The 144,179-nt window shown below is 44.9% G+C and overlaps 1 protein-coding gene across 1 annotated transcript; it reads left to right on the top strand.

Moving 5' to 3' along the window:
• Nucleotides 1-41,521: 41,521 nt before the first annotated feature.
• HS3ST2 (heparan sulfate-glucosamine 3-sulfotransferase 2) lies at nucleotides 41,522-141,898 on the top strand (the record flags this gene model as incomplete). The annotated part of the gene is made up of 2 exons (XM_080702894.1): nucleotides 41,522-41,994; nucleotides 141,280-141,898. The coding sequence occupies 2 exons, from the start codon at nucleotides 41,522-41,524 to the stop codon at nucleotides 141,896-141,898; spliced, it is 1,092 nt and encodes a 363-aa protein (XP_080559020.1).
• Between the last annotated feature and the right edge of the window lie 2,281 nt (nucleotides 141,899-144,179).

Here is a 144,179-nt window from a genome sequence, read left to right as displayed (position 1 = left end):
TTCAAAAAAGATTGAAGCCAGGCACAGTGCCACATGCCTGTAATTTCACTACCTGGGAGGCAGGAGACGCACAGGTTCGAAGCCAGCCTCAGCAACTTAGGCCCTCAGCAACCTAGTGAGATCCTGTTTCAAAATAAAAAATAAAAAAGGGCCGGGGGTATAGCTCAGATGTAGAATATGCCTGGGTTCAATCTCTAGTACTTCAAAAAACAAACAGATTGAGCTGAATATTTATGTTGTCTTGACCATCACTATTAGAGAAAATTAAACACAACTTCGCAGGTGTTGCTGCTGCAACAGACAGGGCGAATACCCATTTTCCAGGTTGATTGTCCTTTTTCAGTAACCAACCTCGCTTTTGGGGGAGGGCCCACCTGTTTAAACACATGTAGCTGGACTTGATTTCTGCTGACCAAGTGCTTCATCAAGTCTTAATAGAAGTGATTCTCAAACTTGAGCATGCATCATGGCCCCCGGAGAGCTGGCCAGGGCTTATGCCCAGAATTTCTGCTGTAGTCAAGGTGCACCTGGCGGTAAGCATGGTAACAAGTTCCCATGTGATGCTGACACTGCTGGTCAGAGGACCACACTTTGAGAACCACTGGGCTACGGCATTCATACAGTCTTTGCTGTACTTATTTTTTATGGTCTGGAATGAATGGTCCAGATTTAAGAGACTTAAGAAATAAGAATCCTCAGAAAGACTTAACTTCAGGAGAAGTAAGTTTGAATTTGAAGGACGAAGTGATAATACATTATGTTCAGATATTGGCCAAAAGTATTCAAAGGAATATATGTGACAGTTGTTACTTCAGGTTTTCAGTGGCGTAAGTGGTAGATGTTCCATTATTGAAATAGAATTCCATGTTCAATAACGAGGAAAGGTGAAACCAATGTATTCCAATCTCCTATGCTGGTAGGGTAAAATTTCTTTTTCTTTTTTCTATTATAAAGTTGCATTTTTGAATTCCCAACAGCTTCTTTTGCGGTACTGGGGATGGAACCCAGGGGCATTTGACCTCCAACCTTCATTCCCAGCCCTACTTTTTATTCTTTATTTTTGAAACAAGGTCTCACTGAGTTGCAGAGGGCCTCAACTAAGTAGCTGAGGCTGTCTGCAAACTGTGATCCTCCAGTCTCTGCCTCCCGAATGCTGGGATCACAAGATTGCTGCACCACCACGCCCGGCTTTAACTTAAAAAAAAAAAAAAAAGCTGTTGAGAGGCCTGGCATGGTGGAGCACACTTGTAATCCCAGCATTCCGGAGGCAGAGACTGGAGGATTGCGGTTGGTGGACAGGAAAGCCTCAGTTACCTAGTGATGTCCTTCACAACTCAGTGAGACCCTGTTTTGACAATAAAAAGACTAAAAAAATAGGTCTGGGTTATAGCTCGGAGGTACAATGTGTCTGGGTTCCATCCCCCTACTGCCAAAAAAAAAAAAAGTTAAGATTTTTTCTTATTGGTGCATCATGATTATACATATGTATATATATATATATATATATATATATATGTGTGTGTGTGTGTGCACACACACACGATTAACATAATCTGATCAGTTTAATTCCCCAGTACCTCTCTTTCTTTTGCTTTCCCCTCCCTTTGGTCCCCTTCTATTCTACTGGTCAAAATCTTACATTCTTTTTTGTTTGTTTGTTTCTGAGGATAGAACCCTGGGGCATTCAACCTCCGAGCTACACCCCCTGCCCTATTTTTTATTCTTTTTTTGAAACAGGGCCTCACTAAGTTGCAGAGGGCCTCACTAAGTAGCTGAGGCCATCCGCGAACCACGATCCTCTGGTCTCAGCCTCCCGAATGCTGGGATTACAAGCGTGCGCCACCACACCCGGCTAAAATCCTAAATTCTTAACATGATGTTGCAGGCTGGGTTCCCCAGAAAGCAGTTCTCTGCAGGAGTTTGGTATGAAACATGGCTATTAAGAGCCCTTGGGATCCACACCTGCGGAAAGAGGGGGGTAGAGATCCATGATGGGCCAGTCATGGCCTTAGACAATCCCAGAGGAGCTCTGGAGTGAGACTGGTCCTCCACAGTTGCCTGAGATGTGCCAAAGTGGCCGATCCCTCCCACCCCCATGGACACACACACCACACTGAGCAGGGCAGCCGCCTGCAGCCAAGGCGAGCCCGGGTCTGTGTGGCCATTCTTCCGAGTGCGGGGCTGAGCCGGCGGCACAGTGCTCACCATGCATGGCCAGCCCACCCTCTGCAGCCTGGTAACTGTGGTCTCTCCAGACACATCTTATTTTGGGGGGATTTGGCCCTTATTGTGCACTTTTCAGTCTTCCCAGTTCATTATGTCTTTCTGCCCCAGGACTTTTTCATGTGCTCTTGCCTGTGCCTGGAATGCTCTCCTCCGCATTCCTGACTTCCCATCCAGATGTTCCAACTCATTCCTCAGGTCTCAGCTCCTTTCTCTGGGAACCTTCTCGAGGTTAGGATGCTCAGGCACCCCCTGGAGGAGGGTAAAGGAAGTGAGGTGCTCACGCAAAGCTCCCTCTTAGCTGGGGCCTGGAAACCTGTGTGCCCAGCTCCACGGGAGAGTCGGAACCTCTGTATGTAGCATGCTGATTTTGTCTCATACGCTAGCCCAGACTTCTTGAAAGTTGTGCCCTGTTCTCCTTATACTGTGCTGGGGCTGGAACCTCAGGGTAGGAGCAGGGGCCACTCGGAGTGAGGGGTCTCAGATGGGAGGTGAGAGTTGGGAGGATGTGCTCAAGGGTGTCCCTCTTCCCCGGGGATTCCTCCTTGTGCTGAGTGGCGGAGATTTAAAGTTTCACCTTACTGAATCATACCAATACGGCGACAGCCGCGTGCGGGGCTGCCGAGCCTCTGCTAGACAACTGCACGCTGTCTTTGCTTGCTTATCTCACTAATCCTCACTCGGAGAAGGGAGCTATCATTTCTTTCTGTTGAAGAGATGTGCAGAGGTTAAGTAATTCGCCCACCATTGCACTTGTAATTAGTGGCAGAGGGTGGCTTTAGGCAAGATTGTCTGATGGACAGAATTACCAGGTCAATGTGGTGTGCATCGGCCTCTTGGACTTGGTGCCTGGACTTTCCCGAGGGGCTGGCACCTCTGGACCAAGCGCCTGGTCCTCAGCGGTGCTCAGAGACCCAGCCTCTGCTGCTGGTTCCAGCCTCCTACCCCCATGCCGGTTCCCCCTCCCACCAGCCCGGCTACTCTAGTCCCAGCATGCCTCAGGCTGTAGCCGACCTGAGTTATGGCATAACGCGCCTGAAAATTCCCCTGTAAAGGGAAAGGGGCCAATCCAATGTGAGTTATTCTTATTGTAAGTTCCCCAAAGCCAGGGACCTTGTATGATTTATCTTGGTATAACCCACAGTACTGGGAACAGGGCCTGGCACACAGCACACAATAAATGTTTATGAAATTGACTGGTGTTTCAGTAGAGTCAGGGGACCAAACACACACATACTCACACATACCCTGAAACACTTGTACATCCACGAGTGTGTGTGCGCACGCACACACACACACACACACACACACACACACACACACACTGATTTTGTGTGCTCTGTGGGTGTGAGTCTATGTTTTCAGTTTTTCTTTTTCCCTGACATGTTATGTGTATAACCTCATCACTCATTTTAATTACATTATTTTCGGCTCTATTTGGCCTTTGGCTATTTCTGAGACCAAATTAGAAAATTTAAAAACAGCCATCTTTCTTATCGGAGAACCAGCAACTTACAACAGCGATCACCCTGGGGTGGGGACAGAACATACAGGGGCGGGGTGGGGGGAGGGGAACTTATTTCTCATGATCTTTCCCTTTGTTCTGTTTGAATTTTTTCTCTTAGCCATGCATTATCTTTTCAGAAAAAATAAAAATAGAAACATTTAAGAAAGAAAAGAAAATAGCCACCTTGTTCCTAAAGCCACCGCTGACTTACATAAAAGCTTTTTATAACTGGGTTAGTTAGAGATTAGAGTTGGGACAGGTTCACAGGCCCCCGCGGACACATCATGGCCACCTTGAGAGGGAAGGCAGACAGCCCTCAGCTGACAGCACTCCGGGGCCTGGCTCAGGCCATTCTCCTGGATCAGCCCAGAGGGATGCTCCTTCCCCCAGGAGCCTCACTGCACTGACCCCAAACACTCACTTAGTTATTCTCTTTGCTGGGTCAGTGACAGATCTGAAAGGATTAGGCGAGGTAAGCTCTGAAATCTACTCAGTAAGATGAAAATCTGCCCCTAGTTCTCAGGCTCCAGTGCAAGTGATTAACTCTGAGGAGTCGGGCTCAGGGGGCAGGGGACTGGCTGTTGCCTCTGAGTTCGAAATTCTGTTACATCCTTTCCTGTGCTTTGAGAATCATTGGCATTTGGTCCCCAGACTCTGTGGCAGCTGTCTGGAGCCTCCCAGTCAAGCCCAGGGAGGACCAGGGTCTCCAAGGTAGACTGGGTACTTAAAGGCAGCTAATGAGTGCACCGCAGCTTGCTTCTGAGTTGGCGATACTCCTGGAGGGATTAATTCTTATCAAATGACTTCTTAATGAGAGTGTGCTTACCTCCAAATTTGGAGACCTTAAAACTCCTGAAATTTAAAACTAATCAGCAGGCTGGTCTGCTTTGAATGTGAGGAGTTCACACAATCAGAAGCGCCAACGTTACTAACAGCCAGGAGCTGGCAGAGTGGAAAATATGAGCTTGAAATTCAGCAAATGGCCTCGCTCTGTGCTGCAAAAGGCGCAGTGGGGCCAAGCTGGGGTCTGAAATTGAGGTCCTGGGGGCTAGATCTGGCTTGCGGGCATGTATTATTGAGCCCACAAATAATCTTAAATTGGGAGAAGTTTCATGCACAGATGTGGTTTATGGATTTCTTTGTTAAAGAAGAAATCCTGCCAGGAACAGGCATGCAATTCTACATGGGTGACAATTTCCTGGAGCTGCTCAGCTGCTGTCCCTTTGTGACGGGCCATGTGTACTACAGTTGCCACTTCTCCCTCAGCAGGGAAGCTGTATCACATATTATACTACCTGTCTGTCTATGGAGGATATTTGAGTCTGAGTTTCCTGCTCTAGATAAACCATATGCATGCTTAGAAGCAGCTATAGGATGGGCCATTTTGCAAATGTGAGGATCACTTGCAAGATAAGGGAAGCCAAGGCTACCCCATCAAACTCTTTTGGAGAATTCCTCTGGCCTTTATTCCCTTTATTCTCCTTTATTCTATGGACAGACTCTAAGTGGTTTCCAAATGATCTTGGCCTCCTGGTACTCACACTTTATATAATCTTCCCCTCTCAAGGGTGAGCAGGACCGTGACTCCCTTCTCACCAATATACAGTGGCAAAGGGGACAGGATGTCACTCCGAGAATGACAATATATAAGTCAGGGGTGTCTGTCTAGCTAGCCTACGTCTCCCTTGTTGGCTCTGATGAGTAAGTGGACATGTTGGGGGCGTCCATATACGAGGATGTGAGAGAAGCAGCTGGTCAACCAACATCCGGGAACTAATGGGAACCTCTGGCCAATAGCCAGCAAGAACCTAGGGCCTGCAGTCCAACAGCCCACAGGACTGGAATCCTACTGACAACCCTATTAGCTCAGAAGTGGATCCTTCCCCAGTCAAGCCTTCAGATGAGATCGAAGGCCTGGGTGACATCTGGACCTCAGGTTTGTGAAATCCAGAACAGGGAAGCCAGCTAAGCCAAGCCTAGACTCCTGACCTAAAAAAATACTGCAAGTTTAGCCGGGCGTGGTGGCGCACGCTTGTAATCCCCGCACTTGGGACGTGAAGACAGGAGAATCATGAGGGTTTGAAGCCAGCCTTGCTGGCTTAAGAGACCCTGTTTCCAAATAAAAAATATAAATAGGTCTGGGAGTATAGCCCAGAGGTAGACAGGTTCTATCCCCAGTACCACACACACACACACACACACAAATACTGCAAGATTAAAAACTGTAAGTTGTTTTCAGCCGTTCGGTTAGTGGTAATGTCATTGTGCTAGCAATGGGTAACTATTACACACTCCTTTGGGGTCTGAAGTTTCATCTACCTTCCTTCTCGATGTGATCCTTTCTCACTGCTGATCATTTTACTCATGGTTTGGAGTTACCATGAGTTGCACTGATCCTGTCACATCTGGATGCTTGACGGGAGAGACTTTTCCTGGGGGAAGAGGGGAGAGGATGGATCTTCTACAATACATACGGGCTTCTTGACTCTGTCTTGATATCAGTGATGCTGAAGGCTCAATGAACAACTGTTGGATGAATGATCATGGCCGAATGGGCGGATTGGGCTTTGCAGGTATTTTTCCAGTTCCTTTCTCAGTAACAGGAGCAACTCTGTCATTTCAAGGTATGGTAGTTTGACTAATATAAATGACTAATTTCCTTTTGGCATTTATCTTGTTTTCAGATGTTCTGCTGATATACCTAGTGCTTCACTCCAGCATTCTAATAGCCAAGTGTTTGTTCAGATTTGTGATTATTGATGGGTCAAAATATATGAAAAATATTATTTTAATACCTACTGAAAAGGTATTTTCCTCTCCATAGATGTAATATCTGGGAATACTAACTTTCTTGCACACTAATCAATACTAGATGATAGTTCTCTTGTTAATCTTTGCCAGTTTCATAGCTAGGAATGCTACATTATTCCCTTTGGTATTGATTTGTTTATGAATGAAGTAGAATATTTTTATTAGTTGTTTGCATTTATTTTATAAATTTATATTTTGTGTCCATTGGCAATATTTTTTCTTTGGGGATGGTTGATCTTTATTTTATTGATTTGTAAGAGCTCTTTATATACTAGGTTTTAATAGATAACAATAATGTATCCTATATATACATATATTACGTCATAATACATAAAATTATGTCTTTTAAAATATGTACTTTAAAAGTGCCGTGTATTTGAGAACACACAAGGTTTTATTGCAATGAGCTTTTTGTTTGGTGTAATTTCCTGTTCTTGTATTTTATGGCTTCTGCCTTTGTTATCATGCTTAGAAAGTCCTTTTCACCTTCGACACTATGCGTTCATTTTCCAACTATTTTTTTTCTGGGGAAGTGGTTGCTTTTCAGAGGGCTTTTGATTACATTTGGCAGTGGATACACAGACTTTCTTTGTATTGGAAATATTCTGGTCAAGGGTAATTAAAATCTAGTTATCTGGAATCAGACTTAGTCCTTCAGCAGTATAGTGATGGATCCTTAACCATGCCCATCTTCTCTCCCTAAGACTCCAGAGCACTACATGCCGGTGGTGATCTAGCTTCTTGCTTCCACGGGAGAGCCAGTGATATTTCCTGACATATTAGATGTGTGGTGTCGAGGAATGAGAGCCATAGAGGTTGACTTGAGTAAGGCAAGGACGGAGATGCCATTAACTAAGACAGGGGAGGCTGTGGAGGGAGCGAGCTTTGGTGCGGGGGGAATTCAGTCTTAGACATGTGAAAGCTTCTTTTCTTATTTATTTATTTATACTGGGGATCGAACCCAGGTATTTGGGCTCAACTAATGAAAATATTTTACTTCATTCATAAACAAATTAATACCAAAGGGAGTAATATAGTATTCCCAACTATGAAACTGGCAAAAATTAACAAGAAAACTATGATCTAGTATTGGCTAGTGTACAAAAGTTATTATTCCCACATATTACATTTATGGATAGAAAAATACCTTTTTGAACCCAAATTGAACCTCTGAGCTATTTTATTTTATTTTAAACTAAGGTTCTTACTAAGTGGCTGAGGGTCTTGCTAAATTGCTGAGGCTGGCCTCGAACCTGTGATCCTTCTGTCTCAGCCTCCCAAGCACTAGAATTACAGGCATGCACGCCACATCTGGCTGAAGGCTTATTTCTTATGACCGTCACTGGTGTCTCTTGGTTCATCATGAAATGGGGTCTGGGGTGATGAGCACAGAGATGACTCAAGGGAACTGGGTAAAGTACGAAGAAAGATGAGCTTCGCTGAAAGTAATTCATGAATAAGTTGTGAAGAACTCCCCTCTTGTAGGAGGCATCTGCTGCTTGCTCTCTTCTGTCCCACCTCTTCTCCTGGACACACTGGAGGGCAGCCCCCATCAAGCCGGGAGAGGCATGCGATTGGTTCAGAACAACGGGCTGGAGTAGATGTGACACATGTCACCTCTGGTCCAAAGCGTGTTATTGTCACGATGACCCAGCTCCTCTGTCCTCCCTTGCTGTGGTGGGCAAGGGGGCCTCAAGTTCCAGATGGTCCAGCAACAGTCAGAGCCTCCAGCATCCTGGACCCCTGAGTGGCTGTATGGAGTGGGCCCTCCCCTGCCCCTGCTGGAGACGTACTCTGGGGGCATGGAGAGCTCTTCCTGGGTTAAGTCACTGAGCTTCTGCAGTGAATGTTACCACAACAGAACCCAGACTATCTTGATTCAAACAGCTCTTAAAGACAGAAGCAAATTATACCTCGCTCTATTTCCTCTCTCATCTCCCATCCTTTTAAGAAATATAAAAGCTATTAATGCTCTCCGGATGTTCCTGATAATACATCAGTACATCAAAACTCCCCCATCCTAAGGGACTCAGCTCTGCACAGAGCCTCCCCACCCCCGCCCCAGGCAAGGTGGACAAGATCCCGCCTTTCTGTTCCCATGACACTGTCATCGTATCTCTATTAGAGCGCTCTCGGCACTGTATTGAAATGCTTTGTGTATGTCTGTCTCTCCTGCTAGACTGAAAGTGTCAGGAGCCTCCTCTATTTCCCTCTTAAGAATCAGGGAAATACACCAAAGGAAGGATAAGTACAGACAAAAGGAAGCTACAGCAAGCTCCATCTTTTTCTGGCAGTGTTGTGGCTGAGGTTCTTATGATTGTGGGTAACAAAAGCCTAATCTTGCTCGGTTAAGGTGGGGGATAAAAGGGACTGTCTTGGAAGGATATAGTAGTTTTTGGAAGCCAGGGGAAAGGTCAACATTGAACTCAGGGAGTCGCAGGAGCCAGGAGGGTCCAGAGATCTCAGTGACAGGACTGCAGCAACCTCCTTTCTGAAACTCTTCTGTGGTTCCACAGAGCTCCCATCCCCAGACTCTAGTTCCATCAGCTAAAGTTTTCCGGACTGAAAATTTGATTGGCTCAGCTTGGGTCAGGTGTCTGCCTCTGATCCAGTCACCGGTGGCTGTAGGAAGTGCCATTCAGTAGAAACACAAAGCCATGGTTTGAGTCTGTGGGTAATTCTCAGGAATAAGGAACTGGCAAATCCTCTAACAGATGTTTATGTCTCAGTAATGTGTAACTGTTGGAAAAAGCATCTGCTTGAGTCGAATCTCTGTAGATGCTCTTGACCTGATGCGTTCTATCCAAGTGTGCATCCTGGAGACTGCCTTAATGTCCAAAATCATCCTGAATGTTTGCATTCTCTTTCTGAATACCGGATGTCTGGATAATCTTATTGTCTTTTAGCTGGCTCCTCTGGCCCTGGCGTATTCCTCCTTGGTGGTTCTCAGGACTGGAACCCAAGCAGAGGCTGTAGCAGCCTCCTCGGGGCAAGCTTGATTGCTGGCTGGAAACCAGCGGCGAATTACCCCATGTAAAGACCATGGAAAATGCTTACTGAGTTGAATTGAAATGGATTAGTGGAAGCTAGATCGTGTCTCCTTCCACTGTCCATTTCTGGAATGAAAAGATAGAAGCAAAGTGGGCCCTGCAAGAAACGCAGCATCAATTTTGGGAAGAAAGCGATAAGAGTTGGTGCTCTTCTAAAATCCTTGAGTGGTTCCAGGGGATGGTAGAAATAGGATAACTACAGAGAGGAGGTATGCATATTAAGAACTTAAGAGGGCTGGCATGGTGGTGCGCACCTGTAATCCTAGTAATTGGGAGGTCGGAACAGTAGGATCCAAGGTTTGAGGCCAGGCTCAGTAACTTAGGGATGCCTTGTTTCAAAATAAAAAATTAAATAGGCCTCAGGGTATATAGCTCAGAGGTATAATGCTCCTCAGTACAATTTCTAGTACAATACACACACACACACACACACACACACACACACACACACGAATTTAAGGGAACTACTAAAATGATAGAAATAAGCTGGGTGTGGTGGTATACATTTGTAATCTCAGTACTTGGGGGAACACTGAGGTGGGCAGATCGTAGGTTTGAGGCCAGCCTCAGCAACTTAGGGAGACCCTGTTTCAAAATTAAAAATAAAAATAGGGCCAGAGGTGTAGCTCACAGGCAGAATGTCTCTGAGTTTGAGCCCCCCCCCCAACAAAGAATAGAAATAGAGTGCATAATTAAAGAAAAAAGCAGGGGGGAAGATTACTTAATTTATTTAATAAAAGTAGTAAACCTAAACTGTTCATTATATATAATATAAGGTTGAAATCACACAGTAAGATTGTCAAAGTAAATCTAAGTGTTCTGACAATCACAATAAATGTAAATGGATCATTGCCATCAATTAATACACAGGTATTTTGAATTGGATTTTAAAACCCTAAATATATGCTACTTTTTAGAAATATATCTAAGAAGTAATTTTTGAAAGCATTGGAGTGGAAGGAGATATTACAGGCAAATGCTAGGCAGAAAAAGGCTGATGAACCAATATCAGCATCCGATAAAATACGATTTCAGATCATGAGGCATAATTAGGGATTAAAAGTGATCATTACACAATTTATGGGGGGAGGACTGGGGGCTGAAGCTAGGGGCATTCTACCTCTGAGCAAGACCTTCAGCTCTGTGTTTATTCTTTGTTTTGAAATAGGGTCTCACTAAGTTGCCCAGCCACGCTAGCCTCAAACCTGCAACACCAGATCACTATGTAATTGTTAAAGAGAATGCATGAGCTATTTTCACCAAACAACACAGCCTTGAAACATATAAAGCAAAGTTGATAGGATTACAAGAAAAATTTGACAAATTTCCACTTATGGAGGGAGATTTTGATAAAAGATTTCTCAGAAATAATTAGATCGAGGAAATGAAAAATAAGCACAGACATTGATATTCTTGGCCTAATGCACATGCTGAGGACACAGAACCTAAACACTAGACATTGTTCTCGTCAAGCACATGTGGAGTATTTCTTCCATCTCCCCAGGCTGCAGAGCAAGTCTGAACAATTAACAAAGTCTCTGTATCACATGGACCCTTCCGTGACAATGCGAAAAGAAAACTGAGAAGAACAGAAAGGCCATCCAACCTGCCGCTCACTACATTTGGAAATGATAACTTTTAAGCAAACCATATGCTACAGAAGAAGTTTAATGGAAATTAGAAACTACTTAGACATAAATAGCAAAAACACTGCCTATTAAAACGTGTGAATACTGATTCTAAAAGTTCATATGGAAGAGCAAGGGTCAAGTGGAAATGGAGAAAATACAGACTGAGAGAGCAACACTTTTCTTTTTTACATCTATCAGTGTGGCAAAAAAAGGGGGACAATGTCTGAAAATGACAACCATTGGCAAGAATGGGGGATAGGCTGGGCGTGGTGGCGCACGCTTGTAATCCCTGCGCTTGGGAGGCGGAGACAGGAGGATCGCACAGGTTCGAAGCCAGCCGCGCTGGCGTAAGAGACCCTGTTTCAAAAATATAAAATAGGTCTGGGAGTGTAGCCCGGAGGTAGAAGGCTTCCAGGAACCCCAGTACCACCAAAAAAAAAAAAAAAAAAAAGAATGGGGGATAATACGAACCCTCGGTGCTGCCGTCGTGGGGTAAAGAGATTGGTTCTGAAGAATGGCTCATCGGCCAGCAACCAGAGACCGAGTACACACAGCCTTTGACCCGGCAAACCATCTCTAGGCACAGACCGTGGACTTCTCACTCTCCAACAGTGTGGTGAGATGGAAAAAGACCCTTTAAAAGTAAAAGAGCCGGGTGTGATGGCGAACGCTCTAGTCCCAGTACTTGGGAAGCCGAGATAGGAGGATTGCAGGTTTGAGGCTGGCCTCAGCGACTTACTGAGACTCTGTTTCAATATAAACATAAAAAGGGCTGGGATGTGGCTCAGGGATAGGATGCCCCTGGGATCAAGCCCCCAATACCAAGAAGAAAAAAAAGTCAAAGAAGAAAAAGAAAACCATCAAAGTACATTACACATAGTAAGATTAGGTATTGGAAAATTGCATGCTTTCTTTTCTTTCGTTCTTTTTTTTTTTTGTGGGTCTGGGGGTGGAACCCAGGAACATTTGACCTCTGAGCCATACCTCCTGCCCTATTTTTTATTCTTTATTTTGAAACCGGGTCTCACTGAGTTGCAGAGGGCCTCACTAAGTAGCTGAGGCTGTCCGCGAACCGCGATCCTCCAGGTCTCAGCCTCCCACATGCTGGGATTACAAGCGTGCGCCACCACGCCTGGCTTGCATGCTTTATTTTGTATATGTGTTCCTGGCAAGATAAATGTATTCTTCCTGAGGGGTACAGAAAAAGAATTGAATAGACATTGCCCTGGAGAAGTCTCCTATTTGAACACAAGGAGATAGAGGTAAAGGTGTTCGCTGTGATGTTATTTGTAATAATAAAAATTTTTCAGTCTAAATGTCTATTTATAGTGTAATGGACAAAAAGACAAGTTGTATTTATCCATTCAGTAGAATATAGCCTGCTGTTAAAATAACCTAGATTTTACATGGACCAACGGGGAGAAATCCTACGATCACAATGTTGAAGATATGGATAGCGTGTAGCATTTCTTTACATTTTAAAGATGCATACACACGTAGTAGTAAGAGTGCTGGAAGATTCCTGGGAAAGGTAATCACCCACCTCAGGGGTGTTGATAGGAGTGCAAGCAAAGATAAAGCCAAGAGGGGACAGGCCCACACCTGCACAATTTGGGTGCTGGGTAGGTAGGTGACTTTTATATTATGTACTGTATGTTGGACATCATTCATAAATAAAGACGCATATCACAGTGACGACAATAAAAACCCCTTCAGAGTGTCTCCGACTCATCAGAGGCTCCCACAGCCCAGGGCAGCTGAATGGCCAGTATGTTTGGCTGTCTTCGAGGGGACAATCACTGGCATTTAAGTTTGGGGCCAGGAAGACAGAATGTAAATTGATATCACACACTCCGACGAAATCAATAGAGGTAATTTCCTGATTCAGGTCCATAGACGTGCACGGCACCATCCACGTCTACAGAGAACGAGACATGGAGGGGGAGCTCGGGGGGCGGCTGGGAGCCTGAATTATTCAGCGCGCGTCTCGTGTCCCCGTCACTTTGGGCTTCGGTTGGGGCGCGGTGGAGAAGCACGAACGCGGCTGCCGATTGGCCCCGGCTCAGATGCTCTGACAATAACAGACCCGTGATGAATGATAATTGCGTTTTCTCTCCATCAGTGTATGGAAATCTGTTTATAGATTTGGATTACAAATTCTGGAAGCTTTATATGTCTAATGATTTTTCACCGACCTTAAAGGGTTCTGTACTACTTCAACCATGACTCTGCCTAAATTCTGGGCACTGTTGAATTAACTCTGATTTGGCCTCTTGCAATCCACTTGTGTGGTTAAAAAAGCCTGAAATGCCTCCCCGCGCCCAACCCCAAGTTCCTCCTGTGATTCAGAAACTGGTGCAGAGGGGGAAAGGCTTCACCAAAGGCTGCTTTTCTTCCTTGGGCTTCTAGAAGCCTGGTAATTTCAAAGCTGCGAAGGGGAATCTCTGTGGGCAGGGAGGGCGGTGCTCTGGGTCACCTGCGCTTCTGGAAGACGGTAACAACTGGCCATGAAGCTCAGTTCTAACAGGATTAAAAACTCCAGCAACAGACGAATGGCTACAAAATCAAAAGGCGCTGAGTGACATCCACATTAGAAAAAGAAGATTGAATTAGCAGTGACATTTTTTGGCCTGAGGCCTTTTTTTGGGGGATGGTGGAAATAAACACAAACTTTGATCTATTCTACTCAGAACCTCATGAAACATCAAGGCCAGAATATTGCTTCTAATCTTATTTGTTATTTCCAGACCGTATCCCTCCGGAGCCTCTGTTCTGGAGGACAGGGCTGTGCGTCTGTCTGAATGGGCACATTATGCTTCTGTTACAACAGTCCCAGAAGGGACATCCCGCTGAGCACTTACAAGAGGTCCCTGGATTGTGGTGAGAGGCAGCCGGGACAATCGGCCAATCTACCCACCAGGGCTGGTTGTGGCTCTGTGGGATTCTCATTATTTAAATGTTCTTTTTCCAGGTGCAAAAGCCGTCACTAGTGAAGAGGGGGGAAAAGCAGGGAAATGGCAGTTCAGTGATGATGGAATGATAAAGGACACACGAGCAGGAACTTTCCTGTTCTTAAATGAAAGACTGTTATTCTCTCTCAGTTCAAATGATGCTGTGCCCACATCTGAAGGTGTCACGCCCCATCGAGCTGTATGTGCAGGGAAGGGTGGCTGACGGGCGGGATCTGAAGGGAAACACACCAACACCTGTGTGCATGCTCGTTTGTGTGACTTTGAACCTGACTATGAGGCATAATCGCAATGCAGCAATAAAAGTCTATTAAAAAAGAAATTATGCTGCAAACATTCAAGGAAGAAAATAGCTGTCTTCAAACCCAAGGAATGCATAAGCACAAAGGAACACAAAATAAAAATACATTTTAAAACAGGATCTGGCTGGGTGTGGTGGCACACACCTGTAATCCCAGTACTTGGGAGGCTTAGACAGGAGGATCGCAGATTGAAGGCCAGTCTCAGCAACTTAGCAAGACCCTATTCCAAAAATTAAAAAAAGTAAAATAGGATCAGGATGTAGCTTTGAGGTAGAGTGTCCTTGGACTCGATACCAGTGCTACAAAAAAAAAAGAAAGAAAGAAAAGCAAGAACCTGGTGGTAGGCTCAGATCTTTCCACTTCAGCAATAAGCATATTATAGATTCAAAGGAAACTTATACAACTTTGAGAAAAGAAGATTGCAACTCAATATGCATCCAAGTCAATATCCAGGCATGAAGAAAATAGAAAAGCACGTCAGAGGTCCTGGCAGAGAGAACAGGATTGCAAAGATCCCCCAGGGAAAGACCTTGGCTGGCAGAACTTGGAAGCCTGCAGTTATCATCTCAAATTCTTTTCCTAAGAGTTCTAAGCAAAGGTGTGATGTGACTCAATGGATATTTAAATATATATATATTAATCCGGCTTTCTGGGTACAGAGGCAACTAGCGGGCAAAGAGTGGGAGTGAGTGGAGGCAATAGGAGGCGTCTGCGTTCACCAGGTGAGAACAGATGACATCCCAGGCTGGCCACACTGATAACGGGGAAGATGGGCCACAGGATGGACTTGCCATCTCTTCTACAGGAGGGTGACACCACAGGATTTCTGCATCATTTGCCTTGGGTTTGGGTAGGCAAGGGCAGCGGGTGCTCGAAGGAGGTTTTCAGGTTTTGGGAAATAATGGTTTTGCAACCTACTGAAGTGAGAACTATTGGTGGAAGCAGGCATTTAGGGTTAAGATAAATAAATGGGCTGGTTTTGAATATGTTAAGTTTGAAAGACTGAAACTTCCCAACAGGGAGGACAAGAGATTAGTGGATGTGCAAATCTGGAGCCATAAAACCTGTTCTTTGCCCCATATTTCTCTCTGCACCCTGTCCCTCAGTGTCCCCCAGATCTGTCTGTTGACTCTCTGGGACTTCGGAACTGTGACCAGCCACTTCCCCTGCACCCTCGACCTCTGCTGTCCCCAACCTCCCTTGCACCTCCCTCATTCTTCCTCATTCCAATAAATAGCACGTCCCCACCAACCTCTGATTCCCAGCCCACCAATCCTGGTCCATCTATGGTCCTTGCATTTCAACAAATGGCACCTGCAATCCAAAGTCCCAAACCCTGACGTTACCACTGACCTTCTTTTTCTAACACCTCACAGCCAATGCTCCAAGAAACCCAGTGGCTTTCCATACAATTTGGAGTAAAACCCAAAGACCTTGCAGTAATCCACCAAGTCCTCTAGGATCTGGACCCTCTTGCTCCCTCTGACCTTACCTAAACTCGCTCCCCTCTCTTCCCTCCCTTCCCTCCAGCCTTGCTGGCCTCCAGGCTGCTCTTAGAGATTGCACTCCCACTGCCACACCAGGGCCCTCGCTTCTGTCTGGAGCACTCCCCCCCCCAACTCGCCGGCATGCCTCCCTATTCCTTTCATGTCCTTCAGATCTCACCTCATCAGCGAGGCCTGCTCCAATCCAATACAAAGCGACATCCTTCCCCTTCTTATCACCATCTGGCATCCTTTCTATATTATTTGTTTACTTGTCTGTCTCTCCTCGCATGCGGGTCCCCCGAGACCATTGTCTTTGTTTCCTTCACTGATGTATCCCCACTGTCTAGAACAATGCTCAGCCCCGTGGATGTGCAATCAATACTGTTGCTGTATATGGCTGCTGGTGGGTAGGAGTCAAATGATCTGGAATTTACTCTCAATTATAACCTCCTTTGACCCCTCCGAGGTTCATCTTCCAGAGCTGGGCGGTAGGGACGTTCCTATCTGCTTGGTTCACGGGGAGCTGTGGAAATCCAGTGAGTTATTGTGCTGCCTGGATCACCTGTTAGAAAGACAGACTTTGACATTTTTGCAGGCCATGATGCCATGCCACAAAAAAATGCAGAGCAGAGTGTGTGCACATCAAAAAAGGGATGTTGGATAATTTTCTACCTAATTCCCGAGGGAAAGGGGGGGGATGAGACCCCTAAAAATAGTGAGTTCTGATTTTAAAACCAATTCATAAGAGATGGAAAGGAGCACAAAACCAAAGGCGAATACAAAAGAGGAGCAAGCATGGGCAAGAATAGTTTTGGGGAGGCTGTGGCAGAAAAAGAGCTAAGTCTTGCAAAAATGTTAAGGACAAGAAAAATTGATTTGGGGGCACATTGGAAGCAAGAAGATAAATGACAGGATTGTGCCAACCGATGACAGATTAAAAGCAGAACTCAGATTTTAGTTTGCTTCCAACAAAGAAAATGGTCTTTGGATTTGAAAGAAGAAATCCTTTAGAATGAAATTTAAAGAGAGAGAGCGAGCAAGATGAAAAGAGAGATGGAATTCTGCCTCATTAAATGAGGTCACAGCCCCACACCCAACCTAACTGTCAACTCAATCCCCCACCTCATTATATAGACCGTTTTCTCTCCTCCCAAGCAGGTACCCACACTATCACCCAGGCTACCACTTGATCAGCACTTGACTTCTTCAGGGACAATTCACAACCTGCTGAGTGGTTAAAATACTTATGAAAGAGAGGGAGAGACAGACAGACAGACAGAGACAGGAAACTCCAGGAGACTTAAAAACGATACCAACTTCTTTTTCCAAATAAAGGGAAAATTTCAAGAAACTAAAATCTGCTAAGCAGCATGACCCTAAATGGACCCTAACATTTTTGCTCTGTGCTGTGGTCACCAAGTCAGTCATATGAACATGATCCGATCTCCTAGCTCTGAAGGGATTAGTCTCAGGAATGCGATGTAGAAGATGTGTATACCTCATTCTTTTTTTTTTTAACTGTATACTGTATTTTACTGTGATAAAATATATAAAACACAATATTTACCATTTTAACCACTTTAAAATGCAGTAAGACATGCATGTTGTTGGGCAACCATCACCACTGTCCATCTAGAGAACATTTCCATCTTCCCACATTGAAACTCTACCCAGCAACCCTCTCTTCTCCCAGCACCTGGCGACTGTCATTCCACTCTGTGTCTATGAATGGGACTACTCTAGGGCCCTCATACAAAGGAATCATACATTGGTTCTTTGTGGCTGGCTTATTTTACTTGGCATAGTGTCCTCAAGGTTCATCCCTACTGTAGCATGTGTCAACATTTCCTTCCTTTTTAAGGCTAATCATGTATCTCAATTTTCACAAGTTGAGTTTTCTCCTGTGGATCGATTGTAGGAACACAGACTGAGGGATAGGATGATGAAACATCATCGAATCTGTATCATTTGGGGCAAGTGGTGTTGGGGAATCCTACAGTCCTCTTGTCCAAACTCTGCTGTGGACACTCTTTCTGACGATGACTTTGGCGAGGGTGCGGGACGTCTGCCAAGCTAATCACTTGTGGATAACATGGAATCGGGCACGATCGCTCCCCTATTGTATGATGAATGCGGAATCAAAATATGTAGCACACTAAAATGATAGACTGAAAAAAATAAATAAAATGATAGACTGAAAAAAATAAAGTGATAGACTGAAAAAATAAATAAAGTGATAGACTGAGACCAAGGTGATGAAATTTAATGACAAGAAATGTAATACACTAAAATTAGACTGAGGTAATGCACACACACACACACACACACACACACACACACACACACACACAACTGCAGACTCACAGGATGGAGTAAAACTAAGAGCAGTGTGACCAAGACTTGTGGGTTTTAATTGACCACAGGCTCAGTCTGAGTCCACAGTGGGATGTGGTTACCAAACAAACAACTAATGGCATCCAGAGGTCCATTAATAGAAGCCCAAAGCTCAGAGCAGGGCAGGAAATAGCTCCACTGCAGACCTCGGCACTGAGGCCGCACCTGGAATGTGGAGTTTATGAGGGGTGTCCGAAAACTGGAGGCCATTTGGCAGAGGGTGAATAATCTGGAAAACGTGCCACAGGAGGACTAGGAAGCAAATCAGGAGGCTTAGCAACTAGCAGGGCGACACAGGAAGTGACTCTGAAGTCCGGAAGGCCCGTTCTTGGGTGGCCTTAGGAAATGGAGCGACAAGATGGGGAGTGACTCCTTGGAAAAAATCAAGCGCTTCCCAATACTGGGAACTATCCAGCCCTTGGATGGGCTGCTTCATGAATAAGCTCCTCATTACTGGAGGCAATTCATAGCTGTTTTAGAAAGGTGGTCCTTAGGAACAATTTTGCTTTGGAGAGGATATTTGCCAATGTCTACATATAAATATTGTTGGTCTTCACGCCTGGAGGAGAACAGGTTGATCCTGGTTTCGTGTAGGTAGAGACCAGGGATGCTTTTGAGCATTATGCAATGCCCAGGACAGCCCCCAGAACAGAGAACAAGCTGGCTAAAAATTATCGGTAGTAATCCTACATTAAAATGTTTTAAAGCAAAGAGCCAAGTCTGCTGAATTTGGCCTGCAAGAATGTATCACTTGCCAACATTTAAGAATCCTGAGACTTCACATAATGATCTGAATTTCCAGTGTCAATCTGTCTGTCTCTCTTTTTTTTTTCTTCAGTGGTGCTGGGAATTCTACCCAGCAGTCTACCTCTAAGCTACCCCCCAGCTCTATTTTATTTTATTTTTTGGAAACAGGATATACCTAAGTTGCTGAAAGCTTTGCTAAGTTGCAGAGGCTGGCTTAGAACCCGAAACCTTCCTGTTTCAGCCAACATGTACTGGGATTAGAGAAGTACATCACCATGTCTGTCTGTCTGTCTGTGTCTGTCTGTCTGTCTGTCTGTCTGTCTGTCTCTCTCTCTCTCTCTCTCTCTCTCTCTCTCTCTCTCACTCACACACACACACATACACACACACCCCTATATGGCAATGCTGGGCCCACCTTCCTGCAGCACAACCATTACCTAGAGCTGAGCAGCTGGTTTATTTCAGAAGAGTCAGGAGCTTTCTAGTTCATCACAGAGCTCCTCAGAGTGACTCTTTCACACTGCAGGATGTTGAGTGTGTGGCCCTGCGTGCCTTGAACCCAGTATTCTCAGCTTTGCTTGGGCATTCAAGTCACCTGGGGAGCTTTTAGAAATCCCAGTGCAAAGGTTGTGCCCTGGGTCAATGACATAGGATTCCCAGGGTTGGGAGTGGGACTCAGGCTTATAGTTCTCCAAAGGGGTTTCAAGGTACAGTCAAGGACCACAGCTAGAAATAGAACTAGAACAGGCAGGAAGGCGTTCTAAGAAAGCAAGCAAACTCATATCCAGCAGAAGAACTTTCTAGTACTTGAAAAATTTAGCCCAAATGGGGCTGGGCTGTTGGTGCACTCTTGTAATCACAGGATTTGGGAGGCTGAGACAGAAGAATCACAATTCACAGACAGCCTCAGCTATTTAGTGAGGCCCTTTGCAACTCTGTGAGACCCTGTTTCAAAGTAAAGAATAAAAAAATACGGCTGGGGGTGTCGCTCGGAGGTAGAATGCCCCTGGGTTCCATCCCCAGTACCGCAAAAATAAATAAATAAATAAATAAATAAATAAATAAATAAACAAATAAATAAATAACCCAATGCACTGCTTTGGAACTAACTGAGTGCCAAAAGACATCCTGACTTAGGAATATTTGAAAACAAGAGACTGAACCAAGTCCTTTGTGACCCTGAATGTGGAGGACATTCACAGGGGAAGCATCCCCCAGGACACAGGTCCAGGTCCCACCCTTCACAGTATGGTGACATCAGGTGGGGGCTACGCAGGTCTAAGTTGAGATATTTCTCCAGACAATGCTGATAATGTGCTCCCCGGGAAGAGCCGCTGAGCAAGACAGGCAACCTCCATCAGCCCCAACCTCAACCTTGGCAATGACTCACTCAGGTCCTTAAAAAGAAACCTGTAAATCTTGAAACATGCCCAGAAATAGACACATACATAACCCCACCGCCGTGTGTAGGGGAGTATTTTATCCACGTGAAGACGAGGTTATACTTGAAGCTGCAAGATTCTCCCATTCGGTCCAACACCAAAGCCTGAAGGATTCAAGGGAAAAACTGTCTCCAGGTTCCAGCTCTTTTTCTGACATACTCAACATGTGATGTTTGATTAAATAACCTCTTGGAAAGCTGCTTATGTGCTTGTGTGAGAGTTCTTAGCATCAAGCAACAGATACCGATGCTGCCTGCTTTAAGCTAAAAAGAATTCTATTAAGTGGATATTGGAACAGTGTAAGCAGGTTTTAAAATATGCCTGTCTTGTGATACATCAGTGCAGTGGCTACAGCCATTAGAAACTATCAAATGGATTCAACTGGACTGATGTGTAAAAATATCCACAGTGTAGGGCTTTGGAAGAAAAATAGACTATACGATGCAATGTAAAATATTACATAGTTTTATGATAGCACATATTTATGTTTATTTATTTTAGTTATATATAAACTACAGGAAAAACCACTCAACCTAAGCTTATACCTTATTAAAAGTTTAACTGAAAATGGATCATAGTCTTAAATATACGTGTGTGTGTGTGTGTGTGTGTGTGTGTGTGTGTGTGTGTGTGTTACTTGTGTGTTACTGGGGATTGAAGCCAGGGGCATTCTGCCTCCGAGCTAAACCTCCAGCCCTATTTTATTTTTTATTTTGAAACAGGGCTGCACTAATTTGCAGAGGCTGGTCGTGAACTGTGATCCTCTTGTTTTTACCTCCCAAATACTAGGATTACTGGCATGCACCACCATGCCCAGCTTAAAATGTATTTTGTGTGTGTGTGTGTGTGTGTGTGTGTGTGTGTGTGTGTGTGGTACTGGGGATGGAACCCAGGGGTATTGCACCTCTGAGAGACACCCCCAGCCCTATTTTTTTAGTTTTTTATTTTTGAAACGGGCTCACTGAGTTGCGAAGGACCTCACTAAGTAGCTGAGGCTGTCCAATGAACATGTCTCCGGTCTCCACCTCCCAAATGCTGGGATTACCGGGGTGTGTCACCATGTCCAACCTTTAAAATGTATTTTTTAAACAAAAAACTTGCATTAAAAATGAGGAATCTGTATAGGGAATATTGATAATTTTGATCTGATCAAAATTTAAAACTTTTGCTCTATAAAAGATCTTGTGGAAATAAAAGCTTCAAACTGAGAGGAAATACTTCTTAAAAATTTTTTTTTTTTTTTTGGTGGTACTGGGTATGGAACCCTTCTACCTTTGGGCTACACTCCCGGACCCATTTTATATTTTATTTGGAAGCAGGGTTTCTTAAGCCAGCAAGGCTGGTTTCAAACCTGCAGGATCCTCCTGTCTCCGCCTCCCAAGTGCAGGGATTACAAGTGTGTGCCACCATGCCCGGCGAGAGGAAGTACTTCTAACCCATATATTCAACAAAGGACTAGTAGCTATAATATATAAAGAATTATCAATACTCAAGAGTTTAAAAATTCAGATTAGAAAATGAGCAAAAGACATAAAAATATATCACCATTTGGAAAATAAGCACATAAAAATGTTCAACATCACTAGTCATCAGAGAAACACATTAAAGCTGGGTGTGGTGGTTCAAGCTTGTAATCCCAGCATTCTGGAGGCTAAGACTGGAGGATTGCAGTTTGCGGACAGCCTCAGCTACTTAGTGAGGCGTTCTGTAACTTAGTGAGACCCTGTTTCAAAATAAAGAATAAAAAAATTGGGCAGGAGATGTAGCACAAGTCAGGCTGGGGAAATCGGAATAAAATCAGTGGATTACATTAATATAAAAATCCTGCTTGTGATATAGCACAGTTGTTTTGGAAAATATCATCATTGGGGGACACTGGGTAAAAAGCTACATGGGGTCTCTGTATTATGTCTTACAACTACAATGCAAATCTACAAATACCTAAAAATAAAATGTTAAATTAGAAAAAATGCATTGGCATATAAAGACGCCCACATAACAGGGTTTTGTGAAAAACTTAGATTGAAAAAAAATAAATGAATGTAAGATAACACTTTATTTTTATAACTATGTATATAAAAAGTCTGAACGGGTTTATGCCAATGCCAAAGTTGTTAACAGTGAATTTTCCTTTGTGGAGAGCTTATGGGTAACTTTAATTGTAACTTTCTTTTATTTCCACATGTATTGTATGCTTTCCTACTGGACATATGGATCAATGGGCAAAAAATAGGTAAACACTGTAAAACAAAGAATAAAAGGCTGCTGGGTGACTCATAGAATCACAGAGTAGTCTGGAGGAAGGGGAACGTGGGGTAGAGCCAAGAGGGGCTTGGCAGTAGGCGTCACTGTCCCATTCCAGGGGGTCTGGCTGGACCCATGGCTGCTGCCCCCAGCAGCGACTCAGCTTCAGTTTCCCATCAGCATCCTGGGCAGTGGGCTCCTGGTGCACCTGTGACTCGTGCCATCCTGGTGTGCAGAATGTTAATCTTGTGGCAGCTGCCATTTAGAAGCACCATTCACAGAGGCTGAAGTTGCAGAGACAGAACTAAAGAATCCCCGCAGAAGTGGAAACTAAATGGTGAGTGACCAGAAAGTGAGGTTTATGTCACTTCTACGGTAGGGAGAAGGCAGGCAAAGGCATCCTCCTGCCTTTTTTCCTTCTCCCCTTCCTTACTTGGGGTGTAGGCTAGGATGGGATGTTTTTAGGCATCTCAAATAAACAAAATGATTTTTCAGTTCTTCAGGGAGGTGAAAGAGATGATAGGACCTGCCATGGCTGCAGTGTTTCCAAGGAGTTTAGTGTGGGAGCTTTCAGCCCAGCAATGGGGTGGGGGAGCTAATCCAGGTGCTTCGGGGATGCTGGGAGTATCTTGCGGCTGGGAGTATCTTGCGGCTCAAGGGTTTCCCTGAATTGTCTTTCTATCAGAATCACCTATTACACTTTTAAGAAATACAACTTCTAGATGTAATCCTAATCTGCTGAATTAGACTCTCTTGAGGGAGATTTATTGGTTGGCTTGGTTTAAAGAAGGGGAAAAAGGATCCAAAATCATACTCAAGCCTACTTCTGGGCCTAGCTAAAATAGGAAATGAGGTAGAGAGAGGCTCTCCCTAGAGAAAAGTAGGCAAAGGGCTAAAGCACTGTCTCCACATACACACAGGGTGTTTCTGAGCGCAGAGACAACATCAGGTATCACACAAGGCCCTCAACTCACAAGGAATGTTATATTCTCCTGTGAATTCTTTCTTGTCTTATGATTGCATCAAGAAGTATCAGCCTGGTGCTAAAATATCTTTAACACCTCTCTTGCTTGTTCACCTTCTAAACAAAGAGAAAGCAAGTCTCAGGCAGCCTCTGGCAGGCAGCAGTATCTAAAGAGTGTCCTAACACCTTTTTGTCTTTTATCACTGATGTTTTTGAGTTTACCTTCAGTTTTGGAAGATGAACAATTGTGAGTAATGATCAAGCTTATATTATGAGATAATACGTATGTATTATTTTATATTATCTATATTTAAGCATAAAGAACGAGATGATGAGAAATGTTACAGAAATATTCATATCCCTGGCACATGATTGGGGCAGACATCACGAAGGTTCGTGTGCATGACTGAAGTTAGGCAACACTGCTCTGGAAAGTCTTTATCCCATGTTTTCTCTCTCTTGGGAATCTGACTGTGGTGAAAAGGACACAGAAAATTAAATACCCCAATAAGCCAGGTGTGATGGTGCATGTCTGTAATCCCAGTACATGGAAGGCTGAGACAGGAAGATTTCAAGTTTGAGGTCAGCCTCAGCAATTTAGCGAGGCCCTCAACAATTAGCAAGACCCTATTTCCAATAAAAAAAAAATAGGGATGGGAATGTAGCTCAAAGGTAGGATGCCCGTGGGTTCGATCCCCAGTATCAAAACAAAAAGACCCCAATAAATACTATCTACATTGTTCCCCCATTAGCCTTTCATCTCATGCTCAGAAAGGGGGATTCGAGACATCAGCATATCACTTCCTCTACTGTGTGAACAAATTATCTAAAATAACCCAGCATCCTTGCAGCTCACCTCACCAGACAGGATGGGAAGATTGGGAGGGAGAGACAGGGCAGTTGGAGAGATTAGGGAAGGGACGGTTGTTGATGAAAATTAAGTAGCATTTTCAAAGTCTGCAGCTAAGCCTCCAGTCATCTCCGTGTGAGTGGGGAAGTGCGAGAAAGTTGTATGTGTGAAATGGAGTGTAAACTGCAAACTCGTTACTGAGGTGGAGGAGAAGGGAAGGGAGGAGACTGAGGGGAGACATGAAATGTGCGGACAGAAGGAGGGGCCTGGCCCGCTTAGGAAGCAATAGCTGCCCTGCAAGAGGGAGACTGGAGGAATCTGTCTGCCTTTATTTATATACTACCAGATAAACGCCGCAGCTCACACCCTGCGTGTTTGCCGCCGCCATCTCCATCAACAGATGGAGGTAATAAAGAGGCTAAAAATGGAAACGGGGACTGACGTGTGGCTTTGTTGTGGCAGTCTGTCACAGAACAGTCAAGAATCCTTCACCGGTGACTGTGCTTGTCAAGGTCGCCCATGACCTCATTGGAATTAAATCTACCAGACGCGTGGCCGGCCCAGCCCTAGTGTGGCCAGGGAGGCCAGTCCCTTGGGGCCCAAGGTTGGCCGCTGCCCATTTGTGATCGGGCCGACTTGAGCGATGGCCTGGCTTCCCTGGGGTTTCTTTGAGGGCTGTTAGTTTCAGCTTTGGTGAATAGTCTATGTAATTAATCAACTTAAAGGGAGTTCTGGATAGCAATGGATTGTGACCCTGGTTGCACATTAGAATCCTCCTGGGAGCTTTAAAAATAATCCCAACACCCACGTTTCATCTAGAACCAAGTCCATCGGTACCGGAGGGGCCTCAGATACCAGCATTTTTGAAAAAGCTCCCCAGGTGATTGTAGTGTGCAACCAGGGCTGACAGCCACTAGGCTAGGTCATCGAGGGACAAGTTCAGACACATATACCTCATACCAGTTTTGTTCCTTCTCTAATCCATGATCTCCTGCCTTTTCCCAGTCAACTCTGAATTGGGATAGGAAAGCAAGAATCTATAATTTATTTAAGCAAAAACAATCAATGCAGATTTAAGATAGCTTCCAAATATATATATATATGTATATATAATATACATATATATGTATATATATATAATATATATATATGTATGTATATATATTTCCTCATATATGCGTGTGTATCTCATCACATATGATAAGCTATAAATATATACATGTGTGTACACACACACACACACACACACACACACACACACACAGTCTATTTTCTTAAAATAAATTTCTGCCCTGGGTAATAATGGTAGGACCACTTTCTAAAGTTTGTCACACACATTTCCAAATTGTCTTCCAGAACTATTGTTCCAATATGCAAGTATTTAAACGTTTGAGTTTAGATAGCCTACAGCTTGTCACTTAAAAAATAGTGGCCAATGGGATTGGCAATAAAATGTTTTCAAAAAATTTTTTGTACTTATATAGCATTCAAGTTTTTCACAGGTATATTTAGTTACTTCTTCTTTTCTGAAATAGGTACTAATGTGCTTTGACCATTTTCTCATGTGGGATTCAGTTTTTCTTTTTTTAATTTATTTTTTATTGGTGCAATGTATTTATACATCATAATGGTATAAGGAAAACACTTTTGTAGACATACATGCACACATTGCCCAGTTAGCCCCTGCCCGATCCCCACCCCATTCCTTCCCCATCCCTCCTTCCCATGCTTGGCTTAGTGGTTAACATCTAGTATTATAGCAATTTATCCAATATTAACGATGATAATCTCACATAACAGTTTCATTTGTCTGATACCAAGCTTTTGATAACTTAAAGATAACATTTCAATATTTCTTTTTGCTTTCTTTCTTACCAGAGAATATTTTTTTCTTTTTTTTTTTAGGTGAAACTCTCATACATTTATTTATTTATTTTTCAGAAAAAATCTATCCTGATATGGAATATGGACTCTAGATACCCAAAACAATCTCAAAGAAGAACAAAGCTAGAAGATGTATATTTTCTGATTTCAAATCATATAAAGCAACAATAATTGAAACAGTGTAGTACTGTTCTAAAGGCAGATATATAAACCATTGGATTTAAATAAAAGTCTAGAGATAAATTCTTCCATATATTGTCAAGTTGTTTTTGACAAGGTTTCCACGAACATTTGGTGGAGGAAATACTATTCTTTTAACTAAATATTGTTGAAAAATAATAATTACATGAAAAAGAATAAAATTGGACCCTTACCTAACACATATATAAATATTAACTCAAAATAGATAAAATACCTAAATATAAATCTTAAGACTATAAACTTTTAGGAGAAAATCTGGGTCATAAAACCTCACAACATTGAAATTGGCAGTGATTTCTTGGATATGATTTCAATGGCACAGGCAACAAAAGGGTAAATAAACTCCCTAAAAAATAAAAAAAATTGTATATCCAAAGACAGTATAAACAGAGTTAAAAGTTACTGATAGAATGGGATAAAATGTTTCCAAATGCTATATCTGAAGGTATATTAATAGTCCAACTAGAAATCCTAAAAATTAGCAACAATAAAAGCAAACAATACAATTTAGAGATAGGTAAAAGACTAACATAAATAATGAATCTCCACAGATAACCAGTATTAGTTGTCTGTTGGATGGAAAATCTTGTTTCTCTGGTTCTGGTTTGTGTTACCTATTTCTTCTTTGTAGTTAATCTCTGAGTATTTTCTCTAGCTCTGGTTTTGAAGACATAAATTCCTTCAGTTTCTGTTTGTCGTGGAAGTTTCTTATTTCCCCATCTAATTTGATAGAAAGTTTTGCTGGGTGGGAAATTTTTGGCTGGAAGTTGTTTTCTTTCAGAGTTTGGAATAGTTACTCCAAGCCCTTCTGGCTCTCATGACTTGGTTTGGAAAGTCTGGAGTGATTCTAATTGGTTTGCCTCTGAATGTCACTTGGCCCTTTCTTTTTGTTGCCTTTAAGATTCTCTGCTTGGCTTCCACATAGGTCATTTTGACAATTATGTGGCATGGGGATCCTCTTCTCTGATCCTGTCTAAAGGGAGTTCTATAAGTTTCCTGGATCTGTGTATCGACCTCTTGCTCTACATTTGGAAAATTTTCTGCTGTTACTTCCTTGAAAAGATTGTTGATCCCTTTGGTTTCACCTTCTTTTCCCTCCTCTATTCCAATTATTCTTAGGTTAGCTCTCTTAAAATGGGCCCATATTTCTTTAATGTCAGATTCCTGCTGTCAGATATTTTTTTCTAAATTAGAAACTATGCGTTCATTTTTTGAATGATCATCTTCTAGGAGCGAGATTCTGTTCTCCATGTGGTCTAATTGGTTGTTTGTACTTTGAATTGAGGCCTTTACTTCATTAATTGCATCCTTTATCTCTGTTTGGCTCTCTCTGAATTCTTTTTGAAACACCTCTATTATTTCTAAAATTATTTTCCTGATTTGATCTTCTAGAAATCTCTGATTTTCAGTTTTATCGGGTTCTGATGCTGTGGGGTTGTGGGCATTCATTGCTCCATTGTTATTCCTCTTTCCCATGATTTTGGAAGTTTGTGCCTTCTCTGGGTTCTTCCCTTGGGTCACTATGACTTCGCTTAAGGTGCTCTGGATCTCGATTCTGTGGTATCTCAGTCCCCACTACTCCTTTACTGGGTTGTATCGCAGAGTCTCAGACCCTGGGAGTCAATCGAGGCTGCTTTAGACTATGGGGGTTCCAGGCTAGGCGTTCTCCTATGGTGTGATATATCTCTGCCACTGCCACTCCCCCACTGGGTCAAGTCCCTGGGAGTACAGTACTGGGATTTCTCCTCTAGGGGCCACAATTTGACTTACTGTTGTTGAGTGTGCAGATGGAACTATCATGGACTTGGTGAATTCATTGCTGCTTCCACCAGTGGCAATATGGCGCTGCTGCCACACCCTCGGCCGTGAGGCTGGCGTATTTCTTTTCTGTTTTTGAGCTCCACTCTGAGTCCCTGCAGGGTGTACTGAGCCCAGCCTCTGGGAGCGTTAGATGCTCCCTGCGCCGAGAAATCTGCCGAATTCCTCCCGGCTGATCCGCAGCGGCTCACCTCGGCTCGCTGTCCGCCACTCCTCTCTGGAGCCTGGTGGGCTGTTGAGTCGGGGTTCAGTTTTTCTTGCTGATTTTTAAAGGCTCTTTATGTATTGAAGGTGTTCAGCTGGTATTTTTCTTAGTGTTGTTGGCCTTTAATTTTACTTGAGGTATTTTTGCTTTCATTCTTTTATATGTATATATATACAAATAAAATATATATACATTTATACATATGTATATATGTATAAATTTATGTGTGGCCAGAATTTACCAGTCTCATCCTTTATGGTATCCTCTTTTGCTTTTATATTTAAAACATTCTTCTTTATCCCAAAGTGTTCTTTTAATTATACTATGTTTTAATTTACGGTTTACTTGGAATTTGTTTTGGCAAACAAATCATATCAACTCCAACATCCAAATGCCTGTTCTACCGCACACTGAACACAAAACCCTGTTTGTTGAGTTTCTGTTTTGTCCTTTTGGTCAATCTGTCTGTTTTGTCTTGGGCTAACACATGCTTTTTTTTTTTTTTTTTTTTTTTTTTTTACTATCTTTAACTTTGTAATTTATTTTAAGATTTGGCAAAAAGTACATTATTCTTATTTTATTTTAAGAAGCATTTTGTCTTTTCTTGATGATTCTTCTCACTTGAATATTACTCTTGTAAAATATAACTAAGTCAAAACATGTTAAGACAGTATCATTTGTAAAAGTTGATGAATAGATGTATGAAATCAGAGAGAGATGAGAAATGGAGCATTTTATATCAGTGAGAAAAGAGGATTATTTGGTAATTGATATTGGACAATTGCTTAGCAACTAGAAAAAATTAAGAGCACTACCTCAGATTCTATTAAAAATAAACTTTAGGAAAATTAGCAAATTCTGTGAATGTTCAATTTATAAATAAGAAGTCTTAAATGGTCAAGAATATATATATATATATATATATATATATATATATATATATATATATGTATATGTATGTATATGTATATATATGTATATATACCAAAGCAAAAAAAAATCTTTCTTACTTTCAATAACAGGGAAATGCAAGTAAAAACAACAATTTCATATTTTTTGCATGTTATTGGCAAAATTGTTTTAAAATATAATTTATTAACTCATAGAATTGATGATGTTAAGTAGAATCTCTGGGGACTGTAGTTTTAACATAAGTAGTGAGAAAAATGCTTACATTACTAAAATTTCAAAAATGTACATCACACTGAAGTGACCCAGTGAATCTATTTCAGAAAAACAGCACCATGTGTACACTGCGGGAAAATACAAGCAAGACCCTACCAGTGGCTCAAATGTTGAAACAACTCTCTTTTGGTTAGTGGGTAGCCTTGGACTCATGTCTTGAAAGTGCCTTTGATCCCCACTTCCTGGACCACTCTCCCCCATGAACAACTACAGAGTCAATGACTGATCCAGTCCTGGTAGTTCCTGGGACCTTCATCTAACCCTAGGGCCAGGATCTGGTCTAATTGGCTGAGAACATTTTGACTAGTCCCTGGGCTAAAAAGGGTTCATTGAAGACTTGTTGTAAGACTGTTGTAGAGCCTCAACATCTTGAGGCAGAAACAACTGCCTTCCAAACATCCAATTTTTTCTTCCAAAACAACAGAATCTATTAATATTATTGTCTATCAAAAGAGTTTATGTCCCAGCTTTCCTTGCAGCCAGGTGAGGTCATGTGATTAAATTCTAGCCACTCAAAAGTGATCAGACAGTGTGGCCTTTTGGGAAATTTTTCTAAGAAGGAAATGGATTACCTTTCTCCCCTTGATCTTGGAAACTTCAGCACCTTTCTTCAGCCACGAGGAGATGGACACACTTGAGGCCGGAGAGAGCTGGACGAAGCTTAGGGGCCTGATAACTTCACAGAGCTGCCATGTAGACTCAAACTGCCTCCTTTTGGGCTTCTTTAAATAAGACAAATACATTTATATCCTATTCAAACTACTATTGCTTTTCTTAGTTATATGCAGTTAAATTTCATCCCAATGGATTCAAAGCCAAATACCCATTAACTGTGAAATGGGAAGACAGATCATGACATATAAATAGGCATAAATTAAAAACATAAATAAATACAAATTGGAAATATAAATTGGAAATAAAAATATATATACATTGTAAACAACTGGAGATAACATATAAGTGGTCAAGTATTTTTCAGAGACTGAGTTAAATCTACAAGCATTAGCATATTGCTTGGACAAAAGAAGGTTGCAGAATACCATCTCCATATATGTGTACTGTTTTCAAAATACCTAGCGAAGTATGCTGGGTCTTTATTTTTCTATATATGAAAACATAAAAAAGAGTGCAATTATATTCCCCAAACTGTGTTAGTGTTAGGAACTTTGAGGGAGGAAAAAAGCACACACACACACACACACACACACACACACACACACACGCTGAGGAATGGTCAAAGGGCACACTATCTTTGGCTGTACTATTCTCCATTTTTACAAAAGGAATGTCTTGTATATTATTTATATAGTACAAATTAATTAGACTATCCACCAGCTGCCCTTCTTAAACTGTTTACCTGCCCACTGTTTTCTGCCTTCAGGGCCCACATCTGAAAACTGTCAGAACTGGAGACTGGGACCTGGAGGAGCAGCCTCTTTGGCAAAGAGGGATTAGCTCTGGGGCCACCACCCGAGTGCTTTTTGCCGGCGAAGTTCAAGGTTCTTTCAGAACCCCTCTGTCACACACATTGTATTTTTCACAATACTACTCTGTCTAAAGAAATGAAATGCAGGTATTAATCAAAGAAACTGAGAGGGCACAACAGCAAATGTGAGACTGTAATACAAAACTGGAAGTAGGACTTGACATGGCAGAGCCAAGAAAGTTGCAGCTGCATGCCTAAAATGGGAAATACCACCCCAGAGGATCGCAAAAGGCCCGGTGCTTGGAGGTATCAGGTGGAAAGCAGAAGGGCACCAGCTAAGCAGCTGCACCCCAGGTAGACTTAGCCTTATGCACAGCCAGGAAACAGGCCAGCTCATATCTGGTCACTTATTCCATAGAGAACTGAGATGACTTCAGACCGAGTGACCTCAAAAGACTGGTGGGTGGGAAGGAGGAGAGGGTTGATATGACCTGAGGTGAATCAGGGTAAAATCATCCTCAGCATAAAATTAAAAATTGCCACGCACAGCAAATGTATTTATAAGCTGAAGGATAGAGTTAAGTGCAATGGCATCCGCCTGTAATCCCAGTACTTCGGAGGTTGAGATAGGAGGATCACAGGTTCGAGGCCAGCCCCAGCTGTCTGTTAGACATCTAAGTAAGTTGACAGCTCAGGGCTAAAAGAGACACATTTCAGACTCCATAAGTATATGACTGGTAGATAAAACCATGGAGAGTGTACTGTCACTAAGGGAGTCAGTGAGGTGGAGATGCCATCCCAGGACTAATTGCTAGGAGACTCCAAAGTAGAAGTGACGGGAGCAAACCAAACCCACCAATCAAGGGGAGCTTTTGGAAGAAGCCACAGAGGGGGTGCTAGAAACATTAGGAGAATGTGGAGACCAGAAATTCTGGTGATCAGTGTTCCCAAAAGAAAAGTGTTAACCGTATCAAATCCTGCTTTTGGGTAGGATTGATGAGAATATATACATATATATATAATTTTTTTGTGGTACTAGGGATTAAACCCAGGGGCATTCTATCTCCTACCTACATCCCCAGCCCTAATTTTTACTCTTTATTTTGAAACAAAGTCTAAGCTGTGGAGGGCCTTGCTAAGTAGCTGACCACAAACCTGTTATCCTTTCTTTTTCAGCCTCCCAAGTACTGTGATTACAAGTGTGCGCCACCTACCATGCCTGATGAGAATTAAAATTTGACACAAGAGGCCAGGTTCAAAGTTCAGAGGTAGAGTGCTTGCGCAAACCCCTGGGTGAGATCCCAGCATTGGAAGAAGAAAAAAGGAGAAGGAGAAGACGATAAAGGAAGGAAGGAAAGAAGGAAGGGAAAATAGTTCAGCAACATGGAGTCATGGATGACCTTAAGAACATTTTTGGAGAGGGGGCAAAGCCAGACTTAAACGTGCCAAGAGCAGGTGGGTGGCAACAGTGAGCAAAGGTCTGGCGAGGAGTCGAGCTGTAAGGGAAGAGCTCTAGATGGAGGGACAGGCGAGGTCAAGACAGGATAGTTTCTTTCCTTTTTACAATTGTTGGTGGGTTATTGGGGAACTAACCCAGGGCCATTCTACCTTCAAGCTACACCCTCAGCCCTTTTTCCTTTCTTTCTTATTTTGAAACAGGGTCTCACTAGGTTGCTGAGACCCTCGCTAAGTTTCTGAGGCTGTACTTGAGCCTGTTATCCTCCTGCATTAGCTTCCAAAGTACTAGAAAAACAGGTGTGTGCCACCACACCTGGCCTCTCCTTTTTAAGAAGGAATAAGTAACATACTTGCACGTGGATAGAAAGGGTCCAGTGGAGAGGGGGAAATGGATGGTGCAGGAGAGGAAGAGAAGGATTGCTGGAGTCAGGTCCTCGAGGCAACCAACACCAAGAGATTGGTGCTCAAGCGGAGGGGTTGGTCTTATCTAAAAACACAGACAATAAAATCATATTAAGGAGACAAAGCTTATGTACACAGATGCAGGCAGGTGGGTAGAGGTTACGCATGAGGGGGGAGCAAGCCTCCTTCTGATTGCTTCTATTTTACCAGGGAAGTGCGACCTGATTTCTCCGGCTGGTGGGGACAAGGGAGGGAGGGTTGGAGGTTTGAGAACAGAAGGGTGGTACCAAATACTTACCGAGGAGGCTTGGGAATGAATGGACTAGAAAATGTAGGGTGATTGCTAGGAAGCGTGAAGGGTCCACTTGAGATTAGAAATGATGAATGTGAAGTGGGCCAGTCGTCGTGCTCCTGCGTCCCCCAGTGCTCAGCTGTGTGGGCACAAGCCTTGAGTGGGAGGAAAGGTGATTGTATCCAGCAGATACAGCGCAGTGAGGGCAGGTCAAGGGAGTCGATGACGTAAGCAAAAAAAAAGTGATTATCATATTTATTCATGGAATTTAGACTGAATAAAGGAAGGAGAGAGGACGGAAAGGGGGAGATCGATCAACAGACAATTCAGTCCTTCATGACAAGTTGACCTATGTCCTTCTGGCTAAAATAATTGTCCTCCAGGCAAAAGGGGCGTTTGAGGGTATCATCTATCTATTTATCCAGTAAGCACTTACTGAACACCTGCCATGAACTAGGTCCAAAGAGGGGGTTGGTTTACTTTCCTAGAAACATTTCAAGTATCAGGGAGGTACACTGGATTCAAAGCAGGAGGGGTCAGGGATTTTATTTTGTTGTCGATACAATGTTCAAGTTGGTTGAAAGATGCATATCTAGTTGAAAAGTATGTCTCTGTATCAATCAAAATAACTTAAGCCAAAAAGAAAATGTATTGGCGGATGTAAATGAAAAGTTCTCAGCATACTAATGGCTGATGTTTATTGAGGGCTTATTGTTAGCTAGGCAGTGTTCTAAGTGCATTGCATTTATTGTCCTGTTTAATCCTAGAAGCAAAGCCAGGATTTGAACCCAGGTAGCCTGCTTCCAGAGACTGCATTCCAGACCACTGCGCTTTCTGATCTCTTAAAAAGATTGCTTCAGGCAAAGCTGGATCCAGAGATTCAAACATTATTATCAGGATTCATTTTTCCACTCTCACTCTGCTAACCCCTGCGTTGAATTAATTCAGGGGCAAATCTCTACTCGGGGTAGCTTCAGGCTTACAGCATCCTTACAGCTTGCATTTTCCAGCAGAAAGTTATTTTCTCTTCTGAAAGAAAGCCCTATTCTATAAGTCTGTATTCAATGAAATAAACAGATATATAGCATTGTGGAGTGGAAAAGAAAATCTTGTAGAACAGTGGTTATAGAATGATTCTTAAGCAAACAAATGAACACATTTACCATTGGAAGGATAAATAAATATTTACTATATTTACAAAATTAACAATACATATATATTAACAAATTTCTGGTTATTATGATTAGGTTTTTTTGCTTTTCAGTATTTTTGTTTGTTTCTACTTTGAGGATATCTTATCAATATAGTAAAAATGTTTAAAGGAAAATGTAAATACCAATAAATATATTTCTATATATTTTTCTCTGTAGCTATATACTCCTTAATTCACCCCCTTTGATGCCACTAAAGTTTGTACTTTGGAAGTGGATGGCTTGGAGTGACAATCCCATCTGCCTCCATTGGCTTAAAACAGTGGGAGGATAAGGAGAATTACTAGGTCAGCTGTGCTACAGTATTGTGCAAAGGAGGCTTAGTGTCTTCTCTGCCATTACAAACAGTCCATTTTGGATGTATTTTGAAATGAAAAATATTAGTTCCTCCTTGGAAGCCCTGATAGAAATAATATTTAGTGGTCCATCAAAGATGGCAAAAGGAGATACAGAAACCCAAGGAACCCCCACATGAATTCACAGCCCAAATTCCAAGCAGTAGATGGATTTGAAGTTACCTATTTAGTCCCTGACCCAAGGAGTTTATTTATTTATTTAGTTTTCTGGTACTGGGGATTGAATCCAGGGACATTCTGCATCTGAGCTATACTCTTAGCCCTATTTTATTTTATTTTGAAACAGGGTCTTGCTCAGTTGCTGAGGGCCTTATTAAGTTGCTGAGGCTGTCCTTGAATCTGTGATCTTCCTGTCTCAGCCTCCCAAGTACTGTGATTCAGGTGTGTGCTACCATACCCAACCCAAGGGTTTACAGTCTCATTAGGAAGGCAAGACTGTAAGGCAAGGCAGGATAAGATGGTGTAGTTTAAACAGTGCAGAGTTTGGGAGGTGAGGGTACCAGCCAGTACTGATCCCAAGGAAGGGTTCTGAGGTGGCTAACACTGATCTGGGATCTCTCCAGTTGTGTGGGTTTTTTTTTTTTTGGCATTCATTTTTTGCATTCATTTTCCCCTTCCCCAGACACCAGCATGACCAAATGACCCACTCGAGGTCATTTATTTGTTTAAAAAAGCAGGGGTAGTAATAATGCCTACGTTATTGGTTCAGTAAAATAATTAAATTAGTGATGCATCTATATGCTTAGCCCAGTCCCTGATGCAGAGTAAATTGTGCAATAAATGGTACCTATGATTACAACCACTGTTGTTATTATTACCAATAACAGAAGTAACCAACATGGGGAATGACAAGGGTTTTGAACCTTACAATGTGCTTCAAGTCAGCCAGAGTCCCTGGTCTTCTAAAATTGCTTTCTCCCTCCTCTCTGGAAGCCCCTTAAGCCTTTGCCATCTGATTTTATTCAGAGAATGGAGCATGCCTAATATTTCCTCTCATCCTCACTCTCAAGCACATCCTCTTGGGTCCGCCGCGAGCCTTGCACCTTCTGGAACCTCCAGACCTCGTGACTCCGTGACTGCACTGTCCTTCGCCTCCTGGACTCACCCTCTCTGGGACATTTTCTTACATTTTACAAAACTCTGCTCTCAAGAAAAGATGTGAAACTTACACTGAAATAAAACTGAATAATAAGGCTTGATTAGGTCCAAAGACTTAAGGGAAAGAAAATTTCCTTGTTTCAGAATTTCAAATTCAAGGTCGTCGGCGCAGGGTATGGGAGTGGGAAGGAGGATTCAAGATAACATGGGAGGTTCAGAGAAAGGGAGAAAGGGACGGGCTTGAGATGGCTCCGGTTTATGAGTCCAGTGCTTTGGCTTTCTTCTCGTTAATTCTGTGAGCTACCTCAAAGTTCTTTTCCTGGGTGAGCTATCCAGAATTCCGCTTTTTGCTGATAACAGCCAAAGTCAGTTTTTGTGGCTCGCAAATCAGTAACTTACCAATGCATAAACAAAGAAAAATGACAGTTAAGACTGAGATGGAAAATAAATAAAACTCAAAGAGAAGTGAAGGCAAAAAAAAAAAAAAAATCACCAGATCTTACCACGGTCTTGGATTTGGGATGGTTCCAGTTCTGATCTGTGCACCTCCCCAAAATAAGTCCCAACCCACCTCCATCGTTTTTAATTAAAATAGCTACTGTTTCTTGCCACTGAGTTAGCAATTCTGTTGTTGTTTTGCTTTGTTTTTAATTAGGACTTTTTCAATTACAAATACCAGAAAGGCAACTAATTATTGGGAGAAAGAAAATTCAGGGACTGGGCTTTCGGCATGGGCAGATTCAGAAGCTCAAAGGACACGGTCAGGAATGTGATTCTCCATCTTCCAGTCCCCATTTCCTCCTCATTGGTTCCGTTCTCAGCGTCTCCCCTCTTGGTGGCCAAGATGATCACCAGAAATGTCAGGTTTAGGTTAGACTAGTGGGCCATCTAAGAAGAAAGGGGTTTCAACAGAAGATCTGATTGATTCTTACTGGAAGGATTGGAGTTACCGCCCATCATTCGGAAAACAATTAGACAATGATGGCATGGGGCTTGGTCACCTCTCTCTTTGAAGTAGGCTGAGCTCACACAAACCACCCGGAGAACGAGTGAGGGAAAACTTTTTCCAAGGATGGCAGAGATTACCAGTTGCCTTTCATAAATGCTTGTTCTTTCTTGGTAACCAAGCTTCCAAGATTTAGCCAGGCATATAGCCCCACAAAATCACAACCACATTTGGAAATATAGCTTGAAATTAGAAAGCATTTATTTAACCATATCCCGATCAACTGAATATGGGTGGAAATAATGCAGGCAATTTCCAAGAAATGTCTTTCAAGGGACACAGCATGTCTTGACCCTTTCTTCCTTACTGTTAGTTAGAATGTCAGCATGGTGGCTGAGAAGGGCAAGACATCTTGTCTTAGAGCACTGGGTGACCTTACAGGAAAGAGACACATCGTGGAGCCACAAGATCACTCCACGAGGTGGAGTGTCCACGCCAGCCCTCAATTACCTTCATCTGGACCTTCATGCGATAGAAAAATAAACATCTATCTTGTTTAAGTGAATGCTGTTTGACAGACCACATAACTCAACATAATCCTACCTAATACTCCCAGAGGAGAACATAGTGCTACTGTAAAATGATACAGCTCAGGGAGTCTGATGAGCAGGCATGTCCACAGCTCACTCCCTGACAAATTCTCTCCAAGGCATGGTCGTTACTCAGGTTGGAAATTCAAAGATGAAAAATCTGCCTCGCTCTGATGTATCTGGAATTTCAGAGTTTATGAGTTCAAGGATCAAAAATCATTTTAAGATTGAGCCAAGCACAGAATTATGAGAAATCACTGTATCCATGTTTTTGTCTGAGAAGAAAAAGGCACTTGTCAGCATGGATTACTCTATGTTTAACCTTGTAATTTTAACAATGGAGTGCAGAAATAGGTTCACATTGTGAGAAATTGCTGAAAGTAGATATTAGAATTGCTTTCAGCATATTTGTTTTGACACTTTTATTAGCAATTTGAGTGAAGAATTAATTAAATTGTAATCAAATGTGGAGATGACATGATGCCAAGGGACTGGTTCACGCTTTGGATAAGGGAATCATAGAACTGCACAGTATCCAAGAAGCATTTGAGGATCTTCATAACTCCCCATTTCATAACGGAGAATACTGAGGCTCATAGGCAACTCTCTTTCCCCAGGTACATGCGGAATAAAGGGTAAAACTGGGATAAAATCTGCTTTTTCTTTTTGGATATATGGAAGCCACATCACGGCTTGAGATTCAAATAGATATTTGAAGAAAAAACTGGATCAGTGAACTGATGAGAGAAGATGGAATTTAATCAGGTCAAATGTGTAAGGACCTACATGTTAGGTCCAAAAAAGCCCACTGTACAAGCACAGTATGGGGCAGACGTTCCTTAATCAGCAGTGCTTGTGGGAAACACTTAGAGATGTTACTTGGCCGTACGCTTGAGCTGTCCGTAGGGTGATATATCTACAAGAAAAAGATAACAGGGTCTTAGGTGACATTACTAGAAATAGAGCTGACAGGAAGGAGGTGAGGGTCCTGTTGAACTTTCTAATTTATACCTGGAATTCCTCATTCAGTCCCAGGTGCCAGATTTTAGTAGAGACCCAGATAAGTGCATTCGCATCCAGGTTAGAATGGAATTGTCTAAAGAAGAGTCAAAATAAGGGAGGGAGTTTCAGAGCACTGTAATTAAGAGATTGAATCTTGGAGTCATACTGCCCGACTTTAATCCCAGTTCTGCCAATTACTAAGTATATGTTCACTAAACCTCCTTTTCACTGTCTATGAATTAGGAATTACAATAATACCTGTCTCCAAGGATGGATGAGGCAGAGCATTATCAAGTGATTAGCACATCACTGGCATAAAACAAGCCTTTGGTAAATGTTAGCTATTATTAGATTTAAGAAAGCAAAATGATGTGGGATAATGGTAACACATTATTATTATTATAGGATGCAATAAATATTAAATGAGTGAGTTGGTGTTACTGCTTAGATCTGGAATGCCCCTCAGAAAGCTCAGGTGCTGAAGGCCTGGTGTCTGATGCAGCAAGGCTCAGAGGTGGGGCCGGGCTAGAGGAGGTGGGTCACTGGGGGCATGGCCTTTAGGCCCCCAACTCCCTCTCCCCTTCCTGGCTGCCATAAGCCGAGCAGCTGTTCTCTGCCACACTCTGCTACCATCACGTTCCAGCCTTGGACAGAACCTCTGTCCATGAGCCAGATAAACCTCCCCTCATCTAAGTTGTTCCTGGTGGGGATTTGGGCCATAAGTGATGAAAGCTAACCAATATAGAAATTGGTGCCCATTAAGGCTGGGTCTCAACCTGACCATGCAGTTCAGAAGCCTTTGAAACAGATTTACAGGAGGGCTTTGGAAACGTTTGGAGGTGAGGGCAAGGTTAGCAAGGGTCAGAGGTGAGTTATAGCTGAAGGAGGTGGGTCACTGGGGGCATGGTCTTGAGGACTGTATCTGCCCCTCCCCCACTTTCCTGGCTGTCATGAGCTGAGCAACTGGCTTCTCTTTCATTCTTATGTCAGGATGTTTCTGCCTTGGAGCCTGCCAGCCATAGACTGACTCTGAAACCATGAGCCAAATGAACCTTTCCTTTTCTAGTTGTTGAAGTCAGGCATTTTGGTCTCAGAGACGAAAAGCTAACAAACACAGTTGGTAAGTCCTACTATCTATAGCAGAGTGAATGGTCTACAAGATTCTAGGGATGGGTCTGGTTTGGAGACAAAATATTTCCTGGTTTGAGTTAAAACCCATGGCCTCACGATCACACTATGCCCTGCAGACAGTAATAGCCCGAGTCGGGGTTGGAGGAGTGGTCGCCCAGACATCCTGTGGGGGTCACTTTGGGAAGACCCAGTTGTGGTTATTTGTCATTGTTGTTGAGAGACAGCTAAACTGTGTTTTTGGTCATGCACCCAGGCCTGCTGTTTTTGCAGGGTTCTGATTCTGCAGAATATACCAGTGCCAACCCCTCAGGACAGTGCTGGGGTTCACCACTGAAGCCTGTTCTGAGTATGGCCGCTGAGAGCGGTCCTGGAGGCAGTTGTTTACGAATCATTCGAAGTGGAATTGCTTCTGGAGGAGATCCCCCCCCCCCCACAAAAAGAAAAAAACTGCTGCATGAGGAAGCCCACAGCATCCAGGCCCTTAGGGACCTCTGGTACCCTGGACAACTCCCTCGGGAGCAGTCTACCGCTAGGGGGCGGCCGCAGAGAAGAACCCGAGGGGAGCGAGGTCCTGGGCTCGCGGGCTCCCCGCGCTCTCCCTCCCGGCCCCGGGAGAGATGGAGGAGAGCCGGGTGGGAGGTGCGTGCTTCACGGGTGTGAGACAGCGAGCCGCCTGGGAGTGAGTCAGCGCGCAGGGGGGCGCGGAGCTCCCCGCAGAGTCACGGAATCGCACTCACTCTCGGCTCCTCCACCCATCCCGTGTACAGTGTGTCTCCCAGTCCCCGGCGAGTGCGCTGCCCGATTCTGGGCCCTAGGTGTCTGTGTGGCGGGCGAGACGGCTGGGGAGGGGTGTGCCCTTATGCCCAGATCAGGGGGCTTCTCCTCCCCGCCCCCTTGTGGGGCGTGGGGGTGTGTCCGGATGAGGGTGCCCGCGCTCCTGTGTGCGCGGTGCGTGCGTGGGGGTCTGTGTAGTGGGGCGCGTGGCAGGGCAGGGTGCTGGCGTCTGCCCCCGGGTCTGTCTGGCCTGGATGTGGACGCAATCTTGACCCGGGTTTCTACCCCTGGGCGTCTCGAGGTCAGTGTGGCGGGGATGTCCGGCTTGGCCAGGGGACACAGGCTGGACGGGGCTCCCTCGGGAGAGGCCTGCCTGGGGTAGTGCGTCCGGGAGAGGAGTGAGAGAGTGGGGGCGCCAGGGGCGGGCCAGGTCCCCGGGTGCGGCGCGGGCTCGGGGGACCCGCGCGGCTGACGTCAGGCGGCTCCTTAAATAGAGCCGGCAGCGCTCTGCGCTCGGCATTTCCCGAGGAGCCGGCGCGCGGCCGGCGCCAGCGCCCCCGTCCGGTGCGCCCTCCCTCCCGCCGCCGAGCGCTCCCAGCCCGCCGCGGGCATGGGGCTGCGGGCGCTGGGCGCGCTCCGAGCCCGGCGCGCCTGAGAGCCGAGGGGCGCCCGCCGGAGCCGCCCTGCTGCCCGGGGATGGCGAGCGCGCAGCCGCCCGCGCCCCCAGGAGCCGTCGCCCCCGGGACCCCCGGGACCCCCGGGACCCCCGGGCACGGTGCGCGCCCCGGCCAGCGGCGCCCGGAGAAGACGGCGCCCCCTGCGCCCCACCCGGGCCGCGCCCTCTAGGGACCGCAGGGCCACAGCAGCTCCGCCGCAGGTGCCCCTCGGAAACCATGCCCCCCGGCGCGGGCCCATGGAGCCATGGCCTATAGGGTCCTGGGCCGCGCGGGGCCACCTCAGCCGCGGAGGGCGCGCCGGCTGCTCTTCGCCTTCACGCTCTCGCTGTCCTGCACTTACCTGTGTTACAGCTTCCTGTGCTGCTGCGACGACCTGGGCCGGAGCCGCCTCCTGGGCGCGCCCCGCTGCCTCCGCGGCCCCGGCGCGGGCGGCCAGAAACTTCTGCCCAAGTCCCGCCCCTGCGATCCCCCCGGGCCGCCGCCCAGCGAGCCCGCCGCGCCCGCCGCCGCGCCCGCCCCTCGCCTCTCGGGCTCCAACCATTCGGGCTCCCCGAAGCTGGGCACCAAGAGGCTGCCCCAAGCCCTCATTGTGGGCGTGAAGAAGGGGGGCACCCGGGCCGTGCTGGAGTTCATCCGCGTGCACCCGGACGTGCGGGCCTTGGGCACCGAGCCCCACTTCTTCGATAGGAACTACGGCCGCGGGCTGGACTGGTACAGGTAAGGAGGGGAGCCCCACTCTGTGAGCCAGGACTGCAGTCTGCAATGGGCCCCATCCTGGGGACCATCTTCTGAGTGATCTCCTCCCCTGAACACAGCTCCATGGGGTGTGTGTGTGTGGGGGGGGGTGTTTCAGGCTGACAGAAGGATTTACCCAGAACTTGCCAGGGACCATGTAGACAGGCACGCGTTTTGAACTGCAAAGGGCGTTCCCCCTGGTCCCTGGAGTCCCTGGAAGGGAACAGAGATTTCCAGGCAAACCTAGGTGCTGGCTGGAGGGCTGGCTCCAGAGTCCAGCCTTTAGGGCACTCGAGGAAAGGGCTGGCGGGGGTATGTGCTGCCTGTCGCAGCCCTATCCTGACCCTTAGGACCCTCTGGTCCCTGGCACTTGAAGTGCTCAGAGAAGGGAAAGTCAAGACTGAGACCCCTCGGGGAGGGGCTCTGCGTGGAAGTGGTCCCCCTGGTCTGGGATGAATGAGAGGGCATCCCTGGGGCCTCGGTGGATGATGAAGAGGTCCCTGAGGGAGGGCGGCTCATTCCCAGCCCCAGGCGTTTGCTGCTGTGCTGGGGCCACCCACAGTCACCCTGGCCAGTTTTCAGTGGTCTTGAAGTAATGGGAAGAATCCTGGATCTGAATCTGGACTCTGTCACCTAGCTCGATCAAGTTCCTCAAACTCCCTCTCCCCGCCCCTCCTTTCTCCGTCTATCCCAGTGGGCAGGTGGACCGCCCTGGCCCTGTCTACTCGCCAAGGTTTTGCTGAAGTGCTTTAAAGATGTAAGAATAACACAGCATTGGGTGGTGCTCCCAAGTCATCGGCTGAGGAGATACAGAAGCCAGGTGGGCGCCTCAGGCGGAGGCTGGCCAGAGTTCCAGGGACAGGGGCATAGTGGACCAACACTCCTCCCTGTGTGAGGCTGCAGGGTGAGAGCTACCTGGTGGCGGTGTCTGGGCGTGGGCTGAAGCTTCTGTAAGGTGGCAACCTCGACTCTGCACGCCCATCTGCTTCCTCAGCCCTGTGTGGTGCCCACATATGGGCTGAGTCTGGGTGTCGCAGGGGCTGCTGGACTTCCCATGACATCTGAGCCACAGAATTCTCACTGTTAATCTGGCCCCTTGAAGACATCCTAGAAACATCTGCAGAGTGGTAAACCCATGGAGGGGTGGCATAGAAGCTGGCACCGTAGCTGGGGCTAATTTCCTGTATTTTTATAACAGCTCTTTAAGCAGTAGAGGTCATAAGCATATCAGACAAAGGACAGTTTTATTAGAAAGAAGACCCCACTGGCTCATGATAGGGAAGCTGGGATTGGCAAGAAGGGGGAGCCATAGGGCCGACGTGCTGCCCATTGCCAGAGCCCCTCCTTGTCCCCGCTGTGGCTGTGGGACAAGGGCTGGGGCGTGTATTATCCATAGGAAGCAGACACACAGTCATGTGCTGTGGAGCCAAGCAGGGGACAGCTGGCCTGGGTAGGGGGGCCCTGCACCATGACCTCTGGATAATGGGAACGGTTTGCACGTGGTGGCCGGTGCGGCTCCAGGCCAGTGCTGAGGGCCCGGCGTGCCTGCTTTCTGAGCTGTGACTCCCAGGCGTCTCATCAAGGTACACGAGGGCCCTGCCTGTGCCAGACTCCCCAGGATGCAGGGCAGAAACAGTGAGGAGCAGCGCCCTGCCACACTCACACGCACACCAGGGTTTCCTCGATGGAAAACCCGAAGATCATTATGAAAGCTTTTTGCCAATGTGACATGCCTTTCAAGTGCAAAATAGCAAAACTCTGCGCATCTGGCTTGCAGGTAGTGCGCCCTCCTGTAAGCACCTGTACTTTGAACCCAGGCCCTTCTTTCCTCCCCCCCCCTCCCCACCAAACAGCATACCTCAGGCTTCCTTCCAGAGCCTGTGTCATTCAGGGCTGGCTGCTTTTTTATTTTTAACCTTGGCATGTGTGATTCTAAGCCAGCTTAGCTGTGAACCTTAGAGATGGGAGCCATGCCTTTTTTTTTTTTTCCTAGCACATTTGGATTCTGCTAAAATTCTCAGCTGAGTCTTGGTAGGTTTTATTTAACATCAAGCACACTGACAGCTCTACTTCTCTACTCCCCTCCGCCCTGCCCCAGCACCCTTTCCTCCCTTATATCTCTAAAAGAAAGATTAGCCCAGAGGTCTGGTCATAACTACTACCCCCCTCGTATGCCCAGGAAGACTGGGGGCACAGCAACCGGGGAGGGGCTATATGCTTTATGCTTCTTTCAATTACAAATTGCAAAATCCAGGGACAAGGATTTTGGTTGTGGGTTGCCATTTCTGCACAAGGTAGGCCTGCCCATTCAGATGCTGTTTCCATAACTCCAGAATAATAACGCCTTTATTGCCACTCATGTTATATGCATTAATTGCAGAGATGAGGGGATTTCTGGGATTCAGTGAAATCTCCTTTTCTTTCTGAATCCCATCTTTAAGTATGGTGAGTGATAGAATATTCTTCTTTCTGACACTGTCTTTATCACCTCACAGCTTGCCCTCAAAGCCATGGCCCACAGGGTAGACATGGCCAGGAAGCCCCTCAGCCATGATGATGGTGGGCTGTGTTTCCAAAGATGAAGGTGTGGATCTGCCTTGCAGGCAGTGGGTCTTATTATTCTCTGGCCACGCCAAAGCCCTTGGGGGAGTACTTGCTGGATCAGGAGGTCTAAGTTCAGATAGACCATGGGGGAAATGGAAAAATCATTACCCCTGACCAAGGGTGAGACTTCTTTCTGTGGGTCCATGGAGATGGGTGCCTAAAGGCAGAGGGGTGTAACTAGAGAGACACTGTCAGCCGGAGCGGCAAGCAGTCTCAGGTGACCCTTCCTTGCTCCCAGCCTGAGCCCATCTTGGGAGCCAGCCTCTGTGTGTGACCTTCCACTTCACATCTTTTGTATTCTCATCTCCAATGGTTCCTTCCCTCCCTGTGTGTCTGGCTGGGTGCCCCTCTCCAAATTTCCTCCCTCCTGAGGCAGCAGCTGGGCCTGCAGTAGGAGCCACTGGCTGCTTGGATGGGGGGGGCAGAGTGACACCACAACAGACCGTTAGGTGTCAGAGATGAGAGATAGCCCCACAGGGCCTCGCAGTGCGATGGGGAGAAAGGTGATCCTAGCCTGCCTTGGCTGTCCCATCCTTGAATGGGCCTGTAGTGACTGTCCTGGAAGCTGGTTTTGAAGAATGAATGAATGAAATACTGTATACGGAAGGGCCCTGGAAAATTATTTGGTGTGTAAAGATAAGTTATGAATATTACTACTGTTGCTACTTCTGCTACTATTTTGCCACCAGCATGCCTGTTATCGCCATTAGCACTATTAGTGTTAAAACTATTTATGTCTCTGTTGCTATTACCAAAATTGGGGTGAGGAATTAAGTGATTGATAAAAATACAGCTTCATATTTTCCCTTTCCTTTTTTATGCCTTCTTTTCCTTCTCCTTTCCCTTCCTTCCTTTTTCTTTCTTCCTTTCTATCTTCCCCTCTTCCCTTCCCTCCTTCCCTTCCTTCCTTGTGATTGATAAAAAGTCACTTTACATTTTTGTGCATCAGTTCACCCACCTTTAAAATGGGAACGGTGCCTGGCCTGCTTTACAGTCTTGTGAAAATCATGTACGACAGTCTATGAGAAAACATTTCTGCAAATCTAAGATTATATTCAGCATGCTATTGTTTTACTAAAGTTTGCATGTGAGACAGACCACGTAGCTCTCTTCCATCCTTTTTAAAGAGATTGTACTGTGTCCAGCAGCCTTTAGAGCCTGAGCAGAAGCTGAGTTTTGTCTTCAGTGCCCTCAGTTTTGCTAGGGTTGCGGGTTGGCGAGGTGTGTGTGTGGAGAGGAAGTGAGTCTTTTCCAAATGCATTAAAACGCCAGCAAGAGCAAGTTAATACGTGATAATTGACTCTCTGCTCTGGTGTCCAAATTTTGATAGATGATCCTGTTCTATAAATTTTAAACTCCATTTCACAACTCTGGTTATTTATTTGTTCAGCATCAATGGTGTTCCTGGGACTGTGTAAGGCAGAGAGAGAGAGAGAGACAGACAGACAGACAGACAGACAGACAGACAGACAGACAGACATATCATTTGCCCTAAAGGCAATAGTCTAAGTAAGATAGAGAATAAAAAGCACAGAATGAAATCCATCACACTCTTGAGCTCATTTCAATCAAGAGATCATATTCTAGCAGCGAAGCCAAACTCTGCCAAGGCAAACATTGGGGAGGCAGGAGATGAGGTGCCTTCTGCGCGAGGTAGGCAGTGCAGAAGGCTTTGCCATCTTATAACAAACTAATTGGCACAGGAGACCGACTGGTGGCGCGTGCTCACAGGGCGTGCACAGAGGCATGTGCCTGCACACCCCACATGTGCACGCACATGCACAAATAGAGTGTTGACGCAGACTTAGATCCTTTAAAGGAGCTTTCCTGCCTTGGTCCGGGGGGATGTCACACTCTCTGATGAAATGAAACCATTGAGTCTCTAAAGCCCCCATCCATCTTGTAGCTCTCCGTCAGCCTCGCAGCACGCTGCAGATAGAATAGTTAGTTAGTTCCAGCACATGTACGGTTCTCGCCAGGCACTGAGGAGCACTCAGAATGGGCGAGCAGAGCTGTCATTGCTCAAAGAGGCTTTTTGAAGAGCCAGTTTCCCTCCCCCACTGGAGTTTAGCGGGGACGGTGGGAGAACCTGGCGTGAAGCATGAGGTTGCCCCAGAGCCTTTGGGTTGTGGATATGGATGGAGATGGAGATGATTCAGGCAGCTCCCAAGCCCTCCACCTGGCACACACTGGTAAGGCTGTCTGGGGTATTAAATGTGAATATAGGGCTTATTAGAGAACCTAAGAAGCATGCTTTGTTTCTTCACATTTCATCATCTCTGTGATTAGAGTGTGTCTTACGAGGGATGATGGACACCCTAGTTCAGTGAGATATGGTGCTCTCACATTGGTTGGAGAGCCTCTCTTCCCTACCAAGATGCCTTCTGCCCTGAAGACCTGACTTCTCCAGCCAGCTGAAAACCCACCAGGTCTTCCAAGGAGCACTGGACTCCATGGAGAGCTCCGGGCATGGCCTGGGACCCCCCCCCCCCCAGATGCCGATTCATCCCTACAGCCAACAGGGTCCCTTTCCGACCAGTCAGGGAGCTATGCTCATTTGGGTTTTGCATGTTGCCCATGACATCTCCCTGAAAAATCTATCCTGACACTAGGGAGCATGTGGGACTGAGGCCCAGCAGGAGATAGGATGCTATGGGGGGCGTGTTCTCCCCTTAGCGGGCTGCTGTACAAGAGGCATTCGTGCCCCTCCCCATAATTGGAGGCACGTACGAGTCCCTGAGAGTTTTAGCGCAGAGCCAGTGTGAATAGGTGCGGTTACCTGCTACATTCCTGCCCCGGGTACGCGGGGCTGCAGAATCGCTTCCTTCCCTTTGGTTAGGCCTCCATGAATCATTTCTGAATGATTGAGTGGCAGAGTGGGTGTGGAGGGGGCGGAAGCACACAGCTCCCTATTGATCCGGATCCACTGGAGGACTTGGAGGGGAGACCATTTCTGTGTGCCAGGGCTCTGCAGCCCGGGGGGAGGCAGAGAGGTAGACTCACGAATTGTGAGTCAGGCCGGAGAGGTCGGAAAGGTCACACAGCTGACCGAAACCTGTGGGACTTGGCGTCCCCCCCGAGCTAACTGTGAGGCGGGTTAATCCGTTTATTTGTCAAACGCCTACCACTTGCCAGGCTCGGTGCCAGCCTTCTGTAGGCCGGCTCGGCTGCTGCTGTGTTCTCCCGATGGGCTGCACCGGTGGGCTGGAGTGCTTGCAGTCCACGGGCAGCTTGACAAGGCGGGTAAAAGCCACCGCGAGTGGAAATAACTCAACATCTCAGAGGTAATTGCTGCCTGTCAAGCCACACAGCTGGGCTGTTGGTCCAGTGCTGCGCTCCTCAGGGCTTTCTCTGCAAGAGGACGGGATGCTGGCGGAGGTGACTACTGGGCATGTTCTTCCGAGAGACATGGCCTGCAAGTGCTGGTTGGGTAATAGAGGACTTGGCCATCGCATGGATGTCCAAGTCATTTGGCAGTTTCTCCTCAAGCCTTTTGACTCAGGGGAGCTGAGAGTGGTTCCACCTCAGTGCCCAGAGCCCCCAGTAACCGTCTGTGCTCCCCAACTATGACAATAAAGGCCATGTACTCTGGGTGGAGGCCTGAGGACCTCTCTCTGGCATCTCCCCATTGGTGGAATGGCTCCCATATGCTTTCCGGAGCAGTATTGTCTAGACCTCAATCATTCTCATGACACCTTTATATTTTCAGAGCTTGGCATGACCTTTACTATTATTCTGTGTGTGTGTGTGTGTGTGTGTGTGTGTGTGTGTGTGTGTGTGGTACTGGGGATTAAACCCAGGGATATCCGACCCTTGAGCTACACCCCCAGCCCTATATTTTTGTGTGTGTGGGTCTGGGGATGGAATATTTTTGTGTGTGTGGGTCTGGGGATGGAAGCCAGGGGCATTCGACCTCCGAGCTACACCCCCTGCCCTATTTTTTTTTATTCTTTTTTTTTCTTTTTTTTTTTTTTTGGTGGTACTGGGGTTCCTGGAAGCCCTTCTACCTCCAGGATACACTCCCACGGGCTACACTCCCAGACCTATTTTTTAACATTTTTATGTGGAAACAGAGTCTCTTAAGCCAGCGAGGCTGGCTTCGAACCAGCGCGATCCTCCTGTCTCCGCCTCCCAAGCGCCGGGATTACAAGCGTGCGCCACCACGCCCGGCCTTTTATTCTTTATTTTGAAACCAGGTCTCACTGAGTTACAAGAGCCTCACTAAGTAGCTGAAGCTGTCCGCGAACCGTGATCCTCCAGTCTTAGCCTCCTGAATGCTGGGATTACAAGCGTGCTCCACTACGCCCGGCTTCCCAGCACTATTTTTATTTTGGAACAAAGTCTAAGTTGTTGAGGACCTCACTAAGTTGCTATAGCTGGCCTCAAACCTACCATCCTCCTATCTCAGTCTCCCAAATACTGAGATTACAGGTATATGCCACCATGCCTGGCTCCTCTGAATGCTTTTTTTTAACTTATTAAGAATTATAGTGGTGAGTACCAGAGGCTGAGTAGAGTATAGGACAGAAAAGGATTATGGTTAAATACGAGCAGGAAGTTCTGATGTGCCATTCATAGCAGGGTGGCTATAGACAGCAATAATATACTCTTTATTAAAAAAAAATAGAAGGTTTTGGCCGGGCATGGTGGCTCATGCTTATAATCCCATCATTGGAGAGGCTGAGACAGGAGGATCGTGGTTCGCAGACAGCCTCAGCTACTTAGTGAGGCCCCCACAACTTAGTGAGACCTGGTTTCAAGATAAAGAATAAAAAGTAGGGCAAGGGGTATAGCTTGGAGGTTGAAAGCCCCTGAGTTCCATCTCCAGACCCACAAAAAAAAAATCAGATTAAAATGAGGTTTTGAATGTTTTCACCACAAAGAAGTGATATGTTTGAGGGGATGTATATGTTTAAATGTTTTAAACATTGCACAATGTGTACAGGTAATTCAAACATCACATGGTACCCCATTTGTGTTATTCAGCTTTATTTTACTATAACAAAATACCTGAGACGAGGAACTTAAAGAGAGGAAGGCTTGTCATAGCTCACAGTTTTGGAAGTTTCAGTTCATGGTTGGTTGGGCCATTACTTGTGGGCCTGTGGCAAATCATGGTGCGAACATTTGGCAGAGGAGGCTCTCACCTCATGGTTGGGAATGAGAGAGAGAGAGAGAGAGAGAGAGAGAGAGAGAGAGAGAGAGTGAGTGAGTTGGATTACCACTCTTCACTTCAAGGGCATGTTCCCAATGACCTAAGCTCTCCCACTAGGCCCCACCTCATAAAGGTCCCACCACCTTCCGGTATCACCAAGCAGGGAACCAGGTCTTTAACACATGAGCCTTTCTATAACTTCCCAGTTACAAATTATAGTACCATTAATATGTATAATTCTTATGTTCTATCAGTTTGAAAGTTAAACTTTGCTGGGCGTGGTGGCGCACGCTTGTAATCCCCGCGCTTGGGAGGCAGAGACAGGAGGATCGTGCAGGTTTGAAGTCAGCCACGCGCGCTGGCTTAGGAGACCCTGTTTCCAAATAAAAATGTAAAAGGTCTGGGATTGTAGCCCGGAGGTAGAAGGGCTTCCAGGAACCCCAGTACCACCAAAAATAAATAAATAAATAAATAAATAAATAAATAAATAAATAAAATTTAAACTTTAAAAATTATAGTCTTTCATAAAGAGCAAGGTGTATTTTTCTTCAGTTTGTGTATTGTAGAATAGATAACATATTCTAATATATTCATACACTGCAATTCAAAAGTGATTTTTCCTCATCTTTCTGCCCCATCTTTTGGCCATGGCGTCCCTCTTCTCTGAAGCAATGACAGGTACCTATTTTAGGGTATCCATCTAAAGATATGCCATGCATTTGTAAACCTAACACATCTTATGTATATATAGTCAAAATAAATATTTTTACAAAGCAACTTTATTTTAAAACCACCCTAAATGGAAAATCAGCATCACTTTCCATAATTAGAAAGTAACCATAAAAATAGATAGATTGAAAACAGAACAGTGTTATTGAATTTTTTTTCTAAATAGCATGGCTAGAATGTTCCAAGCCTAAGACATTCTCCTTATTTAAGAGGGGACATCAGGGAGACACTACAAGGTAAAGAAATACTAATATCAATAAAGCCTTTACTCTTGTAATCAGAAGGAGCAAAAGTGAAGTGGAAAAGAACAACTTTTCTCCCTCTGTGATTTGAGGTTGTGCTGTTTGCCTCTGTAGCACCTGATATGAAGGATGCCACCAACACCATGGGAAACTGTTGGAATGTTCAGAAAGTCCAACTCAAGGAATTCCAATGGTTCTAGCTTCTTCAGATTCCTTTGATGCGTCAATGATTGGGAGAGACAAGCCAAGGCAAAACTCAGAACAAATATGAATGTTAAGAGAAGAGTTTCCACTTGGAATATTTACAAGGGTATCTAGCCTTCAAAAGAACCAGGTTTCCTGAATAAAGAGTCTATTTGGTATTTATAGGAAAAAAGAAGTCCCACAGGGTTACTGTGCATTTCTTCATTATTTTCACTGGTGGACTAGACCACCATGATTGTCAGATCTATCTAAGTTGTTACATATCTTCAGATGCCAGTGTCCCATAAGTCAGAGAGAAATTTTTTTCTCTCTAGAAATCAGCAACTTAGCCGGGCGTGGTGGCGCACGCTTGTAATCCCCGCGCTTGGGAGGCAGAGACAGGAGGATCGCGCAGGTTCGAAGCCAGCCGCGCGCGCTGGCTTAGGAGACCCTGTTTCCAAATAAAAATGTAAAAATAGGTCTGGGAGTGTAGCCCGGAGGTAGAAGGGCTTCCAGGAACCTCAGTACCAAAAAAAGAAGAAAAAAAAAAAGAAAAGAAATCAGCAACTTATGGAAAAGGGGCTCAAGGATCTTTTCATTTTAATTCTGAGGCTCACAGAAGGCAGGATGTTCCTTTTTGGAAATCTCTGGAGGCAAAGTTCCACTTCTGCTATTCCGTGATACATGGCATGAGGCTTATACAAAGAGCAGAACCGAGTATTCGCTCTGCTTTCTCAAATAACTGAGTCTCACCGAATTGAGAGCAGAAGATAATGTTTCTTCACATACTTAGTTGTGTAATAAATAGAAGCCCCATTGGGGAAAATGGTCCCTGGAACTTCCCAGATACTGTTAACAGAGGCAACTTGGAGGGTATCTGTGACAGCAGGGCTCCCCAAGCCTGCCTTTAATGGGGCAATAGTCATCAACACTGATGAAGAGGTGGCTTCTTGACAGCCCAGGGTTTCCCTGGCCTCAGTGTTCACTGCTAGGTGAAGGAACCCCAGATCTACTCCAAGACAGGTAGAGAGAAGGGCAGGTACTAAAGTAATGCCTCATGGTGGAGCCCAGCTCCTTGAGAAGCGATAAGAAGATGGAACTTGCCGGGCGTGGTGGCGCACGCTTGTAATCCCCGCGCTTGGGAGGCGGAGACAGGAGGATTGCGCAGGTTCGAAGCCAGCCGTGCTGGCGTAAGAGACCCTGTTTCAAAAATATAAAATAGGTCTGGGAGTGTAGCCCGGAGGAAGAAGGGCTTCCAGGAACCCCAGTACCACCAAAAAAAAAAAAAAAAAAAAAAAAAGATGGAACTTATTGGAGAAGGAGAGGGAAAAGGCGGGGAGTGGGGAGACAGACAGACAGACAGACAGACACGAGCCCAGATTCAAAAGGCATGAATCAAAATGGAAGAAGGAAGCAAAGAAACTAACTACTCCGATACTTTATTGGCATGGGATATGTTCCAAGACCACAAAGAATGCCAAACTCTATGTATTCTTTTTTCCTATGCATACATACATACATACATGTTGGATTTATAAATCAGGCATGATAGACCAAAAACAATAACAAAATAGAACAATTATAACAATGTACAGTAGTAAAAGTTATTTGCATGCGGCTTCTCTATCAAAATATCTTAATGTATTTTTCACCTAGAGGAAGCACTTTGTAACTCCCCTCTGGCATATCCAAATTGCCAACATGGATTTGCACTCTGGGGCCGTTTCTAAGTAAAATAAAGGTTACTTGAACATAAGCATTGAAATACCATAGCAGTCAATCTAAGTGATAGCCACCAAATAACTAATGAACAGGCAGTGTATACAGAGCATACACACTGGATAAAAGGAGGGATAAAAGGACGACTCCCTTTCCAGGTGGGATGAAGCAGGGTGAAGTGGGATGGCATGCGATTTTACCATCCTATTTATAAGTGCACAATTAAAACTTGAGAATTGTATGTTTCTGAAATTTTCTATGTATATTTTTGGAGCACACTGGACCATAGGTAACTGAAGGTGCAGAAGAAACCTTGGATAAAGGACCTAATTACTAGCTGAGGCAGTTTCAACATGGCAGTTCAAAGCTTGGAAGTCAAGAGGAGTGTGTTGGACTCTAAGCTCCACCACCTGCCCTGAAAGTGTGCACCAAGCAGTTGGTGGCTCTGTGGCTCGGGTTTTCCATCTGCACACTACAGCTAATTGATACTATCAGGCAAGGCTGCCGTGAGGATTCAGTGAGCAACTGCATGCCATAGCGCTCCGCACATTTGTGGCACACGGTAGGTGTCCAACAAGTGTTAGTTGTCATTATTGGCCATTGATTCCTCCATCAAACATGTATACATCTCAATACAGAGGATGCAGAAATGTGCAGAACATAGGTCCTATCTACGGGCTTTTCTCAGTTTTTATGAAGTTTTGAGATGTTCATGAAAAACTTATCCACAAGTCAGATGGGGGTAAATACCATAACAGAGATAAAAAAGAGAGGCTGTGGCGCAGAAAGGAAATGAAATCCAATTGGGGGAAATTTGCAAGGCTTCCTGGAGCAGGTAGTATGTTTTTTGGGCCTCAATGGGCAGACAGGATTTCTTTAGACAGATGTTGGGCAGGAGGTTGATGAAGAGGTGGCCCCATAGGAATACTATCTCTCAATACATTAATTCTGCAGTTTCACTCCTGGTCATAGTCAAATCGCAAAATAAAGTCATTTCAAATCAGTGTAGTTTTGCATGCCTTTATTGACCACCTGCCTTGTGCCAGACTCTGTGCAAAACCCTGGACAGATGAACTAGGGAGAGAGGATCTCTCTTGCAGAGCTGAAGGGGAAGACAAGGCTAAGAGAAGCCCCCAGCATTCACAGGGTCATGGAGAAGGGTAAGAGAGGTTTCAGGGAGGGCTGCTGCCTAACTGCAGGGAGTCTGCATTTGCTGTTTACCCCACCAGGACCCTTCTTTCCCCAGAACTTTCCGGATCTGACTGCTTCTTGAGACATTCCGGTTCCTCTGTCACCTGTTGGAAGACATCTTCCCCAGCCACCTGACTCAGCACCCTCATCCTCTCCAGCTCTCATCGCCAACACCTCTTCTTGTCTTCATGCTTCTTATTGCAATTCCAAATTCTCTTACTCTCATTTGTCTTTGTACATATAATAAGGAGGTGAAGGGTCAAAGCTGCGATGGGGGCATTCTAGAAGGCGGAAAAAGCATGCAAAGGCTCTGGGGATAACAGAGTAAGTTGTCTGATGATGGAGGGAACCCAGGGGCCAGGATGGTCAGAGTGGATTGAGCAGGAAGAGGGCTGGGAAACACGTTCAGAGAAGGACCAGGGCCAGATCAAGCAGGGCCCTGTAGGCCATTGCAAGGACTTTGGCTTCTCCTCTAACTCAGCGGTGAGATACTGGGTGGCTTGGAGTCAAGGAGTCCTGTGGTCTGAGGTTGTTTTTAAAAGGATCTCTTGTGGTGCTCTGTAGGGGGGCGAGGGCGGAAGTGGGAAAGGTAGCTGCAGTGGTGATGGGGGGGAGGAGACGTGGGCAGGTGCTGGACACGGCTGGAAGGTGCAGTTGCAGGATTTGCTGGCAGGTTGTGTTGGGAGCAAGGTGTAAGAGGGAGGAGCCTAGAAAGATGGTGATGATGGCAGCAATACCACTGCTGCAGCAGCAGATGGTACCTGAGCTACAAGCTTTTTTACTTTTGAGCTTTTCATGTGTTAAGAGCTTATGAGCTTTCTGGCCATTGTAAGAAACAGGCTGAGGTTTGACCCTGACATGCCCACCTGAAGCCCCGGCCTGATTGTTCAGCATCTATCTGTAGGTGTCCCTGAACTAACCAGAGAAAGGAACATTATATTCAACTGTAGCCTGGAATCTCTATTTCCAAATACGTGGAAGATGGCAGAGTCTCCCTTTCTAATGGCCTTTGAGGTGCTTTTTATAATTGCAGAGTTCTTGGGTAAATTCTTGGGCTCCTTGGAAGTTGCTCTGCTCCAGCCCTGAAAAGGCCGGTGCCACCTGGTGTGTGCCACCAGCTTCTCACCCCCGCTCCTGCCTCGTCAATATGTTTGGCGAGGAAGCTGCCTCAACCTATCACCAGATTTAGGGTGTGTGTGTGTGTGTGTGTGTGTGTGTGTGTGTGTGTGTGTGTGTGGTCTCCTCCAAACAGAATCAAACACTAGAATGCCTTCCTCCAAGATAATCAGGTTCCAACTCTCCCCGACTTCCCCAAAGCTGCTGAAGCATAGGGAAATGTTCTCTGCTTTGGCAGCCTCGTTCAGCGCGTTTCTGCTTTGATGGTTTTAATGAAGATATGAAATCATCTAACAGCTTTCATTTTGCTCCAGCGAGATGGCTTAAAGTGGAGGTAGCATTTCCTAGGATCAATCCCCATTTTCAGAAGTGGTTGGTTAAACGCTCTGCAGTTTATAGCCACTTCTCACTGAAACAGTGTGGGATCTGAATTATTAATTCCATGAAAAACGAGTTAAGTCACTGCAGAGCTCTGTGATGGCACAATCCCTACTTCACGCGTCCTTTCTCATCTCTTCTCCAGCACAAACATCTCCGCTCGCCAGAAATTCTAGGGTAACTTAGTCGCATCGCTGTCTGTCAAGACATTTCACTGGAAGGGAAACAACTTGACTTCGTTCAGTTGTTTTTTTGTGTGTGTTTGTTTGTTTTTCCTGTTGGGGATGAAGAGGAGGACATAAGTGACTGGGAGGTGCTTCGGTCAAAGCCAGTTATAGATTCTTGAATTTGGTTAGGTATCATTCAGATGACAGCTGTGCTAACCAGGTCCTCTCTAAGACATGACTCTCTAGTACCTCTTCCCCCTCGGGGTGGCGGGTGCCAGGAGGAGTGGGGAGAAGGGTAGAGAGGCTCCCAACTGTTCCAAATATGGAAATGTGAGCTGAGGCAGTGACTGAACTTCACAGAACTCCTATCCTGCAGGTCATGGAGTCACTGAGGACCCCGTATCCTCAGAGACTCCGTGGTTCATGGATGACTGAATGATGTCGGTCTGGAACAATAAGAAATAGTGGGACTCATCCTAATGACCCGAGTCACAGTTCGAGAGGTATTTGTCTCATTTAGAGAAGACAGTCACTAGTAAATTCTGATTTTTTTCTTTTTCTTTCTTTTTCTTTCCCTAGAAAGAGCTTGAAATGTGGTCTTTAAAAACATTCTGAGATCTCTGTTTATAATTGCATCTTACAGATCCTCAGCTTTTATAGAGCTGGTTTGTGGGCTGGGTGCTACTTGTCATCTGCCCTTTAATGAATCTCAGAGGGTGGGCCTTAGATGCAGGCACTACTGGCTAATCATCCTGCTTCTGCCACTTATCCACTGTGAGATCTGTCGATTCATCTTTTCAAGCTTTGGTTTCTCCAATGTGAATGAGAATATCAAATGTTCCTACCATACAGGTTGCAGCAGCGATTCCATGTAATAAAAAGGGGTTTGATTTTATCATTATCGCTGTTGGTCTCCTCTGGGGTTGTGTTTGAGGCAGGTATGACAGCTGTGCCTGGAAGACATGAGATATTCACTGCCTTTATGTAGACCTTTATCAACACGAGAAAAGCTGGGTCTTATCAGTTGGGCCATCGAAGAGGAGAAGAATCTGGATCCAGGTTGGCTCACGGTTGGAGTTCTACAACCCAATGGGTTGTAGAACAGGACCCAGGGAGTCACCATTGCTCCTGGTTGTCATTCAAACACATATGCCCATAGAATCCCTGTAGGATGTTGAGTTTGGGATATTGTCACTGTTCCAAATTGCTTCTCCACGAGATGGAAGCTCTGTGAAGCTCGGTCACTGCCCCTAGCTCACAGTGCCATTTCAGAGAGTCGCAGAGCGTCTCCATCCCTGTATCTAGTTCTTTTGGCCTCAACCGCCTGGGCAGGGTAGAGATGCTCACAGCTGACCTTGCTTGTGCAGAAGGCAAATGCCTCTCCAATTCTGGAGATTTGGTGTAGATGGAGTCAACTTAAGAGAGTGACAGCTTGCTAACAGGAGGCTCAGAAATAAGGACAGGCGGACCAGAAAGATCAGCCTAAAAGAATTGTTCAGGCTTGATTAGTGTTCGGCACCTGCACAAAGACAGAGGAACACTGGGATTGGGGAGAAGCAGAGGAGGTCGGAGAGGGACTAGTGTGGTGAGCAGAGAAGACAACCTTCCTTCAAGGGAGGACAGATGCCATCAGGACTGCCTCTGAAATGCCCCATTTCTCTTTAAAGCCAAACAAAGCTTGGTGCAAAGGGCTGTCCATTGGGCTTGGTTGTATGATCAGTACTGAGGGTCTGAACGAGCCGCTGGTGGAGGGGCTGGGAGACCACCCAAGCTCTGGTCATCTAACCAGCCTAAAAGTTTCCACATTCTTTCTGAAATCAAACACATTGTTTCCTAACTTTTAATATCTTCATTTACTTTACATTATTAAAGTCTACTTGTAACTTTTTCTCAAAGGCACTTGCTTAAAATGAAACTTTAGCTGGGTGTGGTGGCACACACCTGTAATCAGTACTCAGGAGCCCAAGACAGGGGGATCACAGGTTCCAGGCCACCCGAGCAACTTAGCAAGGCCCTGTTTCAAATAAATAAATAAATAAATAAAAGGGTCTGTGGTTGTAGTTCAGAGGTAAAATGCCCATGAGTTCAATTCCTAGTACCACACACATAAAGGAGAGAGAAAGAGAAAGTTTATTTTACCATGATAAATGAGACTTCTCTTTAGGCAGATATAGAAAGGAGGATCCTGGTGTGATGATGCCCCACTGTAATTCCAGTCCGTAGGAGGCTGAGACAGGAGGATTCAAAATAAAAATGTCAAAATAAAAAGTAAAATAGGTCTGGGCATGCAGCTTAGAGGTAGAATGCCCCTGGGTTACCTCCCCAGTTCAGAGGAAGGAAGGAAGGAAAGAAGGAAGAAAGGAATGGAGAAAAGAAGGAAGGGAGGAAAGGAAGGAGAAAGAAAGTAGTTAGAAAAAAACAAAAGGCAGTAAGTTATAACTAATGCAGTTCACTTCTAGCCTGACACTTGGCCATGGTCTGCTTGAAGGAGCCCCTTTCTCCCTTAAGGAGGGAGATTAAAAGCAGTTAAAGGGGTGTTAACAGAATTCTAGAAGCTAAGACTCTCTCCATGGTGTAATCAGGAGATTCGAGGAGAGCAAAAGAGAAAGGCAGTAATTTTCTACTGATCGATTAGGTGGCATTTGAAGTCGCCCTGTGCACCACCTCATGTTTCATGACCACCAGTGGCCTCGATCCTACCCTCGGGGAAGCTCTGACCTGTACCCGCCTAGATCCCTCTTGCTCTGATGTTCGCCGTATTATTCTATTATATTTGGTTGTCATGGTCCATCAACAGCTTGGGAGGGACTGGCTGACATTCCAAAGTCTGAGTGGTTTAAAAAGCTGTGATTCCAATTTAAATTGCAAATGGATGGGGGCATCATGGGAAAGCAAATGCAGCCGTGAAAAAATGGGAGGAAAGGATCCAGCTCTGCAGTATTTTTAGATTTCCCCCCAATCAGTTTTGCATAATATTGATATGGACTTTAGGTTTGATTGGTGCCAATATCTGCTCCCTGACAGATTACCTGAGGTCTAACCCAAAGTTTCTTTACAATTTTAACCTGAATCACCTACGCAAAACCTTTATCTCATGCTCCTTAAAAACACCGTGACTTGGACACATCTCCAAGGCATTATGCCGAGTGAAAGAAAGGTTATGTACTGTGAGTTTCCATTTGTATGACATTCTCAAGCGGGCTGAACCCAAGTGCTGGAGAACAAATCAGTGCTTGCCAGGGCCTATAAAGAGGCGCTGTGTACCACCTCATTGATTGACTTCCACCAAGATTGGGTGGAAGTCCCAGGGGAATTGTCTTGGGTGTTCTGTGGGGACTCCCCAAAGGATGTATTCTGACTATGGTGGTGGTCACATGTGTTAAATACACAGAACAGGGCTAGGGTTGAAGCTCATTGGTAGAGTCCTCGTGCAGCAGGCATGCGGTATAGACATCATCATCAACACCATCATCATACCAATAAAAGTATATTTTTGAAGACAAAACTTAATTCTTTTTTTGTGTGGTACTGGGGGTAGAACCCAGGGGCTTTTCTACCTCTGGACTATACTCCCAGACCTATTTTATACTTTATTTGGAAACAGGGTCTCACTAAGTTGCTGAGAGCCTCACTCAGTAGCTGAGGCTGGCTTCAAACCTGTGCCATCCTCCTGTCTCAGCCTCCCAAGTGCTGGGATTACATGTGTATGCCACCATGCCCGGTGGAGACAAAACTTTAAAAGAGAAATTTATTTTAAAAAATTCTCGCTAGGCATGGTGGCGCATGCCCGTAATCCTCATACTTGGGAGTCTGAGGCAGGATGATCAAAAGTTTGAGGACAGCCTCAGCAACCTAGCAAGACTCTGTGTCAAAATGACAGCAACAACAACAAAAAGAGCTGGGGCGAAGCTTGGTGGTCGAATACCCCTAGATTCAACCCCAGGACCCCCCACATCATAGTGCAGAATACCAATAAGAGTATAAGACTTTTGAAGACAAATTTGAAAAGAAAATTTTATTTAAAAACATCCCATTGGATGTGGTTGGCACACACCTGTCATCTGGGGACTTGGGAGGCTGAGACAGGAAGATCACGGGTTCAAGGACAGCCTCAGAAGTGTAGCTTGATGCTCAGCAACTTAGCAACGTCCTGCTTCAAAACAAAAATGTAAGAAGGTCTGGGAGTGTAGCTCAGAGGTAGAATACTCCCAGGTTCAATCCTCAGTCCCACCGGAAAAAAAAATCACGATTATAGAACTCAGCCACTGATGGGTATCTTATGCCTTTCAGTAGAGTGTGATACCTAATTTTCAGAGACTCAGTGCTCAGAGTTTTGGGTGTTTACAAGTTTTCCTCACCTCCATCCCTATTATGAGTCAGAATCTAGGACCTGGGTGATATCTGAGTCTCCCCCCTCACACATCCGCCTTCCTGAATGGTGCTGAGTCTGGAGCAAAGGTGTAGAAGATTGTGCTGTGGTCTGAGGCCAGGGTGGCCAGCACCCAAGTCCAGCCATCCGTGAGGTCGGGGTCATGGAGGCAGCAGCGGGAAGCCTGTCTCATAATCAGAGTGACTGTCTGCAGGTAAGATTGGGTGGAAGTCCCAGGGAGAGCTGGAGGGGATTCAGGATGGGGAAAGATGGGTCTTCAAAGCCACAGTGGAAGGGATAGCCAGGGATTCTCCTAAAATGAAAAATTTGCCATTTACTGACAGCACCTGTGGCTTTCTGAGGACTGAGCACCCAGCACCCTCTGCTTACCACACCCTTCATCCTGGCCAGCAGAGCAGGGACTTAAACCTCTGGAACCGTATCAGCCAAAGGACTCAGAGCCCCACATACTAAATGACTTCACACCCCAAACGCTGCTAAAGACGGGCCACTGGCCATGTTCTCTTTTCCTGGGACATCTGACACTAGACGCAGGCCATGTGCACCAGAGAGAAAGTAGCCACTAAAGCCTGTATTACTTACACTATATCCTCAAGGTGCCCCTGCCCCCTGCCCCCAAACCCATCTTTTACTTGGGTTTGTTTGCATAGTTTTCTTTTCCTTAGGTGGCAAAGACTGGGATGGTTTTCAGTCCCCTCACCTGGGTGACTATCCTGAAACCAGCTGCCCTAGAGGCATACTTGTGGGCACACCTATCCTGCGATTCAGTTCCTGAGGCTGGGAAGAAAAGGCCCAAGGTGGGTGTAACTCGTACATTAACAGGGGCGGGAGGGACAGAGCGTGTCGCAGCTTCCTGAGTCACAGAGAAGCAGAAGGTGGGTCTGCACATATGGTGGTGCCCATGCCTCCACCACCTCCTATTCTAGAACAGCTTCTGAGGGAAAGACTTACAGACTTTACCAAAGTTCTATGGGGATTCGTATAGGGTCAGCTTTGGCTCTTTCTATTTACCTATTTTGAAAATAAAGACATGGCTGAGTGTGATGGCACATGCCTGCAGTCCAGTTCTTGGGAGGGAGGCTGAGACAGGAAGCTTGCAGGCTGGAGGCCAGCCTCAGCAACTTGGACCTTGTTTCAAAATAAAATAGGGCTGGGGACGTAGCTTGAAGGGAGAATGCCCCTGGGTTCAATCCCCAGAACCAAAGGTAAAAAATAAAATAAAAGACATGACTTAATATATATCAAGACATCTGAGATCTCTATCATCCTTGTCCTCCCAAAATAAAACTACTGACCTAAACGTAAATAAATAAGCAAAGAAGCAAAGAAAGATGTTCCAGATGGTATTCAGCATAGCAGGGGAAGAAGAATGTATACCTCTATGGAAAGTGCTCACGATATATTCCTCACTTAAAAAGAATAGCAGTGGAAAACATACACGGTCTTTGGTATTAGAGGGAGAAAATTAATATATCTAAAATGTCTCAGTCATGTCTAAAGTCTGAAATGTTATGAAGAAACTAAGAAGAGTTTTCTAAGGATAAAAACAGGTGGATGGGAAGAGGTAGGAGAGACATTTCACTGTGTTTCTTGTACTTTGTGTGTGAATATATTCTTTGAGAAATTAAAATGGAAATAGTGCATTATGGAAAAACTAGAAAACTGATAAAAAGAATTAAAAAGTCACCTAAAATAGTTAGGAGTTTGCTTTTCACCATTCCAGATAAATCATTGCATGCTTTACATATCATTTTATGCGGCCGTATACACCTATGTACATAGTATATGTTATATACTTTATGAGCCCTTCTGTAACTGAAGATTTCATTTAATAATATTACATGAATATATTTCCATGCCAATAAGTGTGGATTTACAGAGCCATTTAAAATGCTTGTACAGTATTTAATTATATAGATATATTATTATCTATTTAGCCAAATCACCTATTTATGGACATTTAAATTACCCCTGGTTTATTTATTTAAAAATGAAAGGATCACAACAACATCTTGCCCCATTTCTTTCCTCCGAATTAAGCTCTTTGGGAGGAATTTTTATCTTTAAGAATAAGTGTGCTAAAAAGGAAAAAAGCATTCGTTTTCCCCACAAAATTTCAGCTTTCCCCTTCTCCGATGACAATATGGCTGAGGCATGTAGACTTCGTTATCAGGATGTGAAAGAGCTTTTATTTATTTTCCTTTGTCAAAAGGCTAATTTCAACTTTGTCAGTATTACCAGTCTACTTGACCTTTGCCAATCTGGTGCATGAAAACTATCTCTTTTTAATTAAAAAATTTGATAGCTATTTAAAATGTTTATTGCCCATTTGCATGTGTTTTCTAAAATCTTGGGTTAACTTATTTTTCTCTTGTTGGAGAGATTTTTATTTTCAATTTTAAAAGCAGATACTTAATGACTAATGATTCTGATTCTGGGCTGACTTCATCTTTTAGTGTACCATTTCTGATAGTTCTTGGGAGTTGAATTTGGCTGCATTTAGTGTTTTTATCTGGCCAGATATTTTTCATTTTCAAATAAGAAAGTCTCAATTTTGAAATGATAATCAATATTTTTAGGATATTTTTCATCATTTATTTGCCTCTTTGTTATTATTTATTTCTTCCAACTCTCCTGACTCTCCACTATTGGGTTGGTGGTGTTTTCTTTATTCCTCCTTTTCTTTCCTTTACTAGAGTGAAAGTTATACAGGCTATTTCTTCATTTTAAATAGGCACCATTACATATAATCAAAGATTTAATAAAGAGTAACATAGAACAGTGATTCTAAGCCTCCTTCTGTCCTAATACTGTCCATGCGATGGCCCCAAGGCATTTACACCATTTTTTGTGACTTTAACATTTATGAAAACAATATGTCGACATGGTTTAAACAGTTAAATAATATGATACAGCTTCCCAGAAATCAGTGGCCCACCACCCGGCTCCTGTGCGTTCCGATTCCTTCTTAATGGAAGCAACCAATTTCCGATTCTTTTAGCTCTTGCTACTTCTGCGTTCCTCCATATTACTAAATAACATGTTTATACCGGTGTGTCTCATAAATCACAAAAAGGATAACCTTGGGAGTTAAAATTGTACCTGCCAATCACTCAGGTGACAGGAGAATTTTAAAACTGCAGTTGTACAATATGTAGGCAATAATGATAGTGTGTACAGTACGTATTGAAAATGGCCAGAGGTGGCTAGAGCTATGTTCAGAAGCAGCTTAGCTCCTTTATTAACTAAAGAAAATGAATTGACTAAGGATTCAATCCCAAGTCTCAGAGGAATGATAAAACCAAGGTACGAAACCAAGGAAGTTGTTGGGAAAGGTAAAAGCCGAACTCAATGAATCCAGAAAACCAGGGAACACCGATTTAAACAAAAAAAAAAAATCCAAATACTAATTGTTTGAGAAGTCAGTACAATAGACAGACACCTATGGTATCTGATTGCAAAACAAGATAACAAAAATAGACACAATTAGGAGTTAAAAAGAGGATATAACTACAGATATTAAAAAAGGGCTCGAGCATCTTCATGATACTGAAAAAGAACAAAATAAAATCTAACATTTAACCCTCACTAAACACTGTTAGCATATGAGAAGTATTTTAGCATGATTTTAAAATATAATTTTCAATTATATTTTCAAGATTTAAAAACAATTTTCAAGGCATCTTAGACTGATGTGGGAGTCACTTCCAAACTCTGCTCATACATCAAGGAAAAGCTAGAAAGTGTCGATCATAGATAAAAAACCTAGATGCAGGATGACAAATAAAAGCAAAAACTAAAGAAAGAAAAGCCCCCGGGGGACCACAGGGAAGAACAGAGAGGTAAGAGGCAAGTACAGCCGCCATTGCTGAGGGGTTTGCCTCTGTGTATAGTTACTAAACCATCTCACACACTACGGCACCTTCTATTTTAAACACCTCATTTGATGCTCGACTTAGACTCCACCTCCGTTAACAAGTCTGTTTGCTGGTGGAGATCCTAGCCTTTCTTTCTCCTTTGGATTCATACTTTACTTGTTTGTTTTCATTTACCGCTCAACCAGTTGATGGACTTTGACGACTGTTTTAATCTGAATCCTCCCCAGGTTAAGCGATCTCTTTCTGCTGCTCTTGCATGTGAATGACAATTGGGTTGTTCTGAAAAATTTTTTAAGACAAAAATGTTTAAAAAACACCCCTGAGCTGGGCATGGTGGTGCACGCTTGTAATCCCTGCGCTTGGGAGCGGAGACAGGAGGATCGCGCAGGTTCGAAGCCAGCTGCGCTGGTGTAAGAGACCCTGTTTCCAAAAATAAAAAAGTATAAAATAGGTCTGGGAGTGTAGCCCGGAGGTAGAAGGGTTTCCAGGAACCCCAGTACCACCAAAAAAACAACAACAAAACATCCCCCCCAAAAAACACCCCTGAAAGTATGACCTGATTGTCATAGAGCATCCATGTATGTGTGGAAGGGGACAGTCTGGATGCCATTTTTCTCTCTTTGCAGGAACACTATTTTGTTTTGCTTTGTTTCCCCTGAATGGATGCTTATATAATTTTTCTCTATCATTTAAATAAAAAATAAGCCAGACTTCCCTGGGTTCAACCCTGGGCTCCTCCACTCACTAGCCGTGCCCCCTTGGGTAACTTACTTTAACTGCTCTGTGTCTCATTCTCCCTCCTTTGTAGCAGGAGTGAGAATCATACCACACAGGGATAACTTGAGAGCTAACAGGAATTAACATGTGCAAAATGCTTAGAGGAAGGCCAGGCCCATAGCAAGGGAGACTTAGGAATTTTCTACTTTGATCTTACTTTGTTATTGTTATTGCTACTGCTAAACATTTAGACCTTATCTTGCTACTTAGTTGTTCTCGTGTAGTAGGGGTTTGAGCACATATATGAGTGTTTTCCAAAGGGTCTCGTATCATCCTGACAGTGAGCCTACTATCTGCCGAATTGGCTTTCCTTTTTTGTTCTCTTGAGACATCTGATGAGAGTCTCTCTTTGCTTGGTACAGATATCCACCCCAAGAATCCATTGGGGATAAAGGTTATTTTTTAAGGTCTTTGCTCCCTGAAACCTCTGGTATCTAGGAACATCCCCCAAGACGCTGTAAAATTGGGATTAACTCCCCCATCTCCACCACCCTTTATCCCACAGCTAGCCCTTTCTCCAACCCCTCTTTTCAATTCAGAAATGCTTCTTGGATCCTGCTGAAGTCTCTCCACATATATCTCAGGCAAGCTGTTACATCCCATGCTGCGAGTCACAGGTTGGTTGGGTCTTGCCTCTGTGTTGTCTCATCTTTATTGTGTCTTGTAAAAATTTCTGAAAAATCCTGCCAAGTGAGTTGAACGCATCCCTAGCTCCCAGTGCTGACACAGATTTCTCCTGTTCATCATTACCGCAAGGGACCAGGAAAGTTGGGTAAAAGAAGTTGAAGGTACAAGGAGCCCTTTTAAAACCAAAATGAGTTTTATCACCATCTTTTAACTCCTGGAACTACTACTAGGGTTTCTATTATTTATGTGTGTATGTATGTATGTATAGATGTATGTAGTTATTTATTTCTGCAGGGGGGTGTAGAGCTTCTTAGCCAGTGAGGTGACACATACCAATAGCAACCTGGGAGGCTAAGGCAATAGTATTGCAAATTGAAGCCAACCAGGGCTACTTAGCAAGACCCTGTCTCAAAACAAAAACAAAAAAAGCAAAATGAAATTAATTAATTAAATGCAGGTGTCTTGTGTGTAGGCAGCCTCTCTTCTTCCTTCTGTTGCATTGTTGGGCATTAGATGAGCTCTTTCCAGGGAAGAGCCCCTCTGTTGAGGAAGAGGAGCAGGTGTCTTGTAGCCAGTCTTCCTGAGAGCATAGCCTCCCGCCAGCCAGCGTGATGCACACCTGGGCGTATCTAGATTGCATGGGCATTGGCACACCTGACTTTCCTGAAAAACAGAGCTGGAGACAAGAACATGAGTACAAGTTGTTTATTTAGGAGGTGATTCCTGAAAACAGGAAGGATGGAGTGGGAGGAGGAACACAGGAGTTGATGAGGGCTAGCCACTGGTCACTCTGGTGACCAGGATCTGTCCTGTTGGGGAACCTTAGGGTCTCCAAGTGGGAAGGGTCTCAGCATTGTCCCTCCACGGGACCCACTGGAGAGTTTTTTAAAGAAGTGTTTCCATTTCTGTGGTTCTCGTTTGCCCTGTGTCAGGCAAAAGCAAGCACTGATGCTTTATTTAATTAAGGTGTTGGGCAGAGCCAACGCTCCCCAGCTTCTTAAGGAGGGGAGCAGCCAGGGATCCCAGGAACTGTCCACTGCGACCACAGCTGAACTCACTGTGGGCCCTGTGGGAGTGAAGCGGGGCACAGGCTGCTCTGCTCCACGATGTACCAGAGTCCTCTCACCCACAAGCTCAAAAAAAGTTTCACTCTTTTCCAGTGCAGTGATGCATGCCTGCAGTCTCAGTACCTGGAAGCTGAGACAGGAGGATCCCAGGTTCAAGGCCAGTGAGTCCCTGTTTCAAATTATTATTTTTTTAAAAAGTAGGAAGAGCCGGGCTTGGTGGCGCACGCTTGTAATCCCCGCGCTTGGGAGGCGGAGACAGGAGGATCGCGCAGGTTCGAAGCCAGCCGCTTGCTCTGGCTTAAGAGACCCTGTTTCCAAATAAAAATATAAAAAATAGGTCTGGGAGTGCAGCTCGGAGGTAAAAGGGCTTCCAGGAACCCCAGTACCACCAAAAATTAAAAAATAAACAATAAAAATAAAATAAAAATAAAGTAGGAAGGAGGAAGGACTGGGGGGTGCTGGGGGTGTATCTCAGTGGTAGAAGGCCCTTGGAGTCAATCCCTAGTAACGTGCACGCACACACACTTACACATGTGTACACACAAAGTCAATCTCTCTCTCTCTCTCTCTCTCTCTCTCTCTCTCTCTCTCTCTCTCTCATACCGGGCACTAAGCACCCCACCAGGGATCTGATTTGCTGCTCAGTACTGCTAACCCAGCCACTACCTTCAAGTCACCCAGTTTTTCAGTTGACCTTGATCTGCACTGAGAGATTCAAAGCCAGGTTCTCAGTCCTAATCTGTATCTCGTGGCTCAAAGACGCCTCTCGGGCCTCAAACGGCTCTGAGTCCCGGAGCCCTGCCTTCCCGGAGCACTGGCTGCCTGGAGGCACAGGGCCACAGCAGTCAGGCATTTGTAGGGCTCTGACACCCTACTGGGTCCAGCTGGAGCTGCCTCAGTTGAGTGGGAGACAGCTGAGCCTTGCTGGACTGATGGCATCAGCCTGGCTTTCCCAGGGGAACTAATAATGCCGGGTGGTCCTGCATCACAAGGGAAGGGAAGGGAGGCTTAGTCCAACCGTAGTGTCTAAAGAGCTCTGGTCCCCAGGCAAGAAACCACTGGTAGGGCTGGGGATGGGGCTTAGTAGTAGAGCACTTGCCCAGCTTGTGTGAATCCCTAGATTCAACCCCTAGCACTACACACATGAAGAAGGAAAGAAGGAGGGAGGAAAGAAGAAAAGAAAGAGGGGAGAAAGGAAGAGAGAGAGGGAGGGAGGAAGGGGAAGAAAAGGGAAGGGAAGGACGGCACCACTATTCTAGTTACATTAAGTTCATCAGCTTGCCTTTGACCTTGGGTCAGTGACTGCTGTCCTCTTGTCAGCCAGGTTTTTTCAATTTATAGAACTGGAAGGTTCTGCCAGACTTGTGTATCCTGAGCGGAGAACACTTCATAAACTGAGTCTTTCAGCTGATACCTGAGATGATACGGGATCATACACACTCACACACATCAAATGCACAATGAATCCCCGTGCTTGGGAGGCTGAGACAGGAGGATCGCACAGGTTTGAAGCCAGCCTCAGCTACTTAGTGAGGCTCTCAGCAACTTAGTGAGACCTTGTTTCCAAATAAAATATAAAATAGGTCTGGGAGTATAGCCCGGAGGTAGAAAAGCTCCTGGGTTCCACTCCTAGTACCACCAAAAAAAAAAAAAAAAAGCACAAATGAAAACATTCCTTCATTCTAATGGAGTCGAGGAAGAGGTCTTAGTTTGGTGTTATTAACTCTTCAGTACTAATATCCGTAATATACTAGTTAGACTTTCATCTTTAATTTTTCCCTGCAGTTACCCATACCCACTTGCTGCTGCATTTCCAGTTACGCCTCTAACAAAGTTTTATGGGGGAAAACCTCAAATGTAGATTTATGTAAATTAAAAAGCAACTAAATAGCTGGATGTGGTGGTGCATGCCTGTAATCCCAGTACTTAAGAGGCTGAGACAGGAGGATCACGGGTTCAAGGCCAGCTTCAGCAACCTAGCAAGACCCTGTTTCAAAACAAAAGCACAAAAGGGGCTGGGGGTGTAGCTCAGAGGTAGAATGCTCCTGGGTTCAATCCCTCTCACCACACACACACACACACACACACACACACACACACACACACACTGATTATAAACAACAGCACAAGAATATGGCTACAACTACAAATTGTATGTGAATGACTGATTTTGGAGAAAATGGACTTAAAAATCCTCTAGACTCTCTGAAAAAAAATCAATGCAGTTGGGATGGAAGATACAACATTCCCTGGCCCGGGGCTGTAAAGGGTCCCTTTTGGAATCTTTGGACCATGTTTCTAGCCAACACACTGGGCACCGCCCTTCACAGGCACCACGTCTGGGGCACTGGATCCAGGAGGTCTTTTTGATGGCCAGTGGAGGCCTCCTCCCGCCGCCCTGGATGAGTCCTTAAAAATCATAAATGACAAATTGCTTCTTTGGCTGCTTTGACGTCCTTGTTTAGTTTAATCCAGGTGTGTGGTAGCCAGAGACTTGGGTCATAGTCCTGGCTGGGGAGAAAATCATTAAGAGGAGCTATCGATTAGGTGTCCACAGCTGCTGAGACTCGGCAGCGGAAGCTTCTGGAGCTGCATTTATGAAAGGGCAGGGGTCACAGAGAAGGGCGAGAATGTGACGGAACAGAGAGACAATTTGTTTAAAGGACAAAGGTGTGTGAAGGCAGGAGGGCACTCTGCCTGGCACCGCATAGGACGGGTCATTGTCTGTGTCTGCCAGGTTGTGCCTTCCCGCCTCTTGCAGCCTGGGAGGGAGCTCTGGGGAGGCTACTTCTCCCTGGGATACTCTGCCCGGATTTTACTGTCTTCCATTTCCATCACACTCTTCCAGGGCTGCCCCAACCAGGAACACCCAGCCCCCTGCTTCACTGCAGAGCCCAGCCTGCTTGTCACAAGCAGGTGCTGTCTCCCCCATCTGAGAACGGTGCTAACCCGTGATTAACACAGTACATCTCTGCATCACCCTTGGCCATCCCACATCACCCCTGGCTCCCTTGCTGTATTGAGCATTCATCCTTAAATACTCATGCAAAGTGAAGCACAGGCTCGTTCGTGCCTGTGTCTCCCTAACTAGGAAAGTGTCGAGCACAGAAGGTGAATAAATACGTGTTGAATGAATACACAAGGGTTTGCACCCCACCAGCATACCGGGACTCAGAAGAGCTCACGGGTGCCCACTGAAACCTGTCCGACTGCTGCAAACACAGAAGAGAAGAAAAAGCTGCCCAGGAAACCGGGAAGGAGTTTTTGACAAGAACAAAAGTATAAGTAGCAAAGGAGGAGTCTAACCATGTTCCTTCTTGCCTATAGCTTTGGAAGAGTTGTAATTTTGAGTGATCTGTCAATCACATTTGATCAACTAAATCATAACTTAGAGCAGCATTTCTCAACACTGCTTTTTTCCTGGCACAAAAGCCGCTGCATAGGTAACTTCTGTGAGTTATGTGAAATTTTCTTTCCTGAGTAGCAGTAATTTCCTTCTTTTTTCTTCAATTCAAAGCAGTATATTACATTTTTTTTCCAAAGAGATGACACACGATCCCCCTTCCACTCAAAGATTCTGATATGCCCCCTCCCCTTGCCACTCCTGCAAGCTAGAATTAATATCTTGGATTCCTCTTACTCTCATTTTGTTCAAAAATTTCTCTGAGAATATGACGGAGGCTCTATTTCTATCCCATCCCCCTTAGATTTATAAATACATATGTGCAACATTTTTCTGAGAATTCAGCATATTGCAATGGAAACCAGTCGCCTTCAGATCCTGGCAGTATGAATGTGATCCTTACAAAGAGAGATCTAGGCATTTCCCCCTCTGCCTTTTTAATGTGGCCATTGTCTGGGGGGGAGTATAAACTCAAAGTTGTGTCAAGTAAAACCAAAAGGAGCCTTTAAGTTCCCTTGCCAGGGAATTTCAACGATCCTGCAGCGGGTGTCCCAGCTCACCTGAGGACCAGAAGCCCGGCCACAGTATACATGCCCTTTTTGACATTGATTGATTCTGACTTCTGGTTTGGATGACAATGTATACCTATTTACAAAGATAAGAAAAAGCAAATGGATTCAGAGCCTTCACCTCCACGGGTGACGTTGCCTGGAGGTCGCCCCCAGCCCAGTCTGCGTATTCTTTGCTTGGTAAAGACATTTCATTATTTCAAAGATGTCATCCGCTTTTGCAGTTTACCAAAAAGAGCTCACAAAATAGGAATTCTTTGATGGTGTCCGGGGTGCATGTAAAAGGTGAAAACAAGCTCTGGGCTGCACTGGATGGTGGTAGCAGCCTTTATGCAGCTACTAATGCTGGAAAAAAAAATGGAATGTCATGGTGATTATTCTCTCCATGACCTGCACACACCACCAGGAGGAACACGACAGTTCTGGGCCAGACAGCCACGTTGCATGGACCCGATGCGTGGGTAGATTTCTTCCTCTGCTCTCACCAGCCTCTTGGACTTCTCTCCTGCAACATGTTTGGAAGTCATCTCTTTTACTCATAACCCTTTCGGTATCATCCTTACAGTGTTAACTTAACCTACAATGGATCAGTATTTTACCTTCTTCTTGACAAATCCAAGCACCCTTAACACCTAGTTTCTATCACCACTCCTGCTTACCAGGCAATTTTAGTTACACCAAGTGTGGACCAACCCAAATCATAGGGCCATTACTGATTCCCTTTTTTAAAACAGCACACAGGAGTCGGATGTGGTGGTGCACGCCTGTAATTCTAGTACTTGGGAGGCTGAGACAGGAGGATCGCGGGTGTGAGGACAGTGTTAGCAACTTGGCAAGACCCTCAGAAACTTAGTGAGACCCTATTTCAAAATAAAAACAACATAGGGATGGGGTGTAACTCGGGGGTAGAATGGCTCTGAGTTCAATTCCCCAGTACCAACTAAATAAACAAACAAAGAAAGCAGCAAATATGCATGTAGGTTTACCCAGAAGTTTTTCTGATTCCTCTGCTTCTTTTGTCTCCCTTCTTCATTCTGAGTTCTTTTACCTCTAGTTGTTTGCTGATTGGTTAAATTCTTATTAATTCTTAAATCTTAATAATAATTCTTAATACTTTCTTCTTCCAAAAATGTCTGTTTTGCCCTCACTTTCAGTTAACACTTCCGTTCAGGATGGAATTCCACGTTGGAGTTAATTCTCTTTCAGTTCTTGGAAGACAGAATTCCCAGGTCTTCTGAACTCTCTTACTGTTGCCGAGAAAACTTCTCTGAATTGACACAGTCTGGTTTTTCTCTCTGGTTACTTTCTTTTCTTCCTTTGGTGATCTGTCCTTTCTAGATAGTGTCTCTAAACACGATTCTGTTTCTTTTCAATTTTCAGTGATACGGCACAGTGTTATGACTGCAGCCATTATATCGTACCATAGAGCACCCAAACTCATTCCTCTGTCCAGCATCCTGTCCCAACCAGCCCCAGCCTCTGGCCACCAACATTCTACTTATTTATTTATTAACTTATTTTCTCAAAACACATTTTACTTCCAGATTCTGGAAGTTTGTGGCTTTTTACCAATTCTAGGAAATTCTCAACCATCATCTCTTTGAATATTGTATTTTCCATTCTACTTTCTCCTTAAAGAACCCACGACTAGAGACTTTTGGATGCACTCTCCCATCTCTTAACATTTCTCCCTTGTTTTCTTCCCTTTAATCTCTTTTTTTGCTGAACTCTACAGACTTTCTTCTGTGTGTTTTTTTTTCTTCATTTGCTTGAGGCTATTTTTAACAAGAAAAAGGCTCAATTTGGAAAGGCTAGGACTTTTGCCAAAACTTGGATCTGCATGCCACCCCCCACAATGTGTGATTCTTTCATTAGTGTTTCTATTTTTTAACCTCTTCAATTACATTGAGTATATTTATTTTATAGTTTCTCTTAAATTGGTTTATTATTTCAAGTTTGGGGGAAGACCCATTCTTTTTGTTAAATCATTCTTTTGTGTGTGTGGTATTGAGGACTGAAATCAGGGTTGTTTTACCTTTGAGCTACACCCCAGCCCTATTTTATTTTTTTACATTCTGAAGCAGGGTCTCAGTGAGTTACTGAGGCTGGTCTCAAACCTGCAATCCTCCTGTCTCAGGCTCCCAAGAACTGGGATTACAAGTGTGTGCCACCATACGCTGCCTTATCAGGCCTTCTTACTATCCATTATCATAGATCATTTCTGGTGTTTTGTAATGTTTAAGTTCCCAGCTCAACTTAGCTGGGGTTGTCTTTTGCCTAGTAGTGTGGCAGAGAGTATCACGTGTCCTAGGTACGGAAGCCACCAAATAACTTTGCAACTTTTTCTGCTGTCCTGAGACATATTTTTGTGTTAATTTCTCATTTTGAAATTCCCAGGCTAGGCACCATGATCGACATAAGCCCAGATTTCCATTTCTCAAGATGTGGTATTTCTTTCTGGAGCTCTAAGAACTTCTTACTGTTCCTTGGACTAGTAGGAAAAGCTTTTCTAGTCTTCTCCAAAGTGGAAGCTTTATAGGATTCCCCAGCTCTATGCTGGGCCTCAGTTCCAGGTACCATGAACTTAGGGTCACACCTTCAGTCCTCCTGGGGCATGACAGCTCCATCGAAGAAGGTCAAGGCTATGGTTTGAATATGGCTTGTCCCTTTGAAAACTCATTAAAATTTTACAGCCATTGTTAGGGAGTTGCAAGGTGGGGTCATTAAGAGGTGATTTGGTTATTGAGGGGGACCGGTGCCTTCGCTGGGGATGGGGTTAGTTGTCATGGTGAGTTGTTATCAAGCTAGGCTCGCCCGTGTTCTTTGCTTCAGCATGCATCTGCTCGCCCCTCCTAGTTCCTCTCATGCTGTGAGCAGCGTGAGGCCCTCACCAGGTTCAGCTGCTTGAATTTGGAGTTCCAGCCTCCAGAGAAACGAGCTAAATAAAGTATCTCCTTTATGAATTACCCAGTCTTGGGTATTTTGGAATAACAATGGAAAATGGGCTGAGACAGCCTAAGGTCTATCTATAAGCTACGGTGGCATCATTCCAACCATTAAGATGTTCTCATCCTCTTGGGCATTCAGAAATTTCTCTTTCTTTTTCATGCACTCATCTGTGTGTTTTTATTATAATATTTTATCTGTCTTTTTTTTTTTTTGGTGGTACTGGGGATGGAACCCAGGGGCCTTCTAGCTCTGGGCTACACTCCCAGACCTAATTTATATTTTATTTGGAAACAGGGTCTCTTAAGCCAGCTGAGGCTGGCTTCAAACTTGTGTGATCCTTCTGTCTCAGCCTCCCAAGCATGGGGATTACAAGCGTGCGCCACCACACCCGGCTTTATCTGTCATTTTTATTGATGGGAAGTCCACGTTAGTTCAGGTGACTTTGCTAGGGGGCCCATGATGTCTCTCAATTACAATGTCTCTTTAGCAACACAATAAGCAACTTAGTAGGATGCTAATGATAAGGCTCTCGACTTAAAACAAACCCAACTTTGGGTAAAGTTCTAGCCTTTGTAAATTGAGTTTCTTCTCATTAAGAAAAAAATCTTTATTGCCGAGTGTCATTTTTAGGATGAACAGACATGAGTTGGCCCTTTAGACTGGCTGCTGTATTCTACCCAAAGACCCAGTCGACACTTGTTAATATGTTAGTACCAGTTTTGGACAGTGATGTCTCCAACACATCTCATCTGGAGCCCTTTCCACACTCTCGCATTTACCACCTCCCTTGCTACCTTCTGGTCTTACTTTGTGCCTTTGTGTAAGCTTCCTGGGAGCCTCAGCCAAGTCCCATGCTTGTCTCACACACATCATGCTGCCAGGCACATAGTAGGCAGTTGAAAAATCTGTATGTCCCATGCGAGGTCATTTGTAAGCAGAGCTATTAAAATTCACACGATTTGATATGTCATTTCACACCTATTAGACTCTCAAAAAAATAAAAAGCCACTAGTTGGAGTGATGAGAGGGTTAAAGAACTGCCATGCACTGCTGATAGGAAGGTGGACTGGGGCAGTTCCGAAAAGGAATTCAACATCGCTGTCAAATTAGACATCAGAACTCCCGAGTTTCACTCCTGGGCATAGAGCCCGGAGACATTCTCGCAAAGCTCCGAAACAAAGACATGTACCAGGAGAGGAATTGCAGAAGTGTGGTGATGGTGGGGATGGGAGATCATATCAGCATCCACTCCTTGCAAAGTGGACGGGGCAAAGGTGCAGATGCCCGGCATGAACCCCTCTGCAGCAAATAGGCAGATTAGATGGACACAAAGCGGCACAGGTAGACCTCACATGCCTAGCGCCAAGAGAAGCGTGCAACAAAGGAAGTGAGATGTTTAGCATAATACCATTTCTGTACATTTAAAAAACCCATGTGGCCGGGCGTGGTGGTGCATGCTTGTGATCCCCATGCTCGGGAGGCTGAGACAGGAGGATCGCACAGGTTCGAAGCCAGCCTCCGCTACTTAGTGAGGCTCTCGGCAACTTAGTGAGACCCTGTTTCCAAATAAAATATAAAATAGGTCTGGGAGTACAGCCCGGAGGTAGAAAGCCTCTGGGTTCCACCTCAAGTACCACCAAAAAATAATAAATAAATAAATAAATAAATAAATAAATAAAAAATAAAAAACCCATGTACAAAACAGTGTACATGTTGCAAGAAAAGACTTCGGCCAAAAGATACACATTACATATATGAGAATGAAAAGAAAGAAAAATAAGTAAACAAAGATACGAGAAAGGCTTGCCATTGGGAGAGGGGAATGAGGATATAGATAAATACATTAAATAATAAACACACAATAAAGGCAGTGTGCTCAGATCAATAATGGTGTTAAGCATGATTAACTCCCAACACCTGGTGTTGAAAATATAATCATAAGAAGAAAGAAACATTTATTCAGTGGGGAGACTCAGTTTCTCCTTAAATTCTCGCCTGACCGAGTCATCTGTATATGCTTTCTGGAATTCCCTAATTCTTACTTTAATACCTGCTCTTTCTTCCTGCTCCCTAGAAGGCTCTTCGGTTGCAGGGATTGTATGGACGGTTACATGGCCGTAGCCAGGTGTAGCTGAAGGAGCGTGGATCCGGGGGCCAAGGGGCCTCCTCCACTTATGGGCTATTTTACCTTAGACAAGTCACCTCGTTGTCTGAGCCTCGGTTTCCTCATTTGGAAGCGAGCAAGTCCTCTGGGGGTTGTTACAGGGACTAAATAAGGAAAAAAGATGCCTACCCCATACGGCATCTCTAACACATCCTAAATAAATGTTCACATCCCATCCTCCATTGTATCTGATCTGACCCCCCAATATATTACAAGTGTTCGGTCAAGATTTTTTTGAACAGAAATTAATTGATGTTCGCCTTAGACTGGATCAAAAGATGATAGCTTTAGCTCCAGCTAGAAAAGAACCTCCATACAGCATTTTTTTATATCAGGTTTGCTTCTGAGTGTCATTGTGAAATATTGTCCTTTGAATACCTTTAGAAAGAACCTCTCTCCTTTCACACACGCCCCCGCCATCCCACTCCCTACCCCTGTTTCCCTGCGTTCAGACTTGAGGACTCGTGACTTCTCACTCACCTCCCCTCCTGTTGGTCCCACGCAGAAGTCCTCTTAGTATTCAGCCTCATTTCTCTCGTGCTTTTGTTCTCCGCTGTCTGTTAGAAAGACCGTACCGTAAGGCGAGGCCGGGCGATTATCCCCACGCCTGCTGCCGAGGGAAGAAACCCTGACATCGCGCCGTGGACTGCGGTGATTTTCTGAGGCCTTTAGATTGATTGCATTCAGCTTAGCAGCGGGCTATACGCGCTGTAAAATTATCCAGCTGCTTTCTAAAACTCTTGCATTCAACCTGAGAGTCTTTAAAAGCTTTCACACCTGGAACGCTTTACATCCGGCAGACTTGGACAATGTCACTGACTCACCGCTCGTCGGGCTGGTGTTTTTACCTCTCTCTCTCTCTCTCTGCCTTGTTTTTCTCATCTAGGAAATGGGAATGGTCTTGAGCACGGTGTATTTAAACCCCCAAAGGGATGTGAAGTGTGTAATGTGTCCTGAGTAGCGGGGTTAGTAGATGGAGTCACACCCTCTAGCAGTCATGGTTCCCAGCCTTCTATGGAGTCCACCATGCCATCTCACTAGTGCCTGCAACAGGTGTATGCACTTTTCTTAAATATAATACTGTTTTTTTTGTTTTTTTTTTTTTTTTTAGTGGCAGTGGTGGTACTGGGGATTGAACCCAAGGGTATTCTACCTCCAAGCTATACTCCATTCCTATTTTTATATTTTATTTTGAAACAGAGTCTTGTGAAGTTGTTGAGGGCCTTGATAAATTGCCGAGGCTGACCTCGAACCTGTAATTTTCCTGTCTGAGCCTCCCAGGTATTAGGATTACAGATCTACACCTCCATGCCTGGTTCCTCTTTCTCTTTAAAATAAACCAGCCCACTCAAAGACTTAAGACTATAAACCAGGGGAAACGAACCTTTTATCAGAATGTTTGCAGCACACACATGTTCTAGCGATGCTTCTGTTTGCAGAAATATCACCTATTTTATTGTCTAGCTCTCATTCTGACTGTATTTAGATAGACAGAACAGACTAGGTGGTGTTGCAGAAACAGACCTCCAATGTACCAGTGGCTCAACACGGCAAAGGTTCATTTCCCCTTCACGCTACATTCATTCAAGGTCAGCAGAAGACCTGAGCTCACTGTGGACACTCAAGGACTCGGTTAATGCAGGCATCTTGACATCTGCTTCCTAGGTCATCAAAGACGTGGAAAGGGAACGTGGTAAATGATGTACTGGCTCATAACATTTCTGCCTGGAACAGCTTCAGGAGAGGCCTGATGGAGGCCATAAACAGTGCCGCTCCGTTCCATCTTGCCAGTCTGCTTCATCTGGCTTATCTCCATCCTCAGATTCTGCTTGATAAGCTCACAGAGCTCGGTTCAGCATGAGAGACAGGGTCCCCTCAAACGGTTGCCATCAAATCCTGGGATTTGATGGATTGGATTGAGTTATAGAGCCATCACTAAGCGGAAGCTAGTGACTTAGGAAAGTGGGAAGAAAGTAGAATGAAGTGGAAACCACTGGGGATTGAATCCAGGGGAATTCTAAAGTGACTAGGAAAATAGGATGCATCATTGGCTCAGTACAGGTCATTCCCATTTCTGGGGCGGGTACGGGAGTAGGTTTGCTCCTATACAATAAAATATAGGCTGCCCTGTTAAATTTGAATTTCACACAAACAACAGTTTTTAGTATAAATTCCAAATATTGCATGGAACATACACCAAAAAGCTACTGTTTATCTGACATGCAAATTTAGCTGGGTATTATATATTTTTATTTGCTACAATTATCTGCCCCATATAGGATCTCATTCCCAAGTTATTTGTAGGGAAAGGGTGGTTCCTCCAAAATAAAACTAGGGTTTTAGGTTATCAGAATGAGGGGTGATATCTCCTGAGTGTCATAAGCCACACTTGTTGACTCTGGTAACTTGCTGGGCTAAATAGATGTATTGTTCCCCCTAGTTCTATATATAATAGCCCTAAAAGTAATACCTTGCGATGGCAGAACATTGTTCCATGTATCTATTGCTGCATAACAAACAAGCCCCAAAATTAATTGGTTAAGCCAATAATTTATTGTCTCTCATGACTGCATGGGATAACTGAGCTCAGCTGGGAAATTCTTGCTCAGCATCTCTTGTACAGTTGCTGTCAATTGTCAGCTGGGGATGTAGTCGTCTGGAGGTTCTACCAGGATGAATGCCCAGTGTGTCTCACCTGTGACCGACAGTTGATGCTGTCTCTCAGCCGTGAGCTCAGCTGGGGCCACCAGCTGGGGTGACCACACATGAATTCCCCTTCTGAGAAGGAGGACTTTGAGAGTAGGTATTCCAAGAGGTCTGGGCAGAAAGCTGCAGGACCTCTTATGACTTATTCTCAGGAGCCCCCAAATCAATGTTGGGTCTTTAGTCAAGCAAGTCACAATCAGTCTAGATGCAATGGGCAAGAATTAGGACCCACCCCCACCTTGATGTTGAGCAGCATATGTATACACAGAGGAGGAGACTGGTGGTGCCATCTGGGACACTGTCAGCCATGTGCATTTTATGCATAATGTAATTTAACAGCAACATCAACTCTGTTGAGTAGAAACTGATTTGGCTTTGTTTTATAGATGAGAAAACCAAGGCTTAGTGGAGTCAAGGGACTTGCCCCAAATCCAACAGCTAGTAAGTGCCACAGAAGGACTAGAACTCAGGTGCTCTGAGTTAAAGTTAGCGTTCTTATATGTCCATTGTAACCCAGCTGGCTCCTCTTGGAACGGTACAGTCAGACCTTGGCATCAACAGGCCTTTGCTTCAGTACCAGAAATACCCAAATCCATAGATACTTTTACATAAATTGGCATAGTATTTTCATATAACTGGTGCATAGCTTCCCATATGCTCTAAATCATCTCTAGATTATTTATAATTACAAAATATAATGCTAATGCTAGATAAATAGTTGTTATACTGCATTGTTTATGGAATGAGATTTTTTTTAAAAAAAAGTCTTTGCATGGTCAGTAAAAACACAGTATTGCCCCAATATTTTTTATTTGTGCCTTATTGAGTTCATGGTTGGGGAACCTGGGAAAATGAAGGCTGACTGTATAGGTATCTTACATGGGTTTAAGAATAAAGATGAAAATCTATCCTCCTGAAGGGGGGAGCTCTCCAATATTATAATCCATATTCTCCTGATTCATGGGAGTTTCCCACTCCATACTTGTATTTCCTGCATCTACTCTAGAAGACGTAAGATAAAAGATAAGGAACTTTCTAGACTCACAGAATTTTAAGCCAGTTATGGAGTCGATGGCTATGATATTGTGGTGTGAATCTGGAGTGTCTCTCAAAGTCTCATGTGTTGGAACCCGGGTCCCCGGTGCAGCAGTGCCTAGAGGTGGGATCATGAGCCTCTCATCTGAGCAGTGAGTTAATAATTTGAAGGCATTATTGGGAGCTGTAGGAGGCAGGACCTAAGTGAAGGAGCGGGGGCCCTTTAGGAGAGTGTCCTTGGGGCCTATGTCTTTTTCCTGTCCTTCTCTCTCTCCATATCCTTCCCAACTGCCATGAGCTGAGCAGCTTTCCCTTGCCACACCCTTCTGTTATAATGTTCTGCCTCCAAAAGGATGTGAGATACATGGAGCAGGCCTGATCCCAACCTGAGGCTGAGACCCAAGCCCAGGTGAGCCCCGCTCAAGCTCAGCCCGGACCAGTGGGTCTCAACCCAAAGTCATTTTGCCTATCAGGGAACATTTGGCAATGCCTAGAGACATCACTGGCTGTTAAAGCTAGAAATAGGTTACTACAGGCATCTACTGGATAGAAGTCAGGGATTCTAAACATCGCACAGTGTTCAGGACAGACCTTGTAATACAGAGGTTACTTGCCCAAAATGGCAGTAGAGCTGAGGTTGAAAAACCCTGGTCTAGATCTATAAACTTGCAGTTTACCTATAGACACAGGAGCAGAAATAAGTGATTGCTCTTTGAAACCTCTGAGTTCTGCGGAAGGTTTTAGATGCAGCATTATTGTGGTAATAAATGGCAGCTATAACTGCAAATGTGAGAGCCATGTTTTATGAGGCAAGCTCAGTACGTGGTTCCTCCCAGCTAAACGCTGCAATCTCCTTGCTGGCACCTGTCCCCAGCTGGTCTGCTGCAGATAATCTCAGATTTTTACTAGTTCTTAGTCTCCTCTAGAGAGGAAGAAACCACCATATACACCCTGGAGTTCCTCCCTCACTTAGTTTTGCTCCCTTTCTGACCTTCTGAAGCCTTTAAGGACGGTCTGCCTCGTACAATGGGCCCTTCCCCTCTTTTACACGTTCAGGTTGAAGACTTTTCTCCAGCTATCTAGGGATGCTTGATTCTCTTCTGCAGAATAGCTCAGTCTATTTTACAGAATAGTCTTTCTATATTCTGTAGAATATTTCAAATATACTTGTAGAAATATTTGTATCGTAGAAATATTTGTTCCAGCCTAGACTTTCCACCCCTGAGGACACCAGGCCTCAAAGTGGACTCGTGTCCCCCAAGGAACCCAATTTATTCTGTACCCTTCCAGAAAAGATGATCCTTCATAACCCCCCACATTCCTTAGAATCTTTTTTCATATGGTCTTGATTCTCAAACTCAGAAAATAATCAAGTTCTGACTCATCAACACACACAAAATTATAGAAACACTTAAAAACTACTGAACATGCAATCTCACTTTAGATCAGATTACCTTTTCACTCACTGTGGAAAGATGTTTTTTAAATCAAGGTATCATTTTTCTTATAGTGAAATGCACAAATCTGAAGAGTATAGCTTGATAAATTCTTATGTCTGTATGTGCCTGTGTAACCACTTCTCAGGTCAGTATCTAGGACATCTCACCACCTCCAAAGGTACCTCACTACACCCACAAAAGAAAACACCTATTAGGTCTTCTAGCACCAAAGATTAATTTTTGCCCTCTCCTGAACTTCATATAGGAGGAATTCTGCCAAGTCTCCTACAGAATGTACTAATTTGGATCTGTCTTCTTTCTGACAACCTGATTTGAAATTTATCCATGTAGTTGAATATATCAGAAGATTCTTCCACAAAGGAGAGAAAGGATTTGTTAAAATTTATTCTACTACTATTTTATGAATCCATGAATGGGTAAAAGAGAGAATTAAGGAATGATTTCTGGGAGAGAAAAATCCCTGTCTACCTCCCTTACTCCATGACAATGATCAATACAGCACAACAGGAGGAAAATCTACATTGGTGTTTACAAACACGTTGAGTATCCCTAACCCAAGAATCTGATATCTGAAATGTTCCAAAACCCAAAAGCTTTTGAGTGTTGATATGATGTCACAAGTCAGAAATTTCACAGTTGATTCATGTAACAATAGGTGTACTAAAAATGTACTTAATTACTCAGGCTATTGTATAAGGTGTATATGAAACGTAAACAAATTCACGTTCAGACTTGGTTCCCATTCCGAAGAGATCTCATTATGTATATTCAAATATTCCAAAATCAGGAGGAGAAAAATACCCAAACTGGAAACTTTTCCCATTCCAAGCATTTTGGAATGTGGGAAACTCAACCTATACCATGCCAGAAACTTCAAAGAATCTCTGCTAGGCTGGTTTAAATGAGATGAGACTGGTCTAAAGGTGCCCTGCGGTGGCGGCCTCAATCTCCCCATCTCCAGAGGATCAGATTCGGCCACAGGACGGGCAGAGAAACCCAAAGCAAGAGCCAGCCTGGTGTCGGGCTTCCTCCAAGACTGGAAGGTGGCCAGGAGCACAAAAGTGCCGTGAAGAATCTCCCAGTGCTGGCAGCCAAAACGAGTGCAACTCCACCGAGACAGGGTGCCCTCTGAGGCTGGTCCAGCAAGAAGTCTGGCACACGTATGGGTCTAAGTAGGTCTGACTCTTCTTTAGCCAATTTTGATGATTTATTTTTTTCCCTAGAAAAGCATCCAGTGGTTCCACAACTGTATTCGGAATCAGCTGATGGCTGTATTATTTCAGTAGCGTAGACGTGCATATTGTACTTTCTGAGCCCTTGGATATCAGAGACTGTCTTCCTGCTGCTGGGCCTGGGGGAACAGCATTGTGGCTGTACGTGCAGAGTCCTGGGGTGCCAGCTTCCGGAACCTTCAGAACTTGACCTTGCCTTTGATGTCTAAGGCCACAGTGGTAAAGTCTGAGGCAAGGCTGAGTTCTATTATAAGCTTTCCCCCTGAGTACATATAGAATTCCCTTCCTTGAAGTTAGAACTTTACCAGGATGCATGTCCAGGTCTTGGTCTCTTTTTATGAATTTTTTACATGATATGATTTGTACTCTTCTGAAACACAGATTCGGGTTTTTATTCAATTCAGAAACATCTTATATTGAATATTACTTCCGTTGCATTTATTTTGGTATCGCGTGCAAAGGGGCACATATCTACCTGTTCTGTATTCTTGTAGTCCATCTTCAGTATCTCCCATCTCTCCTCTGAATCCTGTGAGGCTTTCTGTTTTATATCCTTTTATTGGTGCATGGTAATTATGCATCATCGCAAGGCTCAAAGTGCACACAGAACTTGGTGTGTTTGCTCTGCTCTCTGCCCTGTACGTATTAGTGAGATTGGTGATGCCTTCAAAGATGGGAAAAGCATTATTTGAATGTTTTTCTTCAATTTTTCCCTGTCCACCTCTCTCCCTCAATGCCCTTTCACTGTCCTGCTGGTCTCTCTACATTTATCTGAAGCCCCTTTTGTTTCTTATTTTCTCTCTAGCTTACACACATGAGAGAAAACAGATGACTCTTGAATTTTATTTTTGAGACTGGATGATCTCCCTTAGCCTCCTATTCTGTAGCGCTATCAATTTTCTTACAAATGACATGATTTCGTTCTTCTTTATGGTTGAGTAAAATTCCATTGTGCGCATACACCACATTTTCTTTACCATTCATCTGTTGACAGACACCTACGTTGGTTTTATAATTTGGCTATTATGAATTGTTCTGCTATAAACATGGACATGCATGTGTTACTGTGGTATTCGGATTTTATTTATTAATTTTGTGGTACTGGGGATGGAACCCGGGGGCATTCTACCTCTGAGCTACACCCCCAGCCCTATTTTTTATTCTTTATTTTGTAACAGGGTCTCACTGAGTTACACAGGGCCTCACTAAGTAGCTGAGGCTTTCTGCAAACTGTGATCCTCCTGTCTCAGCCTCAAAAATGCTGGGATTACACCGGGCGTGGTGGCACAAGCTTGTAATCCCCGCACTTGGGAGGCAGAGACAGGAGGATCGCGCAGGTTCGAAGCCAGCCGTGCACACTGGCTTAGAAGACCCTGTTTCCAAATTAAAAAATGTAAAAATAGGTCTGGGAGTGTAGCCCAGAGGTAGAAGGGCTTCCAGGAACCCCAGTACCACCAAAAAAAAAAAAAAAAAATGCTGGGATTACAAGTGTGAGCCACCATGCCCTGCTGGATATTAATTCTTTTGGAAAAGCTGGGTGGGGTGACGCATGCTTGTAATCCCGGGAGGCTGAGACAGGAGGATCGCACAGGTTCAAAGCCAGCCTCAGCTACTTAGTGACGCTCTCAGCAACTTAGTGAGACCCTGTTTCCAAATTTAAAAAAATATATAAAATAGGTTTTGGGAGTATAGCCCAGAGGTAGAAAGCCCCTGGGTTCCACCTCCAGTACCACCAAAAAAAAAAAAAAAAAGACAAGGCATAATTCTTTTGGAAAGATAGTGAGGTATGGTATAGCTGGGTCACATGGAAGTTCCATTCCTAGGCTTTTGTTTGTTTCTTGTAGTTCTGAGGATTGAGTCCAAGGGCATTCTACCTCTGAGCTCTACCCCCAGTTCTTTTTTATTTTGGGTTTTGAAACAGGGTCTCACTAAATTGCCGAGGGCCTCACTAAATCACTGAGGCTGGTCTTGAACCTGCAATCCTCCTGACTCAGCCTCCCAAGTACTGGGATTACAGACATATGCCACCAGGGCCAGCTCCATTCCCAATCTTTTGAAGAAGCTCCATACTGATCTCCATGGTGGACCTATGAATTTACAATCCCTCCAACAGCGTATAAGCATTTCTATTTCCCACATCCTTGCCAGCATTTATTATTGTTTTTATTCTTGATGATCGCCATTCTAACTGGAGTTATGTGGAATCTTTGTGTAGTTTTGATTTGCACTTCCTTGATTGCTAGTGATGTTGAATGCTTACTCATATATTTATTAGTCATTTGTATTTCTTTTTTTTTTTTGAAAAGTGTCTGCTAGGTGCAATTGTCCACTTTTTGATTGGGCTTTTTGGTTGTTTTATAGTATTAAATTGTTTTAATTTTTTGCATATTCTAGATATTAGTCCTCTACGAGAGGAGTAGCTAGCAAAGATTTCCCCATCCTGCAGGCTCCATGAGCCTCCCTTGTCCTCCTTGTCACTGTGTTGTGTCAGATGCAGTTTTAAATGATTTCATTTCTGTCTGTCTCTAAACCATAATTATGTTCATCTCTTTGTCTTCTCACCCCATCCATATTTAGCTGTGTGGAGTCTGCATCATTTTTTAAACAGTTTTTTGAAAGTATGAAAGAAATGCTATTGGAACTTACTTTTGTTTCCTGCAGTAAAACATTTTCAGATGCACGTTTTTTCCTCTGCCCATTTTATGATAAGACTTTTCGAAAGGTGGGCATCACTTTTTTTTCCCTTCTCATTGTTTTTAATTGATGAGATTTTTATCCAGGTCTGGCATTCATTTTCCAAGTAGAAGACAGTGGATTCTTCTAGTAACTTTTTCCATGGGGAACTTGAACTGGAATATTTTGTGAGTTTTGGGATTGAACATCCTGGAGAAGCAGAAGGGAGAGGGCCACAGACAGTGCCAGGCCCCGGCCATGTCTGCTCTACATCCCACAAAGTCATCATGGCAGCTTTCACACACCCCAGGTATCCACACCTGCCTGTGTGGCCACTTCCTACCCGCCCACTTAAAGCTCTGCCACCTGGAGAGCTCCCCCTCCCAAGACGACTGCTGGGGCTCTGCTGCTTTCTAAGTAAGCATCTGGCAGAAGAATTGCTTGCAAAAGGGTCTGCCTCCATTGCTGCTCCTCTCCCACCTCTAAGCCTTCCCCCTACCCCTCAGATTCAGGAGGTGCTTCTGAGGCTCTGGACTCCCATGTGCAAACCCAGACTGGTATAAGCCAAAAGGAAACACACTTAGTCTCACACAGCTGAAAAGTGCAGGGCTGGAGGGGAGGCCTACCTCTGGGGTTTCAGGAACAGTCCTGAATCCTCTTTGTCTCTGTCTCTGTCTCTCTCCTCTTTTTCTGTCTCTCCCTCCACTTCATGTATTGACTTCATTCTCAGACTCCTTATGGTGGCCTGGTATTGGCTGCAGGCTCAGCTTCATAACCTCACAATTTCAAGATAGCAGAAAGAACATTGTCTTTTCTCTCAGCACACCCCCCCACACACACACCAAAAGTCTAATTGCGGCTCATTGGCTCTGGTTAGCTCACACGTTCATCTTTGAACCACTCACCATTTCTAGGAGGCGGGATATTCTGCTTGGCTCAGTGTGGGTCGTCTCCCTTTTTTTGTGTGGTAATTGGGATTGGACTCAGGGGCATTCTGCCTCCAGGCCACACCCCAGCCCAGTTTTATTATTATTATTATTTTAATTTTTATTGGTGTATTATATTCATACATCATATTGGGGTAAAAAACTTGTGTGTACATACATGTATACATCACTGATTTAACCCCTACCCAATTCCCACCCCAATCCCTCCCTGTCCCTCCCTCCCCTGCTCGGCTTAGTGGTTGACTTCTATATGTTTAAGTACATTGTGTGTTTTAGAGATTTTCTTCTTACCCCCTCCTTTCTCCTCCTTTAGGTTGCCTTGTTTGCTCCTCTATAGGATTTCCTTTTCCATCTAGACTTCCTCCTATGACCCATTTCTCCCTAACTCTCAAATATTAGGGAAAGCATCTGTTTTCTTATTTTTTGTGACTGACTAATATCACTTAGCATAATGTCCTCTAGTTCCATCCATTTCCCTGAAAATGATGTAATTGAGGTTTTTTTAATGGCTGAGTAAAATTCCATTGTGTACATATCCCACAGTTTTGTAATCCATTCATCTGTTGTTGGACATCTTGGCTGGTTCCATAGTTTGGCTATGGTGAATTATGCAGCTATGAACATAGATACACATGCATTAATTTGGTAGTTTGGTTTTCTATCTTTTGGGTAGATACCCAGAAGTGGTATTGCTGGATCAAATGGTAGATTTGTTCCTATTCTTCTGAGGATTCTCCATACTGTTTTCCAAAGTGATTGCACTAATTTGCAATCCCACCAACAGTGTCTTAGAGTTCCCACTTCTCCACATCCTCACCAGTATCTGTTGTTGTTTGTGTTTTGAATGATTGCCGTTCTAGTTGGAGTTAGGTGAAATCTCAGGGTAGTTTTGATTTGCATCTCTCTGATTGCCAGTGATGTTGAGCATTTTTTTCATGCATTTATTGGTCATTTGAGTTTCTTCTCTTTTGAAGTATCTATTTAGTTCGTTTGCCCATTTTGTTATTGGATGCTTTGTTTTCTTAGTTTTGAGTTTCTTGAGTTCTCTGTATATTCTAGATATTAGTCCTCTATCGGTGGTGTAGGTGGCAAAAATCTTCTCCCATTCTGTTGGCTCTCGATTGAGGTTCTTGATAGTTTCCTTTGCTGAACAGAAGCTCTTCAGTTTCATGCAATCCCACGTATTGATTTGCCTTTTAATTTGTTGTGCCTTTGGGGTCTTGTTGAGAAAGTGTTTATCTGTGCCTATGTGTTGCAGTGTTGGACCTATGCCCTCTTCAAGGAGCTTCAAGTTCTCTAGTTTGATTTCCAAGTCTTTGATCCATCTTGAATTGACTTTTATACAGGGTGAGAAAATGGGATTAATTTCCAATTTTCTGCATATGGTTAACTAGTTTTACCAACACCATTTGTTGAACAGGCTATCTTTTCTCCAGTGTATGTTTTTGGCCCCTTTGTCAAAAATCAATTGGCTGAAAGTGTGTGGACTTGTTTCTGGGTCTTCTATTCTGCTCCATTGGTCTATGTATCTATTTTTTTGCCAGTACTATGCTGTTTTTATTACAATGGCTTTGTAGTATAGTTTAAAGTCAGGTATTGTGATTCCTCCTGCATGGTTTTTGTTGCTGAGAACTACCTTGGCTATTCTGGGCTTTTTGTTATTCCAGATAAATTTAAGGACTGATTTTTCTATGTCTGTGAGGAATGATCTTGGTAGTTTAATGGGCATTGCATTAAATCTGTAGATCACTTTTGGAAGGATGGCCATTTTAATGATATTTATTCTGCCAATCCATGAACATGGAAGATCCTTCCATCTTCTAAGATCTTCTTTGATTTCTTTTTTCAGTGTTTTATAATTTTCTTTGTAGAGATCTTTTACCTCCTTGGTCAAGTTTATTCCTAAGTATTTTATTTTTTTTTTGTGGGAGATCCTGAGTGAAAGTGTTTTCTGAATTTCTTTTTCAGTGGATTTATGGTTGGTGTACAGGAAAGCTTCTGATTTTTTAAGATTGATTTTGTATCCAGATACTTTGCTGAATTTGTTGATCAGTTCTATAAGCCTTTTGGTTGAGGTTGTTGGGTTTTCTAAATATAGTATCATGTCTTCTGCAAATAGTGAACATTTGAGTTCTTCTTTTCCTATTTGTACTCCTCTGATTTCCTTTTCTTGCCTTATTGCTCTGGCTAGAGTCTCTAGTACTATATTGAAGAGAAGTGGTGATAATGGACATCCTTGTCTCATTCCTGTTTTTAGGGGGAATTCTTGAAGTTTTTCCCCATTTAATATGATGTTGGCAGTGGGCTTATTGTAGATTGCCTTAATAATGTTGAGATATGTTCCTTCTATTCCAGTTCTCTGCAATGTTTTAATCATAAATGGATGTTGAATCTTATCAAACACTTTTTCAGCATCTATTGAAATGATCATGTGATTTTTGTCCTTGGTTCTTTTTATATGGTGAATTACATAGATTGATTTATATATGTTGAACCAGGCTTGCATCCTGGGATAAACCCTACCTGGTCATGGTGTATGATTTTCTTGATGTGGTTTTGAATGTGTGTTGCTAGTATTTTGTTTAATAGTTTTGCATCCACGTGCATCAGAGATATAGGCCTGTAGTTTTCCTTCCTTGAACTGTCTTTATTCGGTTTGGGTATTAGTGTGATGTTGGTTTCATAGAATGTCTTTGGGAGAGTCCTGGTTTTTTCTATTTCGCAAAATAGTTTGAGGAGTATTGGGGTTAGCTCTTCTGTAAAGGTTTTATAGAATTCACTTGGGAAACCATCTGGTCCTGGGCTTTTCTTTGATGGCAAGCTCTTTATTGCTGTTTCAATCTCTTTGATTGTTATTGCTTGATTTAAGTATTCTATATCTTCTTGACTCAGTTTACAAAGGTTGTATTTATCTAGGAAGTTGTCAATATCCTCCAGATTTTCCATTTTGTTGGAGTATAGTTTTTCAAAGTAGTTTCTGATAATCCTCTGAATTTCTACACTGTCAGTAGTCATTTCTCTTTTTTCATCCCTTGTCTTCATAATTTGGGTTGACTCTCTCTCTCTCTCTCTCTCTCTCTCTCTCTCTCTCTCTCTCTCTCTCTCTCTCTCTCTCTCTCTTTTGGTTAGGTTGGCTAGTGGTTTATCTATCTTGTTAATTTTTTCAAGAAACCAGCTTTTGGTTTTGTTGATTTTCTATATTGTTTTTTTATTCTCTATTTTGTAAATTTCTGCTCTAATTTTAATAATTTCCTGTCTTCTACTGGCTTTGGGGTTCAATTGTTCCTGCTTTTCAAGGGCTTTGAGGTGTGTCATTAGGTTATTTATTTGAAGATTTTCTTTTTTTCTTATGTGAGCAGTCAGTGCTATAAATTTTCCTCTTAATACTGCCTTCAAAGTGTCCCAGAGGTTTTGATATGTTGTATTTTTATTTTTGTTTCTAGAAATTTCTTGATTTCACCTCTTACATCTTCTATGACCCATTCTTCATTCAGAAGTGTGGTGTTCAGTCTCCACATGTTTATGTTGTTTCTCTGGGTCTTCTTATAGTTGATTTCTAGTTTCATTCCATTATGGTCTGAAGTGACACAGGGAAGTATGTAACATTTTTTAAATTTGCTAGTGCTCATTTTGTGTCCCAGGATGTGATCTATTTTGGAGAAGGTTCTGTGAGCAGCTGAGAAAAATGTAAACTCCACAGTAGTTGGGTGAAATATTCTATATGTGTCCAAAGGTCCATTTGGTTAATGGTGTTCTTTAGTTCTGAGGCATCTTTACTGACCCTTTGTCTGGAAGATCAGTCTAGTGTTGTGAGAGGTATTTTGAAGTCTCCCAGTATTATTGTGTTGGGATTTATGTGTGACTTCATGTCACAAAGAGTTTCATTTATGAAAGTAGCTGCCCCTATGTTTGGGGCATAGATGTTGATTATTGTTATTTTCTCTTGCTGGATGATTCCTTTTACCAGTAAAATATGACCTTCTTTGTCTCTTCTGATAAGTTTGGGTTTGAAGTCTAACTTGTCTGATATCATAGTTGCTACTCCTGCTTGTCTTCGAGTTCCATTGGCATGGATTACCTTGCTCCAGCCCTTTACTTTGAGTTTGTTCCTATCTTTACTTGTAAGGTGTGTTTCTTGTAAGCAGCAGATGGATGGATTCTTGATTTTAATCCATTTTGCCACTTTATGTTTTTTTTTTTAATTGGGGAGTTGAGGTCGTTTACATTCAGTGTAATAATAGAGAGATAATTTTTAATTCCTAACATGTTAAGATTTCTGTTTGAGATACTGTTTATTCTTCTTACTTAGTTGTCTGCTGGAGGGAAAATCTTGTTTCTTTGGTTCTGGCATGTATTACCTATTTCTTCTTTGCAGTAAATCTCCTTGAGTGCAGTAAATCTCTAGTGCTGGTTTTGAAGACATAAATTCCTTCAGTTTATGTTTGTCATGGAAGCTTCCTATTTCCCCATCTAATTTGATAGATAGTTTTGCTGGGTAGGAAATTTTTGGCTGGAAGTTGTTTTCTTTCAGAGTTTGGAATATGTTACTCCATGCCTTTCTGGCTTTCATGACTTGGTTTGGGAAGTCTGGAGTGATTATAATTGGTTTGCTTCTGCATGTCACTTGGCCTTGTGTTTTTGTTGCCTTTAAGATTTTCTCCTTGGCTTCCACATTAGTAATTTTGACAATTATGTGGCGTGGGGATCCTCTTCTGTGATCCTGCCTAAAAGGAGTTCTGTAAGTTTCCTGGACCTGTGTATCAATCTCTTGCTCTATGTTTAGAAAATTTTCTGCTATCACTTCCTTGAAGAGATTATTGATCCCTTTGGTTTCACCTTCTTTTCCCTCCTCTATTCCAATTATTCTTAGGTTAGCTGTCTTAAAATGGGCCCATATTTCTTCAATTTCAAATTCCTGCTGCCAGATTTTTTTTTCTAAATTAGAGACTATGCATTCATTTTTGGAGTGATCATCTTCTAGGAGCAAGATTCTATTCTCCATGTGGTCTAATCTGTTGTTTATACTTTGAATTGAGGCCTTTACTTCAATGACTGCATCCTTTATCTCTTTTTGACTCTCTCTGAATTCTTTTTGAAAGTTCTCTATTATTTCTACAGTTATTTTCTTGATTTGCTCTTCTAGAAATTTCTGAATTTCTGTGTTATCGGGTTCTGATGTTGTGGGGTTGTGGGCATTCATTGCTCCATTGTTATTCCTCTTTCCCATGATTTCGGAAGTTTGTGCCTTCTCTGGGTTCTTCCCTGGGTCACTATGACTTCACTTAAGGTGCTCTGGATCTCGAGTCTGTGGTATCTCAGTCACCACTACTCCTTTACTGGTTTGTATCACATAGTCTCAGACTCAGGAAGTCAATCGAGGCTGCTTTAGACTATGGGGGTGCCAGGCTGGGCGTTCTCCCACAGGGAGGTGCAACTATGGTATGATATCTCTGCCGCCGCCACTTCCCCACTGGCTTGGACTGCAAAAATCTCCGACCCAGGGGGACTATCTGATCAAGTCCCTGGGAGTGCAGTACTGGAATTTCTCCTCTACTGGCCGCAATTTAACTCACAGTTGTTGAGTGCGCTGATGGAGCTGTAGTAGACTTGGTGAACTTGCTGCTGGCACCGCTGGCAGTATGGCACCGCTGCCACACCCTCGGCTGTGAGGCTGGTGTATTCTCTGGTTTTGAGCTCCGTTCTGAGTCCCTGAAGGGTGTGCTGAGCCCGGCCCCTGGGAGCTTTAGATGCTCCTTGTGCTGAAAAAACTGCTGTATTTTGCCCAGCTGGTCCGTAGCTGCTCACCTCGGCTCTCTGTCTGCCGCTCCTCTCTCGAACCTGGTGGCTTGTTGAGTGTGCTGATCTGGAGCCGTCTGGTTAACTCGCCACTGCCATCGGCAGTATGGCGCTGCTGCTGTGTCCTCGGCCGTGAGGCCGGCGTATCTCCTCTCTGGTTCTGAGCTCTGTTCTGAGTGCCCCTCCTCTCTGGAGCCTGGTGCTGCAAGGGAAATGGCACCGGCGCGGCTCTGCACCGCGGCTCCGGCCATGGCATTGCAGGCTGGTTTCTTTTCTGGTGTCTGGTTGTTCTTCCAGCCCTCTTTTTCTCTGTCCCTTGTATTTACAGTTTTTATTTCTCTGCTGATGGTGTTTTCTGGCTATGAAAGGCGCTGATTTTGTGGTAACAGAGATCGATTGTTAGCGGGACTCAGAAACGCTGCTTCTCTTCATCACCATCTTCCCGGAAGTCCTGTTTTATTATTTTTATTTTGAAACAAGGTCTCCCTAAGTTGCTGAGGCTGGCCTTGAACCTACAATCCTCCTGTCTCAACCTCCCAAGTACTGGGATTACAGGCATACACCACCACACTCAGATCACCTGCTGACTGCTTAAGGAGGGACTTGGGTCTACCCCCAAAACCTAAAAAGAAATGTTGGGGTACTACTGCTATAAGAAGGACGGATGGATGGTGGGTAACAGAAAGAATAGATATACTTTAGAGAATATTTCTTCTCTTAATTCTGCAGAATCATTCTACTTCCCAAGCATGGTAAACTGTGAACTGGCTTAGCAGGCTTGTCCAGTAAGATTGGGCAAGTTGTGAGCTGTAAAACCATGTGCATCTAAGGAACCCCAAATCACCTTGTAAACACTATGCATTTTCATAACTTTTATAACTTTCCAAAGGGGCAAGTCATGTTTTGTGGAAGAGGCTGCACCTTTGCTAGTTGTGTATGGGGGCCATGTTGCCGCGTAGACTGCTGATAAGCAGCTGTCCTCTCGGGATGTCTGTGCAGTGTTTCTTTCTGCAAGCTGCAATGCCTTTCCCTGGGCTGCCAGTCCTGAAGCAGTTTCTTTGGATTATTTTTGTACGCTTATAGCTTGTAAATCCTTAATCTTCTGCCTTTTCTCAGAAATAGAAATCCTATGGCTAATATAAGATCAGTAATACAAAACTTAGACATGGACCTGCCCCCGTACATACTCCCAAGAGCCTGTATTTCCCCCCTAAGAAACCCAGCTCTCCCATCCTTTGCCTTCGGGGATTTAAGCATTTCTGATGGGAAAGAGTGGTGGGAAGTCCATCCTGGGGCAGGTGGATTAGACTCTGGGGGACCAGCGGAGGCCACATCTGCTTCTTTTCAGTGTCTGATGGATCATCGAGTTGGCTGTGACCTCAAAGCACCCCAGGGAGCAGACCTCTGCCAGTTGGAGTCCAGGCTGGGAGTCACCTGTACTTGGATGGATTTTTCTCTGCCTTGGGTGTGTCTTATCACTTCTCTGGGCCTTTTCATGGCAGAGCAAAACTGGGTCATTTCTGAAGACATGGCTGTTTCCAGATCTGATGCCTGAGTGTGTTCATGAGAAGAATAAACACATTTTCCAGGGATGCCAGATGATCTCGATGGAGTTCCTTTATTCACTGCTATGTTTGACACCTATGAGGTGCCGTCCTAGTGTCTAGGTGCAGATGAGATGCTCCATCCCAGTGAGCCCATTGTAAGTTGAAAATGTCATAAGTCAAAATGCACGTGATGCACCTGGCTTAGCCAGTGTCCCGAGGGTGTCACTCCTTCACCCTCCCAGAGGCCTGGTGACTGGGAGCTGCAGCTCACTATCACTGCCCAGCATGGCGAGGGAAGATGGTACCACGTTCCGCCAACCTGGACAAGATCACAATCCAAAATTGAAAGTACAGTTTCTACTGGATGCATGTCACCGTCACATCATTTTAAGTCCAAAAAATGAGAAACTGAACCTATGTGCATGATGCCATAAAATCCTTACAGCATTCCTAGAGGTCTATGTTACCACCATCTCCATTTTACAAACAAGGGAAGAATATGAGGGACAGGGGGGAGGGGCTAAACGACACCTTGTTAAAAAGAAAAAAAGGACCAGTTAGGTCTCATTTTCCTGATTCTACGTATGATTTCCCAGTGCTGAGTAGAGTGATCAGAATAAGTTGATTTCCAGAGTTTCAACTTTTTACCTCAGACAACGGTAACTCTGATTGCTTCCCAAGATCCTTTTCAACTCTCCCCGCACCCGTGTTATCCGGCCACTGTTGTCTTCCTACAGGCCCTTCGACGATTTCCTTGGAAGAAAGCCCCTCTTTGTTATTTTCTCCATTGCCTCTTGATGAGTATTTGGGATGGTTATGAAGCGTAAACAGCGGAAAACACGTTAATATAATTTCCCTTCCAGCCCCATTTCAAAATGAAAGGGAAATGTGTTTTGGGAAAAATTCACTTACATGTTTGGCCACATGCCCAAACTCTGGAAAGAGCCTGACACACAAAGTTTAACTCTTCTCTAAATCAAACCCCCCTGTCTCTGATCCTGCACTGGGGACAGCTCTTATGGTGACCCATTTGCTAATGATAGCCCGGACATCAATAATGGAATGTTAAAGACAATCTTCTAATCAATTTTTTTTTCCTGCTGGTTTAGATTAAAGCACAGAAAATGCCCAAATGCTCCATCTGCTTCCTCTAAGATTTCTGGTAGGCTGGAGCCCAATTATGGCTGCCTTATCCATTTTTAATAATCTTCTTATGATCATGCAAACACAGGGTGCGATTATGCCCACATCGGCTTCTGTTTCAGAGCTTCCAGCTCCATCCATAATTAATAAGCCACGCGGTGCATCGGAGGGGAGCTGGAGAGATATGAGGTTTCCTAACAGGGTAGCGTTTTGGGTTGTTGTTCATTCATTCATTTTACAAACCTTTCTTGATGTCTACCAATGTCTAGCCAGGAGCTACGCTAGACTCCAAGGTAAAGGATAACCAGTGATTCTGCTCGTGCTAAGGACTCTTGGACTATGGAGGAAGGTGCACATGTATTTAGGTGTGGATTATGCTTGTTTTAACCAGAAAATTCAGCTGCTTAGACAACCTGGAGGTTTTATGTCCCCAAATGAGAAATGTGGATAATTAGATCACTATATTATTACACATATAATTCTAGGAAGGCCTATTTTGGAACCCACTTCTTTTGTTTTAAGAGAGAATGAACTATTCTGGGGAGGTAGTCAATTTTAGTAAGGAGGTTGAAATGGAAAGAGCTTAAACTCATAGACAGCTGGGGGTCCAGTCCCTGCTTTGTACTGTGTGACTTTAAACAAATCCCTTTACCTCTCTGATCTCATTTTTATGCCTTGGGAAATGAGCAAGCTTCCCTGCTGGGCTTCTCTGAGATGATGTGCATGAACTCACCATATGGATTATCAAGTACTATGTTTGTATGAGAAATAACATTCAAAGTTTTGCTGATCAGAAATATGAGAAAACCACTTCAGCCTTATTTCGCTGCCCAGCTCTCCCAGCCAATATTACCCACGCTCTGGAAAGATCAAAGCCTTCACGTCGGAGATAGTAAAAAGTATTTTTGCAGGACTTATGGTACAAGTTATTCTTATTTGCAAACAACACAAACTGCCTCAAATAATTCTCAGCACAAAGGGGAGACTTCAGGAAAGATATTGGGGCCTCGCCAATTTGCAGAAGGCGAGAAAACCGAATGTAGAACATGTTCGGTTATCATTTGCTGGAAATGTAATTGAATCAATAATTTACTACTCATTTTCATTTTCAGCATTACAGCCGCCAGGCCTCCTTACATCTTTCATGGAACTAGCGTTAAGAGCCCACCAGGCCCCCTTCTGCCTCAAAGTCTTCCTTGTTGAGCCAGGCCTGCACTGGTTTCTTGGCCCATCTGAGAGGAAGTCTGCCTCTGCCTTCAGAATTTCCATGCCTAGGCTTGATGGAAAATTCCAGTCATCCGTAACCTATGATTGATAACTAAATGAAACCTACAAACATTAATCTCCAGTGGTAACTGAGCAGTATCAATGAAGGTGTAGGCATAATTGTCATGTTTCCTAGGAGGGAGTCTATCACTTTGCTCTGGTCCCAGCGGGTTTCTTGGGGCAGGTGGTGTTTGAGCTGAGAGCTGGCGCAGAGGTGGGTCCTGGCGGGTAGTGGGCGGGTGGCGGTGGAGAGGATGCGGGTCAGGTGGCCTCGTGCTAACCCGGGTCCAGGGCACTCTGAGGCAAGGCCTTTGCACCTGCTCAGCTCACTGGATTCCTTTCCCCCCCAACAAGCCTCGAGGTCCGCGCCCCTATTTTGCATGCATCTCTGCTTGAGTGTCAAGAGGACTCTCCCCAACCATTCTATTTAAAATCACAGCCTCCCTCTTCCCACGCACGCCGCAACTCCGCATCTCAGTTCAGCGCTTTAGCTTTCTTCGTGGTAATTATCGCTTTTCACTATGTCGTTTATATTTTTGTAAGGCTTAGGTCTTTCTGCCCCTGGCAGGAATCGCCATCTCTTCTGCTTACAGCCGCGGTCCCCAGCACCTAGGAGCAGGTGGCGATTGTCAGCTCCTGGGAAGCACTGCTGGAAGCAGCACATGTAATAGCCACAGGCATGTCCGTATAACTTGCTTCCATGTATCCTACTTACACATGTGCATATGATAGATATGTAAATGTGCAATATGTTATATATTATGCATAGCTATGATGTGAAAAGATCATGTTTAATATGGCTCCGTCGGAGAGCCTAGACTCCTGGGTCAGTATCACCTGGTCTTTGCTAGTGGGTGGCTGCCCAGCTATATCTGCATCAGAGCTGAATCCAGTTGGCTGTCGACAGCACGGGTGCCCTGTGCCTTCAGGGGAAGGTGGTTCTTGCTTCCCAAAGGCCTGGAGGGCTGGGCCTGTGCCCCGGCAGCACAGTGGGCAGGCAGTGTGACCCAGAGGAGTCCACTTTTAGGACCAGCCTTGGTTCCCTCCTCTGTAGGCATCGGTAACCACAAAAATGTAACTTCTACAGTTGGGTAGGAATCGTGGCTGAATAGAACTCCCCCCCCCTCTCTCTGTGTGTGTGTGTGTGTGTGTGTGTGTGTGTGTGTGTGTGTGGTACCGCGTATGGAACCCAGGGACATTGTACCTCCAAGCTACACCTCCAGCCCTACTTTTTAGTCTTTTTATTTTTGAAACAGGGTGTCACTGAGTTACAAAGGGCCTCACTAAGTAGCTGAGGCTGTCCACGAACCACAATGCTCTGGTCTCAGCCTCCTGAAGGCTGAGATTACAAGCGTGCACCACCACACCTGGCTTGAATAGAATTTTATAAAATGCAAATCTCTTACCCGGGCCTGTGAGCTCTTACATGCATGGATGCCCACTGCAGGCCTCTATGAGCGCGCCACTTGCTTGGGCCAAAGGGCCCTAGTTTCTCAGCCTGCCCGCTGCTTCCCCACCCCGGGGCCTTTGCACGGGCTTCCTAGAGTGATTCGTTCCTCAGCCATGGCTTCCTCACATCTTTCAAACTTCTGTTCAGCGCATGCCAAGGGCTATTTGAGACTTTCCCTGTCTAAAATAGCCACCCCCGTCCTGTTGTCCTGTTTACTCTCTCCTTATAGAAAGGGGATGGATTCGCTTGTCTCTCCCCCCACCTCCTATGGCAAGGCATCTTCTTTTTTTCTTTTTTCTGTCGGTCACTGCTGCCCCAATGCTGATTATAGTACCCAGAATTTCATAGGTGCTCAGTATACCTTTGAAATGAATGAATGAATGAGCTGCGGGCCAATTAGGCGTCCCCATTTTAGGACGTAAAGGCAACTGTGTGGGTGTGCTGGCTCTGAGGAGCAGCAGCAGAGGTGGGGAGAGGAACCTGCTGGTCGGTGGAAGTGGCCTGTTTGGCCTCCCGCAGGGTCTTAAAGGCAAACTCACCAGGCACCTGTTGGGCTGGCCATCCCAGCTGTAGAACATCAGCCACCGCACAGCATCCTCCTCGCACACGGTTCTGCCACCCACCTGGCTCCTGCAGCGTCTGAGCTTCCCCGCCCTGGACTCCTGGCTCCTGTGGACTCAGAACCGCCCTCCATGGCTCCTGCTGCTGGCTCGTGGGGCAGAGTACATTCTTAGGAAACTGGCCGGGGACACTGTCGGTAGACAGCCTCCTGGGCTCCGGGGACAGGCAAGCTATGGCCAATGTCTTCCGCCTTTCCTGGGAAGTTGAGCAAGGTTGATGACCAAGAAGAATGAGGGATGGGGTGGGAAGAAAAAGGTCTGAAGCATCTCCGATGGGGACGCAGAAGGCAGCCCGTGAGAGCCGGAACCAGGTCTGCTCTGTTCACCGTTGGTGTCCTCAGCATCCATCATAGTTTACCTTGTAGGGGATGCTGAGGACAACCTCCCCAGCATAAGGTCCTCAACCTATTCTCATCTACAAAGACTGCTTCCCTTGGTGCGCCATAGTGACAGTGCAAGGGCTGAGGACCTGATGTCCTTAGGGGCCCTTATTCAGCTGACTACATCCGGTTCCATTGTGCCAGGGTGCCCAAGAGGCACTGGAAATAGCAGAGGACCTTCCATAAGACCTCCTGGGGCCCCTAGTAGGCCCGCTAGTGCCTCCAGATGAGTAGATCCGTGACAGATGTCTGGGAATGATGCGCCCCTGAATCTTGCCTTCTGAGATCGCAGTCACTAGATGCTGTCACCAGCTCGTCCTCGTGGGCCCATGAGCTTCTTTTATTCTCCTGGATGGGCTTGTAAGAGCAGCCATCTCTCCACTGTCTTCCTACACACATCTCCTGACCCCGTGCCTCTCTTCCTCCAAGAACCTGCAAAATCTCTGACACCCCAAGTTGCCTCTGCTCATGAGGCCCATGTGCAAGGGTACGCCTGGAAGTCCCAGTGATGGGATGGCCATTCTGACTCTTTTAGTATAATCCACAGTTCTTCTATGGATTTTTTTGTACTGGGGATTGAACCCAACAGGATTCTACCTTTGTGCTACACCCCCAACCTTATTATTTATTTATTTAGAAACAGCATCTTGCTAGGTTGCTGAGAATCTCACTGAATTGCTGAGATTGGCCTTGAACCTGTGATCCTCCCAAGAGAGGAGAGTCTCTGGCCACACAAGAAGCTCAGTAGAAAATGCTCACCGCTCCTTCCTTCATCCTCTGTAGCTCTCCGCACTCAGTGCCCCACTGTTCCTTCCTGTGTTGAGTTGGGCAGGGGTCCATGCTCTATCTGAAAGGCCCTGCCTGGAGCCCATGCGGCCAGGCTCACTTCCAATGTGCCGGACAAACATTCCCTCAGAAAGTAGGCTGGAAGTTGAAGTCTCCAGGTAAGATATAAACTCAAAAACTGAAAATATAAAGGGACCGGCTATCCTGGAGGACACCGTCCCTCCAGTCGAGTCACACCAATAAGGTTAGCATATCATTTCTCCGGCTATGGTGGTGATGTGATCAATGCCAGACTCCCAGTGGCAGCCATAACTACCATCTGGTTGCCAATAGCAGAGACACACTCAAATTAGATAAGGCAGAAAGAGGGAAGTAATGATAAAGTTACGAGGATATTTTAGGAAACCAAGTATAGGAAATGCAGGACCCCATGAAGGGATATAGCCAGGAACCATGATGGTAATTATCCATTGGTAAAAATGGCAGATATTAACTAGCATCTCTGACTCTCAGCCCCAAGTTCCCAAGAGAGATCGTCTGGCTGGTGTAGCCGGAGCTGTGTCCCTGGCTGGTCTAGTTCAGGTCAGAAGGTACAGGTGGCTCAGTATAGCCATGGCTGCAGGGCTGTACATGTGGGTGAAGAGGATGCTCACAGAAAGAGAGATGGGGCTGAGCAGACAGCCCAGAGCAGACCCACTCTAGCCGTGGGTCCATGCAGATCACACACTTACCACGCTTCTGGAAGTACGACCCTCCACACATTGACATTAACAAACAAACCAAACGTCCCAAAGGCAGCTGTTTTCAAAAGGAAAAAAAAAATGAATCTCTGGATAAGTAAATCAGGGAAGGAAGGAAGGGAAGAAGGGAGGGAGGGAGGGGGCAATATTAGACCAAATTGTGTGGGAGGCTGAGATAGGAGAATCACAGGTACAAGTAAGTTAGTGAAATCCTGTTTCCAAAAAAGAGGGGGGAGGGCTAGGGATGAAGCTAAACTCAGAGGTAGAGTGCCCTTGGGTCCAGTCCCTAGTACCCCTCCAATACACACTGTATGAAATATTTTTAAAGGGCACTAGACCAAAATATTTTATGTATAAATTCAATCAAATCTGTAAAGAACTAGGCTATTTGTGTTTTTCCAGATGTGAACACACGTAAACATACTTCCATATTTGTTTTACTGATTTATAATGGGATCTGATAATAACTCTGAGTACAGATGTTAAAAAACCTGAGAATTAAAATTAGAATGCTGCAGTGATACATGTATACCCATGCTTAAAGCAGCACAATTTACAATAGCCAAATAACGGAACCAACGTAGGTGTCCGTCAACAGATAAATGGATAAAGAAAATGTGATCTGTACACACGATGGAATTCTACTCAGCCACAAAGAACACAAAAAATTATTTCATTTGCAGGAAACAGATGAACTAGAGATTACTGTGCTGAGATCCATCGGTTCTTAGAAAGTCGAGGGTTGTATGTTTGCTCTCAGATGTGGAAGCTAGAGAGAAAACAGGAAACAGGGGACTTAAATGCAAAAAAAAACCCTGGAGAGTGGTTGAAGGGGATTGAGGGAGGGAGGACTGACGGGAAACAGTTCAAAAATGCAATGGCAAAATGTGTAGGTATCACTACAAATTTCACTAACAGGTGTGGGGAGGGGCGAGGGGCAGCCGGCACGCACCAGGAGCTGTATGCACGCATGTGTCGATCACATTGACCCTCGGTGTAATGTATGATTTAAGTGCACTAATAAAATAATTTTAAAAAGAAAAAAATCTGAATAATATAGGAGCAAACTGTATCCAGTTAAATCAAAGAATATCTAGGGAATTTGGGTGAAATGTAACCAAATATGATTTCTTCCAAGAATGCCAAGGATGTTCTATTTGGATACCAAATAATACAGATAAAACACCATGGAGAGCCAGAGGAGGAGGACACACACAATCAGTGGGTGGCTTTTAAGTTAGGCCTTGATGAAAATCAGCGGTCATTTCAAAATCAAATACTAAACTAGGACTACAGGATGGTCTTTCATGTAGTAAAGACTACTTGCCTATCGCCTTATATTTTGCTTAAGGCAGCATCTAAAGCCTAGAAGAACACAACTGTAATTATTTAGGATTGTTCTAGAAGGGATAGCAAATGCAATTAGACAAGAAAAAAGAGAAAATAGGCACAAATACTGGAGAGAAGTCATATTTTTTTTTCATGATTAGCAGATGATAGTGCCATCTGCCTACAAAACCAGAGAAAATCACCTGGCATATCTATTAGAACTAATTAGGAAAGTCTGGTAGAGGGAGGAACACACGCGCACACACACACACGTGTACACACACACACACACACACACACACCAGTTAGACATCATTATCAATATTATATGTAGGGGGCTGGGAAAAGGTTATAACAGAAACAAAAAAGAATGTGTGTGGAAAAAAACAACAACTCTAAAACGATAACATAAAAGACCTGAATAAGCGGATAGTGTCCTGTGGACCCAGATGTCAGTTCTCTTCAAATTAATCTGTTCTTCCTATTCAGTTAAGTGGAAAGTCCAAGTAAAGAAAATCTTTTGTACTTTTATTTGTGCATTGCCATTATGCCTCATAGTGAGGTCCAGAGTGATAAAAGCCCACATGCCCACAGCTCTTGGCATATCACCCTCAAACCCACCCTGCTGCCCCTTCCTCCTTCCCTTGCACGATAGTGAAGCCAGAGGTTTATACATACTGTCAAAGCATTATTTGAACTGTTTTCTTCCTCGATTCTCCTTTTTAAAGTTCATCTAAAGAGCAGTAAGAATAGTGGGGAATATTTTGAACATAGTAAGAATATTACATTAAAGCATGTGTGTAACAGTTAAAAGTATAGTGCTGGTATAAGAAAAACCAGTGAAATGAAAGAGGAAAATCCATAAAAATATTTGGAATTTAATATACAATATGGTGACATTTGAATTGGTGGGAACGACTTATTCAACCAATAGTGTTGGGACAACTGGCTAGCCATTTGGGAAAGAATTCTTCCCTCACACATTCAAAAATAAGTCTCAAAATGATCGCAGATTTGCACGTTAAAAATAAAACACTTTATACTTATGGAAGGGTGAAAATTGTCTAAGCATGGCACCCAAGACGGAAAACATCTAGGAAAAGACTTAAGAAATTGGACTCGATAAAAATGTAAAACCGTCTAAACTATAAAAACATAAAACACTTCTACATTTAAAAAATCATAAGGGCAAAGCAGACAGTATTTTACATCTATTTTAGACGGTGGGATGTTGAGCACATAAAGTCAAGGCTTAGATATCCTTAACTTGTAAAGATTTATTACATAATAAACGAGAATGTGGTCAATGCCCCAGTAAGCAAACGGGACAGTGAGCGTTAACAGTGGATGTGTAAAGGCAGAACTTCAAACATACAGTCAAAAAATGAAAAAAGAAATGCTCAATTCAATAGTCAGGAAGGAAAACGGAAGCATTCTTTTTCACCTATGAAACTGGGGGAAAAAGAAGATTCATTTGCAGTGGTGTCAGTTGCTGCCACAATCATCTGGAAGAAAATCTGGCTTTTTTTTTTTTTGCAAAATCCTTGACTCAGTCATAATCAGAATGCGCTTTTAGAAAACTATGCCAAGAGCCAGGCGCGGAAGCGCATGCCTGTACTTGGGAGGCTGAGACGGGAGGATCGTGGGTTTGCAGCCAGCCTCAGCAGTGTCACAGGACTTTTAGCAACCTACCAAGACCCTAGTTCCAACAAAAGGATTTTATTTTATTTTATTTTTTATTTTTATTTTTTATTTTTTGGTGGTACTGGGGTTCCTGGAAGCCCTTCTACTTCCAGGCTACACTCCCAGACCTATTTTTATATTTTTATTTGGAAACAGGGTCTCCTAAGCCAGCGCGCGCGGCTGGCTTCGAACCTGCGCGATCCTCCTGTCTCTGCCTCCCAAGCGCGGGGATTACAAGCGTGCGCCACCACGCCCGGCCAACAAAAGGATTTTAAAAAGGAGGGGACTGAGGGTGTAGCTCAGAAGTAGAATGCCTCTGGGTTCAATCCCTGTGCTACAAAAAAATTCAAGTAAATAAAGAGTATATAAATATTTAATCCAGGAATGTTTAATATAGTTGTGTTGGAATATTAAAAATGCAAACAAAAACCTCAGGAATATTTAACATGGTTTAATTTGAATGTTTAAAACATAAGCCAGGCATGGTGGTGCATGCCTGTAACCCTAGTACTCGGGAGGCTAAGAAAGGAAGATCACAGGTTCCAGGATAGCCTCAGCAGTGTAGCAAGACTCTTAGCAACCTAGTGAGACCCTGTTTCAAAACAACAATAAAAATTGCTGGAGGTATACCATGGAGGTAGAGTGCCTCTGGGTTCAATCTCCAGTACCTGCCCCCCCCCAAAAAAATGTAGACAAATTAGTATAGAATACTATACACCTATTTAAAAAGATGAAGTAAATGGGTATAAACTATTGACATTGAATATTATCCATGGTATTTGACAAGTATAAAAAGATTACAAAATGATCTATTCATGTAATGTGATTTATGTTTTTAAAATATTACGCATGCACAAAAATCACCCACGAGTGGAAACAAATGTCTGGAAGGGTAGACAACATGCTGTTGACAGTGTTTATCTCTGAAAGATGGGATTATATAAGATCTTTGGGTGTTTTCCTTTCCTGTTACTTTTTCGATGTGTTATTTCCCTGTCTGCCAGCCAGAGACTATGAAGTCAGGAAATATTTTAAAGTCAGCAGTAGCTAACGTTTAGATCCATTTCTGAACCTGGGTCCCACCCAGGCCCATTGTTAATGTGAGGATGAATTCCCCCAGAGCCGTGCCCCATCTTTCTATGGCCAGCATTGACTTGTTCCTTTTGCCTTGATATTTGAGCCCATTTTGCTCCTGCAGCATCCTGAGATTCCCTGCACTGGAGGTGCTGATTCCAAACCACCAGCCTTTCGTGTCCCGTCCCTTGCTAGATTTATTCAGTGGTTTTCCAAGTGCCTTTTCTAATTGAATAAAACTCCTAATTTCATTTTTAAAATACACAGGCCCATTAGCATCAGTAATTAGACATTAACAAGTATGGAGATGGCCCATTAATGAAACAGCAGTTTTAGAAGGCTCTGCTGGTCGCGTCTACAGGGGAATCACTTATAAATTCTGCCCCTTGCGGGTAGATGATGGACCTGTTTGCGAACAGCTGAACAGCAGTGGGACCCATGGTGAAAATAGCATTTTCCAAACAGGTACTAGGCAACACCAGCAGCAAAGGGGATTTATGTTGTTGCAAGAACCACCTAGAAGCCTAGTGCAGTGGAGCGGAGGTGGGTAAAACCCGCCCCCAGAGGCAGGGCCTGTCTAACCTTGCTTTCTGATGGCGGCTTCCCTCATCTGGCCTGCTGTGTGGATCTTTGAGCTGAAAATTTCCTGTCCATTTTGGAGGCAGCATGGTGTCGTGACCAAAGGCCCAGCTTTAGAACCTGACGCCTGTGAATTCCAGTCCAGCTCTGTCATCCCTTAGTTGTGTTACATAGGCAGGTTTTTCTAAGTTACTTTTTATTTTTTGTGGTGGTGGTACTGGGGTTCCTGGAAACCCTTCTACCTCCTGGCTACACTCCCAGACCTATTTTTTATAGTTTTATTTGGAAACAGGGTCTCCTAAGCCAGCGTGGCTGACTTCGAACCTGCGCGATCCTCCTGTCTCCGCCTTCCAAGTGTGGGGATTACAAGCGTGCGCCACCACACCCGGCGTCTAAGTTACTTTTAGCTAGCCTGAGACTAGATTTGTTCATTCAAGATTATAGAGCAGACCCCAGGCAGAACCCCGGGATCTCGGACCTCCTAATTTAGACCCAAGGAGCCCTTTTCCAAAACTGTGGTCTAGCCAGGGCTGAAAGCAGAGCGTCAGAGTCTCAGTCTTACTAAAGCCACCCAACCTTTGAGGAAGCTGGGTGAAAATAGCTAATGTGTATTGAACACTTTCTACGAAGTGTTATATAATCATAAACCTGAATTTTCATACTGAACTTCTCAGGCAGGTGCAATTGTGAATATCCTTGAACTTACAGGTGTGGTACCTGAGGACCACTGAGAGGTGTACAAGCTTACCTAGTGTCATAGAGCATACATGGCCAATGTGGAATGAACCAAGACTGTTTGATTGCAGAACACAGCTCTTGGCACCTGGGATATCCTGCCGCACGCCAGCCCGCTCGTGTGTAGACCATACACAAGCCAGCATTCTGTAGCTCCACGGGCCCCTGAAGCCCACCCAGGAATGCTCAACAGCCTTTGGGGGTGGCAATAATCCAATGCTGGGGAATTTGCGTGTATCCAGAATCCAACCAACTCTCACCTACTCTCAGCCAAGCCACCGCCATCTCTTTCCTGAATGACTGAACCTTGCTTCCACTCTTCTCTCTCGTCCATCTGTCCCCAGCACAGCCGCCCACAAGGTCTGCTAGGACAGATCACACGGAGGATGTTGGACCACATCCCTCCTCCACTTCTGGTCTCTTTCAGAGTAATTGTAGAAGTCCTTCTGTGACTTCAAGGGCTTCCGCCTCCTGCTTCTTTCACTTTGACTGTCCGACCTTCTGACCTGCTGCTCTCAGAAGCATGGACTTCCTTGCTGTCCTTTGAATACATCAGGCACAGCCCACCTGGGGGATTGGGCATCCGGTGTCACCCCTGCCTGGGCCGCTGGCACCTCAGAGAACCTTGTGTCTTCTTTTCTCGCTTCCTTTATCTCTTCACTCAAACACCCTCTTCTGAGTGCAGTCTTTTCCAGCCACACTTTGCAAAATGTTAACCCCCTGGTCCTTCATCTCCCCATTCCTGTTTTGTTTTTTCCCTGCTGAGGACTTGCAACCATCCTATGTGATATAACTCTTAGATTTTTATTTGTGTGTTCAACTTGATTATTACCCATCTCACAACAACACAACCGCCACGAGGGCAGAAATCCTTCTCCCTTCTGTCGAGTCTATCTCTGGGCTTTGAAACAGTACCTAGCACATAATAGATACTCAATAAATATTTGATGAATAAATGAGCCTGGTCCAATGCCCTTTCATCTGCAGGGATCTGAGACTTGGGAGACAACATCCCAGGGAAGTAAGCAAGATTCCTATATGGTTAGCAGCTGTTGCTGGTAACACCTCCTTGGCTAGACATTCCTGTGGCTCAGGCTCCCATATTGGCAGGCACAAGGACCCATTTCCTGGGCCAGGATAGACCCACCTGGGAGGTGTGAATAGTCCTGGAATTGCCCCGTGGGGAAGTGACCAGGCATACAAACATTTCTTTGGGTGCCAGCATAATGATTACAGATGGTGTCTGTTCTCCAGTCTGTTTATTATTGATGGAAATGAGATCTGTATACTTTAGATACCCACGGAGCCAGGAGCACAGCAGATACTCTGAGATGAAAATTTCAGAACTTGGCTTGTAAATCTGCTCTCCACACAGAAGTAGGACAGCCTCGTGATTTGTCAACGGAGCATTAGGATGTCAGATGGCAGCCCTGGAGATAAACCCGCGTGGAGGACTATTTAATAATCTACCCTTCACTTCTCATATCGACCCTAAAGATTATTATTCTGGGCTTACTTTCCAGGAGATAAGTTCCTCCTTAAATGCACTCTGATTTTTATTGTCATTTACCCTGAGTTTTATCTCCTACACCAAACATAGCAAATGCTGCTCTTTGGTAGTACTTAGCCCAGAGTTTTGTTTGACTCATATGGTATTTTGAGAAAAAAAAATTTATCGAGTGCCAACTTAAAAATCAAAATATAACCCCCCAAAATTACATTTCTGGCTTATCTTGAAAAATGAGAAACTTGGGCAACATTGGACCCATAGCCCTGCTTGTTGAAAACCAGCTAGAGAGGCTGAGACAGGATGATCGCAGGTTTGAGGCAGCTTCAGCAACTTGGTGAGCTCTCCCACAATTTAGAAAGACCCCGTTTCGCCAGGCGTGGTGGCGCACGCTTGTAATCCCGCACTTGGGAGGCAGAGACAGGAGGATCGCGCAGTTCAAAGTCAGCTGCGCTGGCTTAGGAGACCCTGTTTCCAAATAAAAATATAAAACATATATTTGCTTGTATAGGGAGCCGGGATGTCAAGGCAACCATTGAGCTCTGAGCCAGCAGAGTGTGATTCAAAGCCCGGTTCTCCTGCTCCTAAGGAAAACAGCGCTCCTGTGGGCCTTGGCTTCAGCAAGTGTGGAAGCAGGCTGTACTTCAGAGGTTGCAAGTGGGACTGCCAGAGACAACGAAACCAAGAACTTCTAAACCATCAAGTTCCAGAGCTGGAACACAGCAGCCACCTCAGTGTTTAACTTTATCTCCCTTCAACGGCAAGTTTCCTGGGCTGTTTTCTCTTGATCTCTACTTATATCCAGCTGAAACTCTTGGGTGGCAGATAACCTAGACTGGAAGAAAGAGCAACGGGAAAATGGCTTTTTATTCCATGGTACGGGAAATTTTGAATACAGTCACTCTCCTTGGTGTATAAACTTTACTGATAATGACCATCCTGAGATGTTGTGGTCAGATATCCTAGTCTAGATAGATAAGGCCTCTTCTACTGGGACAATTCCTTCCTTCCTTCCTTCCTTCCTTCCTTCCTTCCTTCCTTCCTTTCTTCCTTCCTTCCTTCCTTCCTCCCTTCCTCCCTTCCTTCCTTTATTTTTCTTCTGTTTATTTATTTTGTAGTACTAGGAATTGAACCTGAGACATTCTACCTCCAAGCTCTACCTCCTTTCTATTTTGTTGATTTTGAAACAGGGTCTCACTAGGTTGCTAAGAGTCTTGCTACATTGCTGAAGCTGTCTTTGAACCTGTGATCCATCTGTCTCAGCCTCCCACTTACTGGGATTACAGACATACACCAATACACCTGGCTATTGGAGTGATTTCTAACAACACAAAAGCTGTGAGTTCTGCTCTTGTGTAACATACCACCCAAAACTTAGTAGCTGAAAGCAGTAGCCATTTATCAAGCCCAGAAAATCTATAGGTGGGCGATGTGGTCTGAGCTCATGGGACCATTCTTCTGGTCAGGGGCAGCTTTAGCTGAGTTTGGCTGGGTTTGCTCTTGCATCTGTGACCAACTAGTGGGTCCACTGGGACTGGGACTCTTTAGGTGGGGTGTGTACCCTGGGGCTCCTCACCAGCCCCACTTGCTCATCCCTCTCACTGTTACCTGCCTGACCCATAGATCCCCCTCCAGGTGACTGCCCATCCTCCTCAGGATGCTGGGGTGTGCTCAGCGGTGGCCCCGTGGCTCCCGGGGCAGCCTCGATGCATGAGAGCTTTCCAGGTGTCTGCACATGTTATGGTTGTTACTGTCCTAGTGGCCCGAAGCAGGTCGCATGGCCATGTTCTGGTCAGTGTGGGAGGACAGTACTAAAAGGGAGCTGACACAGGAAGGGAGTTACGATGCTGTTCTTGGATATGATGGACCCCATCATGACCATAAGCTAAACTAGAAAATGGATCCCCCAACTTCTAGCGAGTGGAAAACTCAGAAGGCGACTTTTCCTCCTCCACACCCCATCTGCAAGTCCTTGGGCAGGAGGGAAATTTGTCCCAGCGAGGCCTGGGCTCAGCTGTCCTCAAGCCTGGTTCACAGTGACCCCCATTCGGGGCTCCCAAGCCACACTTTCCTATGTGGCCCGGCTTGACCAGAGAGCAGCTTAGGCAACGGGCCCATCTGGCCGTGAGTCTGCGTCTCTAGAAATGCCAGACTCTACCAGAGCCATATGCTGTCTGGGAAAAGGCATTATTTACCAGGAGCCTCATTGCTGAGATGCTGCAGAGGCATCTGTGGGGGCTGGAACCTGTCACCATCAAGACAAATTCTGGGACCCGGTGTACCTCCAGGCCCCAGGAGGCCAAGCAAGTGGAGCCAGTGGCAGTGCTCCTCATTCCACTCAGATCTCTGGATCCTCTGTCCAAGGCAACTAGGTCCAAAGGAAGCTAGTGTTCTGAGTTAGCTAGTGTTCAAGAGCCTCAGAGAGACTCACAGGGTTTAAACCCTAAGGTTTTCCCAGAGTCTGGACAATTTAAGGCATGCCTGACCCTTCTACCCTGTAGGAAATCAGAGTGGGCTGCATCGATGCAGTAGGCAGTACCTATGGCTGAGTACCAAATCGTATACACCAGATCATATCGAGGACCAAGGCTACAGAAGCACGCCCTAATGGGACAGTCGCAATAGCAGCCACATGGACAGCACCATGCTGAGCACCTAATCCTGTAATTATTATTATTACTACTATTGCTATTTTCTAAAGGGAAAGCGAGACGTGGAAATCACTTGTGCTTGTCCAGAGATAAGTGGACAGCTCGTGACTAAGCCAGCCTCGTCTTTCTGTGGATCTCCAGGACCCAGGCCCTTAATGACAACACGAGGTTGCCAAAGCAGGGGAAGATGAGGCAGCCATCCGGCGGTTGGGCCCCTAGGTTCTGGCGACAAATTCAACATCAGTGCTGTCATTGCCAACCCAGCAACTCTGTCTAGGCAGCCCCACATTTAGGCTCTGTTTTCTGAGCAAGTAACTAGCTTGAAAGATTACTTCCCTGGACTTCTCTGGAATCCGCCATGCGTTTTGATGTCTTGTAGATCGCCTCCTGTGCTTCCTTCCCAAATGCCCTGCAGGCAGGGCTGCTGATGTCACGAGCTCTTCTATCTTTGGAACTGTTACTGAGCTCCCCAGGGGAGGTAACTGAGCTCCTCTGTGGACCATATTCCTGCCAAGTGTCCTGTGTGGCCTGCACCATGCCCTTGGAAGGGAGAAGGCGGGTGGAGGAAGGGGGCGCTGCCGCGTTGAGCACTCTCTGCTGAGTTGACAGACCCGTTGGAACTGACCCCAGGACTCTGACATTGAGTGCACAGGGCACAAGCGAGCTGGCCCCATTTTCCATGAGATGAGCTGTGTCCAAGGTGTGACGAGGAAAGGAGAGGAACTCGGAGCTAATGAGCTGAGTTCATGGCAGCGTTTATGCAGCTGCACACCCAGCAGGCTTCACCATCCATCAGACTGTCAGCCTCTCGGGGGCTGCCAGAGTGTAAATTAATCTGGAGGTAGCAATTCCAAATTCTTCCTTCAAATGTGTTTGTGTCTAAAAATCTATCCCTAGGCTCCCAGAAAGGAGAAGGCAGTCATTTCTGTCTTCCACCATCAAAGCATGGGGATTTTCCATGGCCACGAACCCAGACAATACTTAGGGACCATTCATTGGCCTGGGAAGGAGACCATGCCTCTCAACCAGGGTCTGGATGCATCATGGTGAGAAAGAGCCAGAAGTCTCTATAGACCCACACAGCTCCACAAAGCTTGGAGTCCAGCCCCTGGGACTATCTAAGGACCTTTTGCTGGATATTAGAGGGTAACCGATGACACAGGAGAAGTTCACAAGTGCTGAGTCTCCTATTCTGAACTTGTCTTCTTTCCAATAGAAGTGTGGAAAGCATTGATGGTCACAAAGTATAGACAACACCTGCCAATTTCGCCTTCCCAGCCTGCATTCTCTTTGGCTGGCACCAGGCCTTGACTTTTCACTGGATAAACTTTTTGGTGCATGTGGCCCTACTTGCGAAGCATATCAGATGATGTGTCTCCCACTGAGATGCCCCCGTGGCCTGGGCTGGCCGATCAGCGAACTCCATGCCCCTTGGCCATTTTTTCTGAGATGGCAAGTGACTCCAACTGGATTGATCCCAGACTACCCAAGATTTGAAATATGAACTCTGGTAGAAAGAAGTCTCTTCCTCTGGGATCTTTCAAGTGTATTATGTGATTCATCTTTGCCAAATACATGGAGGAAGTGGTCCACCAAGTGAAACCAGCCTAGAGAGGACAGCAGAACCAAGATATGAAGACAGAGCACCAAGGATGCGGTTGGACACCCTAATCCAAACGATCCTGAGTCTAGATGAACTATGAGACTACGGAAGTGTGCGTGGCAACAAATTCCTTTGTTGTTGCTACTTTGAGCTGAGTTTCTATCACTTGCAAGCCAACAGCAGACCTCAGTTCACACCCTCCCTCTGCCACCCTCTAGTTCTCTGCTTTTGGGAAAGAACCTACCTTGTCTAAAGTTATTTCCGCATCTGAAAAATAGGAATAGTAGCACGTGCCTTGTAGGGCTTATGAGAGAGCCAACAAGAACACCCTGAATGCTCCTGACCGTTTCTGGATGTTAACAGGTGCTCAGTGAAAGGCCTCTTTCTTCTCTGGTACAGAGGGAGAACGGAGAGAAGCCTTCCTCTCGCTACGCTGGTGCAGCCGTGGCTCCCTCAGGAGAAGGCAGGTTAGAATCCATGTGAACACAGCAAGCTCCAAGGGTCTTGTTCCTTTTTTTTTGTTTCCTCAGGTGCCATCCCCCACTGCAGTTCTCCAAAAAGGATACCAGAGCACATCCTACCTTGCTGGAATGGCAAGAAACAAAGGAAACGTGCTGAGCAGAAAGTAGAGGTCACAGGAAGTCAACAGAGCAGAAACTAAGGTGCAGAAAGGCAGTTGATTATAGGACAGAAGCCCAACTTCTGGGCCAAGTGGGGTGCAAAGGTTTCCAGTGGTCTTGGGAAGATGGAGAAAACACCGCGTGACATCTAATAAACCTGGACCAGTGATTCTTAGCTTAATTTTAATTGTTTGCAGGGTCTGCAAGGGAAGGAACCGTGGGTCCTTTGCTTGCACCTCTTCTCTCAGCATCTTCTCAAGTATCTGACATTTAATAAGTTCTTAATAAAGATCAGCAAAAGAAAGAGAAAATGTCAGTTGCCTGGGCACACAGGCTGTAAACTGATAGCCAGGAGGTGGTAGCATCAGAAGACGCGTTTTATTTGGTCCTCATGATGTTTTTTGGTAGCTGTTGATGTTGTCTAAAAAACATTTGCCAATATTTGATAACTGAGAAATCTCAGTTGAAAATCTTCACTTCTGACTTCCCATTTTTAAAGATAGCATATGTGCAATTTCCAAGGAGAGTCTTAGGGATTAGTAAGGGAGGTGAACTGAGCTCTACTGAGATTCCCAGACCACAGTCATACTCCTGATATCCATACGCTCCACCGGGGAAATTCATATCACTTGATAGCGCTGGCAGAGGATTATAAACTGAGAAGAGATGCCAGTCTGGAGCGTACTGACCAGCCATGTCTCCAAGAGTCACCGGATAAAAGGAAATGACAGATGAGTGACTGAAGGAGGGTCCTACCAGACCAACTACATCAAGCAGCTGCTGCCTAGAACATTAGTCCAGCAACTCAGTCTGAGAGTTTGATGCCATTTCAGAGAGAGTCAGACAAATTGGAGGTCAGAAAGGCATGGAAAATTTAAAAGTTAAAAAACAGTCCAGTGAGCAATAGTTGAAGGAATAGGAGTTATTTTGCCAGGACACAAAAGTTATTTAAGATAGAAGTATTTGAAAGGCTATTACTTGGAAGAGAAATGGGGTTCGTGCTGTGTCTGATGGATGGGAATTTCAGACAGCCACAATTAGCACTATCCAAAAAATGAAGCAGGATGTCTTGGGAAGTCACTAAACTGGCTGAAATGACTGCTTAACTGGAGTTTTGGTTTCTTTTTTCTTCTTTTGGCTCGAAGATAAAGTATTAGATGTTGGTTGAACTGCGTACATACCTTCCTTCTGTCAAGGTTAGCAATTAATCACACCCTTCTATGCTTTCTGGTTCTAAATTTTAAATTTCAAAAATAGATGCAGGTAGAGATTAAAACGTAATGTTTGCTTATATTCCTGGTCAAGCTAGATTGAAGAATGCATCTTGAACTCTACAGCCACCCCTTTCATTATAGTTAGATGTAGAATGTCTCCTTGAAGAGCTCAATTGGTGTTTAGAGTTGCCGTGATTGACCCCTGAGGGCTGTAATCCCAGCAGTGGCTATGGGGTGGACCCCAGGTCAGTGGGGAGTGGCTGGAGGGCTGGGTCCCTGGGGTCTGCCTTGGGGATGCGATGTTTTCCTCTCTTCTCTCTCCTCTCTCCTCTCTTTCTCCTCTCTCCTCTCTCCTCTCTCCTCTCTCTCTCCTCTCTCTCTTTCTCTCTCCTCTCTCTCCTCTTTCTCTCCTCTCTCTCCCTCCCTCCCTCCCTCTCTCTCTTTCTCTCTCTACTCTCTCTTCTCCTCTCTCTCTCTCTCTCTCCTCCCTCCTCCCTCTTTCTCTCCTCTCTCCTCTCTCCTCTCTCCTCTCTCTCCCTCCCTCCCTCCCTCTCTCTCTTTCTCTCTCCACTCTCTCTACTCTCTCTTCTCCTCTCTCTCTCTCTCTCTCTCTCTCTCTCTCTCTCTCTCTCTCCCTCCCCCCTTCTCACTTTCATCCTCCATGGTGTGAGGAGTGCAGCCCAGGTACTCTACCTCTCTGCTTCCTGCCCCAGCCCCCTGAGATCCAGACGCCATCCTCCTATGGACTGAATCCCAATATCTCCAAGGAAAACTGTGAGCAAGTAAGTTTTCTTTCTTCAGAGTTAGGTGGTCAGGTCTTTCGATTATGGTGGTGAAAATGCTGACAAATACACCCTTAAACCTGACTTTGGGACTCACTTTTAGGAAAGTTGGGACCGACTCAGAGAGGTACACAGGGGATCCTGACCCTATCTTTGGGATATATTAGAGAAATATCTGAGTGGGGGTAGCTTTGTGACCTGCCTCTAGAAACCAGAAAGACAGGTCCTTTCCCAAGTGGGAAAGGGGTTCCATCATGTCTCTCTGATGGACAGGTAATAGAGACAAAGGAAAAAGGGGGGGCAGGACCAAGAACGAAGCTGAGACATGTTTGACCCAGATTCTACCATATAAATATAATTATGACATCTGACACTGACAGAGTGCTAATTCTGTGACAGGGACCATTCTAAGGGCTTTATATCATCTTGTTTATCTCATTATATTATATCATTTAATACAATAATCTCATACAGTATTGCTATAATTGCTTCCATTTTATAGATAAGAAACTCCAGGAATGGAGTTAAGCAACTTGCCTCAGAACACATTAGTAAGAGGTTATGCTGAAGCTGGGTGTGGGGGCTCCTGCCTGCAGTTGTTACTTGGGAGGCTGAGACAAGATCAAAGCCAGTCTCAGCAACTTACAGAGACCTTCAGCAACTTAGTGAGATCCTGTTTCAAACTGAAAAATAAAAACTGACCGAGGGTGTAGCTCAGAGGCAGAATACCCCTGAGTTAATCCCCACTTAGGGAATTAGACTGGACTTCAAATCCAGCTTCCTCTAACACCGAGTCACAGGTCCTGCCTAGAGAGGTCCTGCTCCACGCACCATGTTTTTCTGAGCAGAGGCAGGGTTGGCAAGCATCTCCACTGCACAGGACTCCACGGTGGAAGGCGCTGCATGGCCTGTCTTCTCCCTGGGCCCTGGGGACAGGTCTGCAGCCTCACATAACAGCAGGCAGTGTGGATGCCTGTGGGCTCCTGGACCTGTTTGAGCCTCTCTCTGCTTTGACACTTTTGAGTCAGATGACTTTGGGTACTTGTCTAACTGCAGTTTTTCTATCTGAAAAATGGAGAGGCCGGGCGTGGTGGCGCACACTTGTAATCCTAGCATTTGGGAGGCGGAGACCGGAAGATCGCGGTTCGTGGACAGCCTCAGCTACTTAGTGAGACCCTCTACAACTCAGTGAGACCTTGTCTCAAAAATAAAAAGATTAAAAACCAGGGCTGGGGGTATATCTCGGAGGTACAATGCCCTTGGTTCCCCTCCCCAGTACTGCAAAAAAAAAAATGGAGAAAAATATATTTATGTGTGTATATGTGTGTATACACACACACACACACACACACACACACACACACACACACACACCACTAGTATTTTATCCCTTGTGAAAAGCCGGGCCGGTAGGCAGGCTCTGATCCTATCTAGACTCTACCTTGACCATTGCTCCCTGCTGCCAGAGAGGTCTTCAGCTCTAAACCATTGAATTTTCCACTTTTATATCACTACTTTGGCCCTCTATTTGTGTGTGTGTGTGTGTGTGCGCGCGCGCGTGCGCGTGTGTGTGTGTGTGTATTTTACTGGGAATTGAACCCAGGAGTGTTCTACCTCTGAACTATACCCCCAGCCCTATTTTATTTATTTTAATTTTTTTTTTGAAACGGGATCTCACTAAGTTGCTGAGTCTGATCTCTGACCTGTGACCATCCTGTCTTAGCCTCCCGAGTACTGGGATTAACGGAGCCAGAGCGTGCGCCACCACGCCCGGCTTTGCCTCTTTATCTTACGGTTCTGTGAGAGGTGGCTTGAAAGAACATCTTCCCCAGCCATATTTCTTTGAGCCTCCTATGTAAGAGAGTTCCCCAGCTGCTCATTCAGCCCATTGTCTTTGGAGATGAAATTGAAAGCAAAGAATACTCCAGGAAGACAGAATGCTTGAAATCGAGACCATCGCCCTCAAATCTCATTCCTAACAGAGTGGCCTCCCTGCAGGTCCCTGTAGCTACAGTTTTGTCCTAAATTTTTAACCAGATATGCCCCTCTACTGGAAAGAAAACTGGGGACCCTTCCTTCCCCAGAGGAACCCCTTCATGGTGGATCTTGGTTATAATGCGAAGCAAAAGGTCACTGTCAGTCATCAATAGAGATTTTAGCAGATTTCTGGCCCAACCCTGCTCTCTAAGCTTCTCCCTGAGGGTCTGGCCATCAGAAACCAGCCTTTCCCCCCTGCTGACGTGGGAGGATTAGGCTTCCTCACATCCCAATATTGAGAGCTAAATGTACATCACTTACAGGGGGTGCTGTTAACACATGGATTATCTTCTAAGCAAAGTAGCCCTGAGGGCTCATTTACTTCTCCCTCAAAATCCTCTCCAGGCAGCCAGAGATTCTGCTTTATAGCTCAAGTTAGCTGCACAATTAAACTCAAAGCAACCTGTTTATGAATATAGATGCCAATTTTTCCTGAAAAACACAGCAAAGTAACAGATGCTTTAGCGCAGTAAACAAAGTGATGTATAGCTTTTGGTTTCTGTCTCCGATACAAATAGCCCTTCTTGGGCAGTACAAAAAAACCCTTCTTGGGCAGTACAATTTGGGGAGGGGGTGTCATAAGATAAAGGTGTTTTCACATTACTCTTTTGGCCATGGGGCCCGGATGACCCACTTTTGAAGCTCCAGTGGGAGCGATCCCTTGTATGAAACCCAGGACCACTGCCAGCTTCATGCAACACAAAGGGCCGCTTCCCCCTAAGCCCAGCTGTGCAGGAGACAGCCTGATGGAGACTTAGTTTAGCCTTCATTTCTACTTGGCTGGACATCTTTGGGCGGGAAACAACTTTAAGTAGAGCCCTAATGCCCTCCAAAGGTATAAAGTTACTGCTCAGAAAGTGACCTCTGATTCACAGAGTCAAAAAACAAACTCAAAGACCCAAGAAGAAAGATATTTGATCCACTCTATTTGCTGGTTGGTACCTCACAATTTAAAAGTATACAGCAAGCAGGTACGTTTGTATCACTCCGAATCTTGCCGTGATGTATAATGGCAATGCACCATTAAAAATACAAAATGTATTACTGTGGCACCGATCTCACTTGTGAATAATGAGTCACAGTTCATCTAAGCCCCGAGAATTTCTGAATGCATTTTCTGTGTGCTCCTGGCCACCCCCACTTCCATTCCCCCCAGGGCCATTCTGAACCTTTCATTTCACCTTAAGTATACAGCACCACCCTTGACAGCCCTGCAAGTGGCTTTGCTCCTGCACACCCTTCCATTCACCACTATCTTAGTCCATCCAGGCTGCTATAACAAGATGCCATAAACGGGGTGGCTTATAAACAACAATTGTTTGTGGCTCACAGTTCTGAGGCTGAGGCCAAGATGGAGACACTAACAGATGCCCTGGCTGGTGAGGACCTGCTTCCTGGTTCATAGATGGACATCATCTCACTGGGTCTTCACATGGTAGAAGAGATGTAAGAGCTCTCTCTCTCTCTTTTTTTTTTTCTTGTGGTACTGGGGATTGAACCCAGAAGGTCATTCTACTTCTTGAGTTATAGCTACAGCCCTGTTTCATTTTTTATTTTGAAATGGTCTTACTAAGTTGCTGAGATTCTCACTAAGATTTTTATGTAGATTATATATATATATATATGCATATATATATATGTATATATATTATTGGTGCATTGTAGTTGTCACTAAGTTTTTGAGACTAGCTCCAAAACTGTGATCCTCCTGTCTCAGCCTCACAAATACTGGGATTACAGGTGTGTGTCGCCATGACTGGGTATGAGAGAGCTCTTTGAGATCTCTTTTATAGATACTAATCCCATTCATGAGGTCAGATCCCTCCCCAAATCTCCACCTCCAACGACCCTCCCCTTGGGGATTGGGTTTCAACATATGGGTTTGGGGGCAACACAGACTTGCAGCGCATAGCACTGTCCCCGTGTCTTGCACATGCACCTGTAGCACACACTGCCTGTGCTCTGCTCATGTCTGCCTTGATCTTCACCCTGACACGAAGAAGGCTCTCACTCAACACTACCGTTAAAGGGCAAGCCAAAATTTGGGAGCCTTGATGTCCTTGGAAACAGCCCTCCACCAGTCCCCAAGACATGGTGCATAAATACTGCAGCGTTCTTGTTTGGGATGACTCCCAGTTGTACTCTTCATGGTCTCTCAGACATCCCGAGTGGGGTTGAGCTCCGGTCTGCCCAAGTGCTAACTGGCTTGATGACACAGTGTTAATTGGCTTCCTTTCTGTCTCCACTCTCTGGTGTTGCCTAGGTCACCTTCCAAATAAATTTCTTGCATTAAAATCCTTGTCTCAGTGTCCACTTCAGGGGAGATGGGGGCAAACCTAGGCACTACCTAAACCCACCACTGGTCTTTTTCCCCTCATTCAAGGCTGAGGAGCTGATCTGTACTCTTACACTTACATTTGCTAAGGCTGACCAAGACCTCATAAACACAAGGTTAACTCTCAGAACCTTTTCTGGTTTGTCTACAGCATTAGACACCAGTGACCATTTGCTCCTTCTAAAAAAATATGCTATCCTTTGGTCTCCACTCTATCCCAGTGTTGGCAAGGATATAGACTTAAGCAAATTAATGCTGATTTGAGACTCTGTGCTCCCTGGAGTCAAGTTCATTGTCACCTCCTGCCTGAGCTCATTGACCCCTGAATGCATTCTCACCTTTAGTGATTCTTCTTGTTTTGTAGCCATTTGTCTACTTGGTTAAATTAAGAGTTCCTTAGTTAAGATTTTAAATACATATATATTTAAATACATATATATATATATTCTTTCAGCACCAAGGACAGCGCAGAATACACCACCCACCCACCCCCGTTCGTTTTCCAGTCCATGTTGAATAAACTAGTTGACAAGACTGTGCCGTTGCCATTGCATCGTAAAAATCAATGCCAACCCATCTTCCTTTATGCTCTGGCCAGACATATATGTGTCTTCCTGAAAAATGCAAAAAACTCGTAGCCAAGCGTAGTGGTGCATGTCTGTATTTGGGAAGCTGAAATGGGGGATCACAGGTTTGAAGCCGGCCTTAGCAACTCAGTGATGTTCTCAGCAACTTGGTGAGACCACGTTTCCAAGGTGTAGCTCATAGGTAGAATGCCCCTGACTCAACAACTTTGGCAATAATAATTGGTGTATAATTGCTATGCACCAATAAAAGTATGTATAGGCTGAGCATGGTGGTGTATGCCTGTGACCCCAGTATTTGGGAGGCTGAGACAGGAGGATCACAGATTTAAGACTAGCCTCAGCAACTTAAGCAAGATTCTTAGCAACCTTATGAGACACTGTTTAAAAAAATGGGCTGGACCTGTGGCTCAGAGGTAGAATGCCCCTGGTTTCAATCCCCAGTACCACACACACACACACACACACACACACACACACACACACACAAAAAAAAAAAAAAAAAAAAAGAAAAAGAAAACCTATATAAAAAGCAAGCTTAATTGCAATGATGATAAGTAGTAAGGAAGGCTGTATGGGGTACATTCATATGCAGGGTACTGTGCTAGGACTTTAGATGCATTTGATTTAATCTTCACATAAGTTTGTAGGAAATATATTACTTTCTCCATTTCATACCTATAGAAACTGAGGCTTGGAATTTGACTTTCTGAGTGTCCTCTCATTTCTAAGTGATGGAGACTAAATTCTGATTCAGACTAGTTTTCTAGTCTACTAATATAGTTTCCAGTGGGAGTTATGCTTTACACATTAATGGGATTTTTGCCACAACTAGCAGGTGAGATGAGGCCTGAGATTTGGGGAATTGCCTGTTAATTTCTAGGAAACAACAGATTTTTTATTTTAAAAAATTGCTTAGAAATAAAGCAAAAACAAAGCAGATTAAATTGCTATCTTCAGAACAGTGACTGTTCTTAGGATTAATATGAAGATATAACAGTTAAATAATGACTACCTTGGTCCATTTCAAGATTCTCGATATTAAAAAAGAAAAACTCATACATCCTTCATGGCCAGCTTGTACAATCAGAAAAACAGAAGCTGACGTCTCTCCTTTGACCCCCTCTCTAATCTGAAAAATTACTTTCCCCACAAAACTTTGGAGCTAAATAATAATTAGCTACATTTCTATAACATCCCACCTTTTGAAAAAAATATGGACATATGAAAGATTCCACTTGATAATCACAATAATAACCAGACTTTGACGTTTTCTAAAGAAAATTTCTTCTTAAAAGACCATTTATTTATTTTTTTTCTTTGAAACCATTGAAATGCTTTCGACCTTAACAGAATCATACTTTTAAGGAATTTTTCTCACATTTTCCTTTTAAGGATACCTAATAAACAAGTTATTTATATGCTTAACACAGAAGACAATGTGACTGTTGTTTGAGACATTTGGGGGGGGTTGGTAAAGGGTTGTTAAAGAGATCTCAGCTTCATTCATCTTTATACAATAGGTATCATTTTCTCATGTTCTGGATGAAGTGTTCTCTCTCTCTCTCTCTCTCTCTCTCTCTCTCTCTCTCTCTCTCTCTCTCTCTCTCTCTCTCTTCTCTCTCTCTCCTAGTATAAACGCACATAGATCTTTGTTTTCTTAACATTTTTTGAGGACTTAACTCAGGACCAGGCATTGCAGAAAGGGCATTTTCTCATTGAGTTATCATCCATCCTCGTACCTAATTATCATAACAGTCCTATTAAGTCAACATAACAACTGCCCCCAGTTAACAGATGAGGAAAAAAGAGACTTAAGGAAGTTAAATAACTTAGCCATGATTACTCAGGATTTGAATAAGCAGGATTAGAAGCCAGGTCAGACAGACAGACTCCAGTCTGTAGGTCTAACGCTAATATAGTGCACCTTTCGTGTGTGTGTGTGTGTGTGTGTGTGTGTGTGTGTGTGTGTGTGTGTGTGATGTACTGCGGCTGAACCCAAGGGCATTTTACCTCTGAGCTAAAACCCCCAGTGTTAACGGTTTTGAGTAAAAATGTTATGGTTTGGGAAACTGTCCCCAGGGACCTTTGTTAGACCCCTGGGAATAATTCCCCCCACCAAAAAAAAAAAAAAAAAAAAAAAACACAAAACCCACGGGTTCTTGTCCTGAGCTAAGGATAGATATGCAATAGCCCGGACTCTTGCTGAAGATTTAAAGGAGTTTATTAAAAAGATAGAAATACAGAAGATAGTTACAGCCTCATGTTACCCAACGTGAGGGGGTGCTTTGAACGAAATCACCGACGTACAAAACACGGAACAGACTTTATATACACGTGACCTCCATCTTGTTTCATGTAATTCTGACGTAGTAAGGGTCCTCCTTACTTTCCCCGCCAAGGTTTCTCCTTTCAGGAAGGTCGGCCCCCTCCTCCCATCCTAGCTAGATTATCCAATTATGTAAACCTGTCTTTAGAATGAGGATGAGGAAGTCCTAATTCCCTTCTCCTATAGACTTGCTAATTACCTTTAGATAGGTTAATTTACATTGGAATAGTTGCCTGTTTCTAGGCAGAAACCAAGTCCTTTCACAGATCTGTCTCTCATCCAATTTTTGAAATATATTTATTAATAATCAGAACTTTCTCAAATCTTCCTAGACCATTCCCAATACTGGTACACCCAGCCCTTTTAATTTTTATTTTGAAATAGGATATTGCCAGGTTGCTGAGGCCGGCTTCAGACCTACAACCTTCCTGATTCAGCCTCCCAGATACTGGGATTACAGTCATGCACCACCGTGCCCAATTTACCTTCCTAATTTTAAAGAGCTATCAAACGAATCTGCTGCATGAGAAATGCCTTCCAGTGGGTTAAATAAAAGTTAGCCTTAACTCCCCAGAAAGATGCATGCAGCATCTTTCTGAAGGCTCTGGTAGGTAGAGAGGGGAAGAAAAATCACCTGTGTCTAACAGGCCAGGGTTTGCTGACATGCTTAGTTAATCCACCTAGACATGGCGGATGAGGATTCTGGTTAATTAGTTGTAGAATCTTAAAAAACGAGCAGCTGTGCCATGGTGAAATGCACTTTTACTTCCAGCACCCCCGGGGAGGCGCAGGGTACGCTCTGCGGCTGCGTGTACTTACACGTCTTGATTGAACGTTCCGCTCCATGTTCCGCGTGACGCAGGTAGCCTGGCTTAGTTCCAACGTGGATAATTACATTCTGTTTCAGTTCTCCCCACAGTCCCAGGCAGGGATGAGGTTAACAATACTAACCACAGCTAACAAGCGCCTACTAAGCACTGAAACATACTGGGGGATTTCCAGACGTCGCCTACAGTCCTTTCTGCAATGGAAAGAATGTTCTATTTTGTCTCCTTTAATGGGAAAACCAAGGCTCACCTGAGGCTTCACAGTAGTAAGTAGCAAAGCTGGGGGTCAAGCTTTCCCCTATGCTCTTTATTTAAGGGGGGAAAAAAGCATGCATTTGACAGAAAAAGCCAAAGGGTACAAAAAAGGAAATAATTTGCATTGCAAAGGATCAACATGGTAAAGAATTCATTTTAAATTAAATTATTTTTTTAGGTTTAAATTTAACTCTAAAATTACAAACGATTTCACTTGTATTTCTTTGTATGTAATGAATTGGAATATGTTGCCAATTTGCTATCTCCTTTCAGGAATTATGTCTCATCATGAAAGAGCTCCCTTCCAGCCATTAGCTACCCGTTTCCCGTCCCGGAGGCCCAGCCTAATATGCTCCTATGCCTCATCCACTATATTCTATGCACCTGCACCTTGACTTCTCTCTGAAGCTGCTGTTTTAAGTTATTTGGCTGAAATGGACCACAGCTCTGTTCCTATTTGGAATTTATAAATGAAGTCACGGAGGCTGTTATATTAATATCCAACAGACTATACCTCCGAACTACAATGGTCTTTCAAAAGTCATCAAGGACAGCAGGTGCTAATGTTTTTTGTTTTCGTTTTTGTAGTACTGGGAATTGAATCCAGGGGCATTCTATGTCCAAGTTACACCCCCCAGGCCTATTTTTATTTTTTATTTTGAAACAGGGTCTCACTAGGTTGTTGAGAATCTCGCTTTGTTGCTGAGGCTGGCCTCAAACCTTCACTCCTCCTGTCTCAGCTTCCCAAGAATGGAATTTCAGGTATGCTTCACCATGCCCAGCTCAGTGATAGGATTTTTTAAAAATATATATATATATATATTGGGAGATAGAGGATACCAGAATATCAAGTTATGTCCTTCCTTTTGATATCCAACCACACACACACACACACACACACACACACACACACACCAATTATCTTGTACACAATATATTTACTTCTTTTTCTAACCTACTAATTTATTAGTGCCAGGATTTTCCCTATGTTTTGAACATCTGCTAAAATATTATTTATAATAACAGCATAGCATTCCATTAAATGAATGTACTATCACTTAATCAATATTAGTATTATGTACAGTTAGGTTTTCTATTATTTTACTACTTTAAATAAATGGTATTTTGCTGAGCATAGTACCAGTTTTTTTCTTTTGGTTTCCGTATGTGTGTGCGTGTGCATGTGTGTGTGTGTGTGTGTGTGTGTGTGTGTGTGCGTGTGCGTGTGTGTGTGTGTATTGTTTGTTTTGTGGATGGAACCCAGGGGCATTCTGCCTCTGAACGACATCCCCTGCCCTACTTTTTTTTGTAAACAGTCTCCTAAGTTGTGAGGCACCTGGCTAAGTTGCTGAGGCTGGCCTTGAACTTCAGATGCTGTCTCAGCTCCAAGTACTGAGATTACAGACGTCTGCACCTGACTTCCCCTTCGCTTTCTTCCTATGATACTCTGATTATAAAGCCTTCCAAATTCTCAAGAATATGTACATACTTACTGATATTTTAATTCTTTACGCTATTGCTTTCTTACGCTATTGTTTCTTTACGCTATTGTTTAATTCTTTCCGCTATTGTTTTCTTGTTAGCAGTGAATTACTTCATTCACCTTGACACAATATTGGACTAGGCTGTGAATGAGGAAACCTAACTCCATGTTTTTCTCAAACAATTAGCTAATCGTTCCAACAGAGACCCAATAATCAATTTCTGCTGTGAAATGCCAGTTTTATCCTGTGTTGGCTCACATACCTGTGCTTATTTCTGATTTTGTGTTATATTCTATTAACCCATTTGCCTCTTCCAGAACCATAACCACACTGTTTTAATGACTACAGCTTTATAATATATATTAACATACAAATGTGTTAATATGGTATGTTGCAATTTCCTCCCTATCACTCTTCCTTCTAACAAAAAAAATTGCATCGGCTCTTGTCATTAATTTACTAATCCAATAGAAACTTTATAATTATTTCATTGAATTCAATTTTTTAAAATCCTTTTGAGATTTGGATTGAAATTACACTTGGTTTATAGATTAATTTGAGAGGAATTGGTGTCTTTCTGATATTACAATTTCCCATCTCTCCATTTATTAAAGTTTTAATTGAGTTGTCTATAAATTATAGAGCACTATTAAATATTAATTGTGTTAGCGGGCATCTTTGTCTTGCCTAGCTTTAATGAGGCTCTTAGCCTGGAGGTTATGAGAAAAAGCACTGGAATCAAAATGCAGGAGTTTATATCTTGGCTTCACTTCTCAGTGGGTCCTGGGGCCGGTTACTTTTTTGTGCCTGATTCCTTTACATAAAAGATAAAATTACAATTTAATGGTAACCGGGCATGGCACACACTTGTAATCCCAGCATTTGAGAGGCTGAGACAGGAGGATCGCGGTTCACGGACGGCCTCGGCTACTTAGTGAGGTCCTTTGCAACTCAGTGAGACCCTGTTTCAAAATAAAGAATAATAAAAAAATAATAATAATAGGGTTGGGGGTGTAGCTCAGAAGTAGAATGCCCATGGCTTCCATCCCTAGTACTGCAATACTACTACTACTACTACTACTACTACTACTACTAATAATAATAATAATAATAATAATATAATAATAATAATGGTGTTTGCTCCTGGGTGATATTGTGAGGTTTAAACGAGATAAAATAAGTAAAGAAAGCCTATAGAAGGCTGGGAACACCTTGTAATTCCAGTACTGGGGAGGCTGAGACAGGAGGATCGCAGGTACAAAGCCAGCCTCAGCAACTTGGTGAGACCATCAGCAATGCAGTAAGACCCTGTCTCAAAAATAAAAAAATAAAATAGGGCTGGAGGTGCGGCTCAGAGGCAGAACATCCCTAGGCTCGATCCCAGTAACGCACATGCACACACAAGCCCATGGAGCTATGCCTGCTACGTGGCTCTCAAGAACTGCCATCTCTATCTCTGCTTCATCCTCCTTCAGATGCTAGTGCTTGTGGGCTTGAGGCAGGTGTTCGTTTTCTGCTATAGATGCAGCCTTCCTGCCTCCTTTATGCCATTTATTTTCTTAATTAGTAATGGACGTTGGATTTACTAAGGGCCTTTTTGGAATCTGTTGAGATGGTAATTTTTTTCCTTGACCTATTTCTGCACCAAGTTATAAATGTATTCGATGAAATGATATTGATCTCAGTGCGACCTGACAGCTTTCCTTTTAATAAGGTGTGCTTTGGTAGACAGGACTTGCCATCTCGACTGGTTACTATGTCTTGAGGGGGACCTTCCACTTGTCAGCCGGGAGTAGGTACACCTACCTGCCTGCCAGCATTCTGACTCAGTGTCCCACCCCGCTCTCCACTGTGCCCAATGTCACACAGACTGGAGGCTCCCTGGTAAGTAGCTCTGAGAGATCATCTTTCCTTGGCTGTCCTAAAAGCAGCAAGGCAGAGGCCTGGCTAGAGGGCAGGAGGATGTTTTGTGGGTCTAACTGCTCTGTCTAGAAATCTCTAATATTGACTCTACTTTTGCCCACACCTCTTAACCCCGCCACAGCCCCTGGCGCCCACGACCCCCAAACTTCGAGGGAAGGGTCTGTGTTAAGAATCTGCTTTTCTCAGCTGAGCATAATGGCTCACGCCTGCGATCCCAGTACACGGGAGACTGACACAAGAGGATTGCACCTTTGAGGCCAGCCTCAACAACATAGCAAGACTCCCAGCAACCTGGCAAGGCTCTGTTTCAAAACAAAAAATAAAAATCTCAGAGGTAGAATGCCCTTGGATTCAATCCTCAGTACCACAAAAAGAAAGAAAAAAAATCAAATTTTCTCCTTGACAACCCCTTCTCCGGAAGCCACCTAAGTTTTGGCCTTCCCCTCTCTTCTAAGTCCAATGCTATTCATAAATAGGCTCCCTTCTTCCAAAATCCGTCTCTTTTTATTTTCTGTCACTAACTCCCCATCATTTCTCTTTGATATCTTGAGTTTATACCTTTTTTCTGTTTCTCGTCAATTTCGCAGCTCCACGAAGGAGTGGGAACAAGCACCGGGGTTCATTTGTCACGTCATCTGTGAGTTCTAACGATCAGCTGGGTCTTTTGTCAACAGTAAATCAGTCGTTTTGCCTCAGTTAAAGCCTTTTGTCTTGGATTCTACTTTTTCCAGAATTACTGATTCTAGCTTTCATTTTCCTGATGTATCCTAACCTCTCCATTTTCATATAAAATCTGTCCCTGTGTTCAGGGAGTGTTTTGTGAACACAGCCAGCTATAACTAGGTTCAATTTCAGAATGAGAAATCCTTATTGTTGTGATATTTTAGAAATTACAGTATTTGGCCTATTTCCAATGACTATTAATATTATCTATTTTATATACATCTGTCCTTTCCCGCTAAAGATTTGCCTTTTTTTTCTTGTCTCTTTTGTTATATGACCAGCCTTTTCTCTGCTTTTACATTTTAGGAGATGTAGGTCCTGTTTTTAATTCTTCAGGGACAGATGGACGAATACCCAGACTCATGGTCATGGCTTTTATTTTATTAGTACTAAGCTGGCCTGCTGGTCTAGTCACGTAGCCACAACCTCTCCCTGGAAATATCTCTATAATGAGATCTGCACCTGGAGGTCTGTCTGTTAAGTTCCAGGCTGCTTCTTCAGTGACGTCAGCAAACCACACACTTTCCTTGTCGCCAGTTCTCTTGTGCACCTCTGCTTGAGAGCCCTCAGATCCAGCGCACGTCTGCTCTGGATTTTCAGTTCTCTATCACTAATTCCGCTCTTCACTGCTGTCAGTGCAGTATGCTGTGTGTTCCTAGGTTCTTTGCGGTGCGCTCTGACCTCATCTGTACCCCATTTTCCCCCATTCTTTTCCTGCCTTCCCCTTGCCTTCTCTCTAAGCCTGTGCGTGGCACTTGACCTTCCATTCAAATGACCCCCTCCAGGATTTCTCCAGTTTCTCTCCTTTTTTTTAATTACAAATTGAAATATTTTTTTTACTTGCCCATTATTTCCTCTACCAAACCAGAAGCTCAATGAGGGCAGTTCGTATATTTATTTTATGTATATCCATGACCGTAGGCAGGGCTTGCCTACTCAAACAGTAGGAGATCAGTAAGTGTGTACGGAATGGGCACTCTGTCCACATTGCTTCGGTTTGGATTCCCTTTGGCGGCACCAGTTCTCTCTTGAGCCAGAGATTCCCAAACTGTCATCACTGAAAGCGCCTTTTTACCACCTTCCTGTACCTTTTGTCCTATGACTTACATAATATTCCTGTTTAGATCAATCCCATTTCTCTACCTTCTCTACATATGCAAGTCTCACCCTGTGCAATAAAATCTGTTGAATAAAGGTGACGTTCTAGTTCCAATTTCCTAAAGCATCTAAAAATCAACAGGGAACTGTAAACATGTACATTTCATCCATGAATCCGTTGCGTGCTGCAGGCGCTAAGTGAACGAGAATGGGGAAAGCCTTTCTAAAGATCGCAGGGAGCTGCGTTTCCTAGAAGAGCTCCTGCCCTCTGGATTTAGACTCTGATTCCTTCCCATCTTATTCATTAGACAAGCAAAATATTTGGTGAGTATGATTCATACTCCTTTGCCTGCCTGGGATGGAATGCCACAGTGACAGGGACTAAAGATCCCCCAGCGCACAAGGCAGATGCCACCTTCCTGACGGGGTTACCCGCTCCCTGAGAGAAAAGCCAATGGGGAAGCAGATACAGGCAAGGTAATTACACACTGCTCAGGGTCGGGAGGGGAAGAAACCACGAGATTTAGTGACGCTGCAAAGTGGTGACCTTTGAACTGAGCCCTGAGACCAGAAGGGTTGAGGCATGGGAAGAGCTGGGGTCAAGTATCCCAGGCAGGAGGAACAGCAAGTCCCAGAGACAGGAAAAGATAGGACTGCAGGGTTTCTTGCTGGGTTTCCCAGCAGCCTTCCAAAACTGGAATATAGAGCTGGACAATTCTACACCAAAGCCTAGACACGAATCCAGATTTGTACAGTTGGGGCAGGCCGTGGCTCTGGTTAAAGGATCGCTGGCCAACAACCACACACGTGGCTTGGAGCACATCTGAGGCCAGGATGATTCAGAAGCAACTGGGCCCAGTGTTTTGCCAGCAGCATTTACCTCCCTTCCTGCCTCACCAGAAAGCCGACCCTGTATAATCTCGGAGCGTAATGTATTGTGATGTACCTACCGCTCAGAAGAGACGTCATTCAAAGGACCCTTATCACCCCCAGGAAGCAACAGGTACACACGCGAAGGATCTGGGGGTTTGCTCATCAGCACTTGTATCACCTCCCACTAGGGGGCACTGTCATGCTGCAGGAAGTGGGGCGGGCTTGCAGAGCCGGTCCCTACAAAACCATCCACACTCCTAGGAAGTCTGAAGTGTGAGGTTGGAAAGCTGGACGTTAAAGAGAGAGAGGGAGAGAGAGGGAGAGGGAGAGGGAGAGAGAGAGAGAGAGAGAGAGAGAGAGAGAGAGAGAGAGAGAAGAAGAAGGAGGAGGAGGAGGAGGAGGAGGAGGAGGAGGAGGAGGAGGAAGAGGAAGAGGAGGAGGAGGAGGAGGGAGAGGAGAGGAGAGGAGAGGAGAGGAGAGGAGAGGAGAGAAAGGAAGGAAGGAAGGAAGGAAGGAAGGAAGGAATCGTGTGGATTCGTCCAGTCTTTGGCCAGAGAGTTTGAGAGTTACTGAGAAGCATCTAGAAGTGGTGGTTCTGGGAGGGGATCTGAGAGCGGATGGTCCAGGAGGAGGGAGCTCTGTGGACAGCGCAGAGAGGGGACGGTGGGCAGTGAAGATAAAGATGCCAGTCCGGGGAGACTGGCATTAGACGTCTGCTGGGCCAACCAGCTCCATGACCAGCGTGGTTGCTCAGCCTGGGGACCCCTAGGCACCTGGCAGCAGGATGGTGAGGATTTCCTATTCTCGTGGGTTTTTCATTTTATCCTCTCTGGAGTCTGATGCATGCTTATCTGCCGAGAGCAAGAGCAGCAGGAAGGGGCCGGGTCTGGGCATTTGCAGAGAACAGAAAGGTCCAGAATGGTGGTCAAGCAGTGACAGAGCCTGCTGGCTGGGGACTAGGGGGCTTGCCGGCTATGTGCTGATGGCCCCTTTGTGATGACAGTCAGGGATCTGTAGTGGAAGCAACCTGCCAACGTAAGATGTTCCCTGGCAACACTCTTCTCCCATGGGCACCGATGCAGAGAGGGCGGCCCGGCTCTCCAGGCCCCCGTGCTGCTCAGGAAGCTCCTAGGCCTTTTTGAGAGTCCTTGGCAGGTCCTTGGGGAGTGGCGGTGGTGGCGGCAAAGTTTCTGTATGGGGAGAGGTGAAGGAGTGACAGACAGGCCCCTGGAGGAAGGAGAGGAAACTTGTCTTGGAGTTACGGTGACTCACAGAGACCACAAGAGGACAAAGACCCCCCTCGACCACGACTCAGTAGCTCACTGCTCCCGGTGCCATCTTGTTTCTTGGGTGCTGATGTCTTTGGGGAGTCACATAAAAGCAAGCTGGCTGAGGATGGGTGCTAGGGAGAGAGCATCCAGATAGGCGAGAGCTGCTCCCGGCCATGCCGGCAGTGGGAGAGAGAGTGGCCACGCCCCCGAGCTGGCCGGGATGGATGGCAGAGAGAGTGAGGGGTGAATTAGCAGTTGGAGCTGACTGTATGTTACACGTGGTGTGGCTGAAGCAGCTGGTGGGTGGTGGGCCAGTAAATGAGACCTGGGAGATCAAAGGTTAGTCAAGGAAAAATATGTGTATAAAATATGCCTGGAGGTTTAATCCCCAGCACTGCAAAACAAAAGACATCAGTACACAGGACAAGAGCGTGTGTTCCCAAAGCTGAGAAAAATCAAGTTTTAAGAAGTAGAGAGTCCCGGTACTTGGGAGGCTGAGACAGGAGGACCCCAAGTTTGAAGCCATCCTCAGCAACTGAGGCTCTCAGCAATTTAATGAGACCCTGTTTCCAAGTAAAAAAATTAAAATAGGTCTGAGGGTATAGCCCAGAGGTAGAAGGAAGGCCCCTGGGTTCTATCCTCAGTACCACACAAAAAAAGTAGAGAGTGAAAATATACGACAACTCATTTTTTGAGACTGTCTAATGTCACTTAGCATAATATTCTCAAACTAGTGAGAAACTGGAATACAAGAGCAGTATTAGGTAGAAGAGCAGAGACTCCGACGGAGCGATGGAGGGGGGTTGGGAAAGGAGGGGGATGGTTTTGTAAAGAATGCAACAGCCGAGATACTGCTTCATATGTATATAAAATTACCAATTCCAATCTCAAAGACATGTACAGGGGAAGGGGGACCCGGAAGGAAGTGCTCCAGGGCTGTCTGCACAGGCGCTCCTATCGCTCCATGCCCCAGAATGATGTATAATCACAGTGCACCAGATAAAGAAGTAGAGACTGGGTGAATGTCCCAGGTGCCACGGAAAGGCGAGACGAGTGACAACCAAGGATGGCATCAGCACTGGGGTGTGTTCAGAGGGGGGCAACTCAGAGGTGGATGGGATGGGACTGATGTGACAGGTGGGGATGAGTGTGGGGTGAGGGACCAGAGCCGCTGGCCTTTTTCTGCAGAGGAAGTCTTAGGAATTGAATCCAGGCACATTCTACCTCCGAGCTACATCTCCAGCCCTGTTTTATTTTTTATTTTGAAACAGAGTCTCACTAAGTTTCTGAGGGTCTTGATACATTGCTGAGGCTGGCCGCAAACCTGCGATCCTCCTGTGTCAGCCTCCCAGCTATTGGGATTACGGGCGTGCACCATCATGTCTGGCAACTGAGCTTTATTTCAAGAGCATTGGCTGGGAAGAATAGGAGATACACAGGGGCTGTAGCAGGAGAGCACGGAGGGGTAGATTGATGGGCTTCTTGCAAGTGAAAAAGATTTGAACCTAAGCTGGGAAATCGAGGAGAGAAAGAGGAACCAGTCACGGCTGGTCCAGTGCTTTCTGGTTTACATGGAACTCTCACCTGCTTACCCCGCTCAGACCTCACAACAGTCGGGAGAAGTCGGCATGCTCATCATTTGCGTGTTGCCGGGGAGGAGGCTGATGCCCAGATCCCAAAGCCAGGAAAGGGAAACGCTGCAGCTCAAACCCAGGTTTTCTGACTTCAAGTCATCCGCAATTCCCACCCAACATCACGTAGCCATTTCTGTAGAATACAGTAAGCATCCATCGAGTGTCTAATTCATGCCAGCATTTCCAGGGCTGCCTCAATCCCTCACTACTCGAATTTAGCAAGGAACAGCAGGTCAGCTTCCCTGCAAGACTTCAGGCTCCCTCCTAAGACCAGCAGGTCAGCTTCCCTGCAAGACTTCAGGCTCCCTCCTAAGACCTCCTGAATCAGGCCCCCCACCCCCAATGAGTCAGATGCACCTTAAAACACAAGAAGTACTGGCTTCAGGAACCCACTCCCAGGACAGAGGGAGGAGGGTGGGGGAAGAAGCCAAACCTGGGCTGAGAAGGGGGAGATGTGCGGAGTTATCTAGATAGGGTCAGCCCTAGATGGAGCCTGAGAAATTGAGGTCCAGTTGCCTGGAAACTTATCAGAGCTGCACTTGCAGCAACAAAAACATTCATTTGACACCCACGATCACCCTGCCTCCTTTCTGAGCCGGCTTCCAGCGAAAAGGGATCCGTTCTCAGCCTCCCATGTCCTTGCCATCCACCCACACCTCAGCCACTCCAAACAGGTCCCTCACTCCACGACAGAGGCTGTCTTCTTCCTAAATAATATCAATGGAAGCATTTAAAATAGCTTTTTATTAGCTGGTTTAAAAGAATGACAGAGAATAGATGCTTACAGCAAAGAGGGAAAAATTCCAACGAGTGCAGAAAACTAAAGGTGAAAATAAAGTCCCATTCTACACGACACCCATCTCACATCTCCCAAGGCCATTCCTTCCCGGAAGGCGATCACTGCTAACAATTTATCTTGTATCCTTTTCAAAAAGGCTTATGCATATACACACTAGCATATTATGTATACTTTATATGCAAATAGAGACAGATTAACCTGACTGCAACTTGCTTTTTTTCCCACTTAGTAATACATCCTGGACTCCTTTCTGTGTCAATATTTGTATAAATCCACTTCATTTTTTTTAAAAACAGCTACACCTTAATGTACTGTACGGCCTTGTTACAGCTTACTTAACCAGACCCCTACTAATGGACACGTAGGTTGGTTCTGGTCTGTTTTGATTACAAATAATATTTCAGTAGTTAGGATCATGTTAGCTGCTATAACAGATAAACCCCCAAGGACCAGTTTATTTCTTGCTCCTAATTGTCTGGGGAGGGTGCTTTCTAGATGGAGGAGGTCTCTCATTCCCCTTGTACTTTTTGGAATTGCCCCCATTCTAGGGCCACAGAGTCTGCTGCACTCAACTAGTGGACCAGAAGAAAGCAACTAAGAAGGCATGTCTATTTTGTCACTTCCTTGGCCTAGAGCTTGACCAAGACCCAGCTACGAGTCAGGCATCATGATACACGCCTGTGGTCACAGCTACTAGGATGGCTGAGGCAGGAAGAATGCAAGTTTGAGACCAGCATGGGCAACTTAGTGAGACCCTGTCTCAAAATAAAAATAAAGAAAGGGGGATGCTGATGGCCATTGGCTGGCAGCTCCCTCTGGGAATGGTGCCGCACTTTGCAGGGAGAAGCAGATATCTTTCAGCGGATGCCTTCCTAACCTCACTGAAGATGAACATCCTTGCGATCAGGCCTTTATTCACTAGTGTAAATAAATATCCCAAGGTGAAACTGCTGGATCACATGGTATGTTCATTTTACTTTTTGATGGATAATATTTAATTGCCTTCCTAAAACTGCATTGATTTACACTTCTACCAATATTAGGAGAATATTGTTTCTTCACAAACTTGCCAAAATTGTAACTGTTAAAGAGTTTTTAAAAATATATTTCCCAAGCTGGGTGTGGTGGTGCATGCCTGTAATCCTAGTACTTGTGAGGCTGAGACAGAAGGATTGCAGGTTCAAGGCCAACTTCAGCAACTTAGATTCTTGGCAACCGAGTGAGACCCTGTTTCAAAACAAAAATTTAAAGGGCTAGGGATGTCACTTGGAGATGAAATGCCCCTGGCTTTAATCCCCAGTGCCACGAACACAGGGAAAAAAAAAAACCAGCCTCATCAGTGAGTACCATGATCTCATCATATTTTAATTAGCATGTCTTTACATTTTGGAAATACTGAGCATGTTGAGAGATTATTGAGGACAATATTGAGATATTTTTCATATGTTTATTTTCCCTGTGTGGCTTTTTCCATCAACTCTCTTCTCATGGTCTGGCTTCCTTCCTTATACTGGCTGGTTCTCCTCTCTTTGTTGACTTACAAGAAATCTGAAAAATATAGAAGTATAGAGAGAAGAAAAAGCTATGAATGGCCGTGTGTCTCTAGTATACATGCTCCAAATATTTTCCCAATTTGTTATTTTCCTTTTATTTTATTTATGGTATTGTTCCAGTCCAGAATCTTACTTTTTCATGTAAGCTAACTTTTCAATCTCTCCCTTCATGTTCGTGTGTGTGTGTGTGTGTGTGTGTGTGTGTGTGTGTGTGTGTGTCGCATGCCTAGAAAGGCTGTCCCCGTGCCAAGATTAATTCTTTCTATTCTCACGTTCTCTTCTCACACCAAAGTCGCACTTGGATCCAGATTCTGCTCCTGCCTGTGTTGCTTTGGTGCTTTTCTTTGGCTCTTGGTGTCCCAGTTTCCCCAGCCCCGAAACAGGAACAGCGGGCGTGCCTGCCTCGTGAGGTTATTGTGGGGTTGGAGTGAGATGATTCATACGTGGAGCTTAGCACAGCATCTGGCAGGGCCTTTGCCCACGGAGTCTTATATGTTCACTTGTTTATGACCATCTATGTGGCTGGTGTCTGTTCTGTGTCTATTTCTTAAAGTTAGCAAATGATGGGACTTTTGAAAATTAAAAAAAGGTGTCTTTGACTCCAGATCCTCTGTCTAACCAGTATTAAGATGGCCACTGCCCTCTGTGTGGCCCTATCTTGCAGTGTCCACTGCCATACTGGATGGACTCAAGACAAATTCCACAGCGTACAAGGTGTGGGCGAGAGAACTGGCTTTTCTAGAGACCTTTGCAAGCCGAGAGCCACTATCAAAGAGGCAGGGAGGCATGGTTATCCTGACCCCTCTCAATCACACTGAGGATCCTACTGAGGGCTGGTCCAACTATGAGTTTATATGCAGCGATAGGAACTCTGCCCCATACCTCCACCAGCATTCTTTCTTATGGGGCAGGGACAAGGACAGCCTTGTCAGTTGGAGGATAAGCAGATGACTAGTTGATAGGTTTCAGAAGCCAGCTGTTTGCAAGAGTTAGCTCCCCAGCACCTGGAGACCAAGCATAGACCCTCCTTCCAGAGAGAAGAAGTTGCCAGGTTTTGTGGGAATCTGAGTTCAGGTACATTCCCTCACATGGGAAAACACAAACCTCATCCCCTCCAGTCCCAGGTGATCCACATAGCAGTTAACTCCTAAAGAAAAGAGATCAAACATCACACATCTTTGTATCCCTGGCATATAGTATGTGCTAGATAAATGCTTGACAAATGAATATAGACCTGAATATATACCAGGTAGAGTACTTTACATTGCTGACAGAGAGATGTGATAGTCATGATCCCTGCCTTTGGGAATCTAAGAGTGAAGGAGGAGGATAGACTCTCTAACGTGTTAAAAAAAAAAAAGGTTATGTCTATAGTGGGTACCGGGGGCCACAGGGTAACTCTTCAGGACAGAGGGAAGTAACAGGGTTCAGTCAGGGAAGGTTCATGGTAGAGGGATAATGACCTGGGGAGGTCAAGTTCAGGCTTAGAAGGACTTAATGCAAAGGGTACTGCAAGTCAAAGGTCCCTTGGCATGAACAACAGTTTTGGGGGAGTAGAGCTGGGAATTTGGATGGTCCAGTCTGGCCATAGCCCATGGGTGGCTAAAGAGCCACAGAAATCCTCTCAAGGGAAATATTGCCTGAGCAGTAAGAAGTGATTGATGAAGTTAAAGCCGAGACTCAGACTTTTGCTCGTGCATCACCTAACAGTGAGGATCTGTGCCTGTGGACTTGGAAGGAAGTGGCTTCCTGACTCGGGATCAGGTCTACGCTCACCCGGATGAGGAGGAATAACTCAGGCGCCGTGCCTGGTACTCGGCCCCGCACGTGGCGCTTTAGCAGAGTTAAGAACCAGCTCCTTGCAGTACAGCCTTTCCCCTCCCACTCTGCTCCTAATTATCCCCCCGGAGACCACAGTGATTTTCAAGGAGCTTGGTTACCCAGTTAGGAGCTATTACATCAACACAGTCCCCCAGGGCTTCCAGAATAAATACACACAGTAGACAAAATTAGCAGAGAATGACACCGTCCTCAGAACCCTATCAGTAATAACCAGAGAGGCGCCGAGGGGCCGACGGCACACGTTTCCAGTGACAACCTGCTCAGACAGGCCCCACGTGTACACGAGTGTCCCTTGTGTGGACCGTGAGAGACAAGGGGCCACCTCTGCTCCACTTTCACTGGGCAGACCGACGTAGAATTTCCAGACAGCTTCAGGATGACAAGAGAGTGTTTAGATTTTATTTTTTATTGTGTTGGTACTGGGGATTGAACTCAGGGGCACGGTTACACCTGAGTGTTTTTTCCCATTCGATGGTACAGAATGGGATTCTGGGGCATGAGGAAGAAGTGGTAAATGTCCACCAACACACACAACATGATTCTGCCCCACTGCTCCCAAGGTACAGCCTTGGCCTCCGTTTTTCCCCCCTTCAACGTTAATTTCTGAACTCCTACTTAGTGCCAGCTTCCTTCTAGGGACTAATACTATAGCAGCGAACAAGAGAGGAAACAGCCCTAACTCTGGGAATTTATAATCGCTACCAGAGGAGGGTGGGGTCCAGAAAATGCAAATAAACATACAGTGTATTAGAGGGTAACAAGTGTGATCATATTACTTAGGCATTTACTTTTATTGAGGTGGTACTTCCTAAGCTTCTCTGATCATAAGGATCACGGAGGGAGTTTGTTTAAACCGTAGACTTCACCCCAACAGCATTGAATAAGAGTGTGCAGGGGAGAGGCAGGGCACTTTTCCATTGAGGCACACCCTGTTGATAGACATGAGCAACTTTATTAAAAAACGTGTGGCTACGGGACACATGGTTGACACCAGTGGTTCTTAGCACACTAGAATCATCCGGGGGCCTTTAAAAATCGCAGGTTCCTGGGCCTCGTGCCCAGAGTTTTTCATTTAGTCTGGCGTGGGATGCAGACATTTACATTCCCACAAAGGCATTTCCAGTGGCCCCAGCCACACCACGGAGTCTTGAGGGGGTGGGGGGACAGACGATGAGCCAACGGCAAGACAGAAACGGATGTCTTCCTTCAGACCTCATGTTACCTTCCTACATCAGGAGGTTGTGGTTGAAACAGCTCAGTGGCTTTCGGTCTGTGAAGCACTGGTGGCCCTGGTGTTATCTTTAAGCCAAACAAAGTTATTCCGTCCAAGATGATCTGCCCACACCTTCCTTTGCCCAAGACTAGAATGCTCAGAAAGGGCCAGGCCTTATAAACCAGCACTGACAACTTCTGAGGACTCGGGAGCCATGCTGTGGTTTGGTTTGGACAAGTGTCCACTAAAGGCCACCCGTGAAAGGTTGGCCCCCAGCCCGGGTGTTACTGGATGGTGGTGGAACTTTTAGGAGGTGGAGCCTACCGGGAGGTCTGCTGGTGATTGGCGGTGGCCCTTGGGGAGAAATCGGGACCCCAGCTCCTCTCCCTCTCTTTCATGCCTCTTGGTTACAAGGTGGGAAGCTTTGCTCTGCCACGCGCTCCCCACCACAGTGAGCTGCTTCACCACAGGCCATGGGCAGCAAACTCCAAAACTGTGAGCCGAAGCAAACCTTTTCTCTTCATACGTTGATTGCCTCAGGTGTTCGTTACAGTAATGGAAAGCCGACTGATACAGGCCACAGGTCAGTGGGCATCCACCTCTGATACCATTTAGTTCTTGGACCCATTCGTTGAGCATCCCGGCCGTACTAGGACGACAAAAATGAACGCGAAACATCCAGGTTGTTAATGGTCTGTTGACATAAGAGGAGGCATAACTAGTAAGGTTATGCTAGTAGGCAGACACCCCAAGGCCATGAAACCACAAGGAAGGGGAACGAGAGGGCATAACTTCGGGTTTGGATTTGGAAAGACAAGCAAGCATTTCCTGGAGCAAGAGAGTCAAGAAGCATGATTAAGATTCTTTAAAAAATTAAATATTCAGCAAATGCAAAACACACACAGAGGAGCAAGATGTGTCTGGGGAGGGATTTTGTGCTTATTAATGTGGTGTGAGCATCAGATTGCCAGGGAGTAGCAAGAGAGTGATTCTAGAAAGACAGACAGAGTACTCATATTCCAGGAAATATGACTTTATGCAAAAGAATTATTGATGGTTGACATGACTGGATTTGCTTTAGATGGCTTCTCCCTATTAGTCATAGAATGCAGAACGGATCTGAAAGGAGAGCTGAGTGTGGTGGTGCACACCTGTAGTACCAGTGGCTCCAGAGGCTGAGGCAGGAGGATCACAAGTTTGAGGCCACCTTCAGCAACTTTAATGAAACCCTGTGTCAAAATAAAAACTAAAAAGGGCTGGGGCTGTAATCGGTGGTAGAGTGCCCCTGGGTTCAATCCCCGGTACTGCAAACAAGAAAGAAAAGAAGAGGAAGAAAAGAAGAAGAGAAGCCAGGCGAGGCACGGAGATTGGAGGGAAATCTCCTGCACCCAGCAGAGATGACGGGAGCGTGCGTGGGGCTGTGTGGGTAGCTAGGACAGGAGGGCGGAGACGGGTAAAACAGGGATGAAAGCAGGAGTGAGGAGGAGCCGGGAGTGTCTGAGTTCTCCTGCCTTCATACTCCTCCTCTATTACTTGCAAAAAGAGGCAAAGTAAGTTTGCAGGGGGAAGATGGTGAGTTCCGTCGTTTGGGGAAGGAATCGCGTCCGTAGAGAGCTGCACTGTCCGGTTCAGAACATACAAACAAAGCTGTAAGCCGCAGCTGCAGCCAGAGCTAGGAGTCGGCATCTCCCAGGGGATGGTTAAAAGCTGGAGAAGGAACGAGGGCACCCAGGAGGATGGTGCAGAGTGAGGGAAGGGGAGATAGGCCACTGGGGAGAGGGAGAATGGGTTCAAATCGTCAGGGATTTGAAAAGGGGTGAGGGCTTCCACGTTTAATGAGTTGTTGGCTTTATTTATTCATTTATTCATTTATTCATTTATTTAATTTGCTTTGTGGTACTAGAGATTGAACCCAGGGGCATTCATTATACTTCCAAGCCACACCCTCAGCCCTCTTTATTTTTAATTTTGTAACAAGTTCTCACTACATTGCTGAGGCTGTCCTCAAACCCACGATCCTTCTGTCTTAGCCTCCCAAGTACTGGGGTTATAGACATGTGCTACCACTCCTGGCTCTGTTGGCTTTATTTATTTATTTATTTATTTATTTATTTATGCTAGGGATTGAACTCAGGGTCATTCTATCTCCGAGCCACGCCACCACCGGTCTTATTTTATTTATTTATTTTATTTTGAAACAGGGTCTCACTAAGTTGTTGAGGGTCTCGCTAAGTTGCTGAGGCTGGCCTCAAACCTGTGATCCTTCTGTCTCAGCTTCTCAAGTACCACCAGGCATGTGCCACCACATTTGGCTCTGACAACTTCATTTAGACCTCATAAATAATGATGGGGATCTTACTTATGCTGCGCTTGGTGGTAAACTCTGGAGATACAGCTGCAAACAAGTCAAGGGAGTGAGTGTAGTTTCCACAAAAGAGAAGAAGCCCAATTGCAAAAGATCAGAGACCGAGTCTCACTTAAAGTCGTCGTCACTGATTGGAAGGATGTGTGGTAGGTAACTCACATCCTTGTCTGAGAAAGAGGGAGAACCAGGAGAGCCATGGGGATGTAGGGACACACTGCTGGGAACCTTCCAGGCCCTGTGTCTGCTTGGGGAAAGCTCTCTTTGCAGCCTCGAAGACACATTTTTAGTCTTTATGACAGAATTGTCGTTTACTGGCCTAACTTCCATCACGCACCCACTCTTCAGCCCACCGAGATTTTGCCCAAAGTAGGAGTGGTGGTTCCTCAAAGAAAATCTGGGGGCTGCGACCAGATGTAAGGAAAATTGTTGCTGAGCAATTTAAAACAACAGATGGGGGGTAAATCCAAACAGTGGGCGTCAGACTGTGCTTCCAGTAAATTCCGCAGAGCTACAGAGAAAAGAAAGGAGAAGGCTTAAGAGCGCTTTAAGGGTGAGAGAAAGCGCCTGCTGTTTGCCAGCAGCTGGAGACAAGCAGCAAAACTTGATCTGTGACAGAAGGAGAAATGATGGACCTGGAGGCCCAGACTAACCTCCCACCCCGTGCGAGCGGGATGTGGGGGCACACACCTGTAATGGTGTAGGGTAGGATGACCCAGGAAGGGTCAGAGGTGAACCTGAGGATAGGCAGAAGAACGAGTCTGAGCCTGTGGGAAAGGTGGAAAGAAGCAGAGTGGGGATCTGTGGCCTCTTATGGCTGCCCTAACAAACGGCCACAAACTGGGTAACAGAAAACAACATAAGCAGATTCCACCATTGTCCTGGAGGCCAGGCTTCTGAAAGTAGATGGTTGGCAGGGTTGGTTCTCCCGGGAGCTCTGAGGGAGAGCTGCTCCATTCCCATCTCCTAACTCCCAGTGGCCATTGGTGGCAGTTGTTGGTGTTCTTGGCTTGTAGATATACTACTCCACTCTCCTCCTCGGTCTTCACATCACTTTCTTTCCTGTGTGTTTCTTTGCCCCTTGTCTTCTGTTCAAGAGAACACTCGTCACTAGATTTGAGTCTCACCCTGATCCAGTGAGTTCATCTTCAGCTCCTTAGTTACATCCCCAGGAGCTCTTTCCCCAAAGGTCACACTCTGTTCTAGGTGAACGTATCTTTAGTAGGGTCATCATACAACTCACTACACAGTCCCGGGGTGAGATTTCAGAGTTAACCGTGTCAGAGGCAGGACAGTTTCTAGGACAAGACCCAAGGTGTGGCCATGAACAAGAGGTCTTTAAGGAAGAGAACATGGACATGTAGGGTAGAGCAGGTCAAAGAACCGTGAGGCCATGTGGAGAGGATGATCAAAATTGCAAAAAAAAAAAAAAAAACTAGGAACGAGGAGATTCTATTCCTGAGGAGCAGGAGGATGGATGTCTTGGGTGTTGGTAAATCAGTGCTAGGAATGGGGAAAGGAAGACAGGGAAAGTGTTTCTCAGCTCAGAGAAGCTTTATAAAAAAAATACCCACCCCCGGATATTTTGAATCAGTTGGTCTAAGACAGAGCCCAGACATCATTATTTTTTATTTTTATTTTTATTATTTTGAGGTACTAGGATGGAACCCAGAAGTATTCTACCTCTGAGCTACACCCCCAGCCCTATTTTTTATTCTTTATTCTGAAACAGGGTCTCACTGAGTTGCAGAGGGCCTCACTAAGTAGTAGCTGAGGCTGTCTACGAACCACGATCCTCCTGTCTCAGCCTCCCAAATGCTGGGATTACAAGCATGCGCCACCATGCCCAGCCCGACATCATTATTTTTTAAAGAGAAAGAAAGAAAAAAAAAACTCATCTCATTCTAATGTGTAGCCAGGATCGAGAAATACTAGTCTGAGGGGAAAGCATGACCTTTGGAAGGAAGTAACAATTGGGATCTGGGGATGTTTTCCCCCCGACAGCAAGGTCTGAAAGACTCACCTGGGAGGGAGACTTCAGAGCCTCTTCCCACGTCACCTAAAGTCTTGGGCAAAGCCAGGGAGTTACAAACAAGGATGGAGGGGCTTCTTTACCTGACTGGAACCGAGGCCCCAACCTGCCTGGACTTCTGTGCTTCTTCCCCGTACACAAAGGATGTATTTCAGAATGCCGGAGTTCATTTCTGTAACAGTTGCTATTCTTGCAAAAGCAAGCTTTAAAAAAAGATTTTCTTAATATATTTGTAGAAATATCTTTTGCCAGAACAATATTCAGTAGCTGACTTTTTATTTTTTGGATATGAAACAAATGCATTAAAAATCTCAAGCAGCGTAGAAGATTATACCATAAAAAGGAATTCTCATTTGTCCCTCTCCTAGTTCGGCACCGGCCTCAAGTTCCCTCCCCAGGAGCAACTATTTTTACCATTTTCTTGTATAATGTCCAGAGATAAATGTGCCATATCTTGCCTTTTGTTGTTAAAAACTAAAAAGTCAATCCTTGGTACCCATGAGAAAATGGTTCTAGGAACCCCAGAGATACCAAAATCCACGGACGCTCATCATATAAAATGATGCAGTGTTTGCTTATAGCCTTCAGGCATCCTCTTGTATATTTTAAATCATATCTAGATTACTTCTAGACCCGATGCAATGTAAATGATATGTAAATAGTTGTTTTACTATATTGTTAGGAAATAAGGAAAGAAAAAAAAAGGTTGTATATGTTCAGCATGGATGCATTTTTAGCCCTAATAATTACAATCTGCAGCCAATTGTATCCAGGGATAGAAAACCCACAGATACAGAGGAAGACACTGCATGTTCAAAATCATTCCATATAAGGACATACAGGGCTGGAGATGACGCGCCGCAGTGGAGTTCTTGCCTAGCGTATGCAGGCCCTGGATTCAGTCTCTGGGACTGCAAGCAAACAAACAAACAAACAAAAAATAGGCAGCTATACCTGGCACCATTCATTGGGTCTTTCACAACTTGTTTAACTCATACCCATGGACATTTAGGTTGCTTCCAGCTATAAAGCAAACTTGTTAAAGATTTTTTTAAAAAATCAGCAAATCAGCAGGAGTTATAATGGGTCCCTCTCCAGGTAGGTAAGCACCTCAAATATCACAGAGGACAGGAGGGAGACTCACGGGGTCACTGGGTGGCGGGCACCTGAGGCCCAGGGATGCCAGAGGAACCCTGGCTGACAGTGTGTCGCTTCTGCCCCCTCCAGGAGCCTGATGCCTCGGACCCTGGAGACCCAGATCACACTGGAGAAGACACCCAGCTACTTTGTGACTGAAGAGGCCCCTCGACGAATCTTCAACATGTCCCGAGACACCAAGCTGATCGTGGTGGTGCGGAACCCGGTGACCCGCGCCATCTCCGATTACACACAGACACTGTCCAAGAAGCCTGACATCCCCACCTTTGAGGGCCTGTCGTTCCGCAACCGCAGCCTGGGCTTGGTGGACGTGTCCTGGAACGCCATCCGCATCGGCATGTACGTGCTGCACCTGGAGAGCTGGCTGCAGTACTTCCCCCTGGCTCAGATCCACTTCGTCAGCGGCGAGAGGCTCATCACAGACCCGGCCGGTGAGATGGGGCGGGTCCAGGACTTCCTGGGCATCAAGAGATTCATCACAGACAAGCACTTCTACTTCAACAAGACCAAAGGATTCCCCTGCTTGAAAAAAACAGAGTCGAGCCTCCTGCCTCGATGCCTGGGCAAATCAAAAGGGAGAACTCATGTACAGATCGATCCCGAAGTCATAGACCAGCTCCGGGAGTTTTATAGACCTTATAATATTAAATTTTATGAGACGGTTGGGCAGGACTTCAGGTGGGAATAAGCTGCCGAGATGCGAGGTCTTTTCTGCTTGTCCTTTTATGAGGTTGGACTTCAGAGACTCATCGTCCTCTCCCAAAAACCTAGGCTCCCTCCCCAGTTCCCATCTAGGGTTCCGCCATCTTGGAACCAGGAAGCCCAGCCATGGCAAATAGAGAGACCATGGGGTCCTGCCACCAGCTCTCACCAGTCTATCCAGGCAAATTCCACCTGCTTCTGGAGTGTCCATCCAGTTCCAGAATCATGCTCCCTCCCGCCCGTCAGAGGCCCTGGGGTGTCGCTATAAGAAGAGCGGCTCTTCCAGTGATGATGGATATTCTAAGCAGTGATTGTTCTGTTGCTACAAACGCGGCACTCCATCCCTCTCACTGTCCACCCAGGAGTGGGCTTATTAATTTCGAGTGGCATGTACCTTCTCTCTGAGCTTAATTTCCCCGAGTCTCCCTGGGTGGTGGGATGGGAGGCCATCTTTTATCCTCCGCAGATCTTGGCAGCTCAAGGAAAGAAAGACGGTAATGCCAGAAGTCCCCCCTCTGGTCACTCCTAGGAGATGGACCCATGGAAAATGAAATAATCCCTTGTGCTTTCAAAGCCTGTGGTCTCAACTGTGCTTGGAGGATACTGTCTTTGGAAACCACTTTGTGACTCCCCCTGCCCCCTGTGGACAAAAGCACATACTTCTGCTGTTACGGGTACTCTCCTCACGTGAGCTTTCATGTTCAGCATGCGGTGGAATCATGCTTGTCCATGTGAAATAAATATGGCTCTCTCGTGTCCTGAATACTGAGCTCTCTGGAAGCATGGTTTACTCGTCCATCTCTTCCCAGGGCGAGATGCAGCAGGGGACTGGGAGGTCCAGGGGCCGTGAGGGGTGCAGAGGCTGCATGGGGAGAAGTCAGGGGGCAGAGGTGCAGCGTGGTGGGGGGGGTCTTGTTACCGAGGTTGATGCAAAAAGGTCTGCCCGGACATTCTCTTTCTGAAACATAAGTCCAGTTGGGTCAGTTCTCTGCTTAGATTCTTTAGGTTGGAAATGCCAAACTGAGGGTCCAAGGGCAGGTAGGACATCAGATATCATTTTGCTTCACCAGGCAATGTTTTGAAATAACTGCCAACTGTTAAAAACAGTTTAAAAACTGGAGGCATTTCTATAAAAATATGGATTTCCGCTGAGTTTAATAATTATGAAGACTTGGCTACACCGAGCCTGTACCCCAGCATGACCACCGGCTGCTGCCTTTGGTTGGGGTCTGTGCTCCCGGCTTCCCACCTCCCCCGTGGTCCCCTTGCTGATTCACATCGTCTGCCACCCGGCCTCTGCAAGCACTTGAGCTCCCAACCTTGCCTTGAATGTGTCCCAGAACATCCAAACCCATCAGGATAACGTCCAAATCTTCCAGCATGGCGCCCAAGATCACCCCAACTTAGAGTTTCCAGCACATTTCTCGCTTCTTCCTGATTATCTGTTCCAACCTCACAGAATGACAAACCTTTCCCTGACCTTTTCAAGTCCCCGTGCTTTTGCTTGGTTCCTTTCCTCTGCCTGGAGTGTTTCCCTCCTGCTCCCCAACAACTCCAGTGTCTAGAAAAACACACTTCCAGTGAGACTTCACACGGGTGGCGCTTGCTTGGTAGTTTATACATTACTCAGTCACAGCTCTTATTATACTGGATAATTTTACATGCAATGTGTCTCCACCATAGACCACAAACTCCATAAGGGTCAAGACTGTCTCTCACTAGCCTCTAGTAGACACAAGGAAAATGTTTGCTGGATGAATGTATGCACGGGTGGATGGATGCCGCATGGATAAGAAGATCCCAAGGAACTGCACTTCTGGGACATGTTGTCCAGATAGTTCTGTAGTACAGGTGGCCAGCTGGGAACCTCCAAGAGCCTCTTGGCTTTTGTCTGCTCTGTCAGGCAGGAGAGAAAGTCCTGGGAAGTCAAGATCTGATCTACCAGGGCAACAGACACAAAGGAATGTCTAGAACATGGGATTTGTGTCTTGATTGATCTTTCTGACCCCAACACCATCCAGAGCAGCAAATGACCAGGCCCGCGGTACTGAGACATCAGTGTTGTGTCTTTGCCCCCTCTGGGCGTCCCCTTTGAGAAGGAAGAAGTGATGGGGGGGGGGGCTTTTCCACCAGGAAGCTGGGGTCCTGAACCTCTGGCGACCAGAAGAGGGATGGGTTATATGTGGACATTCCTAAATTGCCCCTGTACAGTCCCCATCCAAAAGGTTTTGGTGGCCTAGAATCCTGAGCTCCATGGTGGCCAAAAC

The sequence above is a fragment of the Muscardinus avellanarius genome (genome assembly GCF_963383645.1).
Source record: "Muscardinus avellanarius genome assembly, chromosome: 10".
NCBI classification, from domain to species: Eukaryota; Metazoa; Chordata; class Mammalia; order Rodentia; family Gliridae; genus Muscardinus; species Muscardinus avellanarius.
The sequence above is the reverse complement of the archived record's forward strand: the minus strand, read 5'-3'. Positions and strand labels throughout refer to the sequence as shown.